Raw genomic sequence first — 109,856 nt, 5'->3', positions numbered from 1 at the left:
TAGCTCATGCGCATGGCGCCTGGATCGAGGCGCCACGAGACGCGTGCACTACTATTGCCATCATCAGTGACGTAAGAATAGAGTTTGAAAAAAAAATTGTTTCACTTTGACATAATTGCAGAAGACATTGGATAACAGTTTTCCTCCAAATGTCTTTTTCACACTTCACCCTGACTACACCCCAAACATGCACTCATGCAGGCTCCGTGGAGCAATGTGCTCTCGGAATCTGGAAGCTTGGATTTGAAACCGTTGGATGTGCCGACCCCTGCTTTAAATAAATGTGCACGCCTAATCTGTCAAAAACCAAAATGGCTTCATGCCTAAGGCTTAGGTCACAACCCCCAAAATCAGCCTGCTCGGCGACCGGGGCAGCGAGTTTTTAGCCAATTTCGCTCGGGCACCGAGCGGCGGCCGTCTGGGCACCACTGGTTTTGGGGGCATCGCTCGGTCGCCGCTCAAGATTTTGCGCGGAGTTAAACTTCTGGCGGCGCCTGCTCACTTTTTACGCGCCGCCCTAAATACGATCGGTGCCCGGGTGGTCGCCATCCGGGCGCCGACGTTATCGAGTGGTCGCCGTCGAACGATTTAGGTCAAAAATTGAACACGTTGGATCAAAAGCTGTCGAGTGGTCATCGACCGGTCGCCGTATGCTGGCCGCTCATAGATCGGTCGATGATCTCGCGGCGAATTCAATAATCGGCCGGGCGACTTAAATTAGGCCGGTGGCCGGTGGAAGACCGCCGGCCGGGAATCGGAGGGTCGATCACTGCTCGGACGTCAAACAGAAAAGTTCCCCGATTTGACCCAGATTTGGCCTTGAGTAATGGGTAATCGGCAGGGCACCGCTCGGCCACCGATAAAGGACAAGTCCATCCCAACAAAAAGTTGATTTGAATAAAAAGAGAAAAATTCAACTAGCACAACACTGAAAATTTCATCAAAATCGAATGTAAAATAAGAAAGTTATAACATGTTGAAGTTTCGCTTAAATTCACAAAATAGTTAAATGCACATCCCCGTCGGTATGCAAATGAGGGAAGTGATGACATCACGTACTCACTATTTATTTTGTATTTTATCATATGAAATATGAAATATTCTAATTTTCACCTCATCGTCCTGTGAAACAAAGTTTCAAATGAAAGTTCAATATTTCTTACTCCAGTTCATAGAGAAGAATTACTTGAGATTGTATTTAATTTGAAAGCAGAAAAGACTCCCGGTTATGATGGCATTACAAATAGAGTTGTGAAAAACATTATACATTCTCTTGCTGATCCTCTGCTTCATATATTTAATTTATCGTTGCAGCTTGGCCAGGTCCCAAAGAAGATGAAAATAGCTAAAGTTATACCCATTTTCAAGAAGGGAGACCAATTAATTACTAGTAATTACCGCCCAATATCTTTGTTAACTTCGTTCTCAAAAATTCTTGAAAGGATAATTTATAAAAGGACAGTTGCTTTCCTTAAGAAATATAGTATTATATGTGATAATCAATTCGGTTTTAGAGAAAAAGATAATACAACTCATGCTATATTGACATTAATAAATAAAATATCTACTTCTTTTGTCGATTCTGATCACACCGTAGGGTTATTCCTCGACTTCTCAAAAGCGTTTGATACAATAGATCATGAAATACTATTATGTAAGCTATCAAATTACGGTATCAGAGGGACAGCTTTACAATGGTTTAGGAGTTATCTTACTGATAGAATTCAGTTTGTTACAGTAAATGAATCAGAATCTCCAACAAGGCCAGTTTCCTGTGGAATTCCACAAGGTAGTATTCTTGGCCCTTTGCTATTTGTACTTTATGTTAATGATATGAAAAATTCATCTCATGTTCTCTCATTTATTCTTTTTGCTGATGATTCCAATATTTTCTTTACACATCATGATCCACATGTACTTGTGAGCACTATGAATGCAGAATTTAAAAAAGTAACAAACTGGATTAAAGCCAACAAACTGTCATTGAATCTGCAAAAAACTAATTATATGCTTTTTAGTCATTCATTGAAACATCTACCGCATCAAATACTTTTAGATAATACTGAAATCAAAGAAGTGCAAACAACAAAATTCTTAGGTCTTACTATTGATCACAAGCTTACGTGGAATGCTCATATCAACAATATTTGCAAAACTGTGGCAAGAAATATTGGAGTCATCAATAAGCTTAAAAACGCTCTTCCAGCACAGGCGCTATCCATGTTGTATTGTGCATTAATTCTACCATATCTTAATTATGGAATTCTGGCATGGGGTAATGCCTCTCAAACGAGACTCAATAAAGTCTTGCTACTTCAGAAAAAAAGTACTGAGAATAATATGCAATATGTCCTTTAGAGCTCATACAGATTAATTGTTTCGTCATAAACGTATCCTTAAAGTCAATGACCTGTACCGCTTGCAACTATTCCAATTCATGTATCAGCTAGATAGAAATAGTGTACCTAATGTCCTACAAAAGATATTTATGAAAAACAATACTTTACATTCATATAATACGAGACATTCAAATGACTATCACTTACCCAAAAGTAGAACAGTATTTTCTAGCAAAACTGTATTTTTCACAGGACCAAAACTCTGGAATTCTCTGGACAGAGTAATAAAAGAGGCAGCTAATCTAAACCGATTTAAATTACTCAAAAAAAAATTTATTCTGAATTCTTATTGATTCAATCAAATATTTTGTGAACCTCATACTTACCCACGGTAGTATTGATTATTTTAAAGTCAATATTTAATTTTGTATATAGTGTAAATACATTTGTGTTACAGTGTTTATATATAATTTTATAGAATTTTGCTGATTATTTTACTCTACTTATATCATATTACCCTTGTATAAAATTTTGATAGGGGGTCTACATTTTACAAGCTTTGCTTTTTAGTAGGCCCCTCCACTTTTTTCATTTCATTGCTACGTTTCAATCCTGTGTGTTATGCATTTTTTTCAGTGTTAAAATGATTTATTATAAATGTACTTTGATGATTGTGGAATATGAATATATCAATAAATAAATAAATAAATAAATTTTCCCTGAACGTTTGGAACCACTATTGTTTAACATTTTATGGTTCAGTCAAGTTGGTCCAAATCTGTAAAAATTGAAATGTATAATTCAAACAATAAAAAACAAAAGAAATAGTGAGGGACATCATCGATTTTCTCATTTGCATGTGACTAAATTGTGCATATAACTATTTCCTCGTCGATGACTTTGACTTTGACTTTCTATATAACTATTTCGTGAAAAATGAGCAAAACTTTAAAATGTCATCACTTTCTTATTTTTCATCCGATTTTGATGATTTTTCTCTTTTGACTCAAATCAACATTTTCTGAGGTGGACTAGACCTTTAAGTATTTTTACATCCTTTTCGACTTCTACAAAAAGCGTTGGGCTATGCCTGATTCCAGCAGCGCCTAAGCAGGCTACTATTGGTCGGTCGCCGCTCTGAGTTGACTGTAGCATAAAAATGAATTTAATTGGCTACATGTTTCTGACTGAGAATATGTCGATTACTTGTTAAAACTTGTGAATTTCTGTCTACCACAATTCCTTTTTACATTTCTTCACTTTTTCAGCAACAGAGATCAACATACTCTCTTCGTTTTACATCTGCTCCTTCTTTTGTCATTCCTCAATCCAGAATACAGACCGGCTTCATTTTTTTTTTCAATCTCTTGCCCCCGTCTTTGGAACAAACTCCATCTATCTCTCCGAAACATCTATTCTCTTGACCTCATCAAAAACATCTTAAAACACACCTGCAGAATAACTATAAACATTAACTTGCCTTATGCCATTAACAACACTTTTTATCCTCTTGAAAAAGCGCTGTACAAATCCAATTATCACAAACTTTCAATCCATTTCATGCTTTTCGCATATCATTTACGATTGCTTTATGAAAATAAAGTTGAATCATTTTTTCTTTAAAGAATTACACACACTGTTACACTTAAATTCTGAATTGGATATTTTTATTATCAGCCCTTTCATAGCCCCGACACATTTTTCCCCCTCAAATTCGCAATGCCTGAATGATTAACAGCTTTAAGAAGTATCCTTCTTTTTGATAAAAAAAAAACATGCTTATTAGGTCATTCATCAGAGCAATATACCATTTGTATGCCATAGATATGGTTTCGTGTTGAAACCGAAAAGCTGATATGATAGCAATTCTTTCTGGAATGTCAACTACCATGACAACAGTGAAAATTCGGCATCCCGATTGGGTCTTCCAATGAAAGTTGACTTCCCAGCAAGAGCTAGAAACATAGCAACTTTTTTTATGAAATGGGACCCTGGGGGCACAGTTTCATTACACGAAGTACCAACAATTCTTCATTCTCTGATAGTGCATAGTAACGGTCAGCCAGTGCCTATCTAACAAGCATAAACCACATATTTATTAAAATTTGTCACGCTGATAATTTAGTCATTGCTGACAACTTTCCTGAATCGCCCCCCATAGGCCTGTTGCATAAAATAATGATTTTGTTTGCTAGAATATTTGTTTATTTGCCAGAGGTTTTTTATGGATTTTTGTGTGCAAAAGGCCACAGGTAACAGCGTATAGGGTCTGTTAAAGGTTTATATGCTCAATCGTAATCCTACAACATAATGAATGTTATAACGAATTATAATAGGAGTTATCGATTCATTTAAATTTATGAAATATATAGGTTACAAAGTCATGACAAAGATATTATATCACATTGTGTAACATGTATTCTAGGCTTGATATATGTTGCGAGGGACGTATGATATTCTCAACAACTACAAAGATGCCTTCTGGAACGCAGAGAATCTAATTGTCCAAACAAAGCCCTTCATAACAAAGCAGTCTTTGTCGAAAATCGGTGAATCAAAATAGCGGTGTCGTCTTGGACTCTTGGACAAACGACATATTTGTAATTTTTCTTCCAGTCCGTTTATTAGGACTATCTGCTATCCCGGTCCGCCAACTTTTAACAAGGACCTCTGAGCTATCCATTGTAATTTTAGGCCTAATATTAGCCACTTTTCTAAAGGAGGAATATTCAAATTCGTTTGCTTAATACAAATGATACATGTCATATCGTTACATCGTATAATATTCAAGATAATAACAATCGAAATTCGTTTATGTATAGGAATGCAAAAAAAAAAAATGACACGCATACATGTATGTAGACGAAGAAGCTTAGCAAATTTAAATGCAAGTAAAAAGAACAGAAAAGGCAACGCGGTCGATAATTTATAATACAAATTCAGCTATGCTAAGCCATTTGTACTGATATATTTACTATATACTATTCTTATACACATGCTTTAGGTCTATACCTACTTGATGATATCACACAAATTCACAAGCTTTCATGCTGGCTGTATATTCAAATATAAAATTAAAAATATTGTAAAGAATGCATGCATGTCATGATCATATTACAAGCATTTCTAAAAAAAAAAAAAAAAACCTGATAGCTTCTATACAAGATTAAATAATATCAATGACTTCTCCATACTACATTCATTGGTTTTCATATCTGTAAATAGTCTATCTACGTTTACAATGACTTCACAAATCGGTAGGTTGAGCTGTGGATGACCCGCCACGACCATGGTGAGGATGATGACGAAATGCCTTGGTAAGACGACGACCTACCTTACCAATACGTGACTCATGAGGTGAAGGAGGAGTCTCCCCTTCATTACCATCTTCCGGTATGGGCGTGGTCAGTCTACCACATAGCAGACCAAGAAGTTGGATGATGAAACCACAGAGTTCGAAGACAGTGATGAGAGACATCCCAGCGAAGAAACCCATTATACCTCCGATACCTCCAAGAAGGCTTCCAAACTGTGAAGGCGAGAAGGTGATATGCATATTAATATTAATAGTAGTCCAATGGACTGTGAAACGGCCGGGCATATTCAACCAGTATGGTCTGAGTCCTGATTTTTTTTCACATCTGAGTTAGTGACGAAAGAATGTCATTGCACTGTCGATGATGTCGATTAATAATCATCGACATCATTCTTATTGATAATGGTAGCAGAACAACGCTTATCTACCTGAACGGTCCCTCTATTTGCACACGAGGGAACATAAACACGATCTATCTTCAGGTTTTTCATGACATAATTAAGACAAAATATGATGCACTGCACGTCCATTATTCAGCTTGCATCTAAGCATGCTCGCATGGATTTTATCATTGTTCTTCCATTTGCCGTCTCTCAATTACATTGTATAAAGCTTCTATCCAAAATAAAATCTTCCTTGGGCCTATAACATTGATAGTACGTCTGCCGCCGACTGGAAAGGTGTATTTCCTACCTGCAACTCAGACTATCTGAAGGAGTGCCCAGGTTCAGATGACAAACTTTATATCAGCGTAAATGTTATAGACATGATAGATTTCATTTTTAGCCATGTTAGGCAAGTATTATTTTCTGGACAAATCACACGTTACATTAAATTTTTTTAATAATGGTATTTTTTAGTGACCCTGATGACGCATGTCAAAAAAATCTTGCTTATGTTCATTATTCCTGACTTCATTTCGCCAAAAAATATCAATGTCATTCGAACCATGCATTCAAAGAAAAGGATCACATAGCACAACTAAAATTAACTTTATTTTTTTCAAATCATGAAGCATTAATAAGAGTTATCAAAAATTATAGGCCTACTTTTCTATAAAGAAAATAAATGGAAATAATATCAGTGATCATGACTTTTGTCACAAAACATCACTTTCATTAGAAATTAACAATTCAAAAATGCAATGCAAAATAATTCTTACCGTGTATTTGGGCATTTGTGTGTACGATTCGTAATTAAGTTTTTCATAGAAGATTTCTACGCGAACCAAATTTTTCCTGTAAGAAAAATACAATATGATAGGATTGCGGCGAGAAGCGTGACTTGTGCATACATTATCTATCTTATCATGATTTTTAAAACATAGAACACACACACACCCACACGCACACACCCTCCTAGATCTACATTATAAAAAACAAGCTAGTAAAATGACTAGACTGATCGTTTAATAATAATAAGCTCGGTGCATAAATATGTTATGCGTAAGATAGTTTAGTAAAAAATCACTCTGTTCGAGTCAAGTGTGACTAGAAAAAAAGTCAAATATAACTAAAACGAAGATTGAAACTATATAACTGGATCTTAACATAGCAATTTTAACGTTTTGGGAGTATCATGTATATTGTGTGGAGTAGATCAGAAAGTTTCAACGAATCTATGCACCAACATCGCGACGCGGCGATGTTTACGAGAGTAATGGGCATAAGCTAACAAAAAATATCTTTTGTGTATCAAGTAAGATTTTAAAAAATCATCACTCAAGCTAAGCAAACATTATAAGAAAGATCCATATACGAATACATTTTTAAGATAATCATTTTCGCATTTATGTTTAAAGAAGATGAGTGTTACCTTCTAAACGATGCGTCCACTGTCATATTCCCTGCCTTTCTGTTTCGTTTATTAATCTTCTTCGTTAGATATGCCTGTGTTCAAATGAAAATATGATAAGACACGAATCAAATGCCTTAGAATTTTACCAAAGAACTTTGAACCGTTATTAATTACATACAAATTCGTGAACTTAATTCATCAATTCGCCAAACTACACCTTCTGCTGAATTATTTCATATTTCGAAAGAAACATAAAAATCAGGCCATTTGATTCATGTTGACATTGACACGTGCATGCCGTCATTAAAAATACGAATTGTTATAACAATGTTGTCGTCTGAATTAAATAAAAAATGAAAAGTAAAATTTCGTTTTATTTAGATATTCAACAAATGCCACACATCGTCGCACGTAATGATTAAGATGATGAACTGTAAAAATATTAATCTAAGGAATATCTTATTCTTAAACGTAAGCTAAGTAAATCATTGATTCTATATCCCTGAGCCTATAGAATATTCAAAAGTAAATATTATGGAGTCAGCAAGATATTGTTGACATTTTTTATTCTTGAACATAACATCAAGTTGATGGAATTATGTCTTGATTCAATATTGATACTTTGAAAAATAGACGAAAATGTGCTCTACTTGCTTCGTTTATTATTTATTGGATAATATTTTATAAAGTTTTCTTATTTTTGCACATGTTTCAATAAAAACAACATCAATTTAAGTTTATTTCAATTTCTATGGGTGCACCAGGTTGGACAGCCTGAGTGTGGAATTGACCAACCATAAATGACCAAGATCCACAGGCTGCCCTTTCTAAACACATCCTCGTAAAACCAAAACCAATCACAATACAGCATACATTATGGAACTCAATTATAAGATGCCAAGAAATGAAGAATATAATGGGAGAACGTTTTAAAACAAAACACAAATATATAAATTTTCTCATGTACCGACCAGTGAAAAACGCGTAACGGGAAAGTTATATTTCAGCAATACCTTGGCATAAGGAACTTACATCGGCCCTCTCTGTTGGCCATTTTGAAAATGATGCGAACCTCTCGTAGTCGATCTCACTGTGGAATAAATAACAGTAAGATTGAAAATCAGTTTGTATCAAAATACACATCATAATAACAAGGAAGTTTTGTAATGATATTCTATTGAGATTATGGTAATAAATAAAGAAGAAAATAATAAATAAATAAATGAATAAATAAATATAAAAAAATAAAAACAATAATTTTATTCATTTGTATTTTCATCTTGATTTTTAGGACATTAAAAATCTCTTTATAGCCATAGGGAATAAAGATTCTTTCACAATGAAGTAATTCCATCGTAAATGCCTTCTGTACATCATAAAAATAAATATTTGTAGGGAAATCTCAAATCTAAATGTCAAACTGTTAGGCCCTGCAATAGCATCCTGTGAGAGAAAAGAAATAAGTACTGAAAGACAGGTTTACTTCTTTAAATTTACCATATCTGGCACTTTACAGGGTAAAATCAGTTTTACATTTCTTTTCTTTATTCATATTTTGACCCCTCACAACTAGGCCCTATTATGATTGACAATCATTAGGAATTGTTTTACCAGTCTGAACTTTGATTTGTGAAATGCAATTGTTTAAAACTTGAAAACCCCCAAAGCTACGGATAATTTGATTCTTTGTTAGTAGAAACCGTAAATAGAGTGCTAATACAATTACAAAAATGTCCTTTCCGAGATTATTGTTTATAAGTAATGGCGTAACTACGGGAAGGGGGCACATGCATGCCTCCTAATCGGCTAGTAAAAACAAAAATAATAGTGTAAAAAACACGAATAAAAACGTTTTTTTTCATAATTTGATTGAATATAATTTGCTTATCGCCTACATGTATGTCTTCTCCTAGCGCTCATGTTATCTCGTTCAAAAGGATTAAATAGAGCTAAAAACATTCCGTTTTTTCAAGTCAACAATATTTTTCCTTGCGTTTCAAACTTTTCTTTGCTTGATTTAGTAATACAATCATCTTTTTCATGCTTTAAAATGTACTCTTTTTAGGTCTGAATATCAATATAAAAAAACTCGCACTTTTTGCTCGCGTTATTTTATTAGTGAGATACGTTTTCTATTCTGAGGCGGAGGATTTCTTACACTGGCAAGCAAAGCGAAATTTGTATCCCTTCTTTTGCTTTCAACAGCTGATTTTCCAAACTTTAGTTCCACCTCCCCAAAATGTGCACACCAATACCACTTTAGTTCCACCTCCCCATGCCCATACCAGCCTACGCCCTTGATAAGAATAGTTAGACGTTACTTGATTTATAATGTTTTTGACTCTAAGAACACCTGTATATATGCAGCAAACATAGAATGTTCTCTTCACCTTTATCCCTACTCTTCAGACAATTTTATCTTCCAATGTCGTCAAATCTATCTCTGTCCAAGGTGTCCTCTCCGAAACTTTAGCAATTGATAGAACATGTAGTTAAAAGATTAAACTCCTAAAACCGTAAGTGAGAGACCTGAAGCCTCACAATTTAAAAGGGGAAAAAGATTTAAGTTGTTTAACACATGCATTCCGTCAATTCATGCCTGATAATGCAACACATACCTGCAAGGTGAAACACATTTACATCCCAGCTTATCATCCATTGCCATCTCATCTACTCTCCGCTGACAAGCATCTAAAAAAAAAAACCGGGAAGAGTTCTTCAGTTTTGTTTTGAAGTGTTATTTTTGTTAATATTCCGACCCCAATTTATATTAAGAGTGTAATCACGCCAATCGTATAATAAAGAAATTTTGATATAGATACAATGTTATTAAAGCGATTAGTATTACAGACCTTGGCAAGGAAAGGTGGCTAATAAATGCAAACCTCGGAACACTGCAGGAATATAGCCCCGAAATATACGATTCACGGAAATAACTATTATCAGAAAATATCCATTAAATATTTTGTTTCATTTCCATCCCCCATCTTGCCCAAAAGTGTGAAACTAGAAGTTAGAAATAAAATGGGATTATCAGTACCTTGTCTTGGATCTAGTGTACTGCAGATTGTAGTATTACCCATGACGTCACTCACACAGCCGCATTCATACCGAAGCTTACTCTGGTAACACGCATTCAAACAGGCTCGTAAGGAGTAGTCATATCCGTCGATAAACTCGGATGGGTTGCGACAATCGCTATAGCGACCACTAAGTCTGGTCATATTCCGCTGTGAAAATATTCATTTTAGGATGAAATACAATTATAATACAAGTGTATTTGATTTAAAAATGTGAAACCTTTCTTTGTTAATCATCTCAAGGAGGGGCGTCGGGGTGTCTTTAAAAAGGAGTGGGTACCAAGAACATAAAGGAAATTTATGAAGGCACCTTTTAAAAGCTCAGGATAAGGAGCGTATAGTTACAAAATAAGTAGTGCATATAGCCAAACTTGTCGAAGATATGGAAGTAAGATGTAAATGAGAAAAGAAATTAGTTCCTATCAAAATGATGCAAAGATGAAATTTTGATTTCTCATCTAAACTTGTTTATGGCTCGTTGTCAAGTGATTTTTAATAATTTAGATTTATGGACTCCCCCGAATAATTGAGTCATAATTTTGATGAGAAGTCTGGGTATAGTTTGGGAGTGGAGTCATTTGTGATTTAATTGATGAGAGTCACGTCCCTGTTCCAAGCGGAAATAAAACCAGATCCATTTAAAGATAGGTTCTACCTACAAATCATGCACTTCATCAGATAAATCCAATCAAGTTGAGTATGAGGGGCATCAGTAGAGGGTACATTTCCATTCGATGCTATATTCACCTTGGTAGAGAATACAGCCATCTAACTGACAGACTACCCATCTGAAGATTTGGGATACCTGGGAAACCTCGTCAGGAGGGGGCAAAGTTTCTGACAAGCGCCTCCCTCCCCCCAAAAAAGGGTCACTACCACTTATAGAAGCAATTTCCCGTCATATCCAATGAGGTCAAATAGAATATGCCTCTATGTTTCCCGCCAACAATTTTCTGGCAAGGTGTGTGTGGGGGGGGGGGGGAATCAAATTTCTGTGAAGCGGTGGGGGGGGGGCAGGTTGCTAGACTTATTTTTGCAAAGCAATGATGAAAAAGGACTATTTCTAAAACAACGTTAGCAGTTTATGTCACGAGGATAAGACTTATCAATTAAAATATCTATTTTATGTTTGCATGGTGTGTCAAAAGGAACAATATATACCGAAAAAAGTATAGCACAAATTGTACAGATAAAAAAACAGATATTATTAAACATTGTTCAAGAATTTACATAAATGAACATGCCATGAAATGAGTATTAAAAGTATTCCCATTGAGTAGGCCACTACACAATTTCATCACAATCATGTCTCTTATCTAGAGTAGATGTAGATGTAGCGATAAGGATTCTACCGGGGGATTCTATCATCAGACATTCTCGTAATGCTAATGATTATAGAGAAATTGGAATAAAATGTTTGTGATAATCTTATCCTCTGTATTATAATCATTATTTTATTTTCTTATGAAGAATAATGGAATATATAATAAAAGCACAATATTATTTCTTTACACATTCTTGATTTCAAACATTGAACAAGGCAAAAATGAATAACAACATGTGATAAGTTTTTGGTGTAATGAAAAATATGTCCTTGAATATATGAATTTGTAAAGTTTAACAAACGACATGTTTAAAATGAATTTGCAGCCGTGTGGTAAAAACTGTTAGACGCAGACAAACGGCGTGTGACAGGTCCTTGACAAGATAATCAATCAATCGCAGCCAAATAACTCCATCCAATGCTAAGTACTTATAGAACATATTTTAGGGACACATTTTCTAATTTATCACCCCTCCCTAAAAATCTCCTAATTACCGAGCATTAATTATCTACACCCCAAATATATTAAAAGGGTACTCCAGGCTGAAAATAAGTATTGTAATCTAGATATATTAAAATTCACCGAGCAGAATGCTAAAGTTTTCATCACTAGCAGATGACATTATACTCAATAACGCCGTCATGAATACGCAATACGTGGGCTGATGATGTCCTGACCCAACCTATCATAATTTCATTTAAATAATTATTATTGTCATTCTTGGAAGACAGAGTTTGAACAATATAATTTCGTAAAAAAATACAAAACAATAATCAGGGATATGATACCATCAGTTTGCTCATTATTCTTGGAGACATGCATAGAACTGTTTCACCGAAATAACGCAAACCTTAAAAATGTAATTTCTTGTCCGATTTTGATGAAAATGTCAGTGTTTTGTTTGTCTGATTCTACTTTGTCTGTTCAAATCATATAATTTTCAGCCTCGAATAGCAACCTTTAAAAAATTAAAACAAAATTGCAGCAAAATGACAGGGTGCTTAATAAAATAATCAAAGAAAAATATATTTTGTTAAAAAGTTATTACCACGACTGTTTATAACTACATTTTTAAGGTGGTTCAAAGTACCAATGCATCTTAGAGAAGAGATTTATTTCATCATTTAAAAAAAAACTAAAATACACGTTTTAATGTACTGTTTAGATTTTTATCATTTCTTTGGAAGTAATGTGCATGTAAAAGATGAAAACAAAAATATCAGATTTGTAACAAATAGTAAAGTGAAAAATAAAGTCAATGACTCACTAGTCGGAGACCAATTGATGTGAGAGTACCAGTAGAAGCAGTGATCCCCTCATCCTCAGGAAAGGGGCGTGCGTTAGGTTCATGGATAGCCACTCGTACACCCGATTGGTGGGATAAAAGACCGATGTATTCTGATTGGTCCGTAAATAGGGTAAGGTGGAGTCCTGTCGTCAGGGGATAATAGAGTTCATAATATTACTAATCAAAATTTAGTTGGTTTTAGTGACATTTTTTTAAATTGAGCAGCCCCTGAAAAGACCCCGATTAATTATAGTCACAATCATTGAAATGAATCAATAACATCAGCAACATTTAAAAAATCAGCAGCAGTAGTAATTAATACTTAAAACAAATACTTAAAACTAATAAACGCAAGAATTCAACTCATAACACAAAATTTCATCAACAGATAAATTATCAATCAAAATATATGAAAAAAGTATTTTTTGATAAAGAACATGTAGGACCTATTATACATGTATCAAAGAAATGATAATTACACAACCATGTCATCTTTTTCTTCTCATATCTTCCTTTTCGCACATTTCTCTTTTTTCTCACTTTTCTCCATTTGAAATATCATGAGGGGTCGATCGTTCCCCTTATATTACTCCTTTCTGTAGCATCGCCCCTGACATGCTAGATGTAGTATTTAGGAACTCAGAGACATAAAACTAGATACAATGAATTTAGAAGTTGAGATGATTTAATCTATTCCAAGATGTCCGATCATATTGTGATCATGTGTACATAAAGGGGATTGAGCCCTCGACGTTGACTGTTAGCACAGTCTTACAAACACAACACTAAATAATGTTAAAAAATATATGATTAAAATAAGATTTGAGAAAGGCTGCACCAATTTTTTTGACATGACGTTACCGTATCTGGAGCCAGTCTTTCCCGTTTCCAAAATAGACTTGTTTTCGGCTGGTCGATTGAAGGTGAAACAATTTCCATACTGCGAATTGAAAGTCGTTGTGAAATTCCTAAAATGTTTGATGAAAAAAGTACGAAAAAAGCCAAAATAATTTACGATGTTATGAGCAAATGAGAGATATTGTATTATGATGATAAATAGCAACACTTTTGAAAAAGAACTAAAGAAAGCCTTTGGTAATTAAAAAAAAAAATAGCCAAAGGCCTCGTCTTTTTTTTTCGATGAAGTCATTTGTTCTATCGAGTCCCGTTATAACCTTGCGAATGTGATGTTGAAAGTCGAACTAATAAAAAAGGATATTAGATTGCAAAAAGAAACTCTTTTGAAAATGATCAACAACCAAATAGTAGGTCTTCCCTTTTGAAAAAGATTGTTTTCTTTACCTGTAGTCACAGAAGTGTTGATTAAATGAACACTGTAGAATAAATTCTTCTGGTTGATGACCAAGCTTTCGAAGCTCTTCTTTAGATGGATTCACGGATCCTATAAAATCTTGAAAATCATCAGATTCGGATAACTGCAGTAGATAGCTCCAGTTTGAATCATCATTCTCAACAGGTGCATTTATATATGGTATGGCGCGGGCATGAAGATCATCCATCCGACGGAGAGATGATAGATGTTTGTTTTTAATCTGCCAGTCAACACTTCGCTTTTGACGACCGACATCGGGATCGTCGACTTTGACGACTACCGTAGTGTCTTCAGTCGACATCTCCAATCCTTCATCCGGAGTTGAAGACAATTCTTCAGGTGGAGGAACACCGCTGCTATTTGATGCCTCTTCGAATACAGTGGTGGACGCCATCGTTGTCGTTGTCACCGGCGTTAATGGAGGAGATGTTTCAGCATCGTGGTCGTCCCCTTCAATGTCGCTCTCATCACGGCCATCAGGATTCAATAAATTCACAAGCAGTTTCCTATCTAAGAGAGGTTCGAACCGCGTACCTGCAAGCTTTGATCTACGCAACCTGTTCATATTGCAGACAGTGACAGCGGGGAAGGATAGCTTGTTGTTAGGGACCATGTTGATTGCGGTTGTGGCCGGGTTTCCTCTGTAATCATCGACGAGAGAGTATGCTTGCCACATCAGAATACACAAGAATGTAAGCACGGTGAGTAACCACGCTAAACGAAAGATAGCTCTGGTTGATTCAATCAACCGACTCACTCCATGCATCGTCGTAGATTTACAGAAACTTTGAACAACCGTGCGCCATGACTTCACCAGGATATCATTGGTCATCTCCTTGACAAGTGCTTTTGGTTTCTCAAGGACTGCCTTGAATTTTTCTGGTGATGAAGCTTCTGTGGGCTTCTCTTCCTCGGAGTCTAGCGGGACCTCCATTTTGCAGTCAGCCATTTGGTGATTTCCTGTAATTGCTCAATATAGATTTGCAAAACATAAACTGAAATCCAATGGTTGTTTTTTAGACTTTGATATCAAAGCTTATAATCGGAAGTTTACAGAAATCACAAGGTGGGTAAGAACAAGTTTGGGCTTCACTGATTACCTTCTTAGATTAATTAAAAGAAATATTCTTGTCAAATTCAATGCCTAAGCAAAAAAAAGATGTGAATTCCAAAATGAAATTTTACAACAGCATTATCTGCGATGATGCCAATGAAGTATTTTGTCACACGAAAGTTTTGTATGTCCTATACATGGAAGGAATTCTTCCAAAATGGCCATTAACTTTCACAATCATCTTCAGACAAGAAGAAATACGCACCGGCCTTGAAATTGGAAGGCTATATGAAACGATTAGTCAGTCAATCGAGTACATATTGAAATGAAAATGAACTATGCTCCTGAAGGCGTGGATGGTCATGGGGAAACACCATCACTCCGGCTGGATTGTTTATTTGACTGGCCGTTATACCCAAGAACCAATCACAAGACTATGATTTACAGACAAACCATTCTTTGGAGATGACTAAAGTAATATCTAATGGTAAATGAAGAGAACGTTTTATTGTGGTTTGCAGACAGGTCGAATTCGAAAAGGGACTCATAATGTCAAAGCGAGAAGATAATGATGAACAATCAATTAAGATTCCAAGATTCGTTCGTTTGGCTCATTTTACGCTAATTACATCCACGCCCGTGAACATGGATCTCATTGATTTTAGTCGTTATGGGAGAGTGCTATCGCGTACCAAGAAGATTCTATGACTGGAGTTCCAACAGGCAACAAATTTATTCAAGCAGCTGTTCATTTCTAAAGAAGCACAAAAGAAAGAACGACAATAAGGACCTTTTTGATGTCCGCCTTCGAAGCCGCCAGTTTCAATGAAGAAATCCGAGGGGTGGAAATTTTACACATTAAAAACACGGTTTAAGATTTTATACAACGCTGTTTACTATGTGAACCTTACAGTATTTGTTTAACCGTTTAAACAACCATGTTTAATTTATTGAAGATTAGATATTGAAAATTAAACTTTCTTGCTTAAGATTTAAACACTTGTTTAGACTGTTTAAACAATTACTGTAAGGTTCATATAGTAAACAGCGTTGGATAATTTTTATTACTGTGTACGAATATTCATTTGTATCAATTTTTCATGTTTCATATTATTAAACAAACTGAAGTTTGAATGCATGACAAAACATCAATAACCAAGCACTATTACGACGAGATATTTGCCCATATTATATCAATTAACCTTTAATTAGTGAAAAAAGAAAGAATTTGACCTTTACTGAAACCAGATTTTAACACTTTTCCGATCGTTTGCGGCGAATGAACATTTCAAATGTGGTCGGTGGAATATTGTTATTCATTACTGTATATGCCAGATGAGTGCCCGCTCATGCCCATGCAGTCGAGCAAATTTGAGTCATATTTCAGGACATATTGCATAGTTTATTTTCGCATGCCTCCGAATTATGTACGACACATATAACCAGACCAAGATGCGGCGAAAAAGTAATTATCATCGCAAAAGCATATTTCCCTATGACCTATAGCTGCGGAGTCATGCGGGAATCATTTTCAATTCAATTCAATCCAATTCGGTTTATTATGAAAGACATTGTAAAACAGTCCGAAGACTGACACATACAAAGTTAATAGAAAAAAGGAAAAATACATTAAATTATATACCTACGAATTAACAAAATATAATAAGAACATAATAGTAAGATTAAATATTGCACTCGAGGTTCTACACATTACAGAAAGCAAGATATTTGCAAGAGATGTTGAGCAAAGTGCATGCCTGACATACTTTCTGCTGGTGGTTCTTAACCTTGTTCAAAGAGATTTTATTTGCTGTTACTCCATCTCATTTGAAACCTCCTTGGGCGTACTTTGGTGGTGGTGTGGTGGTGGTGGGGGTGATTGCGCCCCCTTATGTTTCTTAAAAAAGGCTTTCTATGATAAATTTTTGTTTTCTACATTGTCATGGAATTTACTTCTCACACGTCAATATCTTTACACTTACATTTCCACTCTTACAAGAGCGATCGAGAGACGGAGAAAAGTCGGGGAAGAGAGAGAGAGAGAGAGAGTGGGGGGGGGGGGGGGAAGAGCGAACGAGAGATAGATGGGGAGGCAGGGGCGTCGATCCATTTTTCAGATTGGGGGGGGGGCAAAATCATTAACGTTCCAAAGGCGCTCGATCGTATAAGACACCCATCCACACCCCCCCCCCACACACACACATATATCTATATATATATATATATGACTCATGAGACACAGACACGTATCTCACCAACAAATTAATGCGGGCGCGAAGCGCGAGCTGATTTTTTTTTTAGCATACTGACAGGAAAAGCGTGCCTGTTTAGTTAGGGCTGTTTGTAACTCATAAGGATACATATCTCACTACACACATAGTACGAGTGCCGAAAGTGAGCTGAAATTTCTTTATATTCTGACCTGAAAGCTTGATATTCTAAGCATTTTTGGTACTAATGATTAAGATTGGTATCTAAAAGAAGAATAGATGCGAGCGCGAAGCGCGAGCTGATAATTTTGATATTTCGATCTGAAAAAAATGACAGTTTAATGGAAGTTTTTGATAAAGAACAAGATATATATCCAAGAAAAGATGATTGCAAATCGAAGCAGGAGTTCTATTGAAGCTTAAAACTGAAAATGGGACATTTACATTCACCTATTCAATCATGAAAAGTATGGGTTTTTACTACATAAATGATGCGAGCGCGAAGCGCGAGCTAAAAAATGTTATTTTTCAATCTGAATTTGAGCACGATTTTAAATAAAGAACGAGTTGTGTATCTCAATCTCGCTTGCTGAACATTACAATCTTGTTTTTTTTTTGTATATCCGGAATTATTGGGGGGGCAAAATGATATGTTTGCCCCCCCCCCAATATTTTCATTGGTGGGGCGATCGCCCCCCCCCCTGCCCCCCCCAGGATCGACGCCTCTGTGGGGAGGGGAGGGGGAGGAGATGAGAGGGTAGCGGGGTTATCAATGAAAAAATATCAATGGTTTTCAAATGGGGTATTTCGTATATTTTCAATACTATGGTTGCAAAACAGTATCCATAATTATATCTTGGCCTGGGAACGATTTTTTGAAGAGGTATAGGCCTACTAGTGATGGTTTGAAAAAACAATTCAAGCACAAAAAAAGAAGAAGAGTTTTCAAAATAGGGGGATTTTGGTGAGAACAAAAATTGACAAGCAAACAGGGGAAACTACGGCTTGCTCTTCAAAATTAGGTGATTTTGGTCACATTTCTACATTTTACCATAACCTGATTTCCAGGGGGGTACTGCTGACGATGTATAATGTATGCAGCACCCCAAGCACCCCGCTTCCCAGGGCCATGCTCCATAATAGTCAAATTTGAACAGATGCAGTATCACGGGGACTCTACAGGTTATATATAGTGTTTTTATGACCAGGTTCTTCATGGTCTATATAGGTCCCGAAGACCCTCTCATATCTTTTTATAAGGCTTGTGTATTCATATTTGGTTGCTGATTTGACGGCATGTATCATGAATTTCATTCTTCATGTTCTTGTTAAAGATTATACGTTCAAAACATTATAGAGTAGCAAGTTCTTTCCGCGTTACTTTGAGGGGTGTCTTTTATAATAAAAGCTTAAAATGGTCGAATATTATATCCTTTTTCATAGTATAGAAGCTTTTGACCATATTTATTACACCCAGATTTGCACAAATTATCGTGATGCCAATGAAATCAATGTGATCGTAATGTATAAATCCTTTGCCATGTTAGGAGTTTTTGAAAGAAAAACATGGCAAGTGTATTACACTTTAAGATTTCCACACTGAATTCTCGTGAAGAGGTTTGTTTATTACTATTAATCCATAAACAAGTCACTTATTGCTGTACTTTCTTATTTAAGTCCAGGAAAAATAACTGATTTTGGGGGTCAACCGCAAACAAATTGCAATAGAATTTTTTTTACCACAATGCATTTCCCTGAAGTCCCCAAAATGACATACTAAAAGTCCAGAAAAATCCCAGTAGTGGAAAGACGTCTAATTTGCATAAATCCAAAATGGCCGCCAAATTTTCAAAAAATTTGAATTTTCGTACATAGATTTTGACATGAACATGTAATTGCCACAAAATTAGTGTCATATGAAAGAGAAATAAATTTCCTACAATTTGGTACTATTTATAGGGGATAAAAAGATAATTTGGCTGAGATTTTTTAGTAGAAAACTGCATTTTTGTCATTTTTTCCCAAAAATTGAAAATTTTGGAAATACATGATTTTACATAAATTTGAGAAAAATTAAGCAATTACCTTGAAATGTTTTAGAAAACTTTATTGATATACTATTATCATGTGGATGCAATTCTAAATTGGTGTCATTCTTTTTAACAAATTTATAAGGTATCAAAGTTGAATATTCAAATTTTACAAATGTCGTTTTTGTATGCATTTTCGTAGACTAATATGTATAACGTGTACAGTACAGTAGTGAAAGATTGTATGCATTTATCTGCGCTTTTTAACCACTTAGTTAAGATTAGGCTTTTCTTTATCAGCTACATAAAAAGGCTGGTACATTAATGCCTACCCCTCTCAGGGGGCTGTCAAAGTCACGCCCGCTGGCTATATCATGCTGTACAGTGTGTATCAAAATAAACGCAACCACATTTCATTCCAAATTTGTGAAAAATTTGTTAGCTTTAAAGTCCAGGAAAAAATACTGATTTAGGGGGTCAACCTCAAACAAATTGCACAATAATTTTTGTACTGCAATGCATTTCCTTGAGGTCCCCAAAATTTCATACTAAAAGTGTTTTTAAAATCCATGTAGTGGAAAGACGTCTTATTTGCATAAATCCAAAATGGCGGCCATCGCAAGAATTTTCAGTAATGTTTACTTATAGTAGTACAAACACTTGTCTGATCATAGCACTTTGAAAAGTTATGATTAAAGCATTTACCTTTCACCAGTGTTATATCTTACCATAGGCTTTGTCTTAAAATTGGGATGCAAGTCAGATTTGGCCTCTGTGACCTCTAGAGGTCAATGACCTCAAGGTCAACAACCTCAAAATATCAGAAAATTAATGTTTTGCATCATTAGCTCATGATAAATATAATAAAAATGCACACACAATTATTATTCAATATTGAATTTCAAGGTAACCTGATATTCTGGAAAGAATTTTGTGTATTATAAATGTTGACCTTTGACCCTGGAGCAATGGAAAAGGTCAATTACCTTAACATATTACAATATTGATACTTAGCATCAGTGGTTACAGGCCTCTCGTGAAAAAAAATACAATACAATTTATTTCAGCACGATGCATTTCCATGAAGTCTCCAAAATGGCATACTAAGAGTCCAGAAAAATCCATGTTGTGGAAAGACATCTAGTTTTTGCATAAATCCAAAATGGGGGCCATCGTGAGAATTTTTCATTTTTACAAATAATGGTAAAAACACTGGTCTGATCATACCACTTTAAATTTTTTTTTTGTCATTTTGCCTCCGACGAAGATTCTGCTAGGATCGAAAGCTTAGGCCCCTTTTTGACTTTCTCACTTAAAAAAAAATAATAAAAGCATTTAACTTTCACCATAGGCTTCATTTTAAAATTCCAATGCAATTCAGATTTGACCTCTCCTGACCTCTTGAGGACAATGACCTTAAGGCCAATGACTTAAAAATATTGATGTTTTGCATCCAAAGTTCTTGATTAGCATCATGTTATATCAACTTGTGTTTGAAATTTGAGGATCTCTAAAGAAATTTGACCTTAAATGTAAAAATATTGGTACTCGGCATCACTGGTTGATATGATAATGTTTTGAGGTAATTGACTTTTCACTTTCCTCAGTAGTCAAAATGTTGAGATCTGCAATCTTTACCCAAATGGTCTGTTTAAAATAACAAAACTATATCATATGTATAGCTGTACGTTTGTAACTCTAGGGGCACATTTCATAAAGAGTAACTTTGCCATTATGGCAACTACCATGGCATTAGGGTTCAGCAGCCAATCAAAATCAAGGTTACCATGGTAGTTGTCATAATGGCAACGTTACAACATTTGTAACTCTTTATGAAACGGGTCCCATGTCTTTTTTGGCTAGTACATTCCTGACCGAGGTTAGAGCATTGGGAGGTATTGAAATGATATCTGAAATGCCTCAATTATTTTTTGCACTTATCATCTATGTATACTTCCCGAGAGACTTGCAAGTTTTCCCATCTAGATTGTAACCTGGTGTAGTTGCTCATTAGAAGGGAGATGCAGCTTACCACGATGCTGGTTGGCACTGCACTTCTCTTCCCATAACTTGCATAATGGTGACTCTGTCAGTGGTTGGACAGAATTAAAAATATGTTTCCTAGATTTTAGGCTTTTTCAGCTAGTTTGGCATCATAGATTTGATGAACGTTATATCTTCGCTGAGAGCTCTGTGGTATAGCTACTGGTCTGCGTATATCAGATGGGCAATACCTGACAGGAAATACAGACCCTTCACATTGTTTTGGCTTTAGATAATTTGTGATAGTCCCACAAGTGTTGTCTAGAGGTAGATGTGTCCAAGACAGCACATGCTCACTCTGTAGCAGAGTATTGGTGGAGGAGTTTGTCAGTTCCGGAGAAGGTTATTATGGATCCTCACTTTCCACCTTCACTCTAAATGTGACTGATCAAGGTTGACACCAAGATATATTGCATGGTCGCAGTGCTGGAATGGAATTAAAACCATAGGTTGTTTTGAGTTTCCTCAAAGCATGAGGATTGTGGGGATGAAATAAGCTAACCTTGGTCTTTGGGTTTGAAGACTGGACTCAAGCAAGAACACTACCCTGAGAGAGTCAGTTCTTTTGAATTCTTTACCTGCTGGTCTTCCTGTTGAGCTCCATAAAAAGATGTCTGTTTTCTTGTAGAAGTTTGATGACTTTGGTCAGATGAATGTCATCAAGGATTTGTATAGTTGTACGAGTAGACCACAGTATCAGATGCAGCTGCTAATTCAACAAAATTTTCTACACCCGTTAGTTAGTTACCGTATCAAGTCGGAAGTCCTCAGTGAACTGAGTCTGGTTGAGAACCTAGCCTGTATATTATTTCCAAAGTTAAAAACCAGCCTGGCTAGGAATATGATATGTTGTTCTATAATGGGACCATTTTTTTTAGGATGAGATGCTCAAGTAGCTTGTAGAGATATCAGAAAAGGGTGATTGGCCTGTAGCTTTTAGGCACATTTTGATCTTTCCCAGGTTTGAGGAATTACTTCAGCCTTAATTCCTCACAATTTCTGGGAGATAGGACTGTGTAGCACATTGTTAAACAGGCTGACAAGCTATTCTGAAGTATGGAAGCTTAAGATGTTCATATAATCATCTCGTCATGTCTACATCTCTTAAGGAAAAGAGATAAGATGACGAAATCTCGGATCTCGTCATGTCTACATCCTGTGTGAGAGATGATCAGATGGCAAGATCTTGGATCTTGTCATGTCTACATCCTGTGGGAGGGATGATCAGATGACAAGATCTTGGATCTCATCATGTCAACATCTTTTAGAAGAGATGACCAGATCTGTGATCTCGTCATGTCTACATTTTCTAGAAAATATGATCAGATTGGCAAGATCTTGGATCTCGTCATGTCTACATCCTGTAAGAGAGATGATCGATGACAAGATCTGGGATCTCGTCATGTCTACAACTCTAGGGAAAAGGATAAGATGACAATATCTTAGATCTGATCATCTCTCCCACAGGATGTAAAAAAATGACGAGATCCAAGATCTTGCCATCTGATCATCTCTCACACAGGATGTAGACATGACGAAATCTAAGATATTGCCATTTTATCTTTTTCCGTATGCAGACATGACGAGAAATCGGAGATGATTAAATGAACATCTGGGCGGCAGATCAAAATGTTTCATTTACTCAGAGTGGTGTCACCGAAGCGTGCTACCTTTTCCTTTTTTTGTTCCTTCAATTTCAATATCCAGGTGAAGGCTCCACTGGACTGGTCCCATGGAAGATATCCACATAGTAAACTAGTTAAGTTTAATATTCTAAACGAATTGACCTTTGAAAGTTTCAGGGTCAAAGGTCACAACTTTTAATACTCGCAAATTTTCTCATTTATCAAGGGGCCTTATAAGTTAACGAATTGTTTTGATGCAAAACATAAATTTTTATGATATTCCGACTTCAATTATCATTGCCTCTAGAGTTCAGCACAGGTCAATTCTAAATTGCATCCGATTTTTAAAATGAAACCTAGATGATAAAATATAACAGTGATGACAGTTTACGCTTTAATCATATTCTTAGTGTTATGATCAGACCAGTATTTGTACTACTACGATTAATCATTTTGGATCACTTTTGATGCCAATAAGACGCTTTTCCACCACTTGGATTTTTCTGGACTTTTGGTATATCATTTTGGAGACTTCATGGAGATGCAATGTGTTGAAAAAAATAGTATTACAATTTTTACACATTGAGGCCTGTTTATCATATATGCTTAGCGTCAATATTCCAAAATGTTAAGGCCATTGACCCTTTCTAGCTCTCCAGTTTTCAAAGGTCAAAGTTTATAACCCACCAAATTCTTTCTAAAATACCAGAATACCTCGGAAGTCAATATTGAATAATTTTGTTTTCATTATTACTATTTTTATCATGAGCTAATGATGCGAAACATCATTTTTTTTTTGAGGTCATTGACCTTAAGGTATTTGACCTCTAGAGATCAGCGGATGTCAAATCGGACTTGCATCCAATTTTTTTAATGAAGCATATGGTAAGATATAACACTGGTGAAAGTTCAATGCTTCAATAATAATTTTTAAAAGTGCTATGATCAGACCAGTGCTTGTACTAATAATCATGAAAAGTTTTCATGATGGTCGCCATTTTGGATTCATGCAAATTAGACGTCTTTCCACTACATGGATTTTTCTGGACTTTTAGTATGTCATTTTGGCAACTTCATGGAAATACATCGTGCTCAAATAATTGCAATTTTTACACTAGAAGCCTGTTCATAAATGGGAGATGCTACTTGTCAATATTATAAGATGTTAAGGTCATTGACCTTTTCCAGCTCTCCAAGGTCAAAGGTCAAGATTTATGACCCACCAAATTCTTTCTAAAATATAAAGATACCTTGAAAGTCAATATTGAATCATTTTGTTTTCATTATAACCATATTTATTATGTACTAATGATGCAAAACATAAATTTTCTGATATTTAGAGGTCATTGACCTTAAGTTTATTGACCTCTAGAGGTCAGCGGAGGTCAAATATGACTTGTCTTCTGATTTTAAAATGAAGCCTATGGTAAGATATAACATTGGTAAAAGTTTCATGCTTTTATCATAATTTTTGAAAGTGCTATGATCAGAACAATGTTTGTACTACTATCAATAACCATCAAAAATTCTTACGATAGCCGCCATTTTTGATTTATGCAAATTAGACCTATTTCCACTAACATGGATTTTTCTGGACTTTTAGTATGTCATTTTGGTGACTCCATGGAAATACATCGTGCTCAAATTAATTGTATTGCAATTTTTACACTAGAAGCTTGTTCATAAATCAGAGATGCTACTTGTCAATATTCTAAGATGTTAAGGTCATTGACCTTTTCCAGCTCTCCATGGTCAAAGGTCAAGACTTAAAACCCACCAAATTCTTTCTGAAATATCAAGATACCTTGAAAGTCAATATTGAATCATTTTGTTTTCATTATAACCATATTTATTATGTATTAATGATGCAAAGCATCAATTTTCTTATATTTAGAGGTCATTGACCTTAAGGTCATTGACCTCTAGAGGTCAAATATGACTTGTATTCTGATTTTAAAATGAAGCCTATGGTAAGATATAACACTGGTAAAAGTTTCATGCTTTTATCATAATTTTTGAAAGTGCTATGATCAGAACAATGTTTGTACTACTATCAATAATCATAAAAAATTCTTACGGTAGCCGCCATTTTGGATTTATGCAAATTAGACATCTTTCCACTAAATGGATTTTTCTGGACTTTTAGTATGTCATTTTGGGGACTTCATGGAAATGCATTGCGTTGAAAAAAATTCTATTGCAATTTGTTTGCGGTCAAACCTTATTTTTCCTGGACTATATCTCGAGTGCATGGCACACCGTATCGAGCACGTTAGAACGCACCTGGGCACAGTACGATAGGATCCATGTGATTTTCTACACATCAAAGAGAAGAAGAAGAAGAAGAAGAAAAAGGAGAAGGCGGAGGAGGAGGAGAAGAAGAAGAAGAAGACCACCAAACAATTAAAACAAAAATTCCCCCTATCTTTTAGCTTTTAGCATTCAATCGGGGAAAATGAAAAACACTGGATTCGCCCGTATACCAACATGAACCTATTACAATAGGGTAAAATCACCATAACTAAGTACCTTGCAAAAAAATTATTAAAGAAAAAACAAGAGAGAAACTCAGAAATTAAAGAAAACAAGTTTGTTTTGGGTTTTGGTCTTTTAGTTCCATATATATAAAAGAGATTCGACTATCATGATTGTGAGTTCGAATGCGTGCTTGGGCTGCCCGGGCGCGGCCATTATTTCCATTTTATAAAAAAGGCCACAGACTAGAGTAATTTTGTCGTCCATAATAATAGGTCGCTATAATTAATTAATAGTACTACGGTATGTTCCCAGGTGTAATGTATGTCGACACATATTATCCCGTAATTAGTAACCATCTGGAATAAAATTGTTGGAAATGGTTTTTGGACTTATTTGAGTAGGTATGGGTGTCAACATTTACCAAAGTTAGGAGGAATACGGGTTGGGGAAAGTGTTTTTAAAAATCAAAGTCAAAGGTCAATGACCTTTTTAAATATACTGTATCATGGTATCTCCCAGATAAAATATTACAGGTTGGTGATCATGGTGTCAAAATGCACAGATTCTTACAAGAAGATCAAATAAAATCAAATCAAGTACCTACAATGCTAATTCACCCATGAAATTCAAGGTCAAAGCCTTTCAAAGGTCAATGACCTTTTTTTACATTATATACCATATACGGTATAATGATATCTCTGAGATGAAAAGGCGCAGAATGGTGATCTTGTTGTCAAAATGCAGAGGTTCTTACAGGAAGATAAAATAAAATAAAATTAAGTACCCAGAATGCACATTAAACAATAACATTCAAAGTCAAAGCCTTTCAAAGTTCAATGACCTTTTTATCATACTGTATATAATACTGTATATAATAATAGTATCTCTGAGATGAAACGGCACAGGTTGGTGATCGATGTGTCAAAATGCACATATTCTTACATGGAGGTCAAATAAGATAAATTTAATCACCTAGAATGCATATTAATCCATAAAGTTCAAGGTCAAAGATCAATGACCTTTTTACATAGGCTATATATCGTACAATGGTATCTCTGAGATAAAACGCTGCATGTTTGGTGATTTGGGTGTCAAAAAGCAATTTTTGCAAGAAAATAAAAAAGGCACAAAATAATCATAAAAAAAGAATAATCCTTCACCTTTGATATCCAAAGTCAAGGGTCAAAAGTTAATAAATATTTATACATCCATGCATGATTTCCCCCAAAAAGAAATTAATCCATTATATTCACATTTCATTTGTGAATGATAAAAAGAAAGATGGATATTTGTAATGACAACTTTGATGTTTAATAATTTCACTCTGAAATAAGGATAAATAATGGCCATGATAAATATATTTAGGGGCTATAGAGGTCAATCAACTATGTCAATAACGTCAGGGAATTTAAGAAAATATATAGGTCGATAATTTGATTGTGGCATGAAGGCATTGTGATTCTGATGGGATAAAGACTTGCCTGCGTGGAAAATGAACCCAAATTTAAAAGTTGAATCCTTGACCAATGATGATGTCAAAATACAAGTTCGAGGTGAAATTGAGATCAAATAGCACTTCTTGATATATTATATTGTAATGCATTGCCAAAAGTGTATAAAAAAAAATGTAATAAATGATATAATTTGAAATGGTGAAGCTGTTTGAAGTAGCAGCATTTACATATGCATTTTATAAATCTAAATCAAGGTACTAATTTCTCTGTAGCAATAGGTCACGAACCTCAAATGCTATACAATCAATACTATAAACTATAACTTAATCTGTAAACTGGTAAATGGAAAGGATAGGCCTATCTCTCATGGCAAGCATCATCCGAGAACATTTTCATACAGCCAGTGACAAAGATGAGGAATTAAAATAAGGCAATCATTAGAGCTGCAGCTTTTGTCATAGTAAATGAAGTTAATTGTCTCAACTTCAGCAAAGAGTAATTAAACTCTTGAAAACCTTCTGATATTTTCAGGACTTTGATATCTGTCCCATTCATGAAAGCCTAACGTTCTGTCAAGGGATATCAGCCCAGGATCTATTATTACTGATACGTTGCACAGCTTGATTCTCAAGAACTGGAAGAGGTGCTGTACATATAGGAGTTTTGTTACTTAGGTCGATGGATGTGTACTTGTAAGCTATTATCTCCTTTTGAATTTCATTATTATATGCCTAATTATTTTGTGCATGATAACAATCAGTTGTTCTGGACCAAATACATGATCCTTGTACAAACTGATACCTAGTAGAAATAGCATCATGGGTGACGTAAGGCAGAGAGCAGATATGAAGTTTTGTCATGCAGCATTAGCATCTCAAGAGATTCTGGCAGCTCGCAATGAGAGGTAATTGATAATAATACGGGAATTCATCTTTGTTGAAGTTGAGATACGTAATGTCAGACACTTAATGCCATTTACTATGACAGAAGCTGCAGCTCTAATGATGGCCCTCATTTCATTCATCATCATCCCTCTGCTGTTTGGAAATGCTCTCAGATGATGCTAGCTGTGACATGAGAGTTAGACCTATCCTTTACATTTTCAGAAGTATTTATCATAGCATTGAGGTGAGTGGCCTATCGCTGGAGAGAAAAGGACACGACAACCTTAATTTAGATATAATGATGCATTAATGCTGCTACTTAAGATTAAAATCATTTCAAATTATGTACTTGATTTAATTTTTTTTTCATTGCTTTTGGCAACGCATCGCAATATATAAAGAAGTGTTATTTGGTTATCAACTTTTTAAAATTAATTTCCACTGATATTTTGGAAAGATTTCATTGACCTCTGACCCATAAATACATTCTCCATGACCTTCATTATTTCAGACTGAAATTATGTTTTCATTACAAAATTTTAGCCATCTTTATTTACATTATTCACAAATAAAATATGAACACAAAGGATAATTTTTTGTTATTTTCATGTCATACAGATTATATACATATATATGTATATATATATATTATATATATATATATATATATATTGTGTGAAAGAAATGGATGAAGAGAACAATGGTAGGCGTAGCTTAAATCAAGGTTCCCCAGAGCTATCTACCCTTTTTGGAAAAATTGGTGATGCCGAAAAAAATGCCGATCATATATATATATATATATGATCTTGGATTTCAAGGGTGAAAGTTTATTCATTATTCTTGTTTTGGTTTTGTTTAATCTTCTTGTACAAATCTTTGAATTTTGGCACCAAGATCACCAACCTGCGACGTTTTTACTCAGAGATACCATTATTATTATCTGTTAAAAAGGACATTGACCTTTGTCCTTGAATTTTATGGGTGAATGTGCATTATCGAAGCTTAATTTTATTTTATTTAATCTTCCTGTAAGAATCTGTGTATTTTGACACCAAGAACACCAACCTGCGCCGTTTTATCTAAGAGATACCATTATACAGTGCGTATCAAAAAAAGTTTACACTTATCAAAAATTCTGTAAAATTATACATTTGTAATATCCTGAAGATTTTTCCACATTTTTACATTGGTACAGATCGATTTAAGCAAATGACGATATAACTGTCGAAAATCATTTCCGCTTGAGTGAGCACCACTTACTTTTGAAAAGTTAGTGAAAAATGATTTGCGCAGAACTTTGAAATAGTTATGCGAAGAAAAGTAGACCTTAATCATGAAGAACACGTTGAATTTAGCTAGTAAAATTGATTTGAAGATATCTTTTACCCTTTTTAACTTGTTTCCTTGTCCAAAACACTTCGAAGAGTACATTGCGCCCCACCCCACTCCCCACACACCGAGGCCATCGTGACGATATTTGCTTTACAATGAGCTGTGATTTACATGAAATGGCTTAGGCTTGATTTTCATTTTGTTAATCATTGTCAAGCTTGGAAAAAGTGTGGAGAAACAAGTATTAAATGAAAAATAAAATGTAAACCCACTTTAAATAATAAAAACTTAGTGAAAAAATGCTGGAGATGTCTGATATAAACTTTTGTTCAGATTAAGTTATGTCCTCAGATCCAGCTGGCACAAAAAGGGTAAAGGTTGTGCTTACTATGAGTTGAAATATCAATTTGGGTGGCAAAATTGTCACAAAATGCTTGAATGTATCTGTTTTATTTCAATTGACTAAAAGTGCAAGGGAAATGTATGAGAAATGTTTCGCAGGGTAAGTTTGATTTCGCCCTTTCCCCTTGACACAGCGTGAAAACGAGCATTTCTGCGCAAACAGATTTCTGCGAGCTTTACAAAAATGGACAGTGCTCACTCAAGTGTAACATTCTGTCAAAACTTTTAATTTCATTGGATAGATGAGACCCAAACCAAAGATTGTATGTGAAAAAATTTAATGCAATGAGGGACATTTTGTGGAAGGCCCATGCACCTGAACAAATTTTGAATAATTTAAATTGTTCCCTACTTGCAGACTCAATCCGGACCTGGTACTTGTTTAGAGATAAAGCTTCCAGAAAAGAGTTTGGTTATGATTATTTGTATTTGGGTTATTCACATTGTATTTGGTTTAATAGAAATGTCAGATCCAAATCTAAACAATTTTTCTTTTATGAAAATTGGTTTAATAAGGGCATAGTTTTTTATAAGTGATCTCTTTAATCCACCCCATCCAGGTTACAAGTTATTTGAAGAGTTAGTTCTCGACTTTGAAATTTCAGCAAAAGATAGAAGAAAATATAATTTTCTATTACAAAATATTCCTGGTCCATGGTTAGATTGGCATAATAATCCAGATTTAGATATCCATTCCGAAGTTGTAGATAAATTATTAGAGAAAAGGAAAGTTAGCAGTTATGCATACTCGATATTTTTCGATCAATGTCTCCCAGATAATTGTATTTCCTTTTGGGAAGAGTCGTGCCCTTCTAACGACAAAGTAGACTGGGAGAAAATACATATGCTGAATTTTAAGAGTACTATTGATAGCCGCCTCAGATCATTTTATTTCAAGGTGTTTCATAAGACAATTGCCCTTAATGCATGTTTATTTAAAATCAAGAGAAAAGATTCCCCAAACTGTTCATTCTGTAAAAGAGACCCTGAAACAATATACATATATTTTGTGATTGTCCGGTGGTTAACATTGTATGGGATGATCTTTTATCTATAATAAACCAAAAACAACATTCGAATATTATCCTTTCCCCCTTTGTAAAGGTCTTTGGTATTCAAGGTGATAATTTTCTAACATTCATTTTCCTTGCTTTCAAATACTATGTTCACTTTTGTAAATTTAATAACAAAAACCCCAATATTGTGGAATTTAAAGCTCGTATCAAAGGTATTAAGGATATTGAATATGTTTTGGCGAAGAAAAATGGTAAATTACCTGTACATTTTAAAAAGTGGAGATTTGATATCTAATTTGTTTTATGAATCTGTCTTGACAAGTATATACCTATTTTTTGATCAATAAAGATTGAAAGAAAAAAAAAAAAAAAAAAAAGATTGTATGTGAAAAAATCACCCACATGTTGTATATTTTTTATTTCCCATGGCTTTTTCAAAGTGTAAACTTTTTATTGATACGCACTGTATAATATATTGTATAAAAGGTCATTGACCTTTGGCCTTAAATTTTATGGGTGAATGTGCATTCTAGGTACTTATTTTGTTGTTGTTGATCTTCTGGTAAGAATTTGTGCATTTTGACACCATGATCACCAACCTGTGCCTTTCAATCTTAGAGATTCCATTATACAGTATGGTATATAATGTAAAAAAGGTCATTGACCTTTGAAAAGCTTTGACCTTGAATTTTATTGGTGAATGTCCATTCTAGGTTATTTTCTTTGATCTTCTTGTAAGAATCTGTGCATCTCGACACCATGATCACCAACCTGTGCCTTTCAATCTTAAAGATACCATTATACAGTATGGTATATAATGTTTTAAAAAATGTCATTGACCTTTGAAAGGCTTTGACCTTGACTTTTATCGGTGAATGTGCATTCTAGGTACTTAATTTTATTTTATTTTATATTCTGGTAAGAATTTGTGCATTTTGACACCATTATCACCAACCTGCACCTTCCCATCTCAGAGATACCATTATACAGTATATATGAAAAGGTCATTGACCTTTGACCTTGAAAAAAACACTTTCCCCAACCCGTATTCCTCCTAACTTTCTTTTGGTAAAATATTGACACCCATACCTATTCAAATCAGTTGAAAAACCATTTCCAATAATTTTATTCCCGATTGGCTATTTTGATGCAGAGAAAAAGATGGGGGTGTGTCGGGGGCATGCTAGTCATTGGCCAATGACGATCAATCTCTCTTGACCAAAAGGCCAGCCCTCCTAGATCTCGGGCCGCCGCGCGCCGCGTCGCTCTAGCTAGCTAGCTAGCTCTGTGCGAAATTTCAGGTACCGTAATCGCGCCATTGTTTTGCAATTCCATCGACGTACCGTACGTTGCGTTGTGAGAGTTGAGCTCGAATTTTACGAAATTGTCAGAGAAGATCTATCATCTAACATCAATTGTGAGTTGTTCATCACATCATCTTGTTGAGATAACAGTAACTTGAGTAAGTACCAAACCAACGTTATGTTGATTTTGTTATTTCACAGTTTGAATTGACTTGCCAACCAGGCATTGACTCTAATTTTCTCTATTGAGGCAACCTTGTTCCACCCGACACCCATGGCCTGGGTGCATACGTACCGGTACGGTACCGTATTATTACTGCCGCCGTGTAAAGGAAAATTGAAGGCACGGCGCATGCAAAATTGCAACAAACTCACGCAAATTTCATAAGAGTATTTACAGAATCAAGTCCTCCTACGAAACTTACAGAACGATTAGACAACTGGCAGCTGTCTGTTTCGAGGACTTTTTAAACATTAATTTTTTTTTTTCATTTCTCCTCGTACACCACTCACACGTATTGCGAGGTTAGTATTAGTACACTCATGGGTTCAATGCATCTCGGGTGCGAAGGATTCATATGCACATGGTGCACGCGAATCTTTCACACCCTTTTTACTAAAATAACTATGCCATTACAGTTTACCTAAAGTTTCTAATTGTGCTATGACACTTACCGAACCATATGGATCGTTTGTTGACTTCTCTTTGCTGTTTTTTTTAAGAAAAAAAAAGCATTTTCTCGTGATCTTCACGTAGATGCCGCCGGATCATCGTGTATATCAACTTTTGCCTAAAGAGGGCGCGCGATATTATTCACAAGACGTTTGTTTACGGTTCTGCAGCTTGTACTGCTAGCTGCATTTTAGACGCTTAGCATTATTTTCCTCTTTCTGTTTTTTTTTTTTTTTTTTTGCTGTCAAGCGGTATTTTCTATAGACCAGTTCGTAGTTACTCATGGACAATTTTCGGTCAAATGACCTTTCATTTCTTTCATTATGATAGGCAGATTTCAAAGCAAAATATTACGTAAGCTTGCCTTACATAGCAGGATGAAGAAATTGAAAAGACCAGGTGACTAGAATAGCACACAAATGAACACTTTATGAAGGTATTTGTTGCATTCCTACTTTGAATGCATATCATAGCATGTTGCACAATGTACTTGGCAAACTGTGAAAACCAGTCGTTCGTGGACGCATTGTGGATGTAAATGAAAACCACAATTCAAAAGAATATATGAATAATCAAGAAATCAAAGTTGGTGCTTATCTCATTAGATTTTAAACCACCATGTCACTTTGGTACAAATGACCTTCCTCTGATCATGCGTAGAATCTTTTGATCATGCGCAGAAAGGAACTACGAACTGGCTTATTGTAACGCCATCAGCAATGATGATATGTAAAGAGTCGCCTTGAAATGAAGAAAAATTGTGTCACATTAATTCGTTAGTTTGTTTCCTATTTTTTTGCTCTTTTTCTTCTTCCTCATCTATGATCAAAGGTGAATACCTTTTTTTGATATCTGTTCTAAAAGCTGGACATTTTAAATATTTTGTTCAAATAAATAAATCAACAGGATAGTAATCAAAATGCGATAGAGCTGCCCGAGCTGAAAATTCTGATACAAGGACTTGAAAATAAAACATTCTGAGCCCTTTTTATAACCATGATGAGGAGACCTATATATATATATATATATATATATATATGTATATGAAATAAGCTAACACGAAAAAAAGACGTTTTGGGGACTGTTAAATAAGAATTCATGAGTGGGATAGGTAACTATCTATTCTATTCTTGTTCGTTTTCTATTATCATTTGTGTGTTGTGTCTATTTTTCTTGAAGCACCAAAAGGTGGACATGTCCGATAAAATATATTAACGAAGTCATGCACCATTATTATCATAAGCTAACGAATCAAAATGCGAGCGTGAAACGTGAGCTTCTTTTTTTCTTAATTCAGTCTTAACGATACTTTTTCATCATATTTTAAAGGTGAATCTCATGATTCAAAATGATAAATGCTTGTCGCACGGGCAGAAATAGCGGGACCAACAGTTATTTTCAATATTCCGAACTGCATTCTGGACGTTGTATAAGCACCTTTGTATAACAATTTAAAGGGTAGGCCTATTTACCTTACAAATTATGCGAGTGCTGAACTTTTGGACATTTAAACCTCAACAAATGGACATTCTAAGCATTTTTAAAATATGAACAACATCATAACTGTCACTTACAAAAATGATGCCAGGGCGAAGCTCGCACTTATAATTTTTGATATTGATGACAGGACTGTATCTAAATGAAAAATAATGCGAGGGCATTTGCGCTTAAGATTTAAATTTGGGATTTGAAAAGTCTGACAGATTACCTATTCTTTTAAAAAAGGGATGACATCCAGAATTCAAGCGCAAAGCGCCAGTAGATTTATGTTGAAGTTAGACCTAGAACAGGGATGTTGAACCTTTATAATCATGAAAAAGATGGTATTTTTATAAATAAAACATGGAAGTCTAATTTTGTTTTAGTGTTAATATTCAGATCTTCAAACTTGACATTTTTCTATCCCCTTCATCATTCTCTCTCTCTCTCCCTTTCCCGCCCCCTCCATTCCCTTTCTCGCTTTTCCTTTCCCTTCTTTTCTTTCCTTTCTCCCTCCCCTACTGTTTTCTCGCTCTTTCCATTTTTCTTTTCCCCTCCCTTTCCCTCTTCTTTCCCCTCTTCCTTTCCTTTGTTTTCTTTCTATTTTATGGTCTCCTTTTCCCTCTCTCTCCTCTACCTTTCCCTCTCCCCTTTTCCTTTCCCTTTCCCTCTCCTTTTTTGTGCAAACATTAACACGAAAATCTTGCTTCCTACACACGAATTCATCAAAAAAATGACAAGATAACGAGCGTCCGTAACGTTGGGGAAGTACAATAAGAAACAAGATGGCGGCGTAAACATCGGGCAAGTCTCTTCCGTCTTTTCACAATATCTTTTCATTTTTTTGATGAATTCTTGTTTTTAAAATAACAACGAGAGCGTAGAAATGTCGGAAATGAAGTTTTATCCCATGTACATGATTTAGAGCTAGATCTTTTAGAAGGAAAGTAGAAATCTCGGGGGTGAAAGTTTCAGGTTTTGGCTTCCTTTGTGTGGGTCTATGAGATAGAAGGCCTGGCTTCGTATGAGAGTAACCTTACGTTAGTAAATGATTTTTACTCTCTAGAAGCCGCCTGGCTAGCCAGGGGCCCGTTTCTCAACACCGTCATAAGTCTAACTACTTGACTAAATCTGAGATAGTGAGCTACTTGTCCGCTAACCGTTTCACGAAGCCCTCTTTGCCAAGATCGGGAACAACAACCTGACTAAATATTTATGACACCTCCGAACCTGTCATAGCTTCTTTCTTAATGATGTAGTGGCATCACGTGGGTATACTATGACATGCCAAAGTGCCTCGAAATTTAAAACTTATAATCTTACGTAATCAATCATAGAAGTTGAAATTACATTGCAAAACAGGTGTAATAGATCATTCAATAATAATTGTAATACACAGAAACTATAAAAACTGTTGGTAAAACGCAACAAAACCATTCATTTTGAAATAGTAAAAAAATTGAATCGATACAGATTCTACCACTTCAGGTCATCCATAAATGGACTCGTATTCGTTGTTTTCAGACCCTTATCAACATTTTGATAACTTCTATCTCTAATTTATGAAAAGAATTTATAAAATCGTGTGATTCGGTATCTATAAATTTTTAAAATTTATGTTTAACTATTTTTTGATGATGTTTGGAACCATAAATAAACATATAATTATCATTATTTTACAACGAAAATCATTGTGGTTTACTTCCGTAAAGGGTCATTCCATGCCAATTCACCCAATGAATGTGCAATTTTGCACCCGACCCTCTCGGAATTCGTTGTAAATTGGTACACATAAAATTCACCATGGCCCACGCACAAAACAAAAAAAAATAGTCCAATTGGTCCGTCGGTTCTCGCGCTACGGCCCGCCCTTTTCTCCTTGTTTTGACAAAAATGGGCGTGACCCTCAACTTTCAATGGCCACTGCGTCGTAACGTGTTGACCAATTTTCATGAAACAGGTACCATTTATTAGGAAATTCAGAGAGGAATCCAAAACATGCATCAAATAATGTATTGGAGCAATTTATAAGGTCATGACCTTTGACCTTTACTTTGACCTTGAGTTTGACCCCCGGACAAATAATTTTTTAACTTGATTTTCATGTATGTTAATTATTAGTATGATATTGACAAAATATGTTAAAATCAATGATGATATTTTATTTCTTCACCTTTTAAAACTCTTCCAAAGATACCATGAAATTTCACTCTAGTCCTACATACTGATATTCATGTTAGTAAAGTGTTAACCATTTACATGATTTCTTCCAATCTTAAGTTACAGTATGCATGCACATGAAAAGAAATTAAGCTCATCAGTTCACAAATGAAACATTAAACATTTATGCTCATGAATAGGTATCTGTTTAGGCAATTTGATGTTCAGCAATATATGTCATATATGTACATATATATATATATATTCTTGTTAGTAAATAGGCATATACTCAACAATTTGATGATAAAAGTAAACACTTTACTAACAAGAATATATATATATATATGATATATATTGCTGAACATCAAAATGCCTAAACAGATACCTATTCATGAGCATAAATGTTTAATGTTTCATTTGTGAACTGATGAGCTTAATTTCTTTTCATGTGCATGCATACTGTAAGTTAAGATTGGAAGAAATCATGTAACTGGTAAACACTTTTACTAACATGAATATTAGTATGTGGGACTAGAGTGAAATTTCATGGTATCTTTGGAAGAGTTTTAAAAGGTGAAGACATAAAATATCATCATTGGTTTTAACATATTTTGTCAATATCATACAAATTATTAACATACACGAAAATCAAGTTAAAAAATTATTTGTCCGGGGGTCAAACTCAAGGTCAAAGTAAAGGTCAAAGGTCATGACCTTATAAATCGCTCCAATACATTATTTGATGCATGTTTTGGATTCCTCTCTGAATTTCCTAATAAATGGTACCTGTTTCATGAAAATTGGTCGACACATTACGACGCAGTGGCCATTGAAAGTTGAAGGTCACGCCCATTTTTGTCAAAACAAGGAGAAAAGGGCGGGCCGTAGCGCGAGAACCGACGAACCAATTGGACTTATTTTTTTGTTTTGTACGTGGGCCATGGTGAATTTTATATGTACCAAATTACAACAAATTCTGAGACGGTCGGGTGCAACCACTGGGTGAATCCAGATGGAATGACCCTAAACTATTACAATTTACTATCCCGGGGGTACCCATCTCAACGTCCACATGTTTTTTCAAGTCATGAAATGAATTATTCATAATTTCATTTTCTCAGCAATTACATATGCTCCAGTCTTCATGGTTTAAGTATGCATGGTAAATATTTTGCCTCTGCTATTATTTTGATGATGTATTTCCAAATTCATCACAATAATTGCAGTTTTATCATATTTTTGCTTTTTGAAAATTATTCTAGTTTGTGACTAAGGCCACGTCTCGTCTACTCTTTCTGCCAATATATCGATATCAATGGATTTTAGTTAGGAAGGCTTTCGTGAAACGGGTTTAGTAAGATTGGAACTAACTCCGTGGTTGGTGGATAAAGATATGACTAACTTGTCCCGGTGTTGAGAAACGGGCCCCAGTCCATTAGGGGGTTAATAATGCAAAATCCAGATCCCTCGACGGGGCTCATCGATTTTTGTCTTTATTTCATAAAAATATATAAAAAGAACTGTACCAAAATAAAGATTATTATTCCATTTTGGTCTGAAATGCACCAAAACGGGGAAAAATAAACTTACCGGTAAAAGGGGGAAAAACAGTGACTTACTTCGGCTGTCGCGCAACTTCACTTCCCTGTTTTATCCAAACTTAAATACATCATTGAGTCCCTGTACAGATCGAGCTACAACTTCGGTCTCTGTATTTGGTGAGTGGAGCCAACGGAGTTCAGCGGAACAACCAACATAACAGAGACCGAAGCTTTTTTTGGTCTGCCGAACGATGTGAAGTCAATTCCCCCTAATATGATGAATATCCCTCAAATAGCGTCATTTAAGCGTTGATTTTTCTTCTCGTTGACAAAATACGGAGCGAGCTTGCAATTTCCCAAATTTTTTGTCTAATGAGCTAAAGAGGCGTGCGATTTATCTTCATATCAAAGACACTACAAGGGAAAGACTAGGCACAAACTATTTTACATGTAAATCAAAGCAAAGCGTTATGCGAAGTCTGCAAAGTGTTCAATACTGTAAAGACTTTGGTGGAACTTTAATTGACAAACGAACGGTAGCACTTGTGGGGCTTCGTTCAAGGTATGTAGAATTTTCTATATTTTTTGTTTAATTTGTCATCGCTTTGATTATTTTCCAAAAGTATTATCGTCAGCAACAATAATATAAAAAGTATGTTTTTTTAGGTTATTGCATTTATTCAGGTGTCTATATTTTATCAAACAATCATGGGAATTGCGCATACAATGAATCAAGAATCTAATGAAAAAAAATACAGACAAGCTGAATTAAGGTTGTGAATTGTATTAGCGCCACCAACAACCTTCCTTTTGATTTCTGTGGAAGAGACATGCGAAGCAATTTTCCAGGCCGAGGTAAGCGATTTTGCTCTTTTTTATATGCTTTTTACATAAAAAATATTTGTAAAATTTAAAATGGAACGCTTTTCACCAGAAAAAGCCCTGGTGAGTAGCGGAATGAGTTTCGGCTATTATTATACGCGTTATGAAGCGATGTTAACCGACAACTCTAAAATCTGTTGTGTAAACACGTTCTTAGTGCGAGGTTAGTATAGCATACTAACCTCGCAATACGTGTGAGTGACCTTGTTCAAGACATTAGTACGGTATTTTGGAATATGGAAATGTAGTGTGGCACTAAAATCGAAAAGGTACAGAGAAGAGCTACAAAGCTAATCCCAGAATTGCGGCATTTGCCATACCAGGATAGACTTGTAAGCCTTGGAATGTACTTGCTACACTACAGAAGACAAATAGGAGACATGATCGAGGTTATTGTCTCACCTGCATAGCAGAGTGAGACTATAGGCGCCGCTTTTCCGACGGCGACGGCGGCGGTGGCGTCAACACCAAATCTTAACCTGAGGTTAAGTTTTTGAAATGACAGCATAACTTAGAAAGTATATGGACCTAGTTCATGAAACTTGGCCATAAGGTTAATCAAGTATTACTGAACATCCTGCCTGAGTTTCATGTCACATGACCAAGGTCAAAGGTCATTTAGGGTCAATGAACTTAGACCATGTTGGGGGAATCAAAATCTTAACCTAAGGTTAAGTTTTTGAAATGTCATCATAACTTAGAAAATATATGGACCTAGTTCATGAAACTTATACATAAGGTTAATCAAGTATCACTGAACATCCTGCATGAGTTTCACATCACATGACCAAGGTCAAAGGTCATTTAGGGTCAATGAACTTTGGCCGAATTGGGGGTATCTGTTGAATTACCATCATAACTTTGAAAGTTTATGGATCTGATTCATGAAACTTGGACATAATAGTAATCAAGTATTACTGAACATCCTGTGCAAGTTTCAGGTCATATGATCAAGGTCAAAGGTCATTTAGGGTCAATGAACTTTGGCCAAATTGGGGTATTTGTTGAATTACAGCCATAAATTTGAAAGTGTGTTGGTCTAGTTCATAAAACTTGGACATAATAGTAATCAAGTATCACTGAACATCCTGTGCGAGTTTCAGGTCACATGATCAAGGTCAAAGGTCATGTAAGGTCAAAGAACTTTGGCCACGTTGGGGGTATTTGTTGAATTGCCATCATATCTCTATAAGTGTATTGGTCTAGTTCATAAAACGTGGAAATAAGAGTAACCAAGTATCACTGAACATCTTGTGCGAGTTATAGTAGTTTTCAAAATCAGCACTGCTGCTATATTGAATCGCGTGATGCAGGTGAGACGGCCAGAGGCATTCCACTTGTTAAGATTTTGAATAGACTTGTTAATGTTGACTCATCTGACTGATCTGTATATTTCATCCCTGCCATTCAAGACACAAGAGGACATCATCTAAAATTGTTTGAACAGAAGTCTAATACTGCTTTAAGGAGGAACAGCTTTAGTCAGAGGGTTGTAGACCGATGGAATAATCTTCCTCCATCTGTTGTGTCGGCACCCTCTATTGATTCCTTCAAACACAGGCTGGACAAACATTTGTCTTGCCATCATCAAATTCTCCCCAAAAAATATCCATCCATGCAACATGCATGCATGTAATTTACAAGTCATTTAAAATAGTCAAGTTGGAACAAGCACTATCAGAAGGAACGACCGGAAATCTCGACAGGCTTGCCTTCTTCTTCCGTACACTGATGACGATGATGATGACTTCTGCTAAACCGTAGGATGTGGGGTCGGGTGGCCCGACACTTTATATTTTTGAAGCCTTCTTTTTTGTCTTTGGATTACACTAAAAGTATGAATTCAATAGTTATAATCGTCTTCTATTTTGTTCTCTATAATATTTCCTAACGTTTTGTACTAAAAATTGATGAAACTTTGCTTGTAATTTTTGTCTCGCCCACCAGAGGTGAAGGCGAGACTTAGGGGTCCAAATGTCGTCCGTCCATCACAAACCTTATGGCAGATAACTCCACAACCGTAAGTCACTTTTCAACCAAACTTGGATGGTAGATAGACTTGGGGGACCTGCATGTTATGCTGCAGTTGGAGGTCACATGGTAAGGTCAAAGGTAATTTTCAGGTCAACATTAAAGTTCACGTGCAAGGCTCTTATGACAAGTGTTGTTCCATCCCAGTCATTTCACAATGAAGTTTCGATACAATTTTGTTGCGTGCCCTAGCAAATCACGATATTTCTGGTTATTTTCATAAGTGGGCGAGACACAAATCGCTTTTGCCTTGTTTCCAAATGACTTTCTAAAATTGATCGTCCGGACACACAACAACTGGTGGGATTTGTTGATTTTGTCTTCTGGATCTGGATGTATAAGATGCAGGGCCGGGCCCTCCTGGGCATAGGTGCATCAGGTACTTTACCTGAATTTTGCCTGGACCGGCAGGTGCAGTACACTGGGTGAACACCCTACTCTTTGACGAATATTGGTTTTAACGTGCATGTTTCGACTCTCCTATACACGGGACCAACATTTGCGTCCTTTCCGATGGACGGATTGTTTTCCAATTGCATTCACACCTGCACTGAATACAGTGGTGAGGCACGCTAACACACAACGCTATAGTATAGCATCATACTTTTTTGGGACTCGAACCCTTCACGTTTCTTATCCGAAACATGCGCTCTAACCGACTGAGCTACGCTGCCTCATCTTATCGTACGACATGCACACAGGAGGCCGACCGTTGGCATTTTCATTACCGCTGCCTGCGATTCTTACGCTTATATGTCCTATGTGGATATCACGATTCTATGATAGAGAAATGTGAATTGCACAGGGGCTAAATCGCCGATGATTAATTGTGTGATTATTCGATGTGATGGGATCAATAAAAAGGAGCAATAAACATGGCCACTTTGACTTGTAGTTGTAAAGACCCTCTCAAGACTGACTCTGTATCTGTAATACCAGGATTGACACATGATCATGCTAGCTATAGAATGAAAAGACAGAACAACCAACTTGTGTAACACTTTGCATTGATTTGTGTGTAAAATAATTTGAGTGCCTAGTCTTTCCCAGGTACTGTCTTTGTTATGAATATTATAAATCTTCTTCTTCCGTTGAGTACAGTCCTCTTTATAGAGTATAGTTGTACTTGACTGTGGCCGCAATCACAAAAACACATGAAATTTGGTGCAGTTAAACAAAACTTAACGATAAACTAATCGCGCATCCTCATAAGGCGAAAAATTTCTATATCGCTTCTGATATATGGCCCTGGTAAACATCCAAGAAAAATAATGTGGAAAAATCAAGAGAAGGATAAAAAAAGCGGGAAAGTGACTTTAATCGTTCAGTAAGTTTAATACAATAGTTTGAATCTTTTAACAAAATTACATTAGCCATCGGAATGTCATACAATCCCATGGAAGTGTTGCATGCATTGTGCCTGTGATTTTCTGTACGCGGCGCATGTAATGTTTCCATGGGTGACTAAGACCGAGATATGGTGGATCATTGAAATAATAGACAAATTACAACAATCACATGCATTGGAGTGGAAGTAAATTTGAATACCACTCAGAAAAGGGTAGCATTAAATATACAATGTAGATGCACCTCAGGGGAATGTTATTGAGTGATTATACTTCATGCAACCATTCTTTCACACATTCTGTGGAACGTTGTGGCCCAGTGGATTAGTCTCCGGACTTTGAAACAGAGGGTTGTGGGTTCAAATCCCAGCCATGGCGTAGTTTCCTTCAGCAAGAAATTAATCCACATTGTGCTGCACTCAACCCAGGTGAGGTGAATGGGTACCTGGCAGGAATTTATTCCTTGAAATGCCAAGCGCATAAAAGCTGCTTGAGCTACAGCCAGGGTAATAATATCCAAGTCCTTTGGAAGCGCATAGAGACGTTATTCATAATGTGTTATGCGCTATACAAGAACTGACTATTATGATTATTATTATTTCAATTAATGTCAAAATAATCCAGAATAAGTTTCAGTGTTTCAAAGTTAACTGACATTAATATGCATGCCATGATCATGACCAGTTCTTTCTCTTTATTTCCCAAATGATGTTTTTGGATAAATTACAACTTGGTTTGATCACTCCAGCTGATGAGATCTTCATTTTGTTATACTTTAATCCATCAATGCATTGTGATTGAAGTATGAATTCATCATCAATATGAATTGTCTAATTATTAAAGTTACTTGCTGAAACCTGATTATTATGTCATTTCATTTCTTCTAGATATATACTTGGATGTTTTGAAGGAAATGCGAAATGGCTTTGAATATAACGCGATGTTGCTCCAGAGCAATACCCAGTTGGTTGAGGACATCTCCTGGATATCATAGATCAGTCCGTCAAACAAGTATGGCATCACGACTACAGAGTATTGGGGTTTTAGGAGTACCCATCAATAAAGGCCAGGTAAACTAATCAAATACTGGTACTGAATTCACAATTGATTTAAAATAACATGAACATTTTGAAGAAGACATTTGAATGTCGGCGGACAAAGGACGAAGAGAGAAAAATAGTTATTCAAGAAGGTGAAGGGGGGGGGTTGAAAAATCATACTGAAGTTGTGGAGGATGCTCATAGATAAAAGCATGTTAAAAGTGCCAACATGTTTTAAATGCTCAGTGGATAAAGAATGTCTGGCTGTCTATACTAAGCACTTACATCTATACATACTGTAGATGTATACAGACAAGGTGAGCCATGAGATATATGTTTATACCTTCGCTGAATGTAATAATACATACATTTACATGTAATCATTGTAATGCCAAAAATTGTCTTTGAAATCTGCAGCCTGCATACCTTTTAGAAATACTGTTTATAGTAGTTTTCTATTTTTTACCCCCAAGGACTCCACGTTATTCTTCAAATGCTACAATTCTGCTAAGCATGGTTATTATGCTTTTGGATTCTTCAAAAGACGTGAAGTGATGGATGGCCGCTGGAATACAATAACAAGCCAAATTTAGTTTCTCAACCACTTTTAGTGCTTTTGAGACCAGGGGCTGGGAGAGTTTAATAATTGAGCTGATCGGGTACATTAGGTTTGATGGTCCTATCATGTTGGCTTGAAATCAGTGGTCAAGGAAATTTGTTGCTGCCAGGTCATATCCTGTATTTTCGTCGGCTCTTTTGGATTTTTTATGAAAATCAATTATTTTCATATTTTTGCAATGAGAAAATATTAAATAAATACACATTTCAGAATGATTCAGATAGCAGAAATCAATTGCAATCGTTTTCTGGACAGTCCGGGTAATATTTTGGGTAAAATATGAGAATTTATGCAAAAATTTCCATATTTTTGGTCAACAATTTGAATGTGCATTGATATCTTTCAGTTTTGTCATCAAGTAATGCAAAATATCAGCATTCAACACGAAAGAGGATATACCGTATTAACGAGAACATTGATATGCTTCATGACAGTATTAATGGCACAACTTGCTTAGATAAAGGGAAAATGTCTCCAGATGTATTCTCTGATGTTGCGATTAAATGACACCAAAAAGCAACCTCCGTCACCTAGTCACACTAGTGATACCGACTACAATGCACTCGCTTGCATTCCTTTCAAAAGAGTACAATAGACTCAGTCGGTCTTGCCTCGCCTTTGTTGATGTGACTAGCACGCATGAATGCATGTAATGAGCATAGTCCGGTAATAGAAAATTGTATATTTCATAATATGGGTAATAGGACAAAAGTTGTTTTCTACATATTAAAGCAACTTTTATGTTAATGAAACCTCTTGGAAAAGTTAGAAGAGGCAATGCTCTGCATGTCGCGAGCAATTATGTTCGGGCACCTTAAAGCATAGTCCCACAAGAGCCTGTCGAAGGTACCCCACCCTTATCCGTAGCTTGACTATTAAAATATCTTGCATTTTGGAGCCCTCAATGTAGCAAAATGATGCTTCGTTATGTAGAAAAACAACTTTTATTTTCTTGAAATCACTTGGAGACGAAAGAGTAGGCTTATCTCTATCAGCTACATTGAAAAAATTTAGGGCACAGCAAAGCCTACCCTCTCAGGGGGCTGCCCCAAGTCACACAGCCCCTTTTTCGTATTTTGCCTATTTCTTGGAAAATTTGCCATTTTGGAGCCACAATGTGGAAAAAGACTTTCGACTATGTAGTGAAACCACTTTTGTTTTAAACCACTTGGAGACAAAAGAGTAGACTTTCTTCTATCTGCTACAGAATTGCTGACACATCAAAGCCACCCCTGTCAGTGGGTTGCTGAAGACACCCACCCCTTTTTCTGTATTTTGCAAATTTATGGAAATATCTGTAAATTTGGAGCCCCCACTGAAGCAAATGTCTTTCTGCTTAATAGCAATCCACTTTGATTGTCAAAAAACCACATGGAGACGAAAGAGTAACCTTTCCTTTATCAGATAAACATATAATGAAATACTAAAGCCTACCCCTCTCAGGGGATTGCCAAAGTCACCCAACCCCTATTTCGTATTTTGCCAATTAATAAGAAAATCTGCCAATTTGGAGCCCCCATTGAGGCAAAAAGTGTTTCTGCCATATAGCAATCCCATTTCATTGCCTTAATCCACTTGGAGATGAAAGAGTAGCATTTATTCTATCAGTTACAAATAAAGAAGTGCTGGTACAGCAAAGCCTACCCCCTCAAGGGTCTGCCGAAATCACCCACCCCTTTTTCCATATTTTACCTTTTTATTAGAAAATCTGTAAATTTGGAGCCCACATTGAGGCAAAAAGATGTTTCTCCTATATATACCAAACTACTTTCATTGTCTTAAAACCACTTGGATACATATAACAAAGTGCTGGCACATCAAAGCCTTCTCCCTCAAGGAGCTGCTGAAGTCACCCAACCTCTGTTTTGTATTTTGCCCATTTTGGAGCCCCATTGAGACAAACAGTGTTTCTGCTTTGCAGAAAAGTCACTTTTATTGTTTTATAACTCCTGGGAGACAAAAAGGTAGGATTTTCTCTATCAGCTTCATTTGAATACGTGCTCGCCCGCCGAAGCCTACCCCCGTCAGAGGCTGCCAAATTCTCCCCACCCTTTTGCCTATTTCCCCACTTTATTGAATATTTCACAGTTTTTGACCCCCTCGTTCAGGCATAAGAGCATTCCTGCTATATAGTGAAGCCAATTTCATTTTTTGAAACCACTAAAAGATGAAAGAAAATGCTTTCTTTTATCAGCTATATGCAAAAAAGTGCTGGCACATCGACGCTACTCAATTCAGGGGCTGCTGAAGTCGCCCCACCTTTTTGCCTATTTTCCTCTTTATTGGAAAATTTGCAGTGTTTAGTCCCCATTGATGCAAAAAGATATTTCTGCTATGAAGTAAAACCACTTTTATTTAATGAACTCCCCTGGGCCTGGGGATGAAAGAGTAGGCTCTTTATAATAAAGAAGTGCTGGCACTTTGACGCCTACCCTCTTCAAAAGGGGCTTGGTGACTTGGGGCAGCCCCCTTAGTGGGTAGGGTTTGCTGTGCCCTAACTTCCTTATATTAAGCTTATATAGAGAAAAACCCACTCTTTCGTCTCCAAGCGATTTCAAGTTGTTTTTAAAGTTGTTTTTCTACCTAGCCGAAACATCATTTTGCCACATTGAGGGCTTCAAAAGAAAGATATTTTGATAGTCAAGCTACGGATAAAGGTGGGGTACCTTCGACAGGCTCTTGTGGGACTATGCTTTAAGGTGCCCTAACGTAATTGCTTGCGACATGCAGAGCAATGCCTCCCATAACTTTTCCAAGAGGTTTCATTAACATAAAAGTTGCTTTAATATGTAGAAAACGCCTTTTGCCCTATTACACATATTATGAAATATACAATTTTCTATTACCGTACTACGCTCATTACATGCATTCATGCGTGCTAGTCACATCAACAAAGGCGAAGCAAGACCGACTGAGTCTATTGTGCTCTTTTGAAAGGCATGCCAGCGAGCGCATTGTAGTCGGTATCACTAGTGTGAATAGGTGATGGAGGTTACTTTTGGTGTCATTTTATCGCAATATCGGGGAATACATCTGGAGGTATTTTCCCTTTATCTAAGCAAGTTAAGACATTAATACTGTCATGGAGCATATCAATGTTCTTGTATATCCTCTTTCGTGTTGAATACTGATATTTTGCATTACTTGTTGATATTAATGACAAAACAGAAAAATATCAATGCACATGCACATTTTTGACCCAAAACATGGAAATTTTGGCTTAAATTCTCATATATTTTCCAAAAATATTAACTGGACTGTCCAGAAAACAATTGCAATCGATTTCTACTATCTAAATCATTGTGAAATGCGTATTTATTTAACATTTTCCAATCATCTGTGCAAAAATATGAAAATAATTGATTTTCATGAAAAATCCAAGATGGCCAACAAAAATGGGGTCCTCTGGGCCTTCCGTACAGGATATGACCCGGCAGCAACACATTTTCTTGACCACTGATATCATGCCAACACGATGGGACCATAAAACCATATGTACCTGATCAGCTGAATAAACTCTCCCAGCCCCCGGTCTATTTAGCTGAAGTTGAGATGTGAATATGATGAGTTGATAAGCAGTCTTTTTTTAATATGCATATTCAGAATGTTGGGTTCTACTATGTTAACAGAAATAAAATAATGAAATACCAAAACCTTAAAAAAATTGGAGAAGTTTTGACTCCCCCTATGGCACTTCATATACTGTATGTACCCACTGTTATTGGAGTATAAAGATAATAATTCATACAGACTCTTTGTTTTCTTAATTATTTCTTTGTAATCTAGGACAAAGATGGTGTGGTATATGGGCCAACAGTTTTAAGAGATGCTGGACTGATATCATCCATTGAAGAGCTTGGTAAGATATTTAAATTCTAATATTGGAAGTCGTAGATTGAGGTCTCATAAGTTTACGAAAAACTACATGTAACAATGTGAAATAATGAAATCTAAAGCTGAAAAGCTAATGCAAGCAAGACATTGTCAACACAGATAAGCACATCAGAGAATGTTTGTTCTTCTTACTTGGATAAAGAGTAAAAAAACCTGTCACTCTCCAGTATTTCTGTGCTCATTCTGCCAATTCCTCATTTTGGGATGGTTTCATTGGATCCCATTCAAACTCATTTTTAGGTTGTTCACAGATGGAATGAATGTTTATCCATAAATTGGGTAGGGATTTCTTTATATTCTCATGAAGAAGAAGATTACTGGAGAATATGGCTTTTTGTCTAGGGTTGCCAGGTTACCTTAAAAGCTGGGTCATACTTTTTTTTTCTCGAAATAAAATGTTTGTGTATTTTTCTTTGTGATTGACACTGTACATGTACCTACATGTAAAAGTGTAAAATAGAGGTAAGATACAAACTCAAGGGAAAATGGCCTGGGATATATTGTTTCATTGGATTTTATCGAAGGCAATTTTTATAATTGATACATATAAATTGTTTGTTGAGCTTCTGTGTATGGAAGACCATGTGATATGAGACTAGGACCATGTGATATTTCATCAAAGCATCCATTCCTCAAAGATATTGGACCAAAGTTCATTGTAATATTTTACTTGAAAAAAAATAAGTTGTTTAAACAAAGCCAAGACCAATGCAAACATTGGCAACTGTCATATTGTGACATGTAAATATTACTTAATTTTGAATATTACCTATAAGTTCTGAATAAGATACGTGTATAATACAAAAATATGAACTGTCAGTTTGCTAAGCATACAATTCATAGTTGATTCATTTCTCTTTGCTTGTTCGTTTGATATAAGGAAATAAAATATTCTCACAGACCTTTTACAGTAGCTCTAGAAAGTAGAACTTAGGTCCCTAAAGTACTGTTCCTAAAGTAGAGCAAGCATTTCTTGACCTATTCATGTACGATGCAAAGGAGATCTAGACACACCTCCCAACTATCACTCTTCTATTTTTGTCTCGCCTTCAAAGCAGAGATACTTTTCGGACGGCGGCGACAGCTGCGTCAACATTGAAATCTTAACCGAAGGGTTAAGTTTTTGAAATGTCATCATAACTTAAAAAGTATATGGACCTAGTTCATGAAACTTGGACATAAGGGTAATAAAGTATTACTAAGATCATGCCTGAGTTTCAGGTCACATAACCAAGGTCAAAGGTCATTTGAGGTCAGTGAACTTTGGCTAAATTGGGGTATTTTTTTAATTGCCATCATAACTTTAAAAGTCTATGGATACACTTCATGAAATGTGGACATAGGGGTAATCAAGTATCACTTATCATCTTGCACAAGTCTTGCACAAGTCTTAGGTCATATGATCAAGGTCAAGTGTCATTTAGGGTCAATGAACATAGTAATTTATTATCATATGATTGGTGTTATTTGTGAATAATTATTCTATTGTCATTTTCAAAGTCAGTACGGCTGCTATAGTGAATTGCGTAATGCAGGCAAGACTGCCAGAGGCTCTTTACTTGTTGATATGAATTTTCTGCCTTTTTTATTCATACCCCATTGGTCCTGCAAAAAGGATACTCCATTACCATATGGTTGTCTACATAATTTGTTGCTTAACAGCAAAACATTGAAAATTTAATGCTGTCAAAACCTGGTTAAAATATTACACTTTTGAATATGTTGATCTTGTATGTAGATTATCTGCAACTTTATTTACCTATTTTGGTACTCTATGCAGTAGGTCAATCATAGATATCAATATTTAGAGGCAGGAGACTGGTCAAACTATTGAATTAAATCAATCTTTTACATTATTCAGGTCATAGAGTAATTGATCATGGAGATCTTGTCTTCCCCGCTCAGGATGAGGAGACGGCTACTGTCAATCATGTCAAAAATGCACCATTCCTTGGTAAAGCACTTAAAAAGGTACAACCCAAGATTACCTCTCTACCATTTTTAGATATCTTTTTACCTTGTTTACACTTGTTTTTTCACTCCTCTTCTGTATGAGACATAAAGAAATACTTACATACTTTCTATATATTAGACTGATCCCCACAATCTTTTCTATTATCATGCTGTATTCATATTTGCTAGTACTGTAATATAAATTTCATTATGGTAGTACTTGGCAGAATTTATATTACAATAATGTAATATTTTTGAGAGGTAGGGAATATAATGTACATGTAGGAGCCACAGATTCCTGAAACAGAGCATTCTAATAGTTGTAAAAAATGCTGAACGAACCAATTATATCGACGTCTCCATACATTGCAGATATCAAAAGGAGTAGAAGACATTACGAAACAGGACCAGCTTTGTGTAACTCTCGGTGGAGACCACGGCATCACCATCGGTTCCCTCCACGGACACACCCGATCAAGACCGGACCTGTGCGTCCTGTGGGTCGACGCACATGCCGACATCAACGTACCTCAGACCTCTCCGTCCGGCCACCTCCACGGCATGGTGCTTTCATTTGTTTGTCATGAACTGCGTCATTACTTGCCTAAACTTCCAAACTTTGATTGGTTAGATTCTTGTATCTCATGTAAAGATATCGCCTATATTGGACTCCGGGATGTGGATGTAGGAGAGAGGTGAGTGACAAGGGCTGTTTCATGAAGGGGAGAGGGGCTTTTTGAGAAAGATCTGACTGACTTTTGACTTTCCAAGCATACAATACCTGCATCATTAAGTCTATGCAATGAATCTACTAAATTTTTATGTTTGATTGAATTAAAATCTGAAATAATTTTTCATAATCTTTCATATTAGACTTCATTTATTACTCCTGAAGTCAATGCAAATTTTAGAGGGGTTTATCATTTACAAATATATTCTCTCTTTAATTCTTGAATCTAGACATATTTTAGAGAAGCATGGAATCCAGATATTTTCTATTCATGATGTTCAGAAGTATGGCGTGGCTGAGGTCTTTGCAAGAGCTATGGATATGATAAATCCAAGGTAAGAAAATAGGGATGTATAAATAGTGTATTATAAGATTTTTTTTTTTACAAATCTTTATTTTGTAAGTTAGCAGGCAGGAGATAATGTGCTTGATATGCTTGATATTTAAAATTGTAACTTTTAGGACATGACTTGTCATCTATAGACTTAACAGTTATTTTTAATTGAACAACTTATTGTATCATCTATGTAAAAGGCCCCTTGTCCTATAGAATCATCTTATTGCAACAAAATTTAAACAGCACAGATTTAATATATGATTGAAAATGAATAAAATAAAAGGATAAGTGCAACTAGATACATTTACATAATTACATTTACATAATTCATATTTTGATGCAATCTTTGTGACATTTGAAATGCAATAGAATATCCATGTGATTTTGCTATCATTCATCATATGAATTACTTATTATCTTTAAATTAGTGCAGTGATTTGCATTTTATTAAAATATTTTTTTAGGGGGAGGGGCTGTATAGGAGGCAACTTCATTATTCCCCTTTCTTTAAACCCCTTTGTTTTGTTTTTACCTTTCTTTTATCAAAGCTAATCAATTCTAAATTGTTAAATAGATGACTGTCAGTGGTCAATTCAAAGGCTTAAATGACGAAGATAACACATCCTTTTATGACATTATTATTGACTATGTACACATGGTTTGAGTTTATTGTTTGATAATCCTGTTTGAGGGGGTATTCCAAGGAATGTTTCTGTTGTAAGTGTCAGTGACCTTCTTTCTCTACAGAGGAACACGTCCAGTTCACTTGAGCTTTGACATTGATTCTCTGGATCCGGGTGTATCAGCTAGTACCGGCACACCAGGTAAATAGTTCATTATTAACAATTCTTGAAAAAAAATATATATATATTAAACCCTCCCCCTCCTCCCTGCACAAACTGGGAATAGAAGCAAGAAATTTCTGTATTAGACAAGAAATAAATTTCTTTGCTGCTCACTGCAGTGTTAAGGCTTTTAATTTTTTTGTTCTTTCCTTTGTTTATCTACTTATTTGTCTGTTTATTTCTAATTTATTCTTTAATTTCCTCTTCAATGTGATATCTATGTGTCCATATAGGTGTAAATATTACGACAACTTCATTTCAAAATATGATTGTATAAGAATACAAAATCTATCTTATTAGTCCAGGCTAGGCCCCATAGAGAATGGACCAAACCTTGTTTTCTGATGAATACAATGTTATTTGTGGTTCCTTATCAATTTGAGGGTGCTGATTCCAAATCTGAATGATGCCATCTTGAGCATTTTCTGCAAATTGGCAAAATCCAATATGGCCGCCAAAATATGCAAATTACCCATGAAAATCATACAGTTGCAAACACTTTATATGCCTGTAATTGTGAAGCGGGAGTAAAATAATGTCTGAAAACCATGATTTTTGACAAAATATATCTTTTCTTGATATTCAAAATGGTTGATATAGACCCCTGTATACTTTAATAAGTACAATATGATTGGGGAAAATAGTTTTCATTAAAGTGAGCACTAAATGCATGTAATTGTGATCTATGAGTAAAATATTTTCTTAAAACATGATGATGATTGCTAATGAAATATGTAATTTCTTGTGTCATGTAGGTGATAAATGACATCCATTTTATGGTGCCCACTCTTGTGATAAAGTGTGGTTTCCCCACTTGTATTGTACATGATACTTTTAGGGCCTACGGCAGCCATTTTGAATGTCAAAATATGGCATTTATCACCTAAATGGCTTAGAAATCATGTTTTGCCAGACAGTATATTTCACTCTCACATCACAATTATAGGCATTTTGTATCAAGCAAATCCAAATTTGTCAAAATTATTTGTTCCCACTCAAAATGTTGATATCGTTAGGGATGTATGCCAGCCATTTGGAATATCAAAATATATTATTTATCACATACATGACATTAGTAATGATATATTTCATTAGCAATCATGTTTTCAGACAGTACCTCACTTGTAGATCACAATTGCATGCAATAGTGCTCACTCTTGTGAAAATTATTTTTTCTCTTTCATATTGTACATCATAGAGTACACAGGGGTCTATGGCAGCCATTTTGAATATCAAGGAAATAACTATTCTTTTTGTAATCATGTTTTCAGATATTTCACTCCTGGGTCACAATTACAGGCATATTATAGTCAATGTTTGGGCAGTTTTGTGATTTCCATGGGGAATTTGCATATTTTGGTGGCCATATTGGATTTTGCCAATTTGCAGAAAATACTCAAGGTTGCATGAGTGGCATCATTCAGATTTGGAATCAGGATCCTTGAATGCTATTCAACATGCATGCCATTACTCTCTGTCATTCAACTTGATTCTTATTTGTTACTATTGATATTATCCTACTTACTAGAGAGAGAGAAAAGAAAAAATATATTGCCTAAGGAACTACTGTATATGTATGTTGACATAGTTTTTTTTTTCCTTTTCACATGTACCATTATAATCTTGACCTGGTATTTTTTTGTAGTTGTACATGTAGCTCTGCATTCATATTTTTTTATGCATATTGTTTTAAGAAAATTTCATCTACATGAAGAGGATGTACATATCTTCTTCATTGGATTTTATTTAAGTCAGTAAATATTTTCTTAGCTAGACCAACAATCGGATATCTGTAAAACTTATTCTATTGTACTGAAATGTATTTGGTATAGGTGTTATCTTCCCATTAATGGGTTTTATTCACAGTTTATTGTAGCAAGTGTATTTATACTGTTGAAGTGCGTGTTGACAAAACTAGATAGAACTGTCAAATTGCAAACAAATTAAACACATATGTATATATTCCTGTGATAATGTATTGTAAAATAAAATGGAATCATTACACATTTAGTTTAGCAATTCTTATTGTTTGTCTTCGCTGTTAATTTTACTGCCTGTAACAATTCAGCCTATTATGCCTATTTTTTGTCATAATTTTACATCAGCATTTTCTATAAGATGCTCAGGGAAATATCCTTTAATTATAAATGTGTTAAAAAAACAAAATTGTCTTAATTTTTTGGAATTTATATTCTTTGAATTTTGAATTACATAAGTAGATAGTTGTATGAACATGAGTTCCTGACATGAAACTACTAAACATCAACATACATTAAACCCATCCCATCCACTGTTTTACATTTCACTACCCATAACTAAACCACATATTTTACATTAAAATTAAATCAAACGTTCATTGTATACCAGTGTTAACTATTATTATTTTACTGTTGTTATCACTACAATGAATGGCAAGATTATTCTTGTTCTTTTTTTTTCTAGTTCTTGGAGGACTCACTTACAGAGAAGGCATATATATTGCAGAGGAAATAGCCCAGACAGGTAATGAATCTACTCCATAGAATCCTCATGAAACCACTATCAACTTCAGTTATGAAACTCACTGAAACATACAAATGCAGCACGTTTCATTCCAAATGATATCAAGTTTTTTCTGAAATCTATTAGTATGGTGTTGTTATATATCTGGGGAGGAAATTTTATGAAATCATAAATATCCTTGACAAAATGATAAGTAACTATTTTCTAGTATCCACGTCAATCTATCAAATTGAAATGTCCCAATGATATACAAAAGAAGTAAGAGAGCCAAAAATGTCTTATCCTTATGTTTCTTTGTTGGAAAAAATGTTGCACAATTACAGTTAGGAGGATCAAGGTTGAAGAGTTCTCAGGTAAGCATTAAGATCCAACATCTGACTCCAATTACCTCGCATGTTTTGGGTTGTTCACATTAATAGTCTTCTCAGGTTTTTGTTGCCCTTTTTTTTGCACCCCCATGAACATTCCTCTTGCCCACTAGTTATCTGTGGAATTATCTGTTGGATGCTTTATCATTTCAACATACTTGAATAATTGGATATAATGTGACAATGTGTTCCCATTATCTCAGATATGCTGAGCTCAATGGACTTGGTTGAAGTGAATCCACAGTTAGGATCCCCATCCCAACAGGAATCAACTATCAACGCTGGTGTGGATGTCATCTTAGCCGCTCTGGGCAAACGTAAAGAGGGCAATGTACCTGTTGGCTATGAGATCTCCATACCTTGGGATGATAATGAGCGATTTGTTTCACAGAAATCGGATGAAGCAGAGAGACAGAGAAGAGAGAGGAACGTACAAAGATGAAAGAAAAGGGAAAGTAAGAAAGTATTTGGACTTGTTGAAACGAAGGCTGTCAACTTTGTTTTTATCACAAAGTGCAAATGTTTAGCCACCATTATTATGACTAAGGTAGGCATTAACAAGGTAGCATTTCAGCTTTGATTTGTAATATTGCTAATGGAGGTTTATTAATATTCTTTAGTTTCATTTTCCAACATTGGAAATGTATATGATAGCATTTACATTAATATTCTTTTAGTGTACTTCTAGAAATACTGTAGTAGACTGAAATATAACTCCAGACTTAAGAGTATTCAGATATTTAAGTATTATTCATTCTTTTCAATATTCACTTTCGTTGATTTGGCAAGATATTTTCAATCATTTGTTTCGCAATATATGAGTACTAGATCACTTTTCTATTTTCTTCCTGTCTGAAAGGATGAATGCCTTTTAACTAAATATTATAATGTGGTGCTGGTAAATAATTATAAACATCATCATTACACACTGCAAAAAATGTTAATGAGTCCAAATTTACCTTCCCATGTATTTGAAAATAGCTTTTGTATTTAACCAGCCTGCATTTAATTCTCATTTTCAGCATGAATTATTATGTGCAATGTATTGGTTTTTGTTCATTTGATGGGCTGATAATACTAAGTTCATGAGCTTAAAGATCAAAGTGTAGGTGAAAGGTTAGTCTTGAATTTACTTGATTATATCATTAGACTGGTTACATTTATTTTAAAGGGACCACAAACCAGCAGGGCTAATAGCCCCAACTCAAGTTCCTAACTACTTCTCACATGTTGCTTGGTTAATTACCCATAATGCAACAGTCTAAGCAGTTCTTATAGTCTTGTAACATAGGCACACTTGAATGATAACACACTAATTCACTACTCACTACACTAATTGTGCATCTTACCAAGTAGCAAAACAGGTAGTTTTCCTCTAAAAGTCTAAAAAACACTTAAGTTTGTCTGAGAAAAAAAATTATCAGTGAAGTTTCTCTCTGTAGTTATCTCAAAAGGCATATTTTAAGACCAGTTATTGATAACTCACAGTCAATGGAAGGCACTGTAGGTCAGTTTGCTCCCCCTTTAAAGTCATTATGCAGTATTTAATTGTAAGAATATAAACTTGGGGCTAGCTAGCACTCGCTTGTTTGTAGAATCTCATTGTAGAATGTAATTTGGTTATATTTAGTATAAAGGCCACACTGTATTAATGAGAATGGATAAATATTATCTTGATATTTTCTTACAATTTATATAACATTTATTCATGTTCATGTTATTTGAAATATAAAACCTTATTAAAAGCAAATAATATAGTACTAAAATGTAGATTGACATTCTTTTAAAAATATTGCTCACATTATATTTTATTGTACTGCTTCATTGAACATGTATGGTATTACTTATCATGATATATAATTATGTATGTGATTAATATTCTTATATATTTTGTAATTGGAAGTATCTAAAATGTCATGAATTTTTATGTTTTTCTTGGGGGCGCCGTGGTCTAGTGTTTACGACTCACGTCTTTCAACCAGAGGTGGTGGGTTCAAATCCAAGCCATGGCGTTTTTCCTTCAGCAAGAAATTTATCCACATTGTGCTGCACTCAACCCAGGTGAGGTGAATGGGTACCCGGCAGGATTATTCCTTGAATGCACCAAGCGCCTTTAGCAGCTGGAGCTAAAACCAGGGTAATATATTGTGTGCCATTGAATAGGCAACTAGATAATCGGCGCCTCATAACTGCTATATTATTTTTAATAATTTGTCATTCTATAAAAGAATATGTTTTTAAATATTTATTTTTAAACGATATTGGGAGTAGTATGTTACAGCAGCTTATTCAAAAGTGTAAAACATTGATTTTAAAGATTCACTGCACCAAAGCATAATGTAATATAAGTACTACATGTAAGTGCTGGAATATGGTAAATCATAATCATTGGAGCACAAGAATTGTAGTTTTTAGTAATTACTTTTATATGTTGTTAGTTTTATGTTGATCATGAATATCAGTAAATCACTCAATTATATATTTAAAAAAAGTGTATTATTTCTGCCTGGAAAAGGATCAACTCGGTTGATTGGTCATTTTAGTGTCATGTGATAAAACAACTCCTCATGCAAACAACACAATGTCATGGAAAGAAATAGCTGTCTTGATAGAAGAATCGCTAATATGAGGGTTAGATGATAATTAGATCTGTTCTGGTCAATAGAAAATAATTGAGCACATTGCCTTGGAGAGTTATAGCTGTTCCAAAAATTGAATAATTATACCATTTACTGATTCCATCTACATGTATTAACCATTTCCTGCTGTATTACATCGTACAAAATCTTGCACAAAAAGTATATTTTTAATTTTGACACTTAGATAATTGGTTTATGTATCTGCACAAGATCAATTAATGGGGCAGTAAAATTATTATGTGTTCTAATTTATTTAATTCATGCATTGCTTATAGTGAAGTCAATATATAGTCTACAGTTTTACTCTTTATTTATTAAAAGATCTTGAAAGGGTCTGGATAGATTATTATGCCCTCCCTTTTAGTTCCATAGTAGGGAGTTTTCACAACCACTATGCAGACGCCTTCTGGAATCTATTGTCAAAAGCCCTTCATGACAAAGCAGTCTTTGTCAATAATTGGTGAATCAAAACAGCGGTGTCTCCTGGACTCTGGACAAAGGACATATTTGCAATTTTTCGTCCGGTCAGAATCTTATAGGACAATCTGCTGTCCCAGTCCACCAACTTTCGACAAAAACCTCTCAGCTGTCCATTGTAATTTGACGCGTATTTTCAATAGATTAACCACGTTGCAGAATCCATGCCTGTTGTATTTGCCAAAACTCTCTTTTTTCCACCCAGACCATACAGACTGAATTTTACCATATTGTCTAGTTATGTTTTATGAATTCTGTATTGTCTTCATTATATAATACAGTTTTTGTAGTATTTCTTTGAAGGGTGGAGACCTAATGGATGGATGCACTTGCATGGATAATTCATGGGGAATACAAATCATGAAATGATGTGGTTTCTCTGCCTACAAGTTTGGACCTTCATGAATAAGAATGCTGTATAGTATGTTCTGTCATACTTTATTATCATTTTGGTCTATAATGGGACCAGTTTTTGGTTTAACCTTGACTGAGAGAAAGGTGCAAGTAATATGTTCAGTTTACCTTTTGAATAAATTATTTAGTTATTGGCTGAATAAGACATTCATTGAAATATAGTAGTATTGGTGATATATTCAAGTTTATGTATGTTTCTTCTCTTAACAACCATTTAAGTATTGTATTATAGAGCAAACCTTATATCTAAGATCAAGAAAAAAGAATTATACAAGATTTGAATACATTTACCGGTATTTACAATGGTTACTCAATTAATTATGTGTACTAGAAAGTAATAATTCCCAGGTATGTGTTCATGCTTTGAAGAAAGAAAAAAGATTCAACATATCCCCTGAACATTGTGCCAATGTTATTTTATATTTTCTCTCTTCTGTTAAGGGTTATTTCAGGGCTAGTACATAGCCTCTATTTTAAAGAAATGTATCTATGTTTTATATATCATTGGATTCAGTTTGCAATTTGATTTGATTCTATCTGTATATGAATGTTGTATTCCATCCATAATTCGATTCCAATCATGTCTATTATTGTTTGAAGCATTTGTCCATGTAGTTGTCGTGGAGTAGGTATTCTTTTTGCTTCCATTTACCTCTACTTAGCACAATTTCACATAGTTTAAATTATGAAATGTACCTATAAGTATTTTTTCAAATAAAGATATAGCTTGTTCATGCCTTGCTAATATGGAAGATGATTCTAACGATTTATCGTATTGTAATATAGTGATAAGAATGGTCTAAATTCACAAAGTTTTAAAAACTATAGATTTGAAACCATGGTTAAGTATATATTTCAAATACAGGCATGAAGTGCATTTTCACACTTTCACTGAGAAACCTCAAAATGTTTATACATGCCTTTTTTTTCAAAGATGCTAAATTTATGCTTGCTGTTATGATTTGAGACCAAGGCTTACATGTATTTGAATTTGATATACTAAATCTGTGGGCTCATTAAATAATCATTAATTGTGGGTTCATCTGAATAAACTCAACTGATTTAATATGTATCAACTTTGCACTCTATATTACTCTTGTTGCTTGAACCTTTTTCATTCTATGTGCAAAATGAAGTGTATTTGATGCTTGAAATATGCATAAACCGTATTTTCAAAAATACTTATGTGAATTCAGGCCAATAATTATGTTCAAGTGAATGTATATTATCTGCCAGCAGCAGTGAATGAGATATAGCTCGTTATAATTTAATTATGGCCTTGACAGGTGATTCAAATACTGATTTTGCAAACTTAGCTCTAGTTTGAAGATCAATGGATTCTTGATATTCCATTTTAATTTGACAAATTTTAGTGAGCTTTTACTGCATTCATCTTATTTCTTCAAAGATATCAGACAATATGCTCAGTGTATGCTATTGAGCAATAAATCATGTTAAACTTAAAGCACATCAAAAAGAATAAGCACATATATTGTTAAATTGCTGAGTTATACACATGTTTATTTTATATCAAATAACAATAATAATTTCATGCTTAATATCAACTGTGTCACTATTTCAATGTTCTATTGTATTGCTAAAAAAACTTATAATGAAATTATTTTTCAAATCTGTACAAATGTTCTGTTGTTAAACAATTCTATTTTTGTGTAGAAAGTTGTTCATATAAAGTGATCTTCTGAAGTCATAAAATCTGGTTTAGTAAGAAATGATTACGATCAAGTGTGAATTCTTATTGTTATATTAGCAGTGATTAAGAGAAAGTGATGTAGAGAGATTTCTGGTAGAGATGATGTGGAAACAAACATTTCGGCCTCATTTCATAACCCTATTGATCAGTGGCAAGTTATAAGAATGATATTCTGCAATTTGATTAAGCATTTATAGTTCATAGATATGGATGAAAATGAACCCTTATTTTTATTTGTGTTTTATTTTGTCATCAAAATACACCATGTATCTATGACGAGTCAAAGGTTTAACAGGAAATTGTAATATAAAACTAAGGTCTACCTCTGGAATTATATCAATGATGAAACTGCCCTCAAGTGCTAAATGATAAACAGATGATAGAAATACTTTAAGAATTAGACAAAAATAATACCCCTCCCCATTAAAAAATGAATGAATGAATGACTAACAGTGAAAGGAATTAATTAATCAAATGGAATAAAAAGCTAGCTCTTGAATGGTTTGGAGTAGGACTGTTCCTACACTATAATCAACCAACTTCTGTATGCATCAAGTTACACATCAATTTGGATGAGTTTGAAAATAGGCGAAATTTCTTTTTCAGATGTCATAAGGGCTATTCCACGGTTACCCACGTTACATTTGGAGACACCTTGACTCATACTTGGAGCTGTAACTCCATTATTATTGATAGGAACTAAACATCTCTTTATCACAACATAGTACGTAGTCTGACTATCCTTTCTATATAAACAAAACTTGGGAAATTTCATTATGCTACTGGCAAATCTTTGAAATGTGTCGGTTACTCATGTTACATGATTTGGACATGCATAAAATGAAAAGTGGACATAAGTGAAAAGTGTCCTCATACAAGGCTTTTATGAAAGTTGATTATATCCATTTCAAAGAAGTATATTAGGGAGACAAATTTGTATGTAATTAAAAAAATAAAGAACACATGGTTTTTACTAGGGGTGCAGATAAAGTGGTTACTCACGTTACTGTTCAGATGGGCTATATGTACAAAGACACATTGAGCTCATGTCCACCAACCTATGGAATTGCCCATAAGGGTTATTTTGGGTTCTGTGATAAACTATTTTGACAAATTTTATATCTGATGTCACATTTACACACATAAAAAAATTAGTCAATGAACTAGGAACACACCTGCACAATTATTTCCTTCAAACTTCTTTCCTTAAACAATGTTATTTTCTACTTGAAAAGGGGGCATTGCCTTTTTGTTTTGTTCTCTGAATTCCTGAAGTTGACCTGCATGAAATTGATATGTAAGGAATGACCACAGATACGAACTCGATGAAAAAATGAATGATAAATTATAAGATCACATTTGCAAGACTAATTTATTTCAATAGCGATATTCATGCTAGACATCAAATGCGATTCAACACTTTAATTCCACCCAAGGTTGACAAGGCTAATAGTTTACTGTGATTGATATACTCATTTTGGTTTAAAAGAAACCTCCTCACTTTAATTTTTTTTTATTTCATAGCTTTAACATTTTCCAAATATGAATGAACTGAATCACTTCTCATCGGTATATTTAAAAAAGCAATTGTGGTGCTGCAGGAGTGTTAAAGGATGGCCATCTCCCACAATTTTTCCAAATTATCAAGAAATAAAGAAGATGTTATATGAATATTGAAATGAGTATGCTATACAGAGTGAGTCAGAAAAAATGTCCCACTTTTGTAAAGTTGAATTGTTTAAAATATGAATATTTAATCATTAGTTTCATGATATGTCTTGATAGAGGTATCCTCCAAGTACATTCAGGTACCATTTTCATTTGATCCCGTGCACGCATGACTGAACATCGGACAATCTTTAGAAGACTGTCAGATCTCACTTGCGCCAAGTTACTGGGTGATGAATAAAACAGTGCTTTAGACAAAGACAGTCGACAGACAGTCTGGCATGCTCACACACGCACACACACACACGCTCACACAAACACACACAACACACATGGTAATAACTGGTTCATAATTTTCTCTTTTCTGATTAAGCATTGATTTTTAGCAAGATCGCTGAATGTTTAAGTGGCAATTCCCGACAATCTTTCCCCTTAAAACACATTCATTACCACCATCATATCATCATCATCATCCTCATTGTCATCATCTTGATCATCATCATCAAGTGCACATAAATCCAATATGCTGGTTATGTCTTTTGTTGGTTAACAATGAAAATTTACAATGGATGTCTGTGCTTTTGTTGCACTTGCCTATAAAAGGGCTTGCCTGATTTGGCAGCAGTCACTTGAGCCTCTTTTTACAGTAGCAAAAGTACACGAATCATTCACACCACAACATAGGTCATTTATGGTCACCGAGTATGCAAGGTTCAAAAGAGTGTTTTATTCCCCACCCTGTAACTTGGCGCAAGTGAGATCTGACAGTCTTCTAAAGATTGTCCGCTGTTCAGTCATGCGTGCAGGGGATCAAATGAAAAAGGTACCTGAATGTACTGGGAGGATACCTCTATCAAGACATATCATGAAACTAATGATTAAATATTCATATCTTAAATAATTCAACTTTACAAAAGTGGGACATTTTTTCTGACTCACTCTGTATGTCACTACATAACACCCCTATTTTTTCTTCGGAAAGGAATAAAATCATTTAGGTGACCTTTCTCCACCCTGTCACCCCCCCCCCCCTGTATAATACAGCGATGACTCGGTACCTTATCATACAAAATAAAGAAAAGAAAACATACTGACTTCCCTTTTTTTACATAGATAGACATCCAAAAGATGCATGCTTCATGTTTATTAGTAATTAGGCAGACACAAAATATCACGGATGTAGATCATCTTGTGCTCCATTTATGGTGTTTTTTTTTAACCAGATTCATTGTTTAATCTTCACAAAAAAGATACATTATTTCAATGGTCAATGTAAGTTTATAGCAGCAGTGAACGAGATCATTGATAAATTTGTTACCAAATCATTATCGGCTCAGTCAAGATATATTGAAAATGTCTCAGAAATAAATAACATGCTTAAAGCATAGATGGAACTACGTCACAAACATGACTACCTTTACATAGAATATATGTATACATGTTTTCATTTTACATTTTCCCATCATGTTTGATATACACGCTCTACTTATCAAAGTTCTTCATTGTCACAGATATCTACAATGCAGGTGATAGATCGTTCTGTAATACAAACAAAAGCAATGTTATCGAAAAGAATCCACTATGAATGCATCTTTTCATTCATAAAATCATTGTTAATTTATTGTTTTAAACATTCCATACAGTAATTAATTAATCCCTTCTTAAGAACACACAGTTGCTAACAATGATTTTTTAAATTTTCATGAAAATTCTTAACAATTCGGGGGGGGGGGGGGAACTCTTCATCAAAGCAATTAAAGCAAGATTTGCAGGCTATAAATCAGGTGAGTGTGTCTTAAAGCTGTATTAAGATACGAGTGACTTTACGCACGACTGGTAACCCTTTCTCATGCCAAGTGATATATCCCTATGTAATTGAGTTAGGACCTAAAACATGTTCCAGTCGTGCGCAAAGTTGTGCGTAACTTTACGAACAGCTTTATGAAACACCCACCTGATATATAAGGAATATTGAAATATACAAGATCAGTATAAAAACAGTTTTACATCAAGGTCCTGAAAAGGTTAAGAGGATACCTCAAAAATCAGAAATGATAAAAGAATACGACCAGCTGCATATAATAAGCTAAACAAAAGAAGAATGGCACTGACAAATCGTATTTAGAATAGAAGATCATAATTTACAAAAATAAAGAAAGTCCTGCATAGACCCGAGGTTCGAATATTGGGGAATTGTTTCTTTAAATCAGTCAGCTCTGACAAGTTATTTAGTTATCATAAAACAAAGAAAGTTGTTATAATGTTGATGATACGCCTCTCTGTCATATACGCATCAAAAACTCAAACAATATTCAAAGACATAATATTACAATCAAACCCGTAAAGTTTTACCAATGCAACATATTGGCATAAAAAAGAATCGAGGAAGTTTAACTCTCAAATAAGTTACTGAAATGAATACTTCGTCTCTACCCCATATCGGCTAGATCACATAGTTAACATGTTAGGTTAATCTATAATAAAAGAAAAGTTTGAATAAAAGTTATTATAAACATGATGAACTAGTATAATATAAAAATATGAAACTTACCTTGACACAACTGCCCTGGAACGTGATAGAAAAATGAAAGGGTTTAATGTGTTATTAGAACATAGAATACATTGTTCCCCCATGCAATATAGCAAGCAGTTCAAATCGTATTAGCTAATCGTTCATTCACGGCTGTGGGCCCTGAATATTATCTCATGTTCTGGCCTTCCATGCAGGATTCAAAGCAATTATTGTGCTCAAGACTTTTTTAAAAAGTAATTCGTTATTCCAACTACTGTGTGCCATTAATAATTATTATAATGTTTATTGTATATATATATATATATATATATATATATATATATCACCAATCATCACCAATTTTTCCAAAGGGTAGATAGCTCTGGGGAACCTTGATTTAAGCTACGCCTACCATTGTTCTCTTCATCCATTTCTTTACAATAATTAAATAAAAAGAGTTGCCAATGCTGTTGTACATGTATAACTTTACACACACACATATATATATATATATATATATATATATATATGCACATGTACTTCTAAATGGAACAGACATTTGTGAACTTTATCACCCACGAAAATCAGGGAGATAAATAAGGCAATAAGTCAAACTGTAGAGGTTGCTATTCACATTAGGAACATAATCAGCGTCGATGCATTTGCCCTCCTTATACAACAATGTAGGATAATTACTGTCTCTCTTTTTATTACAGATGCAGTTTCATATCGCTTCAATGCTAGCTATCAATTCAGTGTTGTGATAATTAAGTAAAAATATTTGAGGGGCACAACTTGGCGAATTGGCCCAAATTTCTCAAAATCGTGAGAGAACAAAAATGTTCACCCTTTCTCTTCATTTTCTTTCATTCTCCTTTTAATCTTTTTCTTGGTGTTTCTTAATCGTTTACTGTGGGGGGTCAAGTGCCTCCCCAAGCTCATATGCCAGTATGATACCCCCCAATACAAAATAGCTTTAGTTGGGTGATCATCGTCTCATTATCATGGTTATGCAGACGATGCTGGAATTGTTGACTGGGGTAAAAAAAAAAGATCGGATGTGACTATGAAACTACTTTAAAAATAAAGGAGATTGGTCTGTACTTGTTTCTATGATTGACAAAACCTGGTGTGTGTTTCATAAAGCTGTTCGTAAGATAAGAGCGACTTTAATAACGACTGGTGATCCTTTCTTTTGGTAAATGCTATACACCATTGGCGATGGTTTAGCGCGTAAGAAAGGTTCACCAGTCGTTCTTAAAGTCGATCTTAACTTACGAACAGCTTTATGGAAACGGCCCCCGGATCTTCAATACGATTTATTGGATCAAGAAAAATAATTGCATGTGGGGTCTTTATAGAAGGATGGGGAATGTGCTACTGGCCATAATGATAATATTCGAACAAGTCGTTTCTGATGAAATGAAAGCAATACTTACTTCAAGACAGAAGCTGCAAATTAGAATTAAAGAAAACAAAAAACAAAAAGGAAACAATAAGCTTTTCAATTCAGATAAAATCAAATTAAGGATAAGGAACAATCGCGATATTTAAAAATGCACATCATTATTCCCATACTCGCAAACGTCCAAATACAAGTATCACCAAAGTTTCTTGTATCATTACCCTTTTTTTAGTTTGATATGTTAATCAGAACTGCAATTGGGATAGAAAGATTGCGTACATTATACAAATGACAAGAAAGTAAGAAATAAAATATTCACCCTTTCTTCATTCTGCAGTCACCCTGTAATGAGAAGGGGGAAAAATAATTAAGAAAAGAACAGCTAATACACTATAGGCCATATTATTTTATACATTGCGTGACTAAATACTTTAAAAAAATTCAAGCAAATTAAGATTGATATAAATATCATAAATGAATTTTAGACAATAATGTCATGAAAATTAATTTAGAAAATGATGCAAATACACAGCACTATACTAGACAAACGATTATCAAGAAGACATATAAATTATCTAAAATATGTCTTGAACTTGTTATTTGATAAAAAGAATATAGAGGCTTATTTTGCGTTTAGACATGCTAGACTCTCTCTAAAAAATACGGATTGATCATGATACATTTAAAGGTGTCTGTATAAAATGAATAGTTGATAAAGATTTAATACATTGTGATTGGAATCAGCAATAATTAGTCTTTCCATCTGCGCTTTCTCATACTCACATTTGGACATTGCCTGCATTTGAGATGAAGAAACAAAACAAAACAATTAATTTATTTTCTTAGAAATTATATATGTTATAAATATCAGGGATTTATTTTTTATCAAAAATGAAATCATAATGGCATGAGTGCAAACATGAAAAATTATCTCCGCAGCTCAAAAATGGAGGAAATAATTATTGGTATGAAGAAAATCGTGGGTTTGAAAAGTAACATGGTAATACTAATAATGAGGGAAGACAACGGTGAAGTGTTAGATGATTAAAGGGGCGAGCGAGTGACGGGAGATACAAGAGAAAAACGGAATGTATATACGATACCTACAAGCATATGAGCAATGCATAGGAGAGGGGAAGGAAGAGTGTGTGTGTGTGTGAGGGTGTGTGGGGGGGGGGAGAAGAGAGAGGGGGTAGGGAAGGAGAAAAGGGAAGTTTAGCAAATTGTTCCCCTTTTTTAGATTTCAAATTATTAATTTAACGAAATCCACAATTAAAACAAAATATACATGCCACTTTTAGTAAAATTGATGAAGATGATCATGACGAAGATAATTCATTTTTTAATTGATTAATAATAATAAGATGACTTTATACACAAGATATGGCAGGGCCACATTTCAAAATCAATCCTTACCCAGTAGCTAGCATCCTCAGCATCTGAATATTATCATTGTTATCACTGATGCAAACAGACGATTCAAAACCTGACAGCAACATATTGTAATCAGTCATAAAGGCATTCAACTTGGTGGTTACAGCTTGGAGAGTACCTTTATGGTGAAAAAAAATTTCTTCTGTCACAAAATGTCTTTACTATAACCTTTCTATTTACAAAGGGGTTGGACATTTTCGGACATTTGAAAATAAAAAGGGCGTAATATACCACGAACCTAACGTGAACTAAATATAAAGACTTATGGGGCATTGCAAGAAACTTGCGATCATTTGCAAGTCTATTTTCGTTCCCGAAATCAAGCATATGCCGTGCAATCAATTGCAAATTTGCGATTGATTGCTAATGTGCTCCATGAAACAAGGAGTGTAATATGATTTGCTATAGTTAAAAGTGATCAATCAATTGTAAAATTGCAACAGAATATTTGCGATTGATTGCAAATGTTTTCTTGCAACACCCCCTTAGAGACATAGTTATAAAGTATAGTGCTATAATAACTTTCATAATGTAACCACGATAAATTGCCAATTCGTCTACTGCCAACTCGTCCACGCACCACATGGTCTTCTTTCATTTAGTGTAATGCCATTCCGTCCACCAACATTTCGTCTAACAACCATTTGGTCCAATTATACGTCTAATCACAATTTCGTCTCATAATCAGATGGTTTAATCCTTTTCATTTTAATCCATTTTGCACAATTTAACGCTTAGTCCAATTAGACCAAATGATAAATGGACTAAATGGCCATTGGACCAACTGGTAATTAGACGGAATGGCATAAGACTAAATGAAAGTAGACCATGTGGTGAGTGGACGAACTGATGGTAGACCAAATGATAGTAGACGAGTTGGCAATTGGACGAATTGGCATTAGACGAATCGGAAATAAACCGTAGCCACCATGTGTAGCGAGTTCTTTGGTCCGGGAGTGGGGAGGGGGGGGGGGGCTTAGAAGACCTTTCCCATATCAGTGCTGCAGTACAAAATACGAAATTTGAGGAAGGGGGATGCGCACGCCCCCCCCCCTCCAAGTTCGCTGCCCATGGTAGCCACTATTATCCAGCTTTATTTGCTGATCTGAGTACAGCAAGTACAATGATATGCATTGTAATATACATACAGGGAATAAGTATAAATATTTTGTTCAAGTTTTCACTATTATTTACCTTGTTGGATTTGGTCATTAGCGACAAGTTGAGAAACGAATTGAAGAGCATTGGCAATGAGGGTGGCGTTCTCCACTTGGTTGCCGATTTCGTTCTCCTTGTCCACTAGATGTTTCAGAAGATTGGTGTATTTGGGAACAGATCGAGCTCGACATGCTAACACGTTCTGTGTATCGACTACAACACAATAAAGAGTGGGTGATCATGTTTGGTTAAAAATGAAGCACGATTGAGAGTATTTCCCGATTGATTTTGAAGTAATTTTTCATTTTGATCCGGTTAAGCCATTGACTTAAACGGAACGAAGCAAATAATTAACATTAAACGTAATACGTATTATAGTTTGTGTTTTAGAGCTCATTGAATTTGACTACAAAACTCGAGAATTGTAAGTCGTAGTGTAGATCAAGGATATACTAAGGGGGGGGGGGATTCCAACAAAAATGTCTTCAAATGGGGAAGGGGCATCTGTCCCTCGTTCAAGATCCGCGCTCGTAAGCGAGGGGTAAGGTAGTGACATCTGATCACGAGAGGGATTTGTGCGTTTTAAGCTTGAAATAAATAAAATAATGCAAATTTTCGATGGATTTTGAAAAAAAAATCAATAAAAATGTGGAGATATGATTTGCCTGATGTTGGGCATGTTACAGGAGGGGATGGGACAATAATTTCTGCCCACCCTTTCTGCGTACTTCAACTTTTTTTCGGTTCTTTTCGACTTATATCGTGTAGAATTATACGGATTCCCACCATCGATTTCTAAGCGGTTTACTCTTCTTTCCTATATCTCTTCGTCTGATACTGAACTCTTTTCCAACTCTCTATCTTTCTTTATCATTCATTCTCAATGTACTTTCAGTAATGACGAAGAAACTGTGGATGTAAACACCTGTTGTCTTTTCTGTTTATTCACTAGTTTAAAATGATCTTCACTATCTCTGCCACAGTTAAATTTCCGAGGGTCTACACTTGCTTCGTCGACTTCTACCTCCTGATCTCTTTTTGTTCGTTTGTCTCGATCTCGTCACCTATAATATTTATCATTTCCTTGCTCAATTTCTCGACCACTTCCACCTCCCCCTCTTTATACCAGTGATCCCATGATATGCCCTTCCTTTTTTTTTAAATTTATTAGGTATCACTTTTTCTCCAGAATAATAATGTCATTAAACAAAATAATGGCATCCTTTCAAGTCGAATATTATTTTTTTGCTGAATTACCTGCAGGTACAGTAATGAATGCGATGTTTAGATTCTTCTGTTTCGCAGTAGCCTCAAGTTTTGACCACTAATGAGGAAGGGAAAATAAAAGTTGGTCTTTGAATAAAAATTATGTCAACTATAATGCAATAAGAATGATAGTCATTAATTCTCATCTAAAAAGAATAAAGACAAACTAAAAGAATCACTTTAGTTTTAGGCACTTGGTACTTATTCTCAATTATATTACAAATGATGTTCATTGATAACCCAGCCTGTTTCATAGTATTAAAGGATATGAAAAATATTAAAAACATCCGTGTCTCAATAGAGCAGCTGTTTATAAGCCTTTTTTTAAAGGGGAGAAGAAAATAAGAAAGAAATACGAGTATTAAAAGATGGGTTAAATGGAAATGAAATAAAGATCAAACAAGATAATTTTGCTTATTTCTATATTCTTGAATTTTATCGGTATTTCATTTAAAGACGTATTTGTTATTCATAAATATTCTCATAAATTAACTATGATGTTAGATTAAAAGAAATGTAATTCATTCAATATAATTTCACAGAGGAATCGCAACAAGGTGAATTAGACCCATCACGAGTTTGATTGTTTTGAGAAAACTGATTTGCTTTGTATTTTCGCGGATGTTTTGACTCATCACTGTCAAAATATAAAATCTTTGAAAAAGACAAAATAAAACTATTTGTGTTGAAAAAAAAATATCGGAAACAAAGGTTCAACATAGGTGAATACCCATAATAATCACAAACGTGCATTATCTTTGACTTAATAGGCCCATTTGAGAGATGTGATGTCAATATAACATGAAATTGCACAAAGTTTATCCCTTACAATTGTCTTAAATGACCAATCAATCTCTAGATACTCTGTAAATCTATATGAAGAGTTATTTTCAAATTACAAATGACTTAACCCGAGAGGACTGGGGACCCTGATGCCCCCTCGACCCTTCCCGCGATATTATTGTGACTTTTTTCTTGAAGTCTCGCGCAGCTTTTGAGACCAAATTCGCGACATACGGGTATTTACAGCGTCACGACGCCACGTGAATTTTTCGAGACAATGTCATGCCGAAAATGGCTCCTTTTTATACTTTGTGTACAAAGTCTATGGGAGATCAAATTCGTAAAAGGGTGATTATTTTTGTTCTAATTGGTCTGCTAAATTAATATATGGTTTATTTTAGTTGTTAAATTGTCTGTAATAATTTCCATTGAAAAAACAAACAATGAAAAACAAAAGATGAAAAAACAAGAAATACATAAGAGATTCTAAAAACAAAGAAATAGATAAGAAAAACATTAGATTTCGCGATTTTTCTTTGTGGGAAAATTTACATTAGATTACAAAAATGACATCTGGAAAAAAAGAAGAAAATTTGAAATGAAATTGGGTGTTAAATTTGCAAATAATGTTTTCAAGATGATTTGCATTACTTATTTAGAATAAATAAAAAATTATTATTTTCAGAATATTTTTTTATACTGGCTTAATTGTAGTGGTAAGGAATGTGCGTGCCAAATTTCGGCGCGATCGCGCGAACGGCGGCCGAGATCAGAAGGGGGGGGGCCATCATACACCCCCATCCTCAATACATCTCAAATAGCCAATTCCTTTTAGGGTTAAGAATTCAAATATAAATCCAGAAATGAATCTGTGATAATCACGGCAGATTTGGATACATTATTACTGAAATTAATAAAAGAAGAAATTAAACCAACTATTCAAAACGATATAATGGCAATACCTGAGAATCAAGTAAAGAGAGTGCTGTCTGGAGTGAAGATAGTGCATCTACTACAGCAATGTGAGCAAGATCCTGAAGGGATTTGGCGGATTCTACCAAATCCATCGTCTGCGGCTGCTGTCCTATCATCCCGTTGATGCACACAAACATCACCAAGGCAACTCCCGCCAAAAACTTGAGAGAAGCATCCATTTTCGTTCCGATCTCACAGACTTTAGTGAAAAGCTTTGATGGGTCTGCTTGCGTGCTTATTCAATAGAATCTATCGTTTCTCTCTTATTTATATACCATAAGGTGGCAACCTTCGCCCTACTTGGTTCTGAAAGTACATTCCCGAGGCCTGTTGCCCATCACCTTAATCTGCGTGCTATCGGAGACTTTTATCAGTTCAATTATAATTAGGAAAAGAGAAAGCTAACTTGTCCTTAACACGTATCAGGCATTGACAGGTGCACCGATTTGGAAACAAGTGCAAGGAAGAGTGATTGAAATGTTGAAAGTTCCTCCTTACTAAAGTACAATCACAATTAATAAACCATTGATTGTTTTTTACTTGGAAAAACGAAAAAAACATTTATCCATATCTTTCCTTTGATTATTATACTCACTATTGTCAACTTATTTTTCATTTAGAATTGTTAAGGTGTTATATATGAACCTGGGAACAGCGCACATCAAATCGACTATTGAGCAGTATAAGCTCATTGAACTTGAGTAGGACCTATATAGAGAGCTTATTTGGAATTATAGAGCAAATAGAACTAGAGTATGATATGGAGTACAGCATAATGAGCACATAAATTGCTAATAGATTACACCGAACTTGAGTAGATGTAAAGGCTTAATAAATTAAAGTGGACTCAAAACAGTGTTCAAAATGATAGGATGCACGAATTTTCACCAAGTATATTTCAAACTGCCTTCAACTATTACGATTTTTTTATATATATAGAAGGGGGGGGCTTGAGAACCATGGCTCCAAAATGGGGGAAAATAATTAAGTGCATTTTGGGGAGAATATTATTAATTCGAAATCGGTTTCCATACGCTATGACCGGGTTGTTGAAAACTGCTATATAGTCAAATGCTCATTTGGTGAAAAGGCTTTTGCTCAGTATGAGCACTCCCATTTTGTAGAATGTACTCTCTTCATTAACAATGCCAATGCCAAGTCTATGGAGTTATTCATAGGCAACCTTAACCCTAAGAGGACGGGGGGGGGGCATGATGGCCCCCTCAACGCTTCACGCGATATTTTCGAAACGCAAAAAGATAGCGCCGCAAACTTTTGTGACTTTAATTTTAAAAGTCTCGCGCAACTTGTGAGACCAAATTCGCGACATACGGGTATAGCATCGCGACGTCACATGTTTTTTTACGAGACAAGATATGTCATGCCAAAAATGGCTCATTTTTATACTTTGTGTACAAAGTCAGTAGGAGATGAAATTCATAAAAGCGTGATCATTTTCGTTATAATTGGCCTGCTTAATTGAAATAGGATTCAATTTAGCTGTTAAATGGTCTGTAATAATTTCCATTGGAAATAAATGAAAAACAAAAGATAAAAAACAAATAAAGTCATAAGAAATTCTAAAAACAAAGCAATACATAAGGAAAAAAATTGCCTTTCGCAATTTTATGGAAACTTTTTCATTAGATTACAAAAGATGACATCTGGAAAAAAGAGAAGAACTTATTTGAAGTGAATTTGGGTGTTAAATATGCATATATTTTTCATGAATAAATTGTCATATTTTATTAAAAATAAATGAAAAATAATTATTTTCATTCTTGTTTCATACAGGCTTGTAGTTTTTGTGGTAAAGACTTTGCGTGCCAAATTTCGGCGCCAGCGCGATCGGTGGCCGAGATCAGAAGGGGGCGGGGGGGGGGGCATCATGGCCCCCCATTCTTCAATACATCGTAAAGACATATCTATTCTCATCATATTTCAAATAACACTCACCTTCTTTGTTTTTATTCTCTCTGCGTCTCTGAATATGAAACTAGATAGAAGGTGCATTCTTATCATTATTATTATATGGTCTCTGGTGGGGCCTGTTGCATAAAAAAAAAACTCTGGCTTTTAATTTTTTGCCATAGTTTTTCAATGTGTTAATGTAAATGAAATAATTTGGTTTGTCAGTTTGTTTTGTTGTTGTTATTTATTTGCAAGAGTCTCTATGGCAAAACTTGAACGAAACCCCTCGGATGCTGCATGTATGGCTAACTGATATCCGACACTCTCGACAGCTCCATCCTGCAGATCGTGTTCATCAGAATTCGGATCGACATATCTTTGATGCTGGCCGAATCGAATTTGTGCACGATCTACAGGCACTTAGACGACTTATTGTACCCATAGAGATGTATACTAACTACGTACTGATCTGTGTGTGTATCATAGAGTTAACTTAGGTTTATAACTCTATGGTGTGTATACCGGTATTTGTATACCGTACCGCTAGCTGAGCTTCGTTTCGGATCTTTCGCAGCGAGCTAGCTAGCTAGCTCTGCTTAAATCGACAGCGGGAGCCTGCCTCCGAGTTCCGCCCTACCGACGGCCGAGGCACATCGAACGACCGATCATTCGTACCGCGGCGTAGCCAAACTGTCCCCCCGAGCTTACTTACTTAAGTTGTATTGTAAAAAAATTGTATGACACTGAATGTGACAGTCCTTCTCAAGACTCAAGCCAGCTGATGAGTTAATACTCCTGAGCCTGAGGTCCCCTCTGTTTCATTTTATTGCTCCAAAATCAGAGAGACGTTCAATAATGTCTACAGAAGATGGGGGATTTTCCTCCTCGAGCTCAACAAATTTCCTTGCCGGTGCAAACAGCAGTGATACGATACAGGAGGAAATGTACACACCTGTAAGAGTGCTTGGAAAGGGAGCTTTTGGTGAAGCAGTTCTCTACAGGAAAACAGAGGTGAGGTTTTATTAACGTTAGAGAGATGCATGGACCATGGTCACTCATGATGGATATGATTATGAAATATGAGACGTAGTTGAGACCGAGAGTGTGTAGTTGAGAGTAAGACTTTTTTTACTTTTAACAGCAATGCTATTGCTACAGACAGTTAGTTAGAATAGAGATCGACTCACTTTATTAAAGTCTAACGTTAAAGTCCAACCGCGTAGCCAGGATTTCATTTTGGAGGGGGCGGTAAATGCACGCGAAGCATACCAACACTTACAGAGCGCGCGATGCGCGCTCCCTAGGGGGTGGGTGCAGGGAGGGGGAGTTTCCCCCTCCCGTGCCGAAGCTTTCGGTGTTTCATAAATTAAAATAAAAAGGAGCCGCATCCCTTGTCTCTAGTACCTATATCAGCTCCAATTCATTTGACTATATTGTGATTTTGAACCTTGTTTTCAAAAGTGATTGTAAAACAAACAAAAAAGGGATAAAATGGAGGAAATTTAAATAATAATGAACCCCGCGCGAAGTGCGGAAGCTAAAGCGTTTTATAATTTTTTATTGCAAAGAAAATGGTCCCGAATTAAGGTTATTTTCTAAGTTATATTGAATACTTCCCTTGGAAAGATCAGATTTGATTACAAACAATATAGCGACAGTGCATATCTTAAATCGCAAAACAGAGGAGAAGAAGGATATATGCCGGGAGGAAGATATTCCTCCCTGCGCAGAGCAATGAAACTCTGAAATTTCAAAGGGCGGACGTTTCATCAAATGCAGATATCTCTAATAAATACCCCATCAGCTCTAATGCAATTAATTTTCTAAGATTATTGAACTTCATTAAAAGGAAAATAGTGCGCAGAAAGTTGAAACTTCTGTGATTATTGAAATTATATAAAACAGGATGATGTATAATTTCTTTCACTTATCCTGATGCGCTTCACTTTGAATGATAAAGAAACTTATAGTGTCATTCAAAATTTCAAACTGAGGGTGCAAACAGGACAGGAGATGAATTTGCAGGGAAATGACATGAAGTTGAATAGAATTTGATAAAAAGATATTGTACTTTTTTTTAATTTAATACGACACAAATTTTATACCTTCCTCTTTAAATTAGGAACCTGTTTGCCCCCAAATTATGGTTGTTTAGTAATGAGCTGAAAAGCGGGAGAAGTTGCCTATATGGAGATGACGGCATAAATTGAGATAAAGATTTTACCCGCCCGGAGCTGACCCGATCAGAAGTTGCGCGATCAATTAAGAAAAAAAGATAAATTCATATACTTCGGCCTAACCTTACTCTAATTCTATGCCCTAATGTATACATTTGAACTTTAACTGGCAAGAAACACATATAGCTGAGGTGGAAAAACAGGGTTAGAGAAAGGGTGAGGGAAACAAAGGAGAACTGCCATATTGTCATTTAACCGCGCACAGCGCGGAAGCAAAATTCATATATATATATAAATTTAGAGCAAGAGTCACAGAGTTGCTTTTTGGAGAAAAAAATAAAGAATAAAAAGAAAAACCCACAAAGCTACCTTTCTTCCCTTTCCTCCCTTCGCTTTTCCTTTTCTCCTCTCTTTTCCCTTCTTTTTTTTTCTTTTTGGGGATGTTTTTATTTGGGGGGGGCGACTGCCCCCACCGCCCCCCGGCTATGCGCCTGTTAAAGTCAAGAGTCTAGCAATAGTCTAGATCTAAAAAGTTAGAGTGATGAGATTGGGAATGAGTTCTGTGAGCTTGTGAGTGTGAGTGACTGCTCATTCTCAGACTCACAGACTTGGCCCTTCCAATTTCTACCCATGAAAAACTTTGGCCATCTAAGTTGGGCGAAATTTAAAGCTCATTAAGCTTGTTGTTAAATGTTGTTACGATTTAGCTTCAAAGGATTTAATGATGAATTTCAAATAAATGATGTAACCTTAACGTTATGATGCGTACAGTAGTCCCCAAGTCTGCTCCCCTAGTAACGGTTTCAGTTGAGATTTAACAAAAATTTCTGTTTATTTCACAAATTCTTTCAGTTGATTATATGCCTTATGTGCCAAATATCTTGAAAGAAATAGGCCTATAGAACCTTCATGTACATGTATATAAGTTTCTTAGAAAAAACCTTGGGCAGTCATTTTCAGATTGAACAAAAACTGGTGCCCCATGTCTGCGCACCCATTCACTTTGCACGCGATTCCAGCATTTTGATGAGAAAAGCTGCATTTTAAGGCCTTCACATAAAATGCCCCAAATTCATTATTTTTCCACCATTTGAGTAGAATTTTTAACAATATCTGTCTGTGTATTATTATATGCAGGTGTAAGGTTGACGGTCGTTGTGTATCTTCTTTTACTGGAATCACGCAGATACACTGTACGTGTGTGCACACACAAGGGGGACAGTGCAGTCTTGGGGGACCATACCATACCGTATATTTTCATCATGGTCTTTTTAGGCCCCTTTTTGGATTGTTCAAAATTTTAAAGTGGCAGCAACAACAACAGCAAAAAAACTCTTCCAGCTCCATTTTACTTGTTGGCCTCTTATTAGCAAGTTAAATTAAATTTTAAATTGTTGGTGGTCTTTTACACTACAGTATTATGTCTTTCCATAACACTCTATTTTTCTGTAGCATACAAAATTAAATGTTAAAAAATTAACTTAGAAATGGTTGGGAACAGGGGTTGGGAATATGACATATATTTATAATCAAGAAAATATTTGACATGGGTGAAATTTGTTGGATGCACATATTTATTGGATATCTACAGTACATGTATATGTCATTGTGTGAGATAAAATTAAAGAACCAAGTGGATTTTCTGTTTTGATTTGTGTGTTAAGTTCAGAAATTCACTGTCCTTACAATGTGTGCATTTATTATTTTTAGGACAATTCGTTGGTGGTATGGAAGGAGGTGAATTTGACGCGTTGCTCTGAGAGAGTCATGTATGATGCTCAGAATGAAATAGAGATCCTCTCAATGTTAAATCATGCAAATATAATCTCTTATTTCAATCATTTCTTGGATGAGCAATCACTTTTCATTGAAATGGAGTATGCCAATGGTGAGTTCATTAAAAATTACATTTTAATTTTAATTTTGAATACAGGTCAGCATAGCAGGAATAGCAATTCATGTTCAGTGTTTAAATTTCACATCCATTCTACTTCACTTTATACATTACTAGTACCCGGTATGTAGATTGGTTTTGATTAAGTTAATGAATTATGTAACTTCTGATGGTTTCCATGGCAAAGAAGAATAGTGTAGTAGGTTTCACAGTAGGGGAGACCGGGGTTAGTTGGAAAAATTTTGACAAAAATGGCTGTAAAATCCAAATAGATTTTATTCGAGAAACAATCAATATATCAGCTTGAAGCATATATCTAAGGGCTTCAAATGTACCCCATAACATTTTTAACTCTATTATGGTTACTGTTACTGAAAAAATCCACCTTGAACAAGACCATCGCAAACGTTCCAACTTACCCCAATACGAGTAAGTTGGAACATGGTATGGGGTAAGTTGGAACACTGCATGGTCAATTAAGAATTATACTAAAACTACTTAAAACTGTAATATTACATGGTTTTAGCCTATTTGCTTTATTTTTTCAAGTTCAAAATATTTGAAGTTTAGATTTGTTGAACTTTATGTTTTCTATTATACAGCCACTCACGCAAGCAGACTGTTAGTAGAATTCTGCATATTTGGGTGCGTTTGATTTTACATGCAATTAAGGACGTTCCACAGTTATGTTTGTGCGCATTATGATCTGCGCATATTTAACACTCTGCGCGCTGACGTCACAATGGATGAACAGGTGATTAATTAGCTGTGGATATGAGCTGATTTTTCTCATCATCTGCACCCTAACTGCAGATCCGATGCGTTATTTTATGAAGCTAAAAAAATGGAATTATTCCATGGATCATTTAAAAAATATCTCTACAATTTCAAAATACTTTACTCTGCAGTACTGCCAAGAATCACGAATATGACCCCAAGTTTGAATAAATAGTAGAGTGGTTTTGATTTTTCTTCACATAGATACAAAGCATTTGGCGCATTTTTGGTGTTTTAAAAAGCATATTTGCTCTAATAAAAATGCTGATAGTTTGAAAACAAGCACATGAACCCCTATTTTTTAATGTTTGTACCTCTTAGGTATAGCTTCCTCTACAGCCTTGCAAATTTTGGTGAAAATGACATGGATTTTGAATAAAGTGCAGCATTTATTGTACTTTTGTAGTCTGTTATTGAAATTTCACATTTTTGAGATTGGGTTTTTGTTATCTTTTTCGCCATTTTTAAGAACTGACTGTGCTGTTAATCTTAAAGTTGCAAACAAATAGCACCATACATAGATTCTCCATTCTAACGATACAATTATTAACTCTCTTGCGAAATTTGATGACTTTTTCATGTATTTTGACTGAGTAATAGAGGTTTAAACTCATTGTACTATTCTTGCGAGGTCTAAAAATGCCAAATTCTTTTTAATGCGCAATTCTTAAGAACATCAATTTGGGTGAACTTTGAAGCTCTACAGCAAAAAATCAAGCACATGAACCTATGTTAATTTTTGCATATTTCGAATATTAAGGTTCTAAAGTATCTATGTGCAAAGTTTGGTAAAAATGGCATGGATTTCACTTTAACTGTGGAACGTCCTTAAGTGTACTATCAGCAATTTCATGTACTTCTGCATCAAATTTACAAGACCAAAATTAATTGTTTATATTTTTTTCATTAATTAATTATGCAAATAAGCGTATGAAATTTGCCCTAAATTTTTTTTTGTTTTTGCCTTTAACTCTATTTATTAAGCTAGTAAAATGCTAATTTTTGGTGAGAGTATCAATTTTCACATTTATAACAAATATCCACCAAGTCCAAAAATTGCAAAAAATATAATTTCTTATGTATTTTTTGTTTTTTATTTGTATTTCTTTGTTTATTCTGATGAAGTTTGTAGGGACTCTTTTGCGATCATAAATAGTATAAAATAAATCTATTTGAACCAACAAAAGTAAAAAACTAGATTTTAATTCGTCATGCGGACGAATTAGGTGGTCTGTCGTATAGATAGATAAACAGGAAAAAAATATTTAAACAGATATTAGATTGAAAAATAGATAGACAAACAGATTTACATAATCAAACAGATACATACAAGAAAGATAATTATATTAGATGGATGGAGTGATGGATGGAGAGATAAATTATAGGTGGTTATATTAATAAAACATAGACATATATAGATAGATATAGAGAGACAGACATATAGATAGAGAGACAGACATATAGATAGATAGAGAGACAGACTTATAGATAGAGAGATAGATTGATAGATATATAGATATATAGATAGATAGAGAGATGATTGGTGGTTATATTAATAAAACATATATAAACATATAGATAGAAAGAGAGACAGACAGATAGATAGATAGACAGATAGATAGACAGACATATATATAGATAGAGAGACAGACATATCATGAAGCTATTACGAGCTATCTCGTAATAGCTTCATGCTGCGTGGTCCTATCGCGTTATGTAAGCGGGCTCTAACTTTCGCCTGGCGGCTCGCCAATTGATGTTAGATATCGTTCCTTCGCCCGAAGGAAGCGATAACAAAGGATTAAGAGAGAAATTGGAAGATGGTTCTCCTTCTCGTGATAGCTTCATGGATAGATAGACAGACATATAGATAGACAAACATATAGATAGACAGAGAGACAGAAATATAGATAGATAGAGAGACAGACATATAGATAGATATATAGATAGATAGATAGATAGATAGATAGATAGACATATAGATAGATACAGAGACAGACATATAGATTGATAGAGATCGAGACAGAGATAGATAGAGAGACAGACATATAGATGAATAGAGAGACAGACATATAGATAGATAGATAGATAGATAGATAGACAGATAGATAGATAGATAGAGAGACAGACAGACAGATAGATAGATAGATATATAGATAGATAGATAGATAGAGACAGGCAGATGGATGGATAGATAGATAGACATATCTAAACAGATAGATACATATATATTAGACAGAGAGAGAGAGAGAGAGATAAACAGACAGATAGATATACAATGTAGGTAGATAGACAGACAGACATATGGATAGATAGAGAGAGAGGGACGTATTCAAACAGAAAGATATATATTAGACAGAGAGATAGATATGTCATGTAGGTAGATAGACAGACAGATAAATAGATATGATATAAAAAAGTAATTATAATCTGTTTTATTTTGCAATATTTTAGCTATTATTTGTTAGAATTGTTATAATTGATCGTGGGCAAGATAGCTAAAAAAAAAAAAAAAAAATCATGTTCACCCGCGGACTCGAACCCCTGCCTGCATGATGGAATGAGAAGTAAGTCTGACGCCTAACCGATTGAGCTAGAATATTTCCCATAGACTTAACACGTAAGCAAAACACCAGAATCTCAAATCCAATCTTGCAAGTGAATTACGGGCATGATCCCGACATCTGATCGGAAAATGAAGGAAACGCAACCGAAAGCTTAGAATCTCAGCTACAACATACTAAAAGCTCAGGGATAACTAGCAACAAAAATTGGAGATATGGCTTACGAAATAGAAGAATGTAGAATCTAGTTTTGAGAAAAAGTCATGTCCCATAGAGATTACACGCAAAATGAGTAAAAATGACATGCCATTATTATTTGCAATTTTTGAGGATGATTTGTCTATCAAAATGAAAAATAAAGGCAATAACTCAGAAAGAGTAAGAACTAAGCTACAACATATCAAAAATTGGGTGAAAATTGACCAATATTCACGGAGTTAGAGCAAGATTTGCATAATTATAATGACGTCATAATAGGCAAAATGGATTTTTTGAATTCCGACGCCATTTTGATGACGTCATAATATACTTGAGGGTCAAATGAGACATGAAATTATATCTCTAGTTCATACTCTATCAAAATATGAAAAAAAAATTGGGGGTCCCCATGCGTTCTGAAGAGCTACAGCGGATTTTCTATAGGCATGTTTTTGCCCATATATGGCCTATAGTGAGAGCTCGCGCGCACACGTGCTGCAAACTTTAACGGGTGTTAATTTCCTTATTAATGGTCGTAGAAGGTTGATCAAGGTATCAAATTGCTCAAAATTATATGATCAATGCAATGAAATAAAAAAAACGGTGTTTCTGAGTTGCATTCAAGGCGTTACGCGCGGAAACGCGCGCGCATACGTTTGCGCGCGCAATTTTTTGAAATGCTTAAAATGACCTAAAACGTACTCTGTTTTGGTCAAAAAGTGATTTTTAGCATTTTAAAATTTTGACGCGCGCGTACGCGCGCGTCGTGACCTTCAGGTGACCTTTGATGACATGACCTGATGACCCTTGATCTGAAGTTTATGTCATGTGAATTTGATTTATTTTTGATAATTGATAATGGAGATATGATTGATAATGTGATTTTACAAAATGGCGTCTAGATGACGTCATGATGACGTCATGACATTAAGATTCTTGCAGAATTGAGGTCTTATTGATGTTGATATGTGCTGATATTTTGATGATTATTGAATATGAACTTTCTGAGATTTGCTGTCCACAAGAAATGGAGGAAATAAAAATAAGAAATAAAAATAAATAAATAAATAAATAAAGAAAGAAAGAAAATTCGGACAAACATAAAAGGTGATCTGTCATAGACAGACCACCTAATAATCATACATTTATGACTTTTGGTTGAAAAACACAATTTGCATTGACCTTGTACATGGAATCACGTTTTTGAGCAATTTTGGGTCCGACATGCACGTACAAAATGTTGCGTAATTTCGAAACCGCGCACACAGGCACCGCAAATTTGGTCTCAAATGATGCGCAAGACTTGAAAGTAAAAAGTCAGCGAGCAGTGTAGTCAAAAAAAATTTCGCGCGACGGCGTAGTGACCAAATTTCTCGAGGGGGGGGGGGGCTCAAATTGACCCCCCCCAGTTTGATAACTGGTTAATATTGCATTAGGGGCCTACAATAGGCCTTAAATGCACACTCAGACCTACATGTAACTGATAAACAAAACAAGCATGGTATACAATACATGTTCAGAAGAGTGTGAAATACTTTATATATTTTTATTCATAATTATGTTTGGGGTAAGTTGGAACATGTTTCAACTAGCCCCTTCAATTTTGTTCCAACTAACCCCGGAGGCCCATTTGACGTTTATAAGCTTACAGCACAAAAAAAGGACTTCACCATGGCATATTAATAACCTCATTTTGTAGCTTGGTACAAGTGTCTATCATACCCCCAAAATGGCCAACTTGATCTATAAACTTCTCTGAAATAATAAAACATTTCTGAAAGAGAACAAAATTACTCAGAAGGTCAAAAAACAAAAATTCCTTTCTAACTTCACCAGGCTTGTTGCACATGTGTTGTCTGTAATATGGTGGATGGCTGTTGATAATGGCAATAAACTGAGGGCAGTATTGCAGAAATTTATTTAAAGACGTTAAAGAAAATTACAATGTTTCAACTTACCCCACGTTCCAACTAACCCCGGTCTCCACTACGCCATGTACATGTATCTTTCTTGGGCAAGTGTTGGTCCTGAAAAGGACCACCCAAACTCCATCACTCTTCATTGAAATGGAGTATGATGGGGGGTCGGATGTCCGGACACTTTTTCTATTTTGCTCTCTATGATCTTTCCTAACATTTTTTACTAAAAATTTGATGAAACTTTGCTTGTACATTTTTCCAAATCATGAATTTCAAAAATTCATCATCTGGACACAACAACTGGGTATACTGGTATGCCAATGGTCAGTTCATTCAAAAATGAATTTGAATACAGACATACAGGTCAGCATAGCAGTTAAGTTTGGGTGGTCTTTTTCAGGACCGACACTTGCCCAAGAAAGATACATGGTGTACCGTGAAACCTACTACACTATTAATAAATTCTGTGTAACAGTAAAATTCAATTCAATAATGATATTTATTTGACAAGATCAATTGCATACATGGCAGCCAAATGGCTGAAATTTTAGCATGCTTACAAATACAATGATTGTCTAACATATTACATTTCAAGTTAAAAGACAGTATACAGATAATAATTATAGCATGATACCATTATATACATACAAACATTATGAGGAAAATAAATTTCATTATAAATTCTAAAAATCAAATTAATTCATTAATCAAAATTACAACTTGTAACTTTTGAAATATAAAAAATATGAATAGTGTAATTGCTTTATTTTATACAAAACATTTGACGCTGATGTTCATTTTCTTAATAATAATTGAATGTGTTTTCCTTGATGCTTTAAGGTTATCAAAGACTGAAAATCAATCAAAAATAAAGCTTATGAAAGTAAACTTCAAATAAGCAAACAATATACTGTTCCAAAGTAATTGGTAATACTGCTACTGGAAAGCTGTATTTCCGTATGACCACCATCTTTTGTATCATTCATTTCCATATTCATATGAGAATGAGGATTCTCTCTCTTGCATCAAATTATGTTAGAGTGAGGACTTATTACATGTAGATGGTTGTACTAAGTTGTTTCAGTGAGAAGGCAAATTTGCCATGTTTAACATTCTTGTAGTAGAAACTTGTTATTATGCTCAAGTACAAAACGAAAGAGCTGGCTTTTGGAATCATCATCATCTTTGGAAACATTCTTAGGTATAACCACTTTTGGACAAAACATAGTGTATTTCTCTCATATTGCAGAATTGTTATCCAATGAAAGAAAATAAAATTGTTGAGCCCAAGTCCAGGCCGTAAACCTGTAATATATTGTAGTTCAGATTGTCTACAAACTTGTATTTGAAATATGATTGAAATGAAATAAAGCTTTGCATATTAGTGATGTTGGTGTTTTTCCCCAAAATAATTGAAAATTGATAGATTTTTTGTTGTATTATCATCGTGTTTGGACTGTTAATTAATGAAAAAAAAAACTGTTTCACATCCTGTGAAAACCAGAATTCTAGTTGACTGATTTATACTTTAAATTATATCACTCATGTAGTCCTTTCTTGAAAGGATTAAAAGTGAATATTATTGATGAAATCATTAATTCATTTTCAGGAGGCACCCTTTATGAGAAAATTGTTCATCAAGATGGTACACTGTTTGAAGAAGAGGTAATGATTCCCATCAATTTTTCTGTTCAGACATACCTGTATTAATAGAAAACTCATAATTTCTCATTTATACACTAGTTGCACATGCTACATATGCTGCAAAAATATTATCAATTGCAAGTGAAAATAGAGACAAAATTTGTAAAAACTGGTGTTTTGTTTTGATAACAAGTTGTCTCAAGTTTTGTGTGATTGTTTTGTATTCAAACTATCTACACAAAAGGGTTGTGTAGCTTGTAGAAATGACCTCGATAACCTTTATAGTGTATGTCACCCCATTAACAATTGTCAATGTGTTATGGTTGTGTGCTTCTGGTGTCCCAAACAAAATCAATATTACTCTACATTGTAAGTATAGTAAGCTAAAGGGTAGTTCTTGGTATTTGTTGTTTTTAACTTTGTCATATTCCCATTGTATCAAATACACAAGATTTTGTAAATGTGTATGCTAATTTTGATTTGTATTGATGCTTTATTTTAGTCATAAAATTTGTTACAATTCCAATGTCATAAAAGTACTTAATGGAAGTACACTGTAGTTTGACTTGCTATTTTGCGTTTTTCAGGGCCATTTTTCGTTTTCATAATTTTCAATTGAGAGAAGTTGTTTTGAAGGAAACATAAATGATTTTCTTTGACATTTCAGCTGGTGTTATGGTATCTGTTCCAAACTGTTGCTGCTGTGGCATATATTCATCAAATAGATGTCCTTCACAGGTAATCACTTGTAATTTGTACAGTATTTCCACAACTTTCACATCATAGATCATACACAGTTCATTATCTTGAAAATATACTGCAGCCTTTGAAATCATTTTTTGTAAGTCTTTGCAACATACATGTTCCTGTTTAACAATTTAGCCATCAATGATGTTCTTTTATTTGTAATATTACACATCTGTAGCATGTACACTTTGAGTAGAGTACATTAACTTATAGTAAATTTTTATTATCTATTTGAAATTCTTATAACACTTATATGTTTCAGAGATATTAAGACACTCAATATATTCTTGACGAAATCTGGATTGATAAAGCTTGGAGACTTTGGCATCTCTAGAGTTTTAGGGGATGATAAAATGGCAGAAACGGTAAGAAAACCCTGGAGTTTACATTCTATGTGCAAAGAATGTAAAATATAGATTTGTTTATCAATAAATCATTTTGTCATGAAGCAAGGGAAATAACAAAGAATTATATAAAAAAAGAAAAATGAATGTGTAGACATCACGTTAATGGCTCATTCATTGCATACATGTAATAATGACAGCATATGAAGTAAGCAGCAAATTTTCTTATTTCTTCCATTTTGAATTGTTCAATAATTAATGAAATAAAAACCTTTGTTGCCTTTTTTTTACTATGTACATTCTAGTATTAAAATTATTAAATGGAAATGATAAAATAAGGTGTGTCCACTCTATTTGTATGTGATTGTTAATGGTGCAGTCATTTCCCGAAAACAGCTGCTTTATTTATTTTTATTCAATCCACCTATGTAGCTGGTACAAATAATGTTAGAAACTGCTGTTTTCGACTTGCCTTATGGCCGCTGTAGGGGAAATGTGACTGCCCCATAAACAATAATTTAATTGTGACACTATTCTCAGTCCAACAGGAATTCTGATTTAAATCACCTACGGGCATCGCACGCGTAAAACGTTCCCCATAGACTTGTGTGTTAATTGGTTCTTTTGAAAAATTGATAAAAAATAAACGTGAAATTAGAGGGTCGAATGTTTACTACCATTGGATAGGATGTATATCTGACATTCCATATCTGACCCGAGAAGGGTATCGTAGCCAGCTCATTTAAAAAATAAAATCGCAATTTATGAAGATAACTATGATGGGATCAAATTTATCAACTGAAACAGTAAAATAGCCCTAATTCTTCCGCCAGCAAAAAAATGGTTCCAAAGTCATTTTATATCTTCCCAATTTGGGCAAAGGAAGTTCAGTAGTTACCATTTCTAGAATCAGTGTTAGATTTTCAATTATATTCATACACTTTTGTCAATGAGCAATATCAATTGAAAAAAAAATCGAATGGGTTGGGTCGACAAATATCTTTAGCCCTCCTGTTGTAATTGGGCTCATGAAACCTACGGTACCTACATGTACAGGATTTTCTTTTTTGGGGGGGGATGGGGTGGTAATAGTATTTGGATGGTTGTTTACTTCTTTTATGTACACATCCAAAAAAAATTTGTCTCGATAGTCTAGATATAATGAGGTAATAAATGTTCATGTTTTGAATATTTAATTTACTTTTATGTATTCTGTTCTTAAAATTTAAAACAGGTTGTTGGGACTCCATTGTACATGTCACCAGAATTAGTAAAAGGACAGCAGTAAGTAACTTAGGAAATAGTAGAATTACAAATAGGAGAACAAATAGCTCTCATTTACATGTTTAGATTTTTCAACAAGTCGGACTACTCTCTACCTCAGCGCTTTTATGCTCAAAATAAGCAAATGAGTATGATGGTATTTTGTATTGTGAAGTAGAAAAAATTATGATTTGCTACTTTTCCATAGATCTGTCTTTGATATCAATGAAAAATATAATTTCATTTGTTTTTAATTGTTACAATTAAATCCTTTAGTATTCACAGGATAAGTTACAAACTGTGTTAAGTGTAATTTGTATTAAGTAATTACACATATTTTTTCCGCAAACAAGTTGTTTTATATGAAATTGAAAATTGTTTACCCTGTTCATGTGGTTGGTTAGATTGTCAGATCAATTCAAAAGAGTGTTATGAGCCTGACTCATCTACTGCCCTTCTGCCATAGAACGAACAAATATCCATCATAATACCTAATTCCAACAGTATACATGTAATGAAATATTATGACTTTTCAATTTAATATTTTCTATTATATATCATATAGTATATATTGTGTTTTATCCTAGATACAATGCTAAGAGTGACATATGGGCAATTGGATGTGTGCTTTATGAACTTCTCACTCTCAGAAGAGTATTTGAGGCTTCGGTGAGATTTTCTTTTTTATTCTGAAGAAAAGGTGATAAGTATACATGTAGAGATTAAATCAAAGTTTGATTTTTTTAGCATCCATTCTAATTATTCAGGAATTACATTTAGTACCAACATTTGATAAGTAATTATGATTAAGTGCAGTGGATTGTCTTTATCATCAGGTTGAATGTAATTTTACTCTTTTGCTTGGTTGATTTATAAATCGTTGAGGAGTAGAAAAATATATGTTTTTGTGTGTGAGAGAGATAAATGAATAACAATTTTTTTTCCTGCTCTTTTAGAACCAGTTGAAGGTTGTATGGGGGATCGTACAGAAGGAACATGAGGATATTGATGAACGATACAGCAAAGAGATGCACAGCTTAGTTACACAACTCCTAGCCAAGGTACTACTTTGAAATAAAGAGATTTCTTGAATTCCTAAACAGGAGAGAAAATATGTAAAAACTATTCCTCTTACTTAAAGGATTTTGTGATTGTTACCTAAATTTATTTATTCATAAGTTACTGTTTTTTTGTTTTTTGGGGTTTTTGTTCTCTTGTATGTTTATTATGTTGGCACTTCCAGTGGATGGGGGGAGGGAGGGGTGCTAGGGGTGCTACCTAGGGTATCCTAGATCATAGGGATGTAGTCATGAATGTAGAAAATAATTTTCCCCATGAATAGAACTTCAAGAAATTAGGAGCTACTCACATTAAACGATTAAATGTGCATAATGTTACAAACCAATTTCACAAGACAGTCATTAAGATTTATTTTGAAAATTTTGACAGCCTTATGCTTAAAAGAATGGTACATACAGTTGTTACTTTGTGAGAAAGTAATTGTTGAAGGCATTAGATTGAAGACGAATTCATACCACACATGAGGGTGAATTGGCTGACCTTGGTGACAAATCTAGTGTGGGCTGACAAGGGGGAAACAAAACACCCTCTACCTCTAATTGGTGTTGACATATGAACAGTGTTGGCATAGCAACAATGCCATATCAATATATTTCAAGTATTTAGTCATATTTTTCCTTTAATATTTCTTGATTTTTGTTTTGTTTTGTTAGTTTATGAAGAACCTTTGAGATGTGGAAAGTATCTATGAAGTAATGTTAATTGTGTTGATGTATGTATATCTTGTTACTATGCCAGTTTTCTTGACAGTTTAATTCTGATGCAGTAGTGAATTAAGTATCAAAGTTCATTTGAAATCTTCCTGCTTAGGAACCAGAAAAGAGACCAAGTGCTGCTGAAATCATGGCAAACCCATTGCTGAATGACAAGAAAAAGTGAGTCCTTTTTTTCTGAACATAAATATACAGTTATGTTATTTTATTTGTTTTCATTAGCCTTTATCAATTTGTATCTTATAATATAAATGTATGCATTCATGATTTAATATTCAATTTCTTTTATAGTCTTTGAAATGTATTATTTGCTTATTTATCAATTTTTCTTTTCTTAATTGACTGTTTATTTCTTTCATAATTTGTCATATATGTAATGTATCCATTTTATTTATCAATTTTCATGAGGGGAGGGGTATGGTGTCTTGTTTTTTTTAATGTATTTTTTTCTTATTTTTATTTATTTATTCTTTATATTTTTATTTATTTATTCCATTATTATCATAATAGTTTTCTCTTTTTTTTTGGGGGGGGGGGGTGCTTGTTAAAGACAGTTAAAACCTTTGTATGTCAAATTTGTGGCAAGAACCTAGTTACTTTGAAGAGTTACTTTGTGCATATAACTTTCCACCAAATGAATAAGCAAGAAGCTGTGTGTATCTGTGTGTAAATTTGAAATTATCCTTGAAGTTGTGCCTGATCAATTGACCTTTCATTAAGTATAAAGTGTTCATTTAAAATGTTCACAAGAAACATTACCCAATATCTTGCCATTCATTTCAGTGTGTACTCACTCATCCATGATATTGAATTATCTCTTCATATTCAACAGGAAAAGAGTTAGAGCCAAATCTTATTTATATATTTTTCATTACTCTTGAAGAGATGAGCATCAGCATTAGCTCCTGAAATTATGTTTACCTACCAACCATTGCAAAATATCTTAAGTGTCATTATAGGAGTGATTTGGTCCAGCGATGAATGATTAACAACCTATTAACAAATAAAACAAATTTTATTTTTACACAGAAGAGTATCTTACCTAGAATAAAAAATAAAAAAAATTTAGTTATGAAGTCACACCACTTTCATTTATTTGGAACTCACCTATTTGTGTCATGTCTACATTGTTCAACAATATAATTTACACACTTTCTGATAGAGAACGAGAAAGGAAGGTTTGGGAGCTGAATGGCATAGTGAGGAAAGCTAAAAGTCAAAGCAGCTTCCAAGCAGAAACGGTACCAGTTGTTACTTTCACAAACAGTGAGGTATGAATCTTAGATTCACAATTTTTTTCAAATAGTGCTTAAATTTCCATAATTTCATGAAGCATTTATTTTTGCACGTTAGCTGTCAGACTTGACACTCAGTTTTGCTGACGATCAGCCATGCGTAAGTGTTTACTATATTGTTGCTATTGTAAGCAGCCAGTCTACATTTGTTTGTTGAATGAAGTTATGAAAATTCAAGCTGTCTCAAGAATCAAATCTTGGTTGGTTATTCATTGGTTATTTTCTTTGATGGAGGTATATCAATATCATTAACAAATATGGAACTTTTGTGATATTCTTGTTTAATTTTGATACCATACATGTACTTCAAACAACTTCTGATATCCTTTCTTCTTACAGTGGTGCTCAAAAGTTAGTGAACCCCTCCAGAAAATGAACATATTTAAAGAGTTTAAGTGTTGCCATGTTTTAGATAGTTAATTGTGAAGTCAGGTGATAAAATATTATATTCAATAAAGATTGTTTCTTTGAGCTCGCCAAACATAGTTTTGTTGTCTACATTCAACACGAAAGAATGCATTTTGTGGTGGGATTTACACATTTTTTAGCGCAACTGTATATGTTTTACTCACTCATTTGTAGATAAGGCACCACATTAGTTGCATCTGAAGAAATTTGAAGAAGAAACAATATGCTATACAATGTTGTGATAAAACATTGTCAGTTCTCTGTTTCATTATTTTCTGATATGCACTGTATAGGTGTACGTGTTTAGTAATTGACATTGATCCCAGGTGCATATATATGTGCAGAATAATAAATAGACCCAAACCATAGATAATTAGATCACATTATTTTTACTCCACATATGCAGCTGTGTTCTGAAAATGATAAACTTACAATGCAATGCCACTTTCTTTATTATAAAATTAATTGATCTATCTGTAGTTTTTCATTGCTAAGTCAGCATTGACATGATCTATAAATCAATATTTTCCCCATCATAATCTTTATATGATTGCTTTATATGCATATTGATATTGTAACATTTAAAGGCTGTAAATGACTAATTCAAATGATTTGAGATGAATGTAAACTGGAATGGTTTTTGAAATAAAAGTTTGCTTTCCTTCCAGTGTGTTGATGAGTCATGTCTAATGTACTTTCTTCCTCATACTGTCATTAACCTACTAACAGTGGTAATGATTGATAAACAATTGTATTGCTTTCATACATTGTAATGTTGTTGAAAAGAGATTTGCTGCTATTAAGCTGAGCTCCAGCCTTCACTTTTGTTTTAAAGTATGTTAAATCAGACCAGTATAAGGTTTTGTAACAGTATTTGAAAATGCTTCCAGTATCCAATTGCCTTTGAATCAATGATTGATGTGTACTTCAAATGACATACAGTAGATTTTTTTTATCAGTTATAAACACTCGAATTGAGTTACCCTCAATTTGATTTGATATAGAGAGAAATATTACATTATTTTTTATTGTTGATGGGGTATTTTGTTTCGTTACTTATATCTATAGGTATTTTACTGGGGTGGGGGTCGCCTGACTCCTCTGAAGCTTGAAGCATTCAAAGATGGAAACAGAGCATTACAAGTGGCAGCAGGCCACTCACACTTTGCTGCTGTCACTGTAGAGAAGGAAATTTTTACTTGGGCTGTAAGTATATCAGGTTACTTTATAGGATGGCTTACATTATGTAATTGTTGTGATTTCACTTTTTTCAGTCTCTTCATGATATTTAGGCGGAATATTTCAGTAAAACAGCAATTGCTAATGGCTTACTTTTGGATGCCTCAATATTAATATGGCACCTCCAAAACCCTTGTTGAAATGATCAATCAAAATAATTAGTAGTATATAGTGTCATATTTCATTTTTATGTGAAGTGCATGTGACTTGCAGGAACGTAGAGACATTTACTGAATATTTTTGTTATTAAAAATCTCACAGTATGCATACATTAATTCTTGCATTATAATCCACATTTTTTAATCATATGGAGACCTTTACTTCCACAACTGAACCTCATGCCAGAAATTATGTTTAACTCAAAGGGACTCCAGTTTATAGTGACTATTGCATATTACTGGCAATTGACTAAACCAGTCTGCTGAATTTCCATCACTAAGGTCATATTTAACTGATCCATTCAGGGACTTGTTGCATCATAGTAACATACATTATATTCATGAATTTGGGAAGTGTCTTAATATTCTCCATCAGCTGTAGGTTTCATCAGATTCATTTCTGTTTGATATATTTCTTTATTAATCTGGAGACTGATCCACCATTATCTGCATGTCAGATAGTACAGACTTATTTTAAGTTTTTCTATTATTTTGAAAGCTACATGATTGTTGTGTATCATAGGTTCAACATATATTTCTTTTTTGGATTTTTATTTGACCATGTGTTTAGAATGTCCATGGTGGTCAAGAGTTAGTTGGTCAGCTTGGACACGGAGATACAGCTTGTTACAAAGCTCCAAAAAAGGTTGAAAAGCTGCAGGGTATACCGGTCAAGGCAGTATCATGCGGGGAAGAGTTCACCGCTTGTGTCACAGGTCAGTAATGAAATGTACTTGTATTCAATTGTTATTCAATAATTATTCTGTTTGAAGAGAAATTATATACCAGATAATGATCACCCTGCCATTGGTGGTAATTACCATGGTTAAATTTCTCGATGGCCAATTTTGATGAAGATTTCCATAGAAGTTATGATTAGAGTTAATGACAAATCAACAGTAGTTGTTATTTTTATGCATTGTAGTAAGTTTGTATTACTTCAGTTTGTGTTAGGACTAATCTATGTAATAATATTTTGGCGGACCACTACCACTAAGCCACTAAGTGCAGTTGGAAAGTTGTGTTTAAGGCTGAGAGTGGGTCATAAGTTGTGTCTGTTTTTCAGAGATAGGAATGGAGTCATGTTCATGATTTGTCTGTATAGGACAGGAACAAATTTCTATGTTTTTTATTTGTGTGAACTTGAATACTTACTGATTAATGTCTCTTTATGTCACATTGTGGCCCAGTGGATTATTCTCTGGACTTTAACACAGGATTGTGTTTCCAAATCCTAGCCATGGCATAATTTCCTTCAGCAAGAAAGCGATCCACATTGTGCTGCACTCAACTCAGGTGAGGTTAATAGGTACCCAGCAGGATTAATTCAGTGAATATGCAGCATCAGAAATGGCAGCGCAACCTACAGGTGGTGTAATAATAATAGTGTGCCTGGGAATAGATTTTTTTCTAGATAGTTGGCCTCATGGCACCGTGTATTTGCCTATTATATATTTTCCCCTTTTTTTCAGATGAAGGGAAGTTATACACATTTGGCTCAGACTACTATGGTTGTTTAGGAAGAGGCGAGGACTATGAACCCGAAGATGATGATGACAACGATGAGGAAGAAGTGAAGAGTCCTATCATGGTATCATTCTTTGACGAGAGACCTGTAGATAAGATATCATGTGGTGATAATCACATCTTAGCTCTGACTCAAGACAAACAGGTCTACTCATGGGGATGTGGAGAGTTTGGTGAGTCTTATGTCCTTTGTTTACCTGCTTGTATTAACTGTAATGAATAATTAGTAATACATAGTAGTCAAACACTTTTATATTTAGGTTAGAATGGAGACTTTAGTAGAGGCCCTGTATGCTACATGGCATTCTTCCATCAAAGATTTAAAAAAGACATTGATATAAAAAAAAAATGTTCCAGTACTGGACTGTATCCAGTTGATTAATAAATACTCTGAAATCTGAATAATCAAGGAAATTAAATACCTAACCCTAAAGTGTGAGAAATTTGGCAAATTATTTTTTAGAGATTTATAAAGCAATCGTTAATATGTGCTCTGATTGATTGCTAATTCAGTGTGATATGTCCACTGGAGAGTGCCAATATTTTATTATGTATGTTTATTATGTAGAGTGTGTGGGTTGAATGTTCTTGATCTGTGTTTATAAATTGAATTTGATGAGATAATTTATCTGCCTGTAAGTTGAGATATGTTTCACGTTTCAGTGGTATTTATAGTATATAGTTTCAACAAAAGTTGATTCATTGACTTTTTTTTTAATCAAACAGGACGGCTTGGAATTGGCACTGAAGATGATTGTAGGCTGCCTCAGAAGGTAAATCTATGACACATTTCTAACATTCTATATCTAGTAAATAACAGCAAATACAAAACTTAAAAAGAAAACTTAAAGAATGTATTTTTATGTTGAAGGATATATTGTATCATTTGATTTTATTTTCAATTTTCATTCATCTGTTTCCTCATAAACAAAAATGAATACACACAGAGATATATATAAAACAATTATAGAATATATAGGAGCAAGTAGAGGCCATTCATATATCCAAGTCTGGGCTCCAAACAATAACCATATATAATTTAAGTAGAGAGAATACAAAGGGCATCATTTATCATCAGCTATACAAATCCACTTTCAGGGGTATTCTCTTGTCTAAAGGTTATCTTTATAAAGTGTATGTTCATGAATTTTGATGGCAATGGCTGTGTTCTGCTGAATAGTTATGATATTACTAAGATACACTGTGTGCAAGCAGTGCAGGTGGAAACTAGCAATTAAGAAAAGGAAATGTGGCTATTCTACCCCATTTATCTTAAAAATCAAATGTCTCTGAAGAACAGCATGTTTTAAAGATTGGATATTAAGAGTAGATACTGTAACAGCATGTCCTTGATATGTTCACCCGGTGAATGACCATTGATTTCGGCTGTCACTGTCAGAATAATGAGGTATCATACAATTTTCAAGGGACACTTTAAGGCCATTTTCCCTCTCTCACTAGTTTATTGAATGAGATTTTAATTTCAAAGAAGAAAACCTTGCATCTGACAATTTTAAATTTTATGTGTCAGAGTGAAACAAGAATAATACATTGCTGCTATAACACCTCATTAATTAGATGTTATTTGATGTCACATATTGTGCAAAGTAACTTAATTTCTTTGGACAGAGAGCTTGGATTCTCACTAGATATCACATAGATAAACTATAAAGTCATTAAAATATAATGTAAGAATTTGATATGCATGTCCAATCACTGCCAATGGTGATATAACTGCTTGTTAGTAGGAAAAGAACTCTTTCATTGGTATCTTTAAACTTTATTTTATTAATATTTTTCTCTCTCTCCCCCTCTTCCTACCTCCCACTTCTCTATGTCTGTTCCTACTGTTCTCTATTTTTCTGTCTTTTTCTATTCTTTTGTTATCCGGTCTTCCTGTCTTCTCTATTCAACTTTTCCCTCTCCCCATTTTATTGCTGACTCCCCTCTCATTTGATCAATTACTTCTATATGTCTCTGTTTATCTTTGTCTCTGTTTCTTTCTCTTTGTTATTATTAGTACTTGTTCTTTATACTGCACTTTTCCTGTTAGCCCAAATTGCTAACTATCAGTTGATTTAGTGAATTATGTAATCTTAAAAACTACAAACAATAAAAAGGATTTGTTTTTTATGCTTTTGCTGTTTCTGTCAATCCAGGTAACATTCCAAGGTAAGAAGGAGATCAAGACAGTCTGTGCTGGTTCTGAAGGGTCATTCTTCCTTACCACTGATGGCAAGATGTATGCTTGTGGTAGCAATGAACATAATAGATTAGGATTCAACACCGTCACAGCTGGTCTCAGGAAGAGAATAGTCAAGGTAAAAACAATCGCTTGTATGCAAACCAGTGCAGAAGCACCAAAAGAGTAGGAGTTCAGGGACCTATTGCATATTAACATGCAATCAAGTATTTGAAGAAAGCAAATGGTTTTGAAAAATGTACCTTTAAGATCGGATGAATGAAATTATGTGTGATATTTGGAATGGTGTTTGATTGCAACACGTCCTGTTACAGCCCTGGAGGTGTGAAGGCTCCCTGATTGTCAGGTAGTATATGGAAATTGAATGGTTTTGGCTTGAACAATGTTCATTTTTGACATCTCGATTATTCAAACATATACAAACCATAAATAAAGTAAAGGGAGCAAGTGGTTCGCTATCAATAAAACACGGGAAAAAACAATGATGAAATGAATTATATGTCGTTATTAAATCCAGTAAGTTGACCAATCAAAGCATTTATGATATTTGTTTTCTCTATTTCGGTTACAGGAGTGCTATGATATCCCTTATAAGGATGTACCTACATTAGTGAAACCTCTTAACAGATATAATATCAAGGCTATTTCAGCTGGACATACACACTCTGCTACTATTGATAGTAAGTAAAGGGAAACATGATAATTTGATCATATTCAGTTTCATTAGAGAAACAAATCTGAGTTATTATATTTCTTCTTTCATTTTAGATTCAAATTTGATTTTTTTTAGTTGGAGTGTCAATACTGATGATACCCAAATGAATTGAATGATCCATTAACTTGATCAGAAATGGAAATGTAGTTTATTTTTATCTCTTTCACTGAAAGAAATTAAAGCACATTTAGAAATTATTCAAAAATTATATTTTTTGTCCTGTAATTTGATTATTATTTTGTCATCATAATGATTTTATAAGACAATTCTTCGTATATTTGGTGGAATATGCTCAAAATGAAAGAATAGTAGCATCTTGGTATTACAGTGTTGCACTTTGTACTGTCTTTTATGAAAGTTTATTGCCCTGTGTACTGTCTCACCCAATCACACTTGCATACGCATTTGAATTAAATTTAGCAGTGTAAGTTATGTTGAGGTGTTATTTCTTGTAGAAGTATGGTCTCTTTTCTTTCTATATTTAAATAATTTCTTATGTGGAATATAAAACAACTAATCACCTTTTAGATTCAATAGATGAAAAAAGTTAACTCTTCCTCTGTGATTTGAATGTAGACACGATCATTCTTCAATCACTTCAGAAAGATAGCTGTATTTCCAAACCATCTCAGATATGATTTTTTGCCGCATCACTTCCAATTCTTTGCAAACTGAAACTTTGGTGATTTTCATTGACAAGATGTTTCATGAGAAGCTTCCCTGATCTAAAATGCCTAAACTACAAAACCCCTTTCATGTAGCTTCTCTCCTTGATTTATCACTTCTACAGGTTTCGGTCGTTTGATCATGTTTGGTTCCAATCAATATGGTCAGTTAGGTGTAGGAGATTGTAAAGGAAGATCAGGAATATGTGAAGTAAAAGGCGTTCTTACTGGCAAACATGTAGTATCAGCAAGCTGTGGAGATGGCTTCACTATAATTGCTACCACAGGTATGATACATCTTAATTCATTAGTATCTTATTTTAAGTTATGTAGGCTACAGGACATCCACCCCATAACAGGAACTGGGTACTTGTCCTCATGGTTGTAGTTATTTGGGTAAGGTATCCTCTGGGAGCTTTCCTTTTGGGAAGTTATACCTCCAGGATTAACAATAGTGATGATGATGATGGTGATGATAATGATGATGGTGATGATGATGATGATGATGATGGTGATGATGATGATGATGATGATGGTGATGATAATGATGGTGATGATGATGATGATGTTGATGATGATGATGGCAATGATGATGATGTAATATTCATCACATAATGAATGTACAATATTATATTTGGGGAATATTAACCAACTATGTACAAATAATTACATTCTGGCTGTTGTTAATTATAAGTATCATGGAATGATGGCAAATACCATTTTAAAACTTATATTTTGACCACATGAAATTGTATGCACAATAGAGCAATTGCTGAATTTTGCAACTATTAATGATTTGATATAGAAATGACTTATGACCTGTTTTCCTCAGACAATAACAAGGTAGATGTGGTAGGTTGGATTTTTGAGTAGCCTGTGCTATTTCATTTATTTTCCATTCTATTTGATTTCACCTGATTAATCTCCTGACAGACAACCAGATCTTTTCATTTGGTCATGTTGATAGCGGTCGTTTAGGTCATGGTGATGACCTTTCTGGTAGTCATAAGAAGAAACAATCTATCTCTACTCCTAAACCTGTATTCGGATCTCTTCATATGGTCTCTGGTCTCTCTTGTAGATACTGGCATACCATTATCATTGCAGGTAAAAATTCCTTCCAATATCCTGTTTATTGTATGTTAAGACCAATGATAACTATAGAATTAATACTGGAAATTTGTGTATTCACTAAAGGTATTTGAGTCACTCCAATTAACCCATTTGAGCTGAGCTACATGAACTGCATTAAAGGAATTTCTTCCTGCTGATACTTATTTGTTCCTGGATAGAGAGTGGCAAATGAAGATTAATATCTTGTCAATAGGACATTAGTGTTGAGGTGGAATATGAGCCCCAGACTTAATGATTAAAAAATCTTGAAACCTATCCATTGATCCATAAGACTTGTGTATCTGTAATAAGTACATATTGGTAAACATTGCTTAGATGTTACTTTTACACTATTCAAAATATCAGATTAACTAGCTAGTTTAAAATTGAAATTCCTTTGCTTGTAAGAATCACAAGGTATGAAACTATTACCAATGTTGAAAACATGTATAGTCATGGGATAATACCACTAGCACTCTAATTGCTTGAAACAGCAGAATTCTGGGTTATGATTTATTTTATTTAATGAATATTTTGATGTTATTCTTTATGTCTATAACAGAAAAAGTTTTATCTAAATCAAAGACGTTCCGCTCACCACGGATGGATAGTACATCAAGCAAAGGTAAAAGCAATTTATTTCAAACTTAGCATGATACAAGAATGGTGTAAGCACTGCATATTGATTTCTTGTGCTGATGTGAGAATGCTGTTTGCTCCAACATTTGTGTTTTAAGGGCTACTTGGTTGTGCACAAATGTGATGCTAATAGCACCCTTGCTTTGGATGAATTGATATTATTCAATTGTATTTTTTTTTCTTTGTTTGTAATTGGATTGTTTAAAGATTTTCCTCAATCAAATATAATTTCTTTAATTCATGATTGTATATATTTAAGTTTAAAGTGTCTTTGGTAAACTAATTTGTGTTACTTAATACTACTAATGGAGTGTTGCAAGAAACTCACAATCAAGTGCAAGTCATTTTTGAGTCCCAAAATTATTCACAACTATTGAAAGTAATTGCAAAATTGGACTAAATTGCTGGTCTGCTTTTTTAAACAAGAAAATTAGATTTGATTGCTATACTTCAAATTGATCTGTGAATTGAAAATATGTAATTTATTGTAAATATTTTCTTGCAACACCCTATATAAGCATTTAAGACTTTAGAAGTTGCAAGAAACCAAATCTGTTAAGTGAGGATGATAATCTGTTTTTTAAAGACCTTTTAAACTATTAGCAGCAAAAGTTTGAAAGTGCTCACTTTCATCACCAACTTTCTGCATCAGATGTTGGAAGGGGCTCAATTTTAGCACCTGCTTTGGTACCGTTTTTTATCTTACAAATCTGATTGGATTTTAATAAGATGTTTAGCTCTTCTTGTAACAGAAATGGAAGCGAAATGGAAGCTAAATACAGGGAATACATCCTTGCCCTATCTTGTTTCATTAAACATGGATTGGTGTTGTGCCATTGTATATCGTCCTATTTTGGTATTTTACCCATACCATTTTCTGCTCATAAAATAAATACTTTTAAATGAAGATACATTGTTGCAGTATACCCCGTAAAAGTCCGCCAATATGGGAATGGAATTCAATGAACAATTTTATTGCAGAGTACTCAACCACACTAATTAACAACTCAAATGCACACTTCTGTTAACTAATAAAAGTTGCTATATTTTCAATGAAATTGATAAAAGCTGAAAGGTAATCACTCTCTTTAATTTGGATTCCTTAAAACTTAGCCTGTCATAAGTGCTTTATATTTTGGTGAGCAAAATTATAAATTTCATACAATTGAGAGCTCATACAAGTGAAGAATTAAGATCTACTAGAATAATGTTACCACATTTATTTTCAATTAAAGCTCGATTAAACTAACACAATGTGTATTGCTTGCAGTGAAGTTGCAGTGTTTCTCTAATCTTTGTTTTGTTCAGTGAGTTCCCAAGTCAGCCAAGATAGTGTCTTTACAGAAAGCTTTGATCAAGAGAGCGAGAAGAGCACCCCTGATCCAACACCTGTAAGAAGCTCTCAGAGTGTTGAATCAAGACAGTCATCACTGCAAGTCCCATCTGCCAATCATACACCAGAGACATCATCAAATGATGTAGAACATTACACAGGGAGTTCTGGACAAGAGACCGGTGGCAGTGTGAGCCAAAGAGATGAAAGAAGTAATGGAGGGGGAGATGATGATGATGATGAGAATAGTGAAGAAAGCAGCATGCCACCATGGCTTAAAAATGTAAGTATATCTTGTAATAGGGCTGACTTATGTTAGAACTTTTTTTCCAGATTCTGATGGTGTATTGCAATAGGGTAATCAGATAAATGGGATATAGTAAAATTGATAAGTTTGAGCACAAAAAAAAAAATCTTGATACCACAGATCAATTTCACTGAAACAACATTTGAATTCCCTTTTTTTAAGTAAGTGAAAAAAACCTGAAAGATTTATTCTCATGTCCTGCTGAGACTGAAGTCATATCATTGAAAAATTTGAAGAGGTCAGTGGGGTTCCGTTGAGCTGGCCTGAGGCACTCTGACCTAATATACCTACTTTTTATAGGTGACCCAGTATGGGTAACAATAGAACCTATCACCTTGTAAATCATACATGTTTAGTTACTTCAATATTATTATGTTGTCTTTAGCATACATTTTAAAGCAGAAAGTTAAAAAAATTCTTGATGTCATATACCGTAAGTAATGGTCTATTAACCGCACCTTTTTCTCGGCGGGATAGAAGCAAAAGTCGGGGGTGCGGTTTATTCACGGTGATAGGTCTGAGCCGGACTCGGCCTAAAAAAAAAACCAAGTCCATTTCCCCCTGAACGAAGGTTATTCACAGAGAAATCAGTTTGGTTTATTTTTTTGATGTCTGTTATGATGACAAGGCTAGAGAAAGACTCAAGAAAATAATAATTAGCAGCCCGTCGTAACCCCTTCCGAACATGTACCATACACGTCTGCCAGTTCACAACACATCAAGTGGCCGGGCGTAGCCGCCTAGGGCAATGTCCTTTAGAGGGGTATGAGCCGCGGGTAATGGGAAGCGATTATTACGATCTTAATCAAATATTGTCCAATGTCCATAAAAGTTTAATTAACAAATGCACCTCCCTTCATGACACTAATTTTGGCTTTATTCTTAAGTCATTGATTCAAAGCAGCAAAGTTCCCTGGCTAAGTTCAAACAGACGCCAAGCATACTCTGTAATATTTTGTCACAGCTGAGAGCTTGCGTTGTATAGTGCGACTTAAGCTGGCGCTATTCATTTTACCCCCCCCTCCCCCGAAGTACAAGTCCCATTACGAAATTACTGCCCGCGCGCCAGCTTATTTTTTCTTTCCTGTTTCCTTTTCATAAGATACCACCACACACGCACGTGAGACTAGACGACACGAAGCCGTAAAAAACAACTGAAAAAAAATGCACAAATTCTCTGTTTCTCGAAACTTCCTGTAATCCCGTATCCAAAATTCATGCTAAAAGTAAGACATTGAATGCTAGACAAATTCCGAGAGTGATAGTGAGGTTGTGATGCGGAAATGTGAATGTTTTTTCCTCTCCTACGCCAGGAAAGACACAGTAGCATAATTTGATGATATCGTGATGTGATGTACCGGTACCGTATCGCACTTTGCAATGTACAAGAACGGCAGTGCTGTGTGTTACAACCGATAATGTCGCACCAACGCATAAAGTCGCAGATTGCGACATTATGCTAAGAGCGTCCGACGCATAATGTCGCAGTCAACGCATAATGTCGTAGTTTTTCTAACGCATAATGTCACATGTCGCAACGCATAATGTCGCAGCAAATTGTCAACGCATAATGTCACATGTCGCAACGCATAATGTCACAGCGTATTGGTAATTAGACGAAATGGTTATTGGACTAAACTATGTTGATAGTTGACTAACTAATGGTAGACGAAATGATATCAGACCATGCGATAGTGGGGGAAAAGGCAGTAGACGAAATGGCAATAAACCGATAAATATCCATACAAAGAGTAATCCTGATTTCCAAATCACTCAATTCTCTTTCTCGTGTCTCAAAATACTTAGTGAAAGCATATTTTATATCTTATCTGTAGCTTGAGTCCTGAAGAAAATACCGCTGTGACATTATGCGTTGCGACATGTGACATAATGCGTTGACAATTTGCTGCGACATTATGCGTTGCGACATGTGACGTTATGCGTTAGAAAAACTACATCATTATGCGTTGACTGCGACATTTTGCGTTGGTGCGACATTATCGGTTGTAACACTGTGTGTGTGTGTACACTGTGAGGTGAGTGTGTAAGTGGCCAATAATGTCGGAACCTTTCTTTCTTGCTATCATTTGTAGATTAATTGATCAAGAACAGCAGATTTCCGTATACCAGTAGTCTCTTTTGATATTTGAAATCTTTTCCTTAGTTTTTCGGTCTCTTGGTACCTCAAATATGCATGTAATTAACTGTGAGAAGGATTTAGAAAGAGAGTGTGATGAATTTTGTTTTTGTTTTTTTTAGTTCAAAGTTGGGGGTGCGGTTTATAGTCCGTTACTTACGGTATGTAAAAGGATAAATATTTGTTAGGTTTATGGCATTTTTGTTACTATTGTAAATTGTTGACATTATTAGATGTTGAGTTTCTGCCTTGCTTCCAATAGTTTGTTTCACACATTTATTAATTTTATCCCTACTTTTAGGAGCTGGAGGAAGCTGAATTTATTCCCATGCCAACGATAGAGTCTGTAAATAACGATAGGACGGATTCTGCCACTCCTATCAATAACGATCCATCTCAACACAACTCTACAACAAACAAACTCCCATCAGATAAACCCACATTAGATGGTACAGGTTCTACAGACAGTGGTTTCCATCGTCCTCACTTTGTACCTCCTCTAAGCTTTGCAGCACTCTCACAGTCTGGGGATTCTTTCAAGATGGGTTTAGCTAGAGATGCAGAGGTGGAAGCTCTGAGAGACAGGGTCACACATCTAGAAAATGAGAACCAGAAGGTAGGAATAAGATTTTGATATTAGTTGATGTGTTAAAACTTTGAGCATATTCATGAAAAGATGCCTAATTGAAATGTTCTTTTCTATTATTTTTAGAATTAAGCTTAAGTAAAGGAAGCTGATAGAATGTCATATGAATTGAAATACATTTGGTTTTTAATTAGATTCATAGAATAGTTTTCTCCAATCCAGGTATCTAAATATATTGGAAGGAGTAACATATCTATCAAATTATCAGTTCGTCATGGAAATAATAATTTTTTGCCAGATGCTCTCATTTTTTCATTTCAAGAAAGATAATTCTTGACAGTATTTTTGTTATGATTATAATTTGAGAAGTTTGATAGTTATGGCTATCCTTCTTTGATTGTTTTGGCTATCCTTTTTTTCTGCAGCTGTTTAACATGGTGTCTGACCAGCAAGCACGTCTTCTAGAGCTGGAGAAGCGATTGACACAGATAGAGGGAACAGGGGTATGATCTTTAATTTGTCTGTTTCAAAACAAGAGACTGTCTTCACGATGCTTTATAATCCTCTAACATCATCATCATTTGTGACTTGTGAGATTGATGAAAGATTCAGAGAATCAACCTTGTACCATGCTTCTGAGCTAGGCCATTGTTGTGCTTCGTACCTTGTGGTTCCACATTATGCAGTGCATTAAGAAAGCCAGTCAAGGTCTCCTGGTAATCTTCTTTCCAGTGTAGATGACTTTTTAGGATTCTGATCATCTAACAATCACTGCTTGAATGATTTATCATTGATGGGAAAAAGGACCTTGAATCGCCGGGGGCGGTATTCTCAAAACCGTGTTAGCTAACAAGATTTGTATTCTGAAAATCGTGTTAGCATGAAAAGCATGTGGCCCAAGTGGTAACACCGCGCATGGCCGCAGTGCGCGAAGCGCAACTCCCATACGTGGTGTTAGGGAGGAAGATAACACGAAATTTGGTATTCTGAAAATGGTGTTAGCAAAAATTTTGTTCAAAGATAACACAAACATTTAACACTGCACTAAGGAGGAGTTAAGTTGGGGATGACGATGGCTGCACTTTTTCTAGCAGACGCAAACGTCAAAAACAACATAAACTGGCATAAAGCTATCGTATGGCAGAAATTCCTGTAATTTTCTTTCATTTTTTTCCTGCATTTTTTGGCCCTCGATCTACCTTTCTCTCTACTAACAATGTCTTGAACTTCCTGTGAAAATACCCTTCAAACTCGTCTTTAACTTGGCTTACGTAGAAATCATATGCTCATAAATGATTTATTTGGTTACTTTTTCCATATTGTAAAACAGGACAAAAAGGAGAGGAAGAAAATTAAAGACAGCATAAAAAAAGCATAAACAGCAATTAAAAAGAATGTAATTGTTAAGAACATGGAATTGGGGAAGCTTCTATAATATTTGCAAAATTTTTCCCCTTTCAATAAGCAACTCATAGTTTCAACGACTGGAATTTTTTGGCTGATCATTCTGCACACCAAATTATTATAAAGAATTGTGCGCAGCGCACCCAAAAAATACAATTTTGTATGTGTGATAATTAACATTTCTATGTCAAGTTTAGTGTTCATTAAAAGTGCTTTTCATGCTTCTTAAAGGACAAGTCCACCCCAACAAAAAGTTGATTTGAATAAAAAGAGAAAAATCCAACAAGCATAACACTGAAAATTTCATCAAAATCGGATGTAAAATAAGAAATTTATGACATTTTAAAGTTTTGCTTAATTTCACAAAACAGTTATATGCACATCCTGGTGGGTATGCAAATGAGGAGACTGATGACATCATCCACTCACTATTTCTTTTGTATTTTATTATATGAAATAGGGAATATTCTATTTTTCTCCTTATTGTCAAGTGAAACAACGATTAATTCCTCCCTGAACATATGGAATGGGCATTGCTTAATACTATATGATTCAGTCAAGTTGGTCCTTATTGTCAAATCTATAAAAAATTGAATATTGTATAATTCAAACAATAAAAAACAAAAGAAATAGTGAGCGAAGGACATCATCGACTGTCTCATTTGAGTTGTGCATATCACTGTTTTTATGAAAAATAAGCAAAACTTTAAAATGTCATAACTTTCTTATTTTACATCCGATTTTGATGAAATTTTCAGCGTATTGCGAGTTTGATTTTTCTCTATTTATTCAAATCAACATTTTTCTGGGGTGGACTTGACCTTTAAGTTTGCATTGCATTTTTTTTTTTAAGTTCTCAAATTCATTGGGGGCAAATAGATATGTCTGCCCCCCCTTTTTTCATGGGGTGATTGCCCCCTGCTTTTTCCACTATCGATTGTGGCCTCTGTCTTCTGTTATAATTTCATACTCCTGCTGTCCGAAATAATCCATTCTTAATTGCCACAATCACCCCTCATGTCTCTATCTAGCTCTAACTTTTATTTAGCTGTACCTCTGTAATGTGCTGTATGCGCTTACAGTGATGATGTCACCACGCGCGCACTAATTTTTTCACCTGAAAATTCTGTGTGATCTTTTCTTTAACAGCGCATTTGATTGGATTTAATAGATTCAGAGTTGGAGGAGCTAAAGATAACAAAAATTGAGATAACAAGCAGATAACACGCTTTTCAGAATACCGATTTTGGGGTATATTAGGGGCGTGTTAAATCAGAGAGATAACACGATTTTCAGAATCCTGCCCCTGTAGGAATTGCTCTATATATGGATGGACAGACCTACAGGATGATTTCTAGATATTTACATAAGTTTCCTCTTAGAACATCTTTGATTAAAGACAGTTCTTAAACATCGAATAAAACGGGTTGTCATCCTGATTCGGTCTTAAGCTTTTAAACATATGCTACCTATCTTATGTACATATATGCGTGACTAGCAGTGACTTCTTATGATATTTGACTTGTTTCTGTGGACTTTTTATAAAAGAAATAGTGACTCCTTCTCAGTCATGACATATTTTTTGAATTTTAGCGAATTCATGAAGTCTGTGCATTATTCATATCTACATTTGCAAAGCAATTAATTTGTGAAGATATTTCTATTAAAGTGTTATATATTTTCTACATTGAAAAAAATTCAGCCACATATTTGTTTCCAATGTACTTCACCTTACAGCTGATATTTGATGTAGATGAATGGATGATGGAATTAATATAGAAAAATGCCCATCATCATTTGAATTGGTATTGAAATCAACAGCGGTATGATTTATTACAAAGTTGATTGGAAAATTATTTCTACAAGTATGAGATGATTTTCTGCAGATAAGGTTGATCTGTTGATTGCAACTATTGTAGTTGATGTTTGCAGTATACAGATTGTAAGTTTGTTGGTACACCCTTTAAGTGAGGGACCACCATACTCCAATATGATGTGGCTGATTTCAAGTACAGTGTCAAATGTCAGTGGTGTTGGAGCAAAATAAACACCAGCCACAATATCCAACTTGAAACATTGTTGGTGTTACTATTGACATTTAAGATGAACTATCAATAATGAAATAGGTATTGTTTAATAAACCCAGAGATTATTTTGAGCTTCATAAAGCAGCTTGATTTTCACCCTTAACATCAAATGCCAACATCCAACACTGTACTTAAAATCAACAAAAATAGTAGACCTTGGTATTCAATCAGCAGTTTCACTTAGGAAGATTTAAAAAAGCTTCTCGTTAGAAATGTAAAACTATATTGTGATTCCAACAATGTGCCATACACTCATTCTGCAACATTAATATAATACCTCATGATTTGGCTGATCAGAAAAAAAACAGAGCCTGTCATGGCTTGCTGATGGCGCACTAGTTAATGTGAATGTACTGAATGTTATTAATTTAAATCACAATCACATAGTTTTTTTTAGATCTTGACCTCCAATAGGATGTCATGCAAGTTGTCAAACAAGTAGATGGTGATCATAATTAAGGCCTTAAATTTTGGAATGAGAAAGCTAGCTTCTTGATTTTAACAATACAAAGTATAACATATGGTAATAAGGACAGTATTTATAAAATGAAACATTCATTACTACATGTATAGATGCTCCAGGCACATATATATTTGCAGACAGTTGGATGACAGTATGAGAATAAAACTTATCGAGGATCAGTCAATGTTTTTGATGATTTCTATGTGGGTAACCATCAATATTATGCAACTTTTGATTACATGTTAATGTGATGATATATCATTGATTAATTTCTATACAAACTACATTTCCGATTTATGCAATTTTCCATTATATAATATGCCCTCTGTCTTTCATTCTGTTAGCATTTCATATTAACTGCATCTTTCTTCATTGTCTTATTTGAAAAAGAAAAATAATGTGTATGGTATTGATTTTCAGGCTCTCTGAGTGCAAACCAGTGATATAAATATCTGGTTCATTTTCATGTGGTAAAATTACTTAGTAAAAATCTGACTGTGATGAATTCTGTTGTCCTTACATATTGCTACTTTGAAAAGAAATGTAAATCATGTTTAATATTTAGCATTCTCATTCTAGACGTGTTGATAATGTTTTAAGTTGTGTGCAAAAAGGAATTGTTTAAAGAAATGTTTAAATGCTGCTTGCTGTGCATAGTTTTTGTAGTCTTGCCTTTTTATTTAGTCTGTATTTACTATCATAAATTGGTATCAGGGTTATTTATCACACTTTCATTCATTAAAAAAGAAAATGTGCAATGCTGTAAATATCCATGACAGACAAACGACAGTAATAAGTAATACAAACATGTTATAATAATACATGCATAATCCAAGCTGTGTGTACACATGAAAATCTGTAGTCTATGTAGCTCTAATCAAATATTTTGCATATTCACTTTATTTTGAAATGTCTGTATTTTGATTTGAATATTTGAATATTTTTATAGAAACTTGAGAAGTAGAATAAAAATGAATGTGGTTGTCCAGCCCTCTGTAAAAATTGGACTTTGTAATTATATCTGAAAAGTTCAATTGGTAGATTGCTTTAAGCCAAGTTATGAAGGGTAATGAATGAGTTGTAATTTTGTTGTAAGTTGGAAAGTGTGAATTCATGATTGAAGTGTGTATTCAAGTTGTTTAAATTATCAGTAATGTATGCAAATTACTTGATGACCTCTACCTGATTCTGTAGAACTGGTACACAAAGGTTAGTGATTGATCATACATTTGATTTATATGATCAATTCAATCAAACTTAAAAATCAGTCCTATGATCAAACACTAAGCATTGTGTTGCTAGACCCAATATATACTATCATGATAGACATGTACAGTGTACAGTATTTTATTTTCAATATCTGTATGTGGTGGAATACATACCCAAGTGTTCTCATTTGCTTTCATAAACTTTTATATAAACATTGTAAATATAAAATGATATTTGCTATCTCTACTTTATTTTCTGAAATATAGAATAGAAGTGCATTAAGCTATTTTTCTTTTTTTTCATTCATAGAATAAGGTAGGTTGTATTAAAAGAGGTTGTCTTCTGTTTTTTTTTTCTTTTTGCATCAATGTATTTTTCTGAAATAATTGCCTCATTTGTATGTGGCTAATATTCATCATGCTTTTTACTAGTACAATACTTGGGCATTATAAGTAGTTTATTAGTGTACATTTCAGTACTCTTGTTTTCTTTTCCCACTCAATATTTCAAGCTAATTTGAATTCTGGTAGAAGCTATTGGAACATAAATTCCAAGATAAGATATGTCACCTTTTTCTGTAGTTATAAATTCAGTGAGTTTACAGATTATTAATCAAGTGAATATAAGGAATTAGTAAAGACAATTATAGTTAATTAATTTACTGCAAGTGAACATGCTACTCTTTCCTTAATAACATGCTTGAAAAAAGCAAGTAATCCATTGATAAAATTTGAAGTGTTTGAATCAGATATCTGATTAAAAGTACATGCATAAGTATCATGAAATTCATTTACTTCTATGTAAGAGCACTGAGCTATTTGACAGCTTCTGCATTACACTGTATGGTTTCATTTAATGGACAATTCTAATAATGGCCCTTGATGGATCAGATTATCATAGCTCCTTATCTCTATATAACTTATATTAATACTGTTTATTGCCCATTCATTATACACTGCACTTGTTAAGTCACACTCGCAGTTAGCCATTTATTGATCTCATCAAAGATTCTTATTATTTTATTGTGTTTCAACTGGTGTGCAGTTCCTATAACTTGCACCAGAGAAATGTTTGTAGCTACTTTTCAGCTTATTCCCTTGCAAGCTTGCATTTCCTTGTAAACCTCTCAGTATCCTCAGTGCATTCTTAAAGCTAATTCTTGTTATTATTATTTTTTTTTACAAAATTCAAGCTCTCTTCAATACTCCTCATAGAAAAAAGCAACATGTAATCACAATAACATGAGGAATTATAATAAATTATTGATTATGTTATTTAAACTCTGAATATGTTAGTCATTGTAGAACACAGTATGAATTCAAGATTAATAATACCTGTTTGATATTCCAAAGGTTTTCATATCTTATACAGGGTCCTGTAACACAAAGGTTAGCGATTAATCGTATGCTTGATTTTCACAATTGATTGTACATTGTAGTCAATGGCATCAATCGTAGAAAAATGTTCTACGATCATTGCTAAGCTTTGTGTTACGGGCCCCAGGTAACCCATGTCTGCAATTGAGAGCATTTATAGTAAGTCGCTTTGGAATAGAAAATACAAACGAGTCATTTCCATTGTCTTATATTGACTGAGCTCTGTACCATGTTCAATGTGTGTTGTCTTACTCTGGCTACACTCTGACTTGCTGAACTTATTCCTACATAAATCAGAAGTATGATCATATATTTTTGTCTTGGACATGGAGTGTAAGTGTACAATCAGTGTTTCCTCATGCAGTACCCTCTCACATGTTTCAATCAATTTGAAATTGATTGTAAGTAAAGTCTATAGCAAACCAATTACTAAATTCTCACTCAATTGACACTATTGATTTTATCTATTTATGTTGCATGACCAAGAACTCTGTTCGTTTATTTGCAGACTAGATCAGATGAAGTTCTTAGCTTTTAGGTTTATTAAGTATTATGTACTAAACAACTTTAAAAAAAAATCACTTGGACTTGATGTGTATGATATTGTTG

General features: G+C 34.6%; 3 protein-coding genes and 1 long non-coding RNA gene across 7 annotated transcripts; 2 read left to right on the top strand and 2 right to left on the bottom strand.

Moving 5' to 3' along the window:
- Positions 1-3,984: 3,984 nt before the first annotated feature.
- On the bottom strand, positions 3,985-16,057 carry LOC129265542 (degenerin mec-4-like). Of its 2 annotated transcripts, XM_064101880.1 has the most exons (10): positions 15,798-16,057; positions 14,448-15,438; positions 14,007-14,113; positions 13,125-13,288; positions 10,493-10,682; positions 10,071-10,143; positions 8,485-8,542; positions 7,471-7,544; positions 6,818-6,893; positions 3,987-5,868 (listed from the first exon to the last, which is right to left on the bottom strand). In XM_064101880.1, the coding sequence occupies exons 2-10, from the start codon at positions 15,425-15,427 to the stop codon at positions 5,587-5,589; spliced, it is 2,004 nt and encodes a 667-aa protein (XP_063957950.1). In that variant the 5' UTR covers positions 15,428-15,438; positions 15,798-16,057; the 3' UTR covers positions 3,987-5,586. The 2 variants fall into 2 exon arrangements, with proteins under 2 accessions (XP_054759502.2, XP_063957950.1); XM_054903527.2 differs by having other exon boundaries at positions 3,985-5,868; positions 14,448-16,044.
- A 16,145-nt stretch (positions 16,058-32,202) lies between these two features.
- On the top strand, positions 32,203-59,626 carry LOC129265008 (arginase-1-like). Of its 2 annotated transcripts, none has more exons than XM_064101877.1 (9): positions 32,203-32,468; positions 43,310-43,492; positions 47,868-47,940; positions 49,837-49,946; positions 50,301-50,623; positions 50,889-50,993; positions 51,743-51,819; positions 54,283-54,342; positions 54,914-59,626. In XM_064101877.1, the coding sequence occupies exons 2-9, from the start codon at positions 43,343-43,345 to the stop codon at positions 55,150-55,152; spliced, it is 1,137 nt and encodes a 378-aa protein (XP_063957947.1). In that variant the 5' UTR covers positions 32,203-32,468; positions 43,310-43,342; the 3' UTR covers positions 55,153-59,626. The 2 variants fall into 2 exon arrangements, with proteins under 2 accessions (XP_063957947.1, XP_063957949.1); XM_064101879.1 differs by lacking the exon at positions 32,203-32,468 and adding an exon at positions 40,862-40,880.
- Positions 59,627-63,083: 3,457 nt separating this feature from the next.
- LOC135154816 (uncharacterized) lies at positions 63,084-65,584 on the bottom strand. Its single transcript, XR_010294265.1, has 3 exons — positions 65,571-65,584; positions 64,171-64,185; positions 63,084-63,158 (listed from the first exon to the last, which is right to left on the bottom strand). It is a non-coding gene; the product is annotated as an uncharacterized LOC135154816 (long non-coding RNA).
- Positions 65,585-73,464: 7,880 nt separating this feature from the next.
- On the top strand, positions 73,465-104,696 carry LOC129265009 (serine/threonine-protein kinase Nek9-like). 2 transcript variants are annotated; one of them, XM_064101875.1, is made up of 22 exons: positions 73,465-74,074; positions 76,951-77,128; positions 84,202-84,257; positions 84,904-84,974; positions 85,246-85,348; positions 86,562-86,611; positions 87,178-87,259; positions 87,547-87,651; positions 88,481-88,545; positions 89,546-89,654; positions 91,155-91,292; positions 92,055-92,199; positions 92,956-93,183; positions 93,737-93,783; positions 95,170-95,331; positions 95,785-95,893; positions 96,719-96,880; positions 97,527-97,700; positions 98,269-98,331; positions 99,654-99,961; positions 102,424-102,738; positions 103,134-104,073. In XM_064101875.1, the coding sequence occupies exons 1-22, from the start codon at positions 73,919-73,921 to the stop codon at positions 103,215-103,217; spliced, it is 2,910 nt and encodes a 969-aa protein (XP_063957945.1). In that variant the 5' UTR covers positions 73,465-73,918; the 3' UTR covers positions 103,218-104,073. The 2 variants fall into 2 exon arrangements, with proteins under 2 accessions (XP_063957945.1, XP_063957946.1); XM_064101876.1 differs by having other exon boundaries at positions 73,482-74,074; positions 99,690-99,961; positions 103,134-104,696.
- Positions 104,697-109,856: the final 5,160 nt, after the last annotated feature.

The sequence above is a fragment of the Lytechinus pictus genome, chromosome 7, assembly GCF_037042905.1.
Source record: "Lytechinus pictus isolate F3 Inbred chromosome 7, Lp3.0, whole genome shotgun sequence".
In the NCBI taxonomy this organism is placed as follows: domain Eukaryota; kingdom Metazoa; phylum Echinodermata; class Echinoidea; order Temnopleuroida; family Toxopneustidae; genus Lytechinus; species Lytechinus pictus.
This window is presented reverse-complemented; position numbering and strand designations above follow the sequence as displayed.

Coding starts and splice junctions, on each gene's coding strand:
- LOC129265542 (XM_064101880.1), bottom strand. CDS start 15,427: ATGGCTGACTGCAAAATGGAGGTCCCGCTAGACTCCGAGGAAGAGAAG. Junction 13,289..14,006: donor AAAGACTGGCTCCAGATACG/GTAACGTCATGT, acceptor CCCTGACGACAG/GACTCCACCTTACCCTATTT. Junction 7,545..8,484: donor GGCCAACAGAGAGGGCCGAT/GTAAGTTCCTTA, acceptor ATTTGAACACAG/GCATATCTAACGAAGAAGAT.
- LOC129265008 (XM_064101877.1), top strand. CDS start 43,343: ATGGCTTTGAATATAACGCGATGTTGCTCCAGAGCAATACCCAGTTGG. Junction 43,493..47,867: donor TACCCATCAATAAAGGCCAG/GTAAACTAATCA, acceptor TTTGTAATCTAG/GACAAAGATGGTGTGGTATA. Junction 50,994..51,742: donor ATGGATATGATAAATCCAAG/GTAAGAAAATAG, acceptor CTTTCTCTACAG/AGGAACACGTCCAGTTCACT.
- LOC129265009 (XM_064101875.1), top strand. CDS start 73,919: ATGTCTACAGAAGATGGGGGATTTTCCTCCTCGAGCTCAACAAATTTC. Junction 84,975..85,245: donor CAAATAGATGTCCTTCACAG/GTAATCACTTGT, acceptor TATATGTTTCAG/AGATATTAAGACACTCAATA. Junction 85,349..86,561: donor ATGATAAAATGGCAGAAACG/GTAAGAAAACCC, acceptor AATTTAAAACAG/GTTGTTGGGACTCCATTGTA.